The sequence below is a fragment of the Haliotis cracherodii genome, unplaced genomic scaffold (genome assembly GCF_022045235.1).
Source record: "Haliotis cracherodii isolate W230 unplaced genomic scaffold, xgHalCrac1.p SCAF_13, whole genome shotgun sequence".
NCBI lineage: Eukaryota > Metazoa > Mollusca > Gastropoda > Lepetellida > Haliotidae > Haliotis > Haliotis cracherodii.
In genome coordinates, this window is record NW_027266268.1 from 27,406,110 (window position 1) to 27,546,207 (window position 140,098).

A 140,098-nucleotide genomic window follows, 5' to 3' on the forward strand; every position below is an offset into this window, starting at 1 on the left:
CGATACTAGGTTGCTTGTCTGGCACATGGGGGTGTTGACTTGGTTGTTTGTCTGGCACATCGGAGTCGATACTAGGTTGCTTGTCTGGCACATCTGGGTGTTGACTTGGTTGTTTGTCTGGCACATCGGAGTCGATACTAGGTTGCTTGTCTGGCACATGGGGGTGTTGACTAGGCTGCTTGTCTGGCACATCGGAGTCGATACTAGGCTGCTTGTCTGGCACATCGGAGTCGATACTAGGCTGGTTGTCTGGCACATCTGGGCGTTGAAGTGGCTGGTTGTCTGGCACATCGGGGCGTTGAAGTGGCGGATTGTCTGGCACATCGGGGTGTTGACTCGGTTGGTTGTCTGGCACATCGGGGCGTTGTTGACTAGGCTGCTTGACTGGCACATCGGGGTGTTGACTTGGCTGGTTGCCTAGCACATCGGAGTGTTGACTTTGTTGGTTGCCTAGCACATCGGGGTGTTGACTTGGCTGGTTGTCTGGCACATTGGGATGTTCACTTGGTTGGTTATCTGGCACATCGGAGTGTTGACTTGGTTGGTTGTCCTGTACTTTGGTGGCAGGCGTCAATGCGTCCTGTGATACATCGAGGCTGTTAGTTCTTTCTTGCATACCGGGGTCTAGCACACCAGGGCTCGAGATTGGTTGATTGTAAATATGTTTCATATGTTTACCGTCGTTAAAGCTTCGTACCTTGTTTTGTTCCATGTTTCCAGATCTCGTTAGATCGAGGTCTTGGCTCGGTTCGTTGCAGGTCACTTCGGGGTGTTGGCTTGATTGAAGTTCTGACATACCATGGACTTGTGTCGGTTCCTTGTGTGGCACATCGAGGTCTGGACTCATTTCGTTGTCTGACACAAGGACGCCAGGGCACAAGTGACTGTCCGTCTGATCGGGGCATTTGCTTGGTTGATTGTGTATCTGATTTGGGTGCGTTGATGGTTGAGGGTGGTTTGTTTTAATACGATTATTCCTGCCCCTTTTCTTTGATCTCTTCCTTCTGTTGAATTTCCGATCCACGATTTTCCATAGTCGCTCTGTTATTTCACCTACATCATGTTTATCACACTCTTGTATAACGGTCTTTCTCTGTACATTAGTCCTCCTGGAATCTGATTGGTCCGATGTTTCACTATCTGTTGTCAAGATCTTGACTTCAGTTCCGGTATCTGTGTCTTCATCCCGGAAGACATCTTTGACATCTTTCTGGCTGGCGTGCGTGGTAGCAGGCCCACTTGAGACGTCCTGAGTGTCGCCATACGTCGTCTCCCATTTGTTCTTATGCAGCATATCGAACGTAATCGTCAGAGTTGCTTCCCTTTTAGTATAACAACATTTAATCGTGTAGGCCTTTACAGGATATCTCAGCAGAGGTTCAATCTCCATCCTAAGATGCGACGGAAGCACTTTGTTCAAGTCAGCAGGCATGGCTATACGTTCGGGACTTGTCGCATTTCAGTATGGGACGTGGTCAATTTGTCTCCCGATTTATACTTACAAGCAGTGACAGGTGCGTCTTAAAGCTTAAAGCGTACAAGCCTAATATTAATAGTGATAAAGGATCAAAGGGATCGGAGAAGGATGCTGTTGTGCTCAGTTTGATCTGTAACAACATGTGAAATACCCCTGCATAGATACATGGGCTTGTGTGATAGATGTTTAATAGTGAAAACATTGCTAATTGGTAAAATGGCTGCCACTAATCCAGTCAAAATGAGCCCAACTAACCTTAACGATGAGGGTAGTGAAATCCAGTCACTCATCTGTCGTGTTTGGAAGACTGTGACAACACAAGCCCACTGTACAATTTACTTTCAAATAAACTCTTAAATCTGAATTTCTTTGGCATGCGAACAATTTTTTAAAAAAAGCAATGGCCGGTAATATATAAGTATATATATCACAGTGGCATTAAATGTTGATAAAGTTCTAATCATAACGGAGTGTGAAAACGGTATCAGCGGAAGCGCTCGTAAAACATCCCATATAAAACTTTCCATTCCAATCTGAAGCTGAACATGTAATCTCTTTCAATTTGTTTCAAGCAATATTTCCTTGTCAATAAATATTGAAATTCAGATTGGGCAACAGATACAATGCTTATCTGAAGATAAATAATTAACAACTGAAAACACACAGTGGATGAGTTCAACATCATGGTCCTGTTTATCTGTACAGTGAGTGAGTGAGTTCGGTTTTACGCCGCTTTTAGCAATATTCCAGCAACATCAAGTATCAACAGCAGAAATGGGCTTCACACATTGTACCCATGTCGGGAATCGAACCAGGGCCTTCGGCGTGATCTTAATGTTCAGACCTCTTATTGTCTTGTAATGGCTTTAAAAGCGTTTTGACACAGAAATAAAATGACGACCAGATTTTATTGGGCCGAAGAACGGCAAGTAAATTTTAACCCAGAAAAGACCGAGGCCGTATAATTCTCACGTAATGAAAATCCATGTGCATAACCTGTATTACAAATGAAGATGTTGATGTTAGTCAAAACCTAAAAACATTAGGATTATGCTCACAAAAAGAGTATATCTGGAAGTTACATATTTATGAACTCGTAAAGTCCAAGAAAACCTTGAAAATTTACATTTAGACACTTTAAGAGTTATCTGTGGGACCGTCAGAGGTACTTGCGACGTACTGATATATAAGGAGACGAACTTGAAGTCACTAACTTCAAGACAATACTTTGAATTATTGCTATTCCACAAACTGATTAACTTACCTTCCTATTATTTTATAATTATGTGATCTTATTTACGCATTAAGAAACAGTGACAATATTCAGACACCCAGATGTCATCATGAATTGATGCAAAATGGTTCTTATCCCAGACCATAGAAGTATTATATCAGCTGCCCGATAATAAAGTTAACGTTGTAAATATAGTGGCATTTAATAGACTAGTACAAATAAACACGATAGAGACACGCAATTTGTATTTAAATTAAGTACACAAGAACGTGGTATGGGGACTACATGCAGGCGATTCTATTGCTGATGTTTTGTACATTAACAGGTAATTGTCAAACAGAGGGTGACGAGTACTATTGTCAGCTGGATTATCAGACACCAGGTCGTCGTGGTAAATAGATACGAATTTCTGTTCTTAATTACCTTAAATAGCGAGTCCCCTGTGTGTGTGAATATGTGGTTTGGTTCCGAAAATTCGGATCCAAACCAGGAACAATCATTATCAAATCCTTTAGTACGCTGTCATAGTTGTGTCCAACGTCTAAATCAATCAATCAGTTTATTCAGTACTTAAAAGGCCACAGGCCTATAGTACAATGCGAATGTCCATAAGTTTGTAGATCTTTTAACTTCATCTAATGATGCTATGTAACCTGTCAACATATGTTTATCACGCTATGTCACATAGAAACAGAAACATAAATTATTTACTAATCGCATAAGTGTAAAGTGGTACTCGATTCGTCATTTATCTGCAGGCTTGTTAATTTTGATAATTGTATCATTTCGCTATGTTGGTTCAAATATACCACGACGCCGAAATTTGGTGTACAGAGTTGCGTCCCTCGGACCTGCTAGAGACCTATGATTATGGTTTCGATTCCAGGTACGACCTGAATTTGTTGTTTTGTTGGCACCATTCCCGTGTTCGTCGGTTTCAAGAAAGTGGTAAGCCTCGAAGACAAGCATTACCTCCACGCCAGATATATCTGAAATCATGTTCAAGCAACGTCAAACTAAACTCTCCCACTTTCACAGCACGGGTGAGTGAGGGAGTTTTACACCGCTTTTTAGAATATTCCAGCAATATCAAACAATAAATTCGAAACTTTAACTAAAAAACGTTTCCGAGAATAAACAAAGTTGTTCATATATATAAATTGTACGATGTGAAAATTGAGATTGTACGATGTGAAAAGGTGAGCGTATCCTGACCCACCGTTGGCACCCGTCACACACACACACACACACACATGCAAAGGCAAGGCATCTATTCACGTGAAAAAACAACAACGGGGACGCATGTTACATGTCAAAATCGGGAATTGCATCGGACATAATTCTAATGATCGGGCCTCTTAAAATCACTTAGGGGTGGATGTATGTGTACGTGCGTATTGTATAATATCAGACCCTCGCTGGTAGTTGTTCATACTTCGTATGATAATGACAATGTTATGACATCTTAAGTGACGAGGTTAACTTCGTAAATTCAGGTGAATATATTCCTCATAAAGGATTTGTTGAGTAAACGTTAAGTACTACCTCGGTCGTCAATTAACTGCTTGCCTGTTATTTGTGATGTAACCGAATTTGGATTGAATAAACAAGTCTGTTCAGCAATAATGCTAACACAATGGCGTTGGGATACGGTGCGTGTTGAATATTGGTTCTTGAAACAGAAAATACCTGAACATTTTTTACTATGCACACAAACACACGGATATTTTTTTAAGCACACTTTGCTTTTTAGTCATTACTGTAAGTATTATTCTTTGCTGACGGAATGGAGTCACTTATTTATTACTTGAGCTTCAATAGACATGCATTACCTACATGTAGGTTAATTGACCGTCGCGATATTTAATAGTTCCAATTCAGGTGTCAGAACTACAGTACACAGTACATCTCCTGATTGTTGCTGCACACCTCTATAGCATTAGCATTTACTTTCAATGCAGCGGTTCAAAATACAGAAGCAATGCTATTAAGATAATATAATAGCCTGATGTATGTAAGACAAGTCCGAGGTCGTTGAGATATATCGGTGAAACCCACCACCATGGATTGACTTAATGACCGACCAAAGCTGAACTGAATTATTAAGGAACAAGGGTCGTAATCGGGGTGAATTTTTTATCACAGCACTCAATCAGCGGATTCAATCATGTTTAAAGCAAAGCTGTGTAACCCCTGATTCGGTAATAGAGCAATACTGATAAGGATAATAACCACGTTAATTGCGGTTATAATGATTCACTATAACACAAGTTCGTTCAATTTTGTCGTTTTAATACGGATTAGCACAAAAAGCAATACAGCACATATGAGCAGATGGTCCTTCCTCTTACAAAATGTGTGAACTAATATTTGTCAAGGAAATCTAACTTGGACCGCTTGTTCATAAATGGAACGCGGCCTCTGAGTAGTTGGTAAAGCAGAGGTTGTTCTGCTCTGCTGAACGTGGCATCTGTAGACAGGAGGAATCTCAGAGAAGCCTGGGACACGAATCCTTCGTTGAAGTTGTATTTGCGCCTCCAGATACTGAAAAATGCAGCCAAGTCCTTCGCTGTAGGGATGCGAGTGTAATTGATATGTGATCCAGTCTGAATGACCATGGTGAACACGGGATAGTGTGGACTTAATGATACACGGTCATATCCTTGAATGTGATGGGGAGGGTGGTCAGAGAGGTGGCGTCTGGCTACTTGTCGGTATTTGGGTGAGTTGAGATACTCCCCTGGAGACCACCCACATTTTTCAGTGTCCTCATTTTCGTCGCTTTCTTTGATTACATTCATTTCGTGTGACTTTCGTTTGAGGCTTCCATTGTTATCAAGCTTTCTGGTGCAACGTCTTTGGGGATGACTTGGCAGGTTGTCTGGCACACCTGGGTGTTGACTTGGTTGGTTGTCTGGCACATCGGGCTGTTGACTTGGCTGGTTGACTGGCACATCTGGGTGTTGACTTGGCTGGTTGTCTGGCACATCGGAGTCGAGACTAGGTTGCTTGTCTGGCACGTCGGAGTCGAGACTAGGTTGCTTGTCTGGCACGTCGGGGTGTTGCCTTGGTTGGTTTCCTGGCAAATCGGGGTGTTGACTCGGTTGCTTGTCTGGCACATCGGAGTCGAGACTAGGTTGCTTGTCTGGCACGTCGGGGTGTTGACTTGGTTGGTTGCCTGGCACATGGGGGCGTTGTTGACTCGGCTGCTTGTCTGGCACGTCGGGGTGTTGACTTGGTTGGTTGCCTGGCACATGAGGGCGTTGTTGACTTGGCTGCTTGTCTGGCACATCGGGGCGTTGACTTGGCTGCTTGTCTGGCACATCGGGGCGTTGACTTGGCTGGTTGTCTAGCACATCGGGGTGTTGACTTGGCTGGTTGTCTAGCACATCTGGGTGTTGACTTTGTTGGTTGTCCTGTACTTTGGTGGCAGGAGTCAGTGCGGCCTGTGATACATCGAGGCTAGTAGTTCTTTCTGGCATACCGGGGTCTAGCACACCAGGCCTCGAGATTGGCTGATTGTAAATATGTTTCATATGTTTATCGTCGTTAAAGCTTCGTACCTTGTTTTGTTCTATGTTTCCAGATCTCGTTAGATCGAGGTCTTGGCTCGGTTCGTTGCATGTCACTTCGGGGTGTTGGCTTGATTGAAGTTCTGACATACCATGGTCTTGTGTCGGTTCCTTGTGTGGCACATCGAGGTCTGGACTCATTTCGTTGTCTGAAACATTGGGGCAAGTGCTCGGTGGAGTGTCTGACACATCGACGCCAGGACACAAGTGACTGTCCGTCTGATCAGGGCATTTGCTTGGTTGATTGTGAATTAGCTGAGTTGATGGTTGAGGGTGGTTTGTTTTAATGCGATTATTCCTGCACCTTTTCTTTGATCTCTTCCTTTTTCTGTTGAATTTCCGATCCACGATTTTCCATAGTAGCTCTGTTCTTTCACCTACATCATGTTTATCACACTCCTGTGGGCGCTCTTGTATAACGGTCTTTCTCTGTACATTAGGCCTCCTGGAATCTGATTGGTACGATGTTTCACTATCTGTTGTTAAGTTCTGGATTTCGGTTCCGGTCTCTGTGTCTTCATCCCGGGAGACATTCTTCACATCTTTCTGGTTGCCGTGCGTGGTAGCAGGCCCACTTGAGACGTCCTGAGTCTCGCCATACGTCGTCTCCCATTTGTTCTTATGCAGCATATCGAACGTAATCGTCAGAGTTGCTTCCCTTTTAGTATAACAACATTTAATCGTGTAGGCCTTTACAGGATATTTCAGCAGAGGTTCAATCTCCATCCTAAGATGCGACGGAAGCACTTTGTTCAAGTCAGCAGGCATGGCTATACGTTCAGGACTTGTCGCATTTCAGTTCACTATGAGACGTGGTCAATTTGTCTCCCGATTTATACTTTCAAGCAGTGACAGGTGCGTCTTAAAGCTTAATGCGTACAAGCCTAATATTAATAGGGATAAAGGATCAAAGGGATCGGAGAAGGATGCTGTTGTGCTCAGTTTGATCTGTAACAACATGTGAAATACCCCTGCATAGATACATGGGCTTGTGTGATAGATGTTTAATAGTAAAACATTGCTAATTGGTAAAATGGCTGCCACTAATCCAGTCAAAATGAGCCCAACTAACCTTAACGATCAGGGTAGTGAAATCCAGTCACTCATCTGTCGTGTTTGGAAGACTGTGACAACACAAGCCCACTGAAGCTAACGCACTGTACAATTTACTTTCAAATAAACTCTTAAATCTGAATTTCTTTGGCATGCGAACAATTTTTTTAAAAAAGCAATGGCCGATAATATATAAGTATATATATCACAGTGGCATTAAATGTTGATAAAGTTCTAATCATAATGGAGAGTGAAAACGGTATCAGCGGAAGCGCTCGTAAAACATCCCATATAAAACTTTCCATTCCAATCTGAAGCTGAACATGTAATCTCTTTCAATTTGTTTCAAGCAATATTTCCTTGTCAATAAATATTGAAAATCAGATTGGGCAACAGATGCAATGCTTATCTGAAGATAAATAATTAACAACTGAAAACACACAGTGGATGAGTTCAACATCATGGTCCTGTTTATCTTAATGTACAGTGAGTGAGTGAGTGAGTTAGGTTTTACGCAGCTTTTAGCAATATTCCAGCAACATCAAGTATCAAAACCAGAAATGGGCTTCACACATTGTACCCATGTCGGGAATCGAACCCGGGCCTTCGGCGTGATCTGAATGTACAGACCTCTTATTGTCTTGTAACTTAGCTTTAAAAGCGTTTTGACACAGAAAGAAAATGACGAACAGATTTTATTGGGCCGAAGAACGGCAAGTAAATTTTAACCCAGAAAAGACCGAGGCCGTATAATTCTCACGTAATGTGCAGAACCTGTATTACAAATGAAGATGTTGATGTTAGTCAAAACCTATAAACATTTAGGATTATGCTCACAAAAAGAGTATATCTGGAAGTTACATATTTATGAACTCGTAAAGTCCAAGAAAACCTTCTTGAAAATTTACATTTAGACACTTAAGAATTATCTGTGGGACCGTCAGAGGTACTTGCGACGTACTGATATATGAGACGAACTTGAAGTCACTAACGTCAAGACAATACTTTGAATTATTGCTATTCCACAAACTGATTAACTTACCTTCCTATTATTTATGTGATCTTATTTACGCATTAAGAAACAGTGACAATATTCAGACACCCAGATGTCATCATGAATTGATGCAAAATGGTTCTTATCCCAGACCATAGAAGTATTATATCAGCTGCCCGATAATAAAGTTAACGTTGTAAATATAGTGGCATTTAATAGACTAGTACAAATAAACACGATAGAGACATGCAATTTGTATTTAAATTAAGTACACAAGAACGTGGTATGGGGACTACATGCAGGCAATTCTATTTCTGATGTTTTGTACATTAACAGGTAGTTGTCAAACAGAGGGTGACGAATACTATTGTCAGCTGGATTATCAGACACCAGGTCGTCGTGGTAAATAGATACAAATTTCTGTTCTTAATTACCTTAAATAGCGAGTCCCCTGTATGTGTGTATGTGTGGTTTGGATCCGAAAATTCGGATCCAAACCAGGAACAATCATTATCAAATCCTTTAGTACGCTGTCATAGTTGTGTCCAATGTTTAAGTCAATCAATCAGTTTATTCAGTACAATGCGAATGTCCATAAGTTTGTAGATCTTTTAACTTCATCTAATGATGTTATGTAACCTGTCAACATATGTTTATCACGCTATGTCACATAGAAACAGAATTGTTAGTTAACAACCACGTCACCTACATGTAAATGCGCATTGTACTGTAGGCCTGTGGCATTTTAAGTACTGAATAAACTGATTGAAATATCTATGTCTAAGTCACTTTGAAGGTAATTCACTCATGAAATGACCTGTAAATAGCTTTATTCCGAAAGTATTTGATATGAGATATAGATCGGGCGGTCATTCTCGGTGACATGGGTGGTTCCATATAATCGTATCCCAATTGCGTAGGTCCAATCTCATGATGTCAGTCACTATACGGTCTGGTCCAGACTTGAGTGTTTACAGACCGCCGTCATGTAGCTGGTATATTAGTGAGCGTGGCGTAAAACAACAAGCGAAATATATTATGTCATGATTGTTTCAAATGTCAAGTAAACCTAAAAGGTAGTTCATTTGTGGTATCACTTGAATATAGTTGCAAGAAGTATTGTTAGCATGGCTAAATAAGCCAAAAATAATGTTCTCGCGTGTGATTGGATGACGTTGATTGTCAAGGTCACTCGGTTTGAAGTAGACGTCCAATGAGTGAGTGAGTGAGTTGGCTTATGTGCAGGGTATCTTGAGAATTTAGCATTAGAATTTGTAACCGGACGTAATAAAATTCAACCGGAAGTATTTTAAGGTAAATGTATGCATAAGACTTTTTCTGCTTCAAAGTGGTTTTGCAACGGACTTGTGTGAAATTACCTTTCACCTGATGTGGTTAAGTTAAAATGGTTCATCATATATGTTTCTGATCAAATGCAAACAACTTTCTTAGTACCTGTAGTGTTTCACGCACAGAAAAAAGACTTATTGGTACAATGGAGCTCGAGACACCATAACTTACAACATTCAGATTTGGTCACTATTGTTTACATAATGTTAAATAACTAATATAGATAAAAAGGAATTCAGGTATTACAGCTTTTTTCAGAGAAAAATATATACGAGAACATAATGACAAAACAAGAATTCGTGCTTGGCTGAATCTGTGCTCCAGATGTTTGGGGGTGTTTTTGTCATCACATGAGTGAGACCTGCGACACTATGCTAGTATTGTCAACACTACGCTGTGGAATACACCCTATAGGTGCATAGGTGTATTTGCCAACATCAGGCTAGGCGATCCCTGTGTCTGGATCAACAAGTATTACTTCCCAACATTATAGTATGCTGTCGAATACAGCCCGTTCACGTTATCTACAATGCTATTGAATACATACTGGCCTTCCGTGTTTCTCTGCCTGTAAGCCTAAATCACAAAGTTTTGAATACATGCTTATCAGTAAAATATTACTCAATAGGTGAGGTGAAATGGTGTTTAACGTCGCATCCAAGATTATTGCACTTATATAGCGACGTGCATGCACGTGTGTGTGTGGCTGCTGGTACTAGTCCGGACTGATGCCGATTTATAGTGCTTGCTCACTGAGATATCATGCCGCATTTTAACATGAATACCCCACTCAGACACAGTATACTGACTCCGAGCCGACCAGTCCTTGTTTTAGCCCCTTAATGCCGAGCGCCAGACAGGGTAACAACAAGTACCATCTTTTAACGTCTTTTGGTATGACGCGCTCCGGGCGGACGCTCTACCACTAGACCACGGAGGCGGTCTATTACTCAATAAATCCTCATATGGTTTCCTGTACGTTATGCCCACACGTGTAGTATGTATGCGTGCGAAGAACCTTTATGGATAATTCATTATATACTCCACTAATTTAATCGTGGTTTATATATATCTATTATTCGAAACAGTGTATGTGTGTTTCTTATTGAGTGTTATAGATATATTTTTAGCATGTTCAACATAGATATCTGCTCATATGTCTATGTGATTTTCTCCGTATCTATTGGTTTCTGTTCATTATTACCAATCAGTTTGTCAGTTGTAATTTTATATGTCTTTTTTACCATTCTTTGAGAAGTTCATGGACCACAGTTGGCTTTGCTCACTTGCGTCTCTGTTACCAACAGTCTGCTTACAAAGCAGGTCTAGGGACGGAAAAAATCCATCATAACAAATTAAAAATATGAATTCGAACGCAATATCAACTTCTCAAGATACATGATTTGACATAACTGATTTCAAAGTTTAGTGATGCTTTCCTTTTGACTTAAGATTTAATAGATATTTAATTTGGCACTTGGCATTATTTTGAGGCTATGAAGTTTTATCATTTATATGCGAGGTGGTGAAATACGGACGAAAAAAGAAAATTGTAGTGACCATACATACATTGAAGTTTTCATTATTTTGAAAGTTAAATCATGATTATAGTTTTCGTTGTGATTGAACTTTTTGTATATGCTCCGACTTTACGGATTTCATACATCAGTGAGAAAGTTACAGCGTATCACATGTTCTCGGGTACTTAAGGCGCGAACTAAATGCCGGACTACCAATACACTGAATAATACTTATTTCTGATTGGTCAATATAAGATACAAATCAGCTGTTTTATTCCTTCGATACCTCAATATTATCATATCCTTTCACACCATACCATTGGGTATGGAAACACAGCCCAACCATAACTGCATGTAACAATGGCTTCCGATAACATTATAAACGCCTGCTATACAGTAAAGTACGTTTATAACGAACACGCTTATAACGAACTGACGGATATAAAGAACTGATTTTTTGTCCTGACTATATGCCATAGTTATGCTGTATATATGCTTATAACGAACTACGGTTATAACAAGCTAAAGTTAGTGGTCCGTTCGAGTTCGTTATAACCGTAGTTTACTGTAGTTGCATCTGCACAGACCCTTCACACAACTAATAGCGCTTTAACCACTAGGCTACCCGACCGCCCCAGTGTTATTGAAATGACGGGACAATTGAAAGAGGAAAAGGTTGTACGTTATCTCAATTGCATTGTAGGGTTAAAATGAGGTCAACTACATGTGTTCAGTGTATTTCCCCTGTTTGTAGTTTCCTCTTTCGTGATGTTTGCAGAACTCTCACTCGGAATCCCCACGGGCGCTGTAGAACTGGTGCAACCATGCGCGACTAACCCGGTCCCTAATTTGATAAGAGTAGAAACGTGAGGTTCATAATCGGCGTTGAGACAATTTTAGACTTATTTGTTGCATGTAGAACACCCATTTTCATATTTATGCGAATTGTAAGGAAATCTGAACGTGTTGACATGAATGGCATTTTGGGTCAGCAAACAACAAATACACAACCACGTGAAAAGATCCAGACCTGAAAATACACGTGAGCTCGATAACCAAGTGTCAGAGTTGATTCAGCATTTTATCCCCCGGCATATAATGCGGGGGGATATAGCGATGAGCCAGTCTGTCTGTCTGTCCGTCCGTCCGTACGTCCGTCTGTCCGTACGTCCGTCTGTCCGTCCGTAATCATTTCCTTTTCCGGGGCAGAATTCGAAAACCATTCAGTGTATTTGATCAAAACTTGGCAAAGCTATCAGGCACATACTGAAGTGGTGCCTTTTGATATTTTGGGATTTTTGGATAAAGATAAGTGTTGAAACATCCTATGCAGTCGTCCAAGTCGCCGCGATTGGCTGTGCAGAATTGCGTCCCTTAGGCACGCCAGAAGTGGTAAACGTCTGAGACCTGCATCACCTCGGACTTTCCTCCCACATTAAGCTGACACGCCGCGATATAACTGGAATACTGTTAAAAGCGGTGTTAAACCCAGCTCACTCATTCACTCACTCACTCCTATGCAAGAACGTTCATGTCTGTAAAACCTACAGGTCTTCGCGCCGCAGGTCATCGACAAGAGTACAGGATCAATTGATTCGAAACAAGGCTCTACGAATTCAAGCTCAACTGCGAATCAAATTGCTGCAAACATTCATGAGGCAAATAGGAGTAGGATTTACGGGTCAGACGATTAGAACTCGTCAATATGCAGCTAATCTCCTTGGTCGACAGCCGCGTGTTGTGCCACCCCTTACAAATTGTCATATAGTCAACACATGTCAATGGTGAACACAACGTCGATACTAGGGTAGTCGTCGCTGGTCACGTGTCATGAACTTGGTGTCATACAATGATGGGACAAGTGAAAGAGGAAAATGTTGTACGTTATCTACCAGGCATTGTTATTACTTGCTTATCTTCAATATGAGGTCAACTGTTTCATGTTTCCACAGCTGGGACTTTCCTCTTTGATTTTTTTCTCTGCGTCATTGATACACGTGATTCGCTTTCCTTTGATATCACCATTTATTTGAACATTGATAACTACATGCGCAGGGTCCGAGGTTCGCAATAGTAGCATATTCTCTTCTGGGACACATACCAGAATGATGCGTTCTGTATTGTGTATCATCGGGATTTCCATAATATGTGCCACTACCGGTAAGAGTCTTAAACACGATTTCACATCATTAGTCTGGTCATTTTGGTCGAAATAAATGGCCAACCTCAAGAAAATTGCAACTGAATTAATTCATACTTTATGTTATTTGGCAGCATGTCAGCTTTCAGGAAAAAAAAGTCTACCAAAATCAACTCATGGGAATGACCTTTCTCAAGGTCACAAGATATAGGCCTATATAATTCGTATTTTCGTATTCTTGGATATTTGTAGGAAGGAAGAGATTCAAATTTATTATAGTTTTCTTTCTAATATAACTAAATTAAAGAACAGTCTGGGTATACAACTTTTAATTACTTTATAAAAAATATCACAGGGACCAATTTAATTCATTATAATAGTTCAAGGTCAAATAGAGGACATATATGAAGAGTGGCCGAGAAGTTAAATGTTGCCATAGATTTTCAAATATTGGAATGAAGTCATACATATAATATTCAAATGTAAGATGATATATCATTTTAAGAACTTAATGTGCTAATTGTGGAAGAAATCACCTAATTGTGTGTGTGGGTGGGTGTGTGGGGTGTGTGTGTGTGTGGGGGGGGGTGATGGTGGGGGGTGGGGGGGACTGAAATATTTGCTACTTTATGTTATTTGGATGCAAGTTTTGACGTTTATATAATTCAAAAGACAATGGATGATTTTGATAAGTCAAGAGTCCTTCAATACAAGTTTTACAATTTCGTACAAGTAATACTATTTTGTCCGTAGAAACGGGTCGTGGCAGAATGTTCCTTTGATTGAGACTCTGCCCGAATTGTGACTCGCGTACAAGGGGAAATGAATATCATATGTTCCAGTATACATGTTTAAGATTTGAAAGAAAATTATTACCAAACTATTGTCGTATAAATCCTCAACTTTTATAAACTCCGATGCTCATTCACAACTACTGATAGTTGAACACTCATTCGTTAAGTAAGAATATTGGTTGCATATTTCAGAAGTTAATTTTTTTTGGTTGTATAATGCCGCGCTCAGCAATATTGCAGCTATATGACGGCGGCCAGTAAATAATCGAGTCTGGGCCAGACAATCCAGTGATTGACATCATGAGCATCGATCCACGCAGTTCGGATCGATGACATGCATCAAACAAGTCAGCGATACTGACCACCCGATCCCGTTAGTAGTCGCCTTTTACGGCAAGTATATATGATACTGTGACGTTGTTGTGCTAGATGTAAATAGTATAACGTAGCTGTAGTTTCAAAAGATAATCCAGTAATAAAACACTTACAGAACAATAATCATCTTTAATGTCAATTATATCATGTATGCTATTTCTCATATCACTTTAATACATTATAATTTGTATGTGTATCATGTTTGGGAGAGGCATTCAGATAAGCAAAATTTGCTTGTTTGCCAACCCCTCCACTTTATGGAAATACATCTGTTAATATCATAAAGAACTGGAACTTGGTAACGCATGGGTAGTTGGCCGACCATAGTCTATTCTGTTGAAAGGGGCCCCGGCGAAACTCATGTCAGCCGGTTATCTATTATTGTCGCTGATACGCTGAGTGAACACAGGCTAAACTGACTATAGATTCATTTATTTTAGTGAGCGAATCTATTCAATTTGAGTATCAGTACAAGATAATCATAGACTATTGCATAGCATAGCAATATGGCAAACGCTCAAGTGAGTGAGTGAGTGATGTTTTAAGCTGCTTTTAGCAATATTCCAGTTATATCAAGGCGGGGGACACCTGAGTGAGTGAGTTGGGTTTGACGCCGCTTTTGAAATTATTCCAGTTATATCACAATGTGTCAGCTTAATGTGGAAGGAAAGCCCCAAGTGATGCAGGTCTAAGACGTTTACCTCTTCGGTGAAACCCACGAGCACGGGTATGGTGTTGACTAACCTAGAAACGTAATCGGGGCGAACCGGGATTCGAACCCACAATCATAGGTTTCTGGGGTTTCAGCAAATCGCGGCGCCTTAGACGATTGGGCCACCCATGCCCCCGAGAGCAATCTCTATCAGATCTTAGTTCTCGCTACCGCTATACAAAGGACTGAGGACATCCCATTACGGGTCACGTCAGAGCGACCTTTTCTCGAATTTTGCCGGCCAATGAAATGACTGACAAGAAATCGACATCAGCCAATCAGAAGGCAGCTTTCTCGAGCTTAACGACACTAGTTTCAAACTGGCGACTACGCTTCGAAACATATTTAAAAAACCCTGATAAGTATATTTCGTGGTTGCATGATTAGAAAACACGTTCCGACTGTCCCTTTCATGATCTGGTAAGCGAAGCTCTGATTGGTCGGATGAAAGGTCGTTCTGACGCGACCCCTAATGGGATGTCCTCAGATCTTTGTTTGGCGGTAGCGAGTACAAAGATTTGATTTTAATGAGATTGCCCCGAGGGACACCAGAAATGGGCTTTACGTATTGCACCCATGCGGGGAATCGAACCTGCGCCTTCGGCGAATAAACACACAAGTGCCTCGCTGTATTACAAACAATCTTTGGGGACAGAATTTGGTCTACTCCTGCTACAAATTTAGTTTCAAGTCAAGAAACGGAGTACAGAATCCACTGGCGCTGTTGTCTGAGATCATGCCGTTCCAGAATGGTAGCCGTAATTCTGAAAGAAGAAAAATGTCTTACAGCATCGTGCCAAAAGAGAGTAAAGTTGTTTAAATTCCTATATATTTCAAGTTATTACATCTGCATTTGCTGAGTTTTCCTGGTTCCGTTTTTCACCAATTTCCCAGACAAAAAGTTACAAGCCGGTTAAAAGAGTAATTTTGTGACTTTAAACAGTAAAACAAATGCACTCAAGACGAGAAATGTCAATATCGGGTGTTTTAGAAATAGGCAACTTGTTCCGATATCAAAATTGTCAAGATTCGTTGTAAAACGTAATGAATCTAATGAATTGCAAATTACGTACACATTACGCAAATGATTATACATCATGTCACTCATGGGCTTCCATACATTTTTTATTTTATCAAAGAGGGTCCACTTTTCGATTTAATTTTTCACATAATTATGTTTCTAAAAATTGTAACAATGTTGGTTGAATTTATAAAAGACAGGAATATGGTTATCGGTCGTGTTTAACACACATGTTCTCTGCTGGTGCGGTCGTAGTTATATAGCAGACGACGCTACACAATTTATGGTTGATGGGCATGTTAGAAGTATATTGGAAGCCAACTGCTATTATTTTCATCATTATTAATTTCATTTTTATATAAATGTGTATTTGTCAACTTACCATGAAATAATACGGCTCCGTTATCGTTGTTTTGTTCTGAATATTTTCCAAGGCACTAGCAGGATCACTACGAATTATCTCCCTTTGCGAGCTCTTCTTGATGTACGGCGACCCGTAGATGCCATATTCTCCTCATTGGTTTTTATCTTTTTTGATGCGGGAATTAACCATTTTCCCGAAGGTTGATTTTGGTAGACTTTTTTATACAAACTCAAATACATTCAATTACAAGGAAACAGTCGCAATTGTTGCAATTTTCTTGAGGTTAAATTACAGAATGACCAGACTACATCTGATTTATATCACTGAGTGATAGAGTGATTGTATTTAATTTAAAAGCGCAGAACTTTCTATCACTGTCTTTAGATAGATTTTCCGGGTACTTTAAGGGGCACGACCAACCAGGTCACACATTTTTACCACTCGATGTTTGTTACTCTCGGAAAACAGTATAGTGAACTATGTAGTAACAGCGGCGAGAAGCTTAGTAAAAAGAGAATTTACTATACTGCCTGGTGGGTTTCATGAAGATGTTGAAGATATAGTAAATATCACTTGTTTAATTAGTATAATTCACTACTTAAACCACAATGTAACCAATGAGTTGAGAACGTAAACACATACAAGACATGATTAGGAGTGTGTTTCAATCCTAAACGGTAAACACATTTGGTGTGTTCTGTCGAAACATGTTTAGGCTCTAAACACATGAAATGAGCTATCCCCTTATAGCCTAAACACCACCTAAACACAGCATCTCCAAATCTAAACATGTTTAATAAAGTGTATATGATCAGGCTATAAGTCAAATATGGATGAGATGTATGATATATACGATTCCAAAAAAGAAACGCATAGGTAAATACGTAAAAATATGTTTCGAAGCGTAGTCGCCAGTTTGAAACTAGTGTCGTAAAGCTCAAGAAAGCTGCCTTCTGATTGGCTACTGTCGATTTCTTGTCAGTCATTTCACTGGTCGGTCAAAATTCGCGAAAGGTCGTTCTGACGTGACCCGTAATGTGATGTCCTCAGATCTTTGTTTAGCATAGCGAGAACTAAGATCTGAATTTAATGAGATTGGTTTCATGCTGTATCTGTCTATAAAATGCCATGTCGCATTCGAAATGTGAAATCAGTTTTGATGAGTTTCACGACGGAATCATTATGCCACGTCTAGACGCTGCGACTCGCAATATCGCTATTGGAAGACTAGGGGCTGGTGAGTCGCAATCTTCAGTTGCATGACGTCTAAATGTAAGCCAGAGTACGATTTCTCGACTCGCAACACGCTACAACCTTATGGGTACCACAAACGACTGTCCTCGCACTGGAAGATCTCGAGTCACCACAGCAGCTCAGGATCGCTACATCCGGGTCGTCCATTTACGTGATCGTACTGTTACAACTGAGAGCACAGCGGAGGATATCGGGGCAAACAGTACGGAACAGACTGAGAGAGGTTGGACTGAGAGCCCGGAGACCCTACTTCGGGAACGTGTTACGACGTCAGCATCGCGTCCAACGTCTCCGCTGGTGCAATAACATGTCAGTCGCTATATAAGTGCAATAATCTTGGACGCGACGTTAAACCCCATTTCACCTCACCAATAACATGTCGGCCTGGAACTTACGAAACTGGAGGCGCATATGTTCAGCGATGAATCTAGGTTTCTTCTTCAAAGACGGAATGGACGAAACAGAGTTTACAGATGGGTCCATTAACGTTATGCTCCTAACTGTGAACGTCCTGTGGACAGATTCGGTGGAGGAAGTGTCATGATGTGGGCGGCGATATCCTTCACCAACCGTACTAATCCTATCCATGTCCAAGGAAACCTGACGGCTGTGCGCTATAGGGACAATAATTTTCAGCAACACCTTCTCCCAGTCATTGACGTCCAACAAGAATAGTATATATTAGATTAGATGTGCAAATCAGATTCATAGGGGCTTTGCATAACACATACACCACCAGGGCTTACAACGAACTTATAATACAATATTAACATATACATGTACAAATAAACCAAGCTAATGCTGACTAGGAAAGTTGACACTCGTGACGACAAAAGTCTCCGTAGCACAGATGGTACCGTGGCGAACTAGTGTGACGGGTACGTGTTCCCATCGAGGATTAAACTTCTTTGTGTTCATCAATATGTTGTTGCTATACAGTAAACTACGTTTATAACGAACACGCTTATAACCAACTGTCGGATATAACGAACTCTTTCTTGGTGCCGTCCATTTTCTGTATAGATGTTGTACATATGCTTATAACGAACTACGGTTATACCGAATTAAAATTAGGGGTCCTTTAGGGTTCGTTATAACCACAATTTACTGTTTGCAATTGCTTGATTGTTTAACGTCTCACTCAGCAATATTCCAGCTACATGTTTAAGATTAAGTCCTCTTTTTACGACAAGCATAAACCGAAATCCCCTCTGACACTCTAGTACATGCGTGACTATGAACACTTACCGTAAGACTGAATAATCTACCATCTACATCTTATGACAGGAAGCCCGAAAGGTCGATGGTTCGATCCCCGGCCGCGACATGCCAATACACGTTAAAAGAAGGTACTTGGTGTAATTCTGCCTGGCCCTCGGCAATAAGGGGATAAAACAAGGACAAGTCGACTTGGATTCAGTACATTAGTCCTGTGTCTGAGTTGGGTAATCATGCAGCATGGCATATCAGTCGAATAGGAGAAGCACACACGCACGCACGCACGCACGCATGCACACACACGCACACACGCACACACACATACGTTCTTATATAAGTGCAGTAATCGTGAGTGGGCGTTTACTCGTCTCTGACAGAAACCATATTTGGTGGAGCTGTAGAGTAGCGTTTGTCAAAACGATTATTCTAACATATTTTAACAAAGGGTGTATTTGTAAATATGTTTCCTGAGAAGTGCACTTATGTGAGTGAGTGAGTTGGGTTTAACGCCGCTTTTAACAGTGTTCCAGTTATATCACGGCGTGTCAGCTTCATGTGGGAGGAAAGCCCGAAGTGATGCAGGTCTCAGACGTTTACCACCTCGGTGAAACCCACGAGCACGGGTATGGTGCTGACAAACCTAGAAATACAATCGGAGTGAACCGGGATTCGAACCCACAATCATAGGTTTCTGGCGTGCCCAAGGGACGCAACGAATCGCGGCGGCACTTATGTAGGAGAAAAAGAAGCTTGATAAACATACACAGGAAGTTAGAGAGAAGTCATCACATAAAACAGTTAAAACTTCTAAATCTGTAAAATTCAAACAGCGGGAGAATGTAAAAAAATAATTTGATTCTTCAAACGAGAGTAAATTCCTAAATGTCATTCCTAAAGACATATAAAAAGTCAACGCAAGAGAATAACCAATCTCGACTATCAACCGAAACAGATTAAATTCACCGTAACAGTCAAAATAGCAGCGAAAATTATAATGAATGGATTGCCGTGAATATTAGAGATGACACTGTAAAGCATAAAACCAACAACAAAAAAAGACTGTAGGCCTCGATGGATTACCAGTCAGAATCTCATTGCATAATGTCAACGCATAGTAAGCTATTGCTTTGCAGTTTTTGTATTACCCTCTCAGAGGAATGAGGGACAGACACGACAATTGTAAGTTGTTATCATATAAAAACATGTCTCTTTATTCATTACCTTAGAAGGTATATGGACGGGAATAAGAACATAGTTAGAGCATACTGACTTTGGAGGATAATGACATTGAGATCCCACAGACATTGTATCGGTCATTTATACGTCTGTAATGTTGTAATTAACAGAAAGCTCATGATTGTTTTTGTTTTGTTGATATCAAAAATCGCCTTTGACACAGTCGATCGAAACTGTTGCACAAATTGATGTCTCAGGTAAAATGGCACAATTTGCTGAAAGCTTATACCAAGACGTTACGTGTTCCATTGGACTAAATGATGTAATAACTGGTTCGTTTTATGCTTGTAAGGGTGTTAAGCAGAGATGACAACTGTGACCAACTTTGTCTCTGTCTTTTCTCCTTGGCTGCTGGTCATGGGATACGAAGTTTTAAAATGTTTAACATGTTAATTATTGGGATCGTTTGTTAAATTATTGATGATTCTTACCCTCCATTGTAGAAACCAGCAGAAATACAACGTTGTCTGATATTTGTATATATTGTATAGATAATAACATCCATATATTTATTGTTGAATAATACTAATACATGAGTGCATTTGTTTAGTCCAACGTAAATTGTATAATGATTTGTTGTGTTGTCCTTTTCTGTAACACAGGCCCAATAAAATTGAAAATTTATTTCACGAAGTGATCACTCAAGTTAACAATCTTTCTTAATTTAGGGGCGGTCGGGTAGCCTAGTGGTTAAAGCGTTCGCTCGTCACGCCGAACACCCGGGTTCGATTCCAGACATGGGTACAATGTGTGAAGCCCATTTCTGGTGTCCCCTGCCATGATATTGCTGGAATATTGCTAAAAGCGGACTAAAACCGTACTCACTCACTCACTCTTTCTTAATTTAATCAACTTCCTTTTTACTATATTACGTTCGTTGGTTAATTCATTAACTGCATGTCTTTGTGTGCACATAACCTGTTTTGCTTTTATCAGATGCAGGTACTCTTCTGCGTCTGATTGGCAGTACAAATACCACCGCAGCATGGGGAAGACTGGAGGTTTACCATAACGGATCATGGGGGACCGTGTGTGATGACTACTTCGACAGCAACGTTAATGGTGCCAAGGTAGCCTGTCACACGTTAGGCTATGCAAAGTGAGTTACATTATTATTATGGTCTGCAAGATCGTTTTTATTGGTAGGTGAAGTAAGATGTAATGGTTTAACGTCCTTTTTAAGGATTTTTGCACTTAAATAGCGTCATCTGTGTCTTCCATCGATACACTTTCTGAAGCATATTAACTTTCTGAAGCATCTTGACATTATCTTGAACAAAAGGCCTTTAATACAGACATAGATACTTCATCTGATTTTATTACATTATCATCTCTGATAACTTAACAGAAGTTAACAGAAGCGTTGAAAGAAGTTCTTCAAATAGAAACACAAACTTGTAAAAACATGTGTGGATACTATGTAAATCCGCGTGCTTTTTGGTTCTGGTTTGCTGTTTTACGCCGCAATATTCCAGCTACTTGACGGCGGTCTGTAAATAATCGAGTCTGGACCAAACAATCCAGTGTTTGATATCATGAACATCGATCCACGCAATTGGGATACGATGACATGCTTCAACCAAGTCACCGAGCATGACCACCCGATCCCGTTAGTCACTTCGGGCATCTAACGTTTGAGGCCTGACTAGTGACCCAAAACCCAGAACATGTCCCCATCATATGTAAAATTTAATCAAAAGAAGCAAACAATTCATATTTACATTTTGGCGTAATTTGCATTACAGCTTTTGTGTTTTTCAATAACCGAAAGGTTTTGTTCTTCATTTTATTTCGAACTATCATTTACGGGATGATCATAACATAATATGCATACATGATATTCTCACAAAATATCATAAACGGGAACCACTGTGTACTATTATTCATCTGATGACCTCAAGATTCAGTCGCTGATCACATGACGAACGTTTCTGCCCAACCAGAACTATATTGACCCGTTTCCAATTCAGTATTAAATGCACAAACAAGCAGACAATGGGTCTCTGCCCAACCAGAAACTTTACCGTTTAAAATTCAATATTTGTACTTGTTCTTTTTTTAAAACATAAGTATCTGATCAGATTCTACAGACTGACATTGTACTGAGATATTTATTTTGTACTCATCAATAACTCAAACATGGTTGAAACATACTTTTTACCAACCTCCTTGACCTCCTTGTTAGAAATGCCACGGCATACAATCGTTCCGGGCGCGATATTTCTGTTCATAAAAAAATTTATTTTTGCAGTGAGAATAGTAAAAACGAACATACGCACAGCTTGTGAGAACATCATTTGTGCTGGAAAATACAAAATGTGTAGCGATGTTCAAACCCCATAAACGTGAAATTACAGTCGCTATTCATTAAACCTATAATATATACATCAGTTGTGCGTGTGATTAATCTTCAAGAATGTCTTTTCAATTTTAATCATTTGTAAAACAACAAGTGCATGTTTGTAGATCAGGAGCAAGGCCACTGACGAACGTTGCAGATGGAACGGGTCCTATTCACTTGGATGACGTGATCTGTACTGGGCAGGAATGGGACATAGACGATTGCAAGCACCTGCCATGGGGGGAGGACAATTGTGGTCACCATGAAGATGTTGGCGTCGTTTGCTCTTGTGAGTACACATGCAGTGCTTTACAATTCGACGCTGTAGTCTTAGTGACTTGTTATAACTGATCTCACTGATCAATAATGAATGAACGTCCGTATCAAAGCATGTCAGGTGCAATTGCTTGTGTCAGGGCTGACATTGATTTATTGTTTTCACCTGACTCCATGCTTCAAAACAGCGGTTTAGCAGTGTGTGAAATAAGTAAACTGAAGACGTTTTGGTGGCTCGTGCCCAGTGTAAACGTTTCAAATACAGCCCCGTATAGCATTTTGTAAACAGATCCGGTCCGGGTAGTTTTGGTCACTGGAAAAGGTGCGTCGGTGGCACTTTGCAACTGTACACTGCTGCCATAGACAAAAGTTATACCGATACACACCAATAGAGCACCGGCGATGCATCGACAGAAATAGTGTGCTTCCCTTTCTAAACTCCTCTTGTTATTTACACAGTTTACAATGTATTTAGTTTTTGTTAAGTCCGCCATTGCCACCTTAGGTCTATCGCATGGCTCAAGAACAAATGCATGAACGTCTAATGCATAAAACATACCCTGTCAAGTTTTCTTGTTTTACGAACTTATAATATACCATATACCATATACCATATACAAATATACTATATAATATAATCAAATTCACAGACATCAAAATTACTTATCTCATAATATTTCCTTCCAGTCACCATCCCTCTGAGGCTACTTGGTACCCGCCCAACAACTGGTATACTTCAAGCACATCATGACAAACAGTGGGAGTATGTGTGTTATACCGACAACACCTATGCTGATAGGATTGGCTCGGTTGCGTGCAGGATGCTGGGTTTTCAGGCGTAAGATGGTCAAACACTTTTTTGTCTTTTTAACTGGATATTCGGTCATTTGTATACATAAACTTAAGACCAACGAAAACGTTTCAGTAACTGCTCAAATGATTTTTTAAAAACTTTCTCAAATGTTGGCGATTGTGTTAAGATTAGATAAAAAGTCAAAGATCCTATTATCTGTTTTTGATAAATTTAGCATTTTAGGATAAATATATGTTTTTCTCAGGTGCATATATCCTATTGAGGTGGACGATCTTGATCTATAAAGATTCATATCTAACATTCTTGATTCTTTGAATTAAATATCCCATTGTTGCCAATATGAGTTTTTTTTCATATTCCTGGTAAGGTATTATGACCCGTTCTGTTCTGCAGATTTTCCCCTACTCGATCTACTATCTGAACGGTGTTTACAGTGTTCTGTCAAATTGTATTGTGTTACATTTAACATATTATTCATCCTTTTTGGATTGTTTTGAATGTTTTGAATGACTGATGAAAATTAACAGTATTTACGGCATCATTTCGGACTAGTACAAGCAGACACAGACAGAAAGACACACACACACACACACGCACGCACACACACACACACACACACACACACACACACACACACACACACACACACACACACACACACACACACACACGTACACACACACAGATACACACACACACACACACACACACACACACACACACATGCATGCATGCACGTCGCTATATAAGTGCAACAATCTTGAACGCGACGTTTAACCTCAATTCACCTCACCTCTTGCAATGTTTGTAAGATGTGCACAGTCCCGGTGGCGCTGTTCGGATGCAAGCTTGCATGACTATACTTTTCGAGGTTGTTGACTTTAGTTTGAGATTGAAAATAATTTATTTTGCTTTCCGCACTTTGTTCACATTGATCTTCGTTAGAGATTTTTTAGCAAATTATTGTCTGGTCATTCTACCTTTCAGCAAACATCCGTTTTTCATCAAGTATGATTCATGTTGAAGTACACGGTGTTCAAATCTTTTCTTTCTCACCTACCATCATTTGTTTATACTGGACAATAACATAACATTAGTTAGTGTGTCTTTAGTTGCCGTATATGTTGTCATATTAGGTTATTTTTCTGACACCATAACGAATTTATTATGTCGAAAAGTTTACACTTACTTGTAGATTTATATAACAAAATGAAACCTTGACACTTACAACTGGCATTAATTATAGTCCAGTGCATATGCTTCCAATACAACGCTTTCATGTAAACACAAACATTAACATCATAATATATTTTTAGCTTCTATACTATTTCTTCTGTGCATTACAGAGAAGGGTCCTTGGTACAAAGGATTTATTCAAGACGGGCATGTGTGCGATGTAATGGTACTGGGGGCGAAATCAATGCTTGCACGAAGGCACCTGATGGCAATAGCTATATACGTGTCACATGTCTTGAAGGTATTGAACATATTGTCGTTGTCTTTGATGTGACTATTGCTATTTACCGTGCTCTTTATAGTGGATATACGGTGAACTCCAGACTCCTTCCTGAGGTTTGTGATATCAGATAACGAATAGTAGAGTACATAGTACGGAATATATATGTTAAGGAAAACGTCAACTGGAGTTTTACCCAAACATTCCACTAATATGAATGATATGGTAAAATCATGGTGCCATCATACTGCTTCATGACTTGGTAATGCTGCTTTATGTTTTGAATTGAAGATTAGATAATATAATTATCTGTGCACATTTATAACAATAGAGGTGACAACGCAACGTCTGTACAAAATACTTATAAAATTTATATAAACTTTCGATATTTATTGTTGATAATGTGATATGTCTCTGCATGACTTCCTTTCTCATTACAAAAGGCTTACTTCACCAGGGAACAAAATGTCTAAAATGATACATTATTCTAAGCAATACCTGTCATTGAAGATCATTAATGATCCCATTTGTTCCAGATTTTAGCCTCCGTTTAGTTACAACTATCACCCCTGGAGCCAAGTACCTGTCCGTTTTACACAGCAACAAATGGGGCTATGTGTGTGGTGACTCGTTTTCGGTCGTCGAGGCTCGGGTAGCATGCAAGAAACTTGGATTACCATGGTAATAATGTCCTGATGGTTTCGGTGTTATCTACATTCTACATCTGTATGGGAAAGAATCATGACAATGTCATGTCCAGAAAATTTAACGTACAAGTCAATACCCCTTAAAATAAAAGAATGATTTTGAAGAATATCTAATTAATCACATAAATTCGGATTGTACCTTTCCGATTAAATTCTTCCGGATAACCACATTGCTTGGGGCACAGAATAGTGTCTTTTTTAATAATAAAGACATTATCCAAAAGTAATTATTCAAAATGTGTGAATTCCACACTGGAGGGATCAAACCAACGCGGTTTCAGTGTTTAACTGCTTTGAATTCTAATTGGCAGCATTATCTACATTGTAGGACCGGTGCCTACAATACTGCCATACAACGTGGATCCGAGATGTTTATATGGCTACAGAACATAACATGTACAGGAAATGAAGAGTCACTGGAGTTTTGTGCCAACTCTGGCTGGGGAGAGGAGTCATGTGCAACATTCACAGGACTTGTTTGTACTGAAGGTAACATTGGTGCAGTTAGGTGGGATGTATGCTGAAAGGGTTTTTCTATTATAAAATGTCGATATTCTTCGAGCTGTGATCACTGGAAAATTGGGGATGCTTGAAGGTTCTCTTTACAATTACACTAAACTACCGTTATAACGAACTCAAAGGGACCCCTAATTTTGGTTCGTTATAACCGTAGTTCGTTATAAGCATATCTACAGCATATAAACAACAAATGGCCGGGACTAAAAAATAAGTTCGTTATATCGGTCAGTTCGTTATAAACGTATTCGTTATAACCGTAGTTTACTTTATTGCTAAAGGGATCCTATGTTGACATGTCACAAATTTGCTAGGACTGAAGCTTGGGCAAAGGCAAAGAGCTGCTTTCTTGACTGCATTGATGGTCAGTCATACATTGGTTCTGCTGTATGTTATGCATGGTCGTTTTAATCTGCTGAAAGAAACTGAAAACATGATTAAATGACTGGTTAGTGTGGGTAATTTCAATTCCAACCGATAACGTGATGAATACAAAACCACATCAAAGTTTAAACTATTGTAACTCGTTTCTTATAAAACGTATTTTAATACATTCAACAGCTCGAATGATTCTATCCTCGCCTGCAAACGACACAGAAGAGATATTAGAAGTTGCTTACAACAGTACATGGGGTGGTGTGTGTGCCGATACGTTTGACGACATGGCTGCCAAAGTGGCTTGTAGAATGACTGGACAGCCTATGTAAGTGCTGACAGTAATGTGCACACTTATCTTGTTATGCTTTACACAAAAGAAAAAGAGGAACCAGTTCGATCTGCCTTACAATTTCCTTTAAGAACTGAAATGTCTCTTAGTATCAAAACTGTGTCTCCATTCTGTTATGACAATTACCTTTGACCCATTCGCCATGATTTGTTTTGGAAGTAACAATCTCCATCTTTTAATCACCAAGCAGAGATTCGCGGTTATCTCGATGTGAACAACCGGTCAAAATGGCCCTCTGAACGAGAGTTTATCATAGATCTCATTTAAACATTGCGGTCCTCGATACATTTAATTGAATCGGAAGAAGCCTGTTTACCTTAAAGTCGAGAATGCTTTCCTGAGTATGAAGGTTAGGAAGTCCTTATGCTCCAGGCATTCCCTGGTGTATACACAATTGGTGATATCGCCGGTTGCTTCAATCACGAAGTATCAATGTATTTTATATCCCCGTTAGTTCCAGCTTAAAACATACAGTCCTCCCTGTTTAAAATGCCACATTTTGTCCAGCGGAATATATGGCATTACAACAAGGTTAGCATTAAAACCAAGGATGATTGATTATCCATTTCCAACGTAATATTTGTTAGAAAATGAAACAATGGCGATTGAAGACGTTATTACAGAAAAGAATTATATCATTAACATCCAACTAGTTTGTTTGTTATTTTAAGAAAAATAATGATTATCTGTTTGAAGATTCGCTGTAAAACAACTGAGATATGCTCAGATATAAGTGAAATTAGTTTGTTGAATTAGAAAAAGGAATTATCTCCAAAAGATTAACTGCAACTGCCATTTTTATGTAACAAGATGAATAGAAAATGGCTTTATAACCAGGGTGGCATTCTAACCAGGGAATGTTGCACAGCAGAAACCCATTCTGTGAAAAGTGGCATTATAACCATGGTGGCATTACAGGACATTTGTGAGTTACATCCGTACCTGCGTGGAATGAAAATCTCCACAAATACGGAGTTACATGATTTTTAACTGGTATTCGGGGAGTATATAATGGTATTCATACGAAAAATAATTTGTATCCAAGTTTGTTTCAGGTTAACGCATATATACACACATTGATTCTCCAGTGAGCATGCACGTGTGGGGACACCTCAGAGAGATGTAGACATTGTGTTGAGAGTGCAGTCTTGCCTTGGCAATGAAACCAGTCTTGGTCAGTGTGAACATGATGGATGGGGTCAGAACGGAAACTGCACCACTGGAGCCAGTGTCCGCTGTTCATGTAAGAATGTGTCATGTTAATCTTTTCTCATGTTTAATAAATTGCCATTTACCACAATCCAATAAACATCGCATATAGTTCTGATATCTTTTGTATTACATATATTTAATGATAACAATGATAGCTCAACCATCTCATACATATGCATAGGTTATTGGCAAAATTAATTTTTTCAGACCTATTTCTCTTGTTTTTTTTCATGTAATATATAAATATTCCTAACTATTTGTTGTTGCTAAAGTTGGTAACCTATCTATATTTGTATCGTGCAGTGTGTTATGTGTATTCATTGCATCGCAATCAATCGCTATCTCTAAATATATATTCTAATTTAATACTAAAAGCTACAATTGGTAAACTTACCACTTCAGATGTTTAGACATTGTCAAATGAATATATGGACATATGAACCCCCCTTTTTAATGAAACACTACACAACTAAATGATATCGGGTTGGGTGGACAGCAATGTTAAATAACCAAGTGTCTCTTAAAATAATTTTTAACTAATAATTATTGTTAGGAAACTTGTTTGGCAGTTGCTGCTGAAACACACCTGGAGCCATCAAAGAAAACCTTGGATGTCCACCTGGGCGATCAGCTAGATATCAAGTGTGTCGTAGACAACGCCCATCCTCGGGTTGATAACTTCACCTGGTATTTTAAAGGGATGGAAGTTGGAAATGGGGACACATTTGCCCTAAGTGCCCAACGAGGAAATCAAGGAGAACTTAAGTGTGTCGCAGACAACGGATTCCGTCCGATAGCAGGAGCATCATCCACCTTAGTCAACATTCTTTGTGAGTTTACCCTTTTTTTTGGTTGAGGAAATTGTCATGGTCAAGGTCAGAAACAATCATTGGTATTGCAGCTCCTCGTAATGTCATCACAAATGCAAATGCTCAAGCATAGACCTGCCTACTCGGTTTGATCTTTGATATGACATTATTCAAGAAGGGAGATTGTATGACGCTTCATGTGGTTTTATCAATACATTGTGTTATTGTCAAACAAGAAGTTAATGTGTTATGAGTACAATATGCAAAGTACGTGTACATAGTATGTGTCACCCATCACGATATTGCTGAATGTAGCGAAAATCTGCTCACGCAATCGTTGGACACACCCGTATGCATAACTAATGTCAACGGTAACATTCATTCATATATATGATTATAGAATTGTCTGTATAGTTACGAAGGAATGTAGTATAAGCTCACCATGTATTCCAGACCCTCCAGATGTCTCCTGTGAAGAAGAACACACAGTGACAGAGGGGGGCAGGGTGTTCATCAACTGTTCAGCGGACAGTAACCCTCAGCCCTTGAACCTGACCTGGACGAAGGCCACAGAGAGTTTTCAGGCAGATGTTGATGGTGGCATGGTCCTTCTGTCTCTCGACAACGTTGACCTCGACGCTACCGGCACCTACGTGCTTACAGTCATCAACTCGATGAAGGATTATCGAGGAGTCGTTAGATATGGTTCCAGTTCGACTTCCGTCTACATCGCTGTCAAAGGTAAAGTTCACAAACAAATAGCACGGCGCATATCTTCAGATGTATATATGTATAATATAATGTATGTTTGATAATCCGCAAATAATGATACGTTGTGGCTCAGTACTATTTCGCTCTCTGGTGATTCACAGTATTTCTTTTGTCTTTCAGCTTTCCCCAGTCGTGTGTTCATGAATGCTACAATCGTCGTATCATTTGTCGCTGTCGTTGTAGTCTCAGCTCTTGTTGTTACGATTGTGTGTCTAGCCAAACGAGGTATTCATAAGCCAAGTATGTAATCTTAAATGCTCACAGCCCAGTTCAATGTAGGACAGTACATGATTGCCCTTTTCGCGAACACCTGTGTCATCACTGATTTTTAGTTATCCATTTATCTAATTGTCACCACCATTTTGCCTTTTATCCCAAAGGAATCTGTTTCAGCAGAAAATCGAGATGTTGACCTTTCATATTTCCAATATGCCTAACATCCAGCAAATATCTTAAGTCTCATAAATTCAATCATGCACTTGTCAATACTTATTCATGAAGATGTTTCCTCGACTTTAAGGTCGTGATTCACCATTTGCACATGCATGTTCATGAACAACATACAATTTGAATGTTTGCATACTTGTCGGGAGCATGATACTCGCACACGTGTTTTTTAATGTGAACAGCACACAATGATTGCTAACCTATCAGGTGCTCATGAGAACACTTTTGTTTAACCATAAAGCGTGGGCATGCTGCAAACAGGAATGTCGCAAAAGGAAGTTGCCAGACGTTTTAATGTTCTCGAAACACAATATTATTTCTTTGGAGACATTATCTACAGTTACCGTTCACAGATAAGCCCAAGTTTAATCAGCACAGCTCCAGAGGTCATACAAGGGTAAACAGGCGTCAAGGAGAACGTTTTAGTGACGATTGCGTTACTGAATACTGTCAGGTTTGGGGGTGGAAGTGTAATTGTATGATATTGGGTGGCATCAACTCATGGGAGAATTTGAATGGCGTACACAACTGAGACGACATCGTTTGAGATCATGTTCTACCATTTGTGCAAATGCAGGAACGTCACGTCACGTCGCAGCAGGATAATGCCCGCCCACAACATAACATTGCTTTACTGCCATGGACGGCTCTTTCTCCAGACCTCTTACCCATAGAACATGCCTGGGGTGAGATGGATCGAGTCCTACGATAGGACCAGAACCTGATACGTCGTGTCAGCTTAGTGTGGGAGGAAAGGGCAAAGTGATGAAGGTCTCAGACGTTTACCAGTTTGGTAAAACCGACGAGCACGGGTTTGATGCTGACAAACCTAGAAACGTAATCGGGGTCAACCGGAATTTGAATCCACAATCATGACGTGGCCAAGGGATGCAACTCTGTAGAAGAGAATTATGGCGCTTAGATATGTTGGTGGTGTCAGGTACAACATGATTTAGTGAAGTGTAAATGATTCATGTTTCTTGTGGGAAGCCTTTGGGGCATCCAGGAAAAGGTGGGGATGGGTCTCCTTCTCATTTTCCACCTATGTTTTGGAGGGGCGGTCGGGTAGCCTAGTGGTTAAAGCGTTCGCTAGTCACGCCGAAGACTCGGGTTCGATTCCGGTAGTATTGCTAAAAGCGGCGTTAAACCACACTCACTCACTCACTCACGCACTCACTATGTTTTGGAAGAATTAGGTAGGGTAGTTTATTCGACCAAGGCCTTCAGAGTAACTTTATGTTCTTGTTAAAGTTTTAAGCAACATGTTATCATCGTGTCTGGTAAATGAGATAAACGTACAAATGTGGTTTATGATGGTTTATGAATATGTTCATGACTGTTTCACGTTTTGGATAACATATCGAATGTTGTTGTATTTTTCAGCCTCCAGATATGAAGCAACTACTGAAAGGTACAGTAGCTAAAAAGTGAAATGATCATTTGGCTTTCAATGTTGAATGACTCTATCTCCAGTTACTGCAAACATACACATCCTTAAGCAATACGTAAGTGATCAAGTTCGAAACAAGCATCATTTATAGGGAAAAAACTTCCGGCCACTGGTATAGGTACAAGGATGACACGTTCCATACGTTATTAATGGATAAGTTTGTTAATGGAGTTAATGACCTTGTTTGATGTATGTACATGGTGCCTGTACCGCCAGATTTTAATACACTGTACTGTAATACTGTTTCAATACACGATTAAGTGATCTTATCTTATGAAGTTTCTGAAACGCCATCGGGGAAAATGTGTTACATATTTATGGTCAGTCATATATAGTTTGTATATATTTGAAGGCATACATGAATGGAGCAGGATATGGATCACGTTTCCTTCTTGTTCTATGTTAAAACTTATATATTTCAGGTCGGTTCATTTCCAAAGCACCCCTAATGTATACATCGAAGAACAGGGGACTTCTGGCGCCGGTAATAGTGTTATGTGTAACATAAACTATAAGTATGGTCACTCGAAATAATTGTTGTGGGCGAGAGAGTGAGTTTGGTTTAACCATATCAGTGACTGTAAATCTTGAAATTAACGTGACTGCTGAACCTTAGGAAAACATGCGACTAAATATCAATGCTACCTCCCTTCCAACCCTAGAAGATTTGTATTTATTTAATAGAACCTTAATCCTATCAAACAGTAAAGAGAATTTCTTAGCGTTACGTAGAGTAGTTCCGTATAAGACTCAGGATGTCCATTACGTAATGTTTCGTTCATGTTTGAATTACTAATGTACTTGTTTTTTAAGTTCCGCTATCCCGAGTGTGTTCCGTATTTCATTCAATATTGTTTACATTGACAAGTTAGGGTTTGAATGGCTTGATCAAATGTGCTTGGTCGATTATTTACATATTGTGAAGAGTTCACAAGAAAACTGACATGTGAAAAATATGTAGAAATACAACATCTGATGTTTTTTGTCTTTAATAGGAAATTGTCAAGCAGATGGGGAAGAGTACTACACTCAGCTGGATTATCAGACACGGGACCTTGGTGGTAAATAGATACGAATTTCAGTTCTTAGCTATCTTAAAAAAGCAGCCCCTTGTAAGGGGTCTGCTTATCGTGTTTGCTCTATTTTGAGCTCCGCTGCCGCCGCTGCAAATGTTTTTTTCAACCACGTGAGTTTAGCAGGTAGTAGAGACTACAACTGACATACCTCCTATACCTCAAATATATCCAAGGGGATATTTTCTGACATTTGAGTGGATGACATTAAAGGTCAAGTTCACTCGGTATGAACTAGGTATTGTGTACACAATAACTTGGATATTTATAAATGGAATTTGATGAACCTTAGTATACATGATTTGTTAGGCGGGAGTGTTTTGGATGAACGCTACAAGAGGTCAAATTATGAAACATTGTTTACATTTCACGAAAATTCGTATTAATTCCTAAAGAATCTAAGCCTTTCCCAATCCCTTATGATAGAATATCAATAATCAACTCAATACCAGTCATGGTTGTGGCTTATTTGATTGCATGTTCCATATTTGTAGCATGTCATCGTATCCAAATTTCATGAGTCGATGCTCGTGATGTCAATGATGGCAAGTATATACTTGCAGGAAATATTGTTAGCTTGACTAGGGGTGGAATAAGTAATGTTCTCGTATGTTATTGGATGACGTTGAAGGTCAAGGTCAGCCTGCGTGAATTAGACTTCCTATGAAGAGTGTGTACATATGATCTTGAGCATTTATAGTTGGAATTTGTATCTCTGGGCAGTTCATGGCTGACATTGAAACCAACCCGTTAGGGATGCCATTGCTATAAAACCGGAACATTCTTATTAAGGTAGCTATCAAAGTTGTATTGCATTAAACATGTGTGAAGTTAACTGTCACCTGTCACCTGACTAATATAGATAATTAGGTAAGCTAGTTATATGAACTCATGTTTAACATTTGTATTTCAGAGGAAAATATATACGAGAACACAATGACAAAATAAGAATTCGTGTTTGGCTGAATCTGTGCTCCAGATGTTTAACAGCTTGGAGGGAGTTTGAGTGAGACCCGCAACACTATGGTCGTATTTGTCAACTATGCTATGGAATACACACTGTATTTGGGTCAACGAGTATAACTGACCAACATTATATCATGCTGTGGATTACAGCCCATACGCATTAGCTCTAATGCAGTTGAATACACATTATGCTTAGCTGTTTCACCGAGTGTAAGCCTAAATCACAAAGATATTTTTTTATAGATGTTGATTAGTAAAAGAATACTTAATACATTATCATATGTATACATGTACGTTATGCATATATATGTAGTTGACCCGTGAAGATCCGGGGTAGAATAGGTGTTCAGCAACCCATGCTTGCCGTAACAGGCGACTATGCTTGTCGTAAAAGGCGATCGGGTGGTCAGGTTCGCTGACTTGGTTGATGCAAGTCATCGATCCCAATTGCGTGGATCGATGTTCATGATGTCAATCACTAGATTGTCTCGTCCAGACTCGATTATTTATAGACCGCCGTCATATTGCTGGAATATTGCTGAGTGCGGCGTAAAACAACAAACCAACCAACCCACCAACATGTACATGTAGTATGCATTTGTGATATTGATATATTGTTATTATTATTGTTATAAACTCAAGTAATATCTCGACAGCTACTGTCACTGTATGTATTTCTCGAAACACTGTTTCTAATTGAGTGTATTAAATATGGTATGTTTAGCACGTTCAACATGGATGTCTACTGACGTTCATCTGACTGTCTATGTAACTATTTGTTTTGTTTGTTTTTTAAAAAACTTTTGTTTGATCCCAGAGTTGTAGAGTAATTGTACAGTATTCCGTCAAAAATATTTCGGATAAAAAATAAAATCGTAAAATATTTTATGCTTTTGAGCATATCCATATTGCTTTTTTTGTCTACATTGATTTTTAATCCAGACATTTTGTAAAGTTTATTAAGTGTTTCTATAGCTGCACATAAGCTTTCATCTTTACCATTAAATATAATTCAGTATCATCATCATCATACTACCCAAGTTTGTATTCTTTGTCATTAACACTAATCCCTTCAATTTTATTATTATTTATAATCATACATCCTTGGGTTTCAGCTACGAGGAGGAAAATATATGGCGACAATGTCTCTCCTTGTCGACAGCCTCTTTCATTTGTAAAACATTCAGATGCCCATTTTGTATTATGTTTGATATAGTATCGTGTGTTAGTATATTCATGCACCTTATCATTTCTGGTCCAAATCTATATTTTTGAAAAACTTTGTTTATAAATTGTTTTGATACCGTATCAAATGCCTTTTCAAAATCTATCATCAGAAGTAATCCTGATTTATTTTGACTTTTGGATTCAAGGATAATATCGCATAACAGCTTTGTGCTTCCTGAAATAGATCTTCCAGGAATAAATCCCGATTGACCATTATGAATGAGCATTTCCAATGTTGATTTTATAGATTTGCAGTACTAATTATTTTATTGAGTGCATTCAATAAAGTTATTGTTCTCCATGTTTTTATCAATGTTCTGTCTTTGTTTGATTTTGGTATACAAGTTATAACTCCTCTTTTCATTGTCATACTCATTTTGTTATTGGCAGAAGTACTTTTTACATTTTACAAATCTGTATATCGAGATTTTAGTTCTTTCCCGAAAAACTTAAAACATTCAATAGGAAAGCCATCAATACCGAGGCTTTTATATTTTTTTCATGTTTTTAACCGCCAATTATATTTCTTCAAGCTCAATTTCTCGTTCTAATAAGTTTATTATTTGGTTGTCTAATGTTGGAGTCTCTTAATTTGTTACACCGTATCATCTTCAGTTATAACTTTATTCATCATTTTACTGACTTTATTTTTCTAAGTTGCAGAAATAACTTGTTGGTTTTTCTCCTTCCTCACACTATTTCATTCTTTTTCGAATTTTTATTCCTCTTATTTCATCTTCTTTAATATGTTCCATTTCTAATTTGTATTTTGATCATTCTGATAAACGTTTTTCATCTATTTGTTGAAGATTTCGCCTCATGTCATCTTCCAAAACGTTTATCTTACTTTCTAAGTCTTTTGTTTGATTGATTTTGGTTCTTTTAACGAATGAAGAAAATGAAATTCTTTTCTCTCTAACTTTCATAAAGAGGGTTACAAGAAATAAACTGTCATCTATTTTAAGTTTGCAGTCTAACTCACTTTGTTCATTATTCTCAAAAATATTCTTTTTTAGTTTCTTCTATAACTGTCTTCACCAACTCTGTATAATCTTTATTTAACATGAGTCAAGTGTTTAATTTCCAATACCCGCGTCCTCTTTCTTGATTATTTGTATCAGTAAAAGATAATGTTATGACTTAGTGATCACTTATATATGCGAGTAAAATATTTGTTTCCAATGTCATATTTCTTATGTCTTCGGACACAAAAAAGAAGTCCCGCCCAGCTTATTGGGCTTTTTTCCACCATGTAAAGTCTTTATTTAGTTCTCTCCATACATTTATCATATTTAATTATTATATTTTTTCCAATACTACCCATCTTGCTTTAGGGTTATATATATTTTTATAATTTTCTAAATCAACTGCAGGATTAAGAACAAGGTTCCAGTCACCCACAATAACTAATGACTCATTTTCGAAGTTGTCCCTATTATCAAACAGATTTTTATAAAAATCAGGGACATCACTGTTTGGTCGATAGAGATTAGTTAATGTTAGTCTTGTATCTTCTAGAGTTATATCAAGATTTTATATAATTGCCATTTTCATGCACTTTTGCGCTGTGAATTGTAATGTCTTCATTATAATAAACATTATAGCAACATCTCTAGCATTGGATTTATAAATATGGATTTATTGAATACAAATTAAAAATATAAACTTCTTTCGATACCTCAAAATTAGCATGTCGTTCACACAAACACGTTGCACATAAACACATCGATCTATCGATAGCTTTCACTTCAATGTATATATGGTGGCTGTCGATAACTCATTAGACTTGCATACGTTCGACATCAGAACAGCTTATCAAACATGATGAAATCTATTTCAGAACACACACAAGCCACTGTTTCAGGGCTACACAACCATCTTTCACAAAAATGAGCGGTCTCCCACACTCCTTCGGGTCGTACAATGCCGTCTAGTCTGTAGCTAAAAAGGTGGTATTCAACCACATCTCAGGGTGTTTCTGTTGGCAATGAGGTTGTGCATGCAGGCTGATTTACACCAGTTAATCATCACTTTAATGGTGAACATATTTACAGATCGGGGTTGTTCTCTGGGTTCATGCTATTTGTAAAGAGCCCTGTCACAACTACTTTGAGGTCATCGTTGTCGTCATAGCGCTTTCCACGAAGGTGTTCTTTCAGTTTAGAAAATCACTTGGTGCCAGGTTTGGTGAGTATGGAGGGTGAGGAAGCTCTTAGAACCGACATTGTCGCACAGCAACCTTTGCAAGTCGAAAGGTGTGAGAAGAGGCATTGTCATGAAGTAGTAGAACTCAGGCAGTCTCCTCTGCATCCCAGAACACAGTGGCCATAACTTTCGTCACTGATCTTGAAGTCTTGAATTTCTTTGTTGCTGGAGAAGTGAAATGGTGCCATTCCATTGATTGACGCTCTATCTCGTGATCATAGTAGCAGACCCATGTTTCATCACCCGTTACTAATATCTTTTTGAATGTGACGAAATCCTCCTTAATTAGCTCTGGTAATGTCAGTTCTTTTTTCCTTAATATCGGAATTAAGAAACTTTGGCACCCAACAAGCAGATATCTTATTCATTTGTAAATGTTCATTAATAATACTTTCAATGGATCCATGGCTTAGACCTGTGTCTTCCTCAAGTTCAGCAATGGTGATCTGACGGTATACGTTTTTCTATCTCCTTGATTGAATCTACATAGATGGAAAATGCGGGACGTCCAGACCTAGGGTTATCATCAAGGCTTGTTCTCCAAGCCGTAAACATAGCTGCCCAAAGTTGACCAGTGGAATAGCTAGGGCACTTATTCTCATTACACTTGCGGTCATGAATTTCCTGGGGAGTACTTTTCTCTGAGTCCAAAACTTGATGACTGCTCGGTACTCGTTATTTTCCATGTCTGTGTTTATTTGGACCCCTGTCACTTTCAACTGGCTGTCACTAATATACAGACGGCCTCAAAAGACCAAATGCACATGCAATAAACCACCCAAACAATGCACTACATTCACTAGTTCACTTTGTTGTGGCCCATTGTTAAAAGTTAGCCTGGCTTAGAACGTTTGACCAGTCCTCATGTCAACGTATTGGAGTTAATCAACAGTTTCTACTGAGAATAATTAAACGACATGCCTGCTCACTACTTCCATTTGTGCATACACTCCATTCTTACTATTTTCCTGAGGATTTCTTCTTTATTTATTTAAATTTATATAGTTTTTCTGCTCTATTTTGCCCAATGGCATCTGTTTAAGTGGATGATTGAGATTGCTTCTTCTCTGGTGTGGACGTTTTATATTTATAAATTTTCAGTCATATTTCATACACTCAGAGTGTAATACAGTATTGATTGATATGCTTGTATCGGTTACATGTGTGGGAGGAAAAGGTCAGTGGGGTGGGGATAGGTTAGCGGTGGGATTGCCCAGGCCTGCAATCAATCACATATGTATATGCTTGGAGTCGCATGGTGTCTCTGCACTTGTACACAGCAGACAAAATTAACAAAATATGTAAATGCGTCATAGTACACAGGATTTTCTGCTTCATCGATCACTTGATTGTCTGGTTTGTTTACAGGCCGCCGGCGTAAGGCAAAGATACTCACTTTTTCATGCAAATTGCGTGTGTGGCGGGTGCTACCACTAGGCCAAGACGTGATTACCCTTTTCGCGAACATCTGGTGTCAACACTGATTTTCACTGGTCCATTTATATTTGTTTGTTTGTTGTTTAACGCCGCATTCAGCCATATTCCAGCTATATGTCGGTGGTCTGTAAATAATCGAGTTTGGACAAGACAATCCAGTGATGGATATCATGAGCATCAATCCACGCAATTGGGAAACAATGATATGCATCAACCAAGTCAGCTAGTCTGATCCCCCGATCCCGTTAGACGCCTCTCACGGCAATTATAGTCGCCTTTTACGGCAAGTATGAGTTGCTGATGACCTATGTTACCCCGGATCTTCATGGGTCTCATTCGTATAATTTTCATGCCAAATGGACTGTTTCGGTGGATACTCGAGACTGCTTATTCTCTGGCGTTGGCTACGTATATTTGCAATACTAGTATCCCAAATTGAAAGGTAACACCTAACTCACTCGTGTCATGCAAGTGTCTATAAGGATGTCCATGTGGTCTTTACTATTATGAAAACATGCTTTCGTATATTATCAGGTATGTTTGTTGCCTGAGGCCGTCATGTCAACAGTGTCAGGCTTTGATATGGTGAACCTTACTGGCTGTATATTGACGTTAAAATGAAAACTTTAACATGGTGAAGCTTACTGGCTGCACACTGACGTTAAACTGAAAACTTTAACATGGTGAACCTAACTGGCTGCACACTGACGTTAAAATGAAAACTTTGACATGGTGAAGCTAACTGGCTGCACACTGACGTTAAAATGAAAACTTTGACATGGTGAAGTTAACTGGCTGCACACTGACGTTCGGATGAATACTTTGTTGACCAGTTAAAATAGAGAAGAAACTGCAGATACATAATTCATTTACAAAAACGCAGCATATATTCTTTAGAAAAACAAAATTCATTACGTGTTGTGCAATCTGTTGTTTTAGTAATATCATAACTGTTCATTTCGATCATCAATATATGTTCATGCAATAAAGTACATATTTATTGGTATGTACCAGGGGCAATAAGGTGAAGTTATCCCAACAGCTGCATTCATATTCCATGAAATGTAAGACATACTTGCTGGTGGCACTAATTAAACACTTCAGTGGTGTTTATTAAATGAAATGACATTGTGAATCATATTTAAGAATATTTTCGGAACAACGAACGCCTCCGTGGTCTTGAGGTAGAGCGTCCGCCCGGATTTCAAAATGACCGGGTTCGATCCCCGGCCGCGTTATCCCAAAAGACTCTAAAATATTGTACTTGTCTGGCGCTCGGCATTAAGGGGCTAAACCAAGGACTGGTCGGCTCGGAGTCAGTATACTGTGTCTGAGTGAGATATTCATGTTAAACAGCGGCATCGTATCTCAGTGGGCTTGCACTATTAATCGGCATCGGTCCGGACTTGTACAAGCTTGAACTTGTATGTAAGTGCAATAATCTTGGACGTGACGTTAAACCCCATTTCACTACCACACCTCTAAGAAGCAACTAGATCTAAGCGGCTGATACATTGACCTGACGTGTATAAACCAAATAGAATTAGCAATATTCTGGTTATATGACGACAGCCATTGATCGATTGGACCAACCAGACAAACCAGTAACTGAAAGCACGATAAGACGCTCTCAGTGAAGTCTCCGCCGGACTTGCCCCGATTATGTTTCTAGGTTTGTAGGCACCATACCCATGCTCGTGGGTTTCACTGAAGTGGAAAACTGCATCACTTTGGGCTTTCCTCCCACATTAAGATGACACGCCATGACATAACTGGAATACTGTTCACGCACTCACTCACTCACTCTCAGCCGGACCATCCGCTCCATTTTCGTCGCCTCTTACTCCAAGAACAGGGATCCAGTTCTATCCAAGTAACCCACTGGGATAGTTACAGGCTGGTTGTGCGTCATATTCATCACAACATTTGCCTAAAACGGTTACATTTGTCTTTAATGCGATTGACCACCATCACTCAAAAGAGACAAGAAGTTTGTATTTTCATTGTCACCGTTTCTCTCAACTCTCGTCACAACTATCTTATATCTTGTCCTCGGCCATTGACATGTCATTTACAAACTGCATCTTCATATCTAAATCATCGCGCGTTATACAATCTGTACATCGAATATGTGAATATATGAATTGTATAAATTGTAGTTATTTGTCACAGCAACACTGATTGCTATCGAAGGGGATATTTTGTCAGCGATATTTAGATATTAACTGAAGTGTTGTATGTCGTGTTTTCAAAACTTCAAACATTTCCAAATTTGACTCACCAGTGACAAGAATGATGTCTGATACAATTCCTTTTTTTTGACGTATACCATATGTTGCCGTGATTTTTTCAGGTGAACAATTGATTTGCCTTTGCATGTGTTTGTGACGGTGCCAATCGTACAATCGACTTTTTGGCAGGGATTTCTCATGAATATGGAAGGGGTTTTGTCGCTTTTATTTTGTCACTGGTTTGCATGGATGAGACTCGATTACAGTCAACTACGTTTATGACGAACACGGTTATAACGAAATGATGGATATTACGAACTAATGTTTTGGTCCCGGTCGTTTGTTTATATGCTGTATTTATTATGCTTAGTACGAACTACGGTTATAACGAACTAAAATTAGCGGTCCCTTTGAGTTCGTTATAACAGTATTTTACTTATTTACAGATTGTCGTGATATAGCTGTAATATGACAATGACGTTAAACAGCATCCATTCTTCACTTTACCCAGGGTGTCATAATACAGATCTTCCGATTATCCAAGTTCCTTTTTTATTGAAAATAGAACACCTGCACACCTCGCTATATGCATATGCAACGTTAGGTTTGAACTCACCACAACCTCATGCACACACCCTTCAGAACATCCCATACAACCTAATCAATTGAAGATGTGGATCGGTGACGGTGTGTGACATTGACACCCCAAGTAGGAACTTCACACAACAGCTGGAACATAGTTGTGAAACTGGTAAAGTTTACAGGAGGTCAACATTGCAACGTCGTCAACAGCATACTGCATGTTCCTCTGGGATAATACCAGTGTTATATTGCGGAGACATCATCCCAAATCTAGGGAGTTTCTTCCATCAACATTAGGTAACACGATGCGTGTTACGTGCCTGTGGTTGTGGATGGCGGCCGTGTTGGTGGCAGTGCTCGTTGCTGTCCTCAGTAGCCTACGTGATGTACTGGTTAGTGCCTTATTTGTAGAATTGAACTGATCTAAAGACAGGGGCGTAGGGATAGTCTTGTGACTAAAGAGTCCACTCATTCCCACATAGATACAATGTTTAAGGTCCGTCTTTTGCGAGGAAAAGTTGTCAATGAGCAAGGGCAAGGTGTAAAATATGCAGTGTTCGTAATCCCATGATCACTGTATCCCAACACGGCTAAGGGACGCAACTATGCACATCGTACTTGCAATTTGAGTGTACGGTCCAATATATTTAAAATATAAAACAGGACACATCACTGAATACTTTCTTAAAGGTGTTTCATTCGTACGAACGGGTTCTCCCAAATGTTAAGTAAATATATATAAGTTTTTGAACGTTTCCAAGGCAACAAATTGGACCTAGGTTGAAATGAAAATAAGGTTCGTTTCCATGGTGCAACTCATTTAGTGTACAGTATTTCTTCTATAAACTTTTGCTATTCATGAGTTTATATTTTAGATTGTGAGCTTCTATGATACTAAACATATTTGACTTGTTCGGTTCGAAAGAGGCTTTCCTTGACGGAAAAACTTTGTGAGAATATCATATATCATACATCACACAACCATGTTGAGCAACCATGTTGTACCCGACAGCTTATGCTTATTTTGAGAGGCGAATAAATATATCCGGTGTTCAGGATTGGAGACTTGGTTAATTGTTTGACATTGAACCCTGGCGGAAAGGGACGTTGTTCATAATGCAGTGTTTATTAAACGCAAACAAATCATCTTACATTAGTCTAGGAACTGTTTTAGCCCTTTGAGTTTTCAGTATACTTAAAAAAGATGTCATAAATGTGATTAAAACAGGCATGCCAAAAGAAAGTGGTTATAAATGTAGCTTATATGCGTTAGCGTGCATGGGATTCACAGCGGATGCATAGAAGACATACACGTATTTCTCTTTTTTGATGGGGTTGATGTGTACAGATGTCCATGTTAACGAGGTGACTATTACCGAAGGATATAATACAGTATCATGTTCTGTTTGCCACAATACATTCAAAGGAAGAAGATGTTGACAGTTTAACGACGAAATGAACATTTTAGAATTCTTGAGAAATCGAACTAAAGATGAGAATTTTGTTTGAAATCTAATGAAGTTAGATGCAGATGCATAACACGTTGTCTTGGATCTGCCCTTCAGGTAGTTATGCTGGTTTGTGTACTGACTAAATCCCTGTAGTTGGGTGACAAATGTTAAGAACAAGAATTAATGAAGCACGTGATTGGCAGAACTTGAGGGTCAGGGTAATTAACCCGGAAATGCTTCCAACTGTACGGTATATGTAGCTAGAGATACCAGACCTTCTGTTATTTAGTTGCCTTCATTAAACAATTATGAAGTAATTCAACTGGAAGTGCATGTTACATTCTTGTTACATTTGTTCAAAGAATCGGACTTCAGAACATATCAACATCTCCTGGCAACACACTTAATTCCTCTTTACAAACATTCACACCTGGAGGAAGCGCAAGCTTCAAGAAACTATCCACATCAGACGAGTCAAGCCATCCAACAATCGTGATCACGGAGTTTTCATCTCCACTGCATGGGACATTTAATTTCAGTCTGCTACCGATTCATTTATTCCATTGTATAAACACTTTACATGGTACCTACTTACCTGAGACAACTGTTATGTTAATCAATTCCCTCTTCGTTGTATGACGTCAATCTTGTCACAACTGATTCCATTTATATGTATCTAATTTTGTGTGTGTGTGTGTGTGTGTGTGTGTGTGTGTGTGTGTGTGTGTGTGTGTGTGTGTTGAAGATCTGAATCATCGTCTCTCTTAAATCGTTTCAAGAGTGGCTTTGTATCTAGTTATTGTACTGTTTATTATGTAATCAAAGGTGAGACGTAAATAAACAATTATCTGCCATCAATAATGGTCATGCATGCCTGGTGGAGAATAATGTTTGCACGCGGCCCAACGTTGATGTAAATGTACCACTGTACAGGTATCTTATCATATCTTAGTATCATATCTTTGTATCATATCATATTCAGTATGTGTTTCCCCAGCTGTCGAGGTCATCTCGTCTTCCTGGCATGGTGACGGACAGGCCTGATCTTGGCCACGTGTCGCCAGTCTCTGATGACATCGACCACCCCGTGAGCCGCATCCGCTCACTCAGTCTGGTAAGCTGTTATATACCACATACAAACCATTCAGAATATTTATGTATAGATTCCTCCAGGAAACCCTTACGCAACATTCAAATTTAATGATGATGTTTAGATATGTTTTTAAAATATTTCATACCTATTTGAACAGAATGCACTACCAAATCTTTGCCATGATGGTGCAAATGTATCTTCCAGGACCAAAATAAAAAGGAATTAGGAAGGTTTGGAGAAAATGGAAACCTGACTACTTTTCATGCTGTGAAGCATACTGTTTAACAAGTCATGACAGCATAATGTGTAGTGTCAAATACGAAAGAACGAGTATATACAAAAAACTATTTCCGGATTTCATTAATATTAAATAACATCTTCACATGACACTCATTGGTTTCGGTATTTAAAACATGCAACATTTCGAACGACATTCTTGATTTATCCATAACGGATGCACTTCGTATTTTGGCATACGTTGCAGCTTACAAACATATGAATAAGTAAAACACGATTCAACACGGTGCAACATTCAGTAAAATATTATCTAATTTAATTAGATATTTGATTTGCATAATTTGTTCGACTTGTTCGCCAGCTGCATCTTCCCCCCTGCGACGAGTTGCCAGAATTACCTGAGCGTTATCTGATAAACACTTTCCACAGGTGAGTTTACAAGGGTAGGTATGAACGATGTGTCAGTTCTTCGCAACGTTCACTAAAATTTGTGTTAAGCATAATCGCATATCGATATGTTGTGTAGAAACTACTACCATTCCAAGGTGTCAATTGGTATAGTCACTCATCACAACCCATCGGGCCATTCGTTTTCTATTTGTTTCTCATCTTCAACCAGCAAGAGAGCGAGCGGGCGGGCGGGCGAAATATAAATTTAAAAAAGAAATAAAAAATGTGTTTCGCTCATTGTGTAACGTATCTTAGACATTTTAAATAAAATCGACAAAAACCTTTTCCTATTCTCCTTCAAATCTTGGTAGAAAGAGCATGCTTGATTGTACCTCAAAAGTTATGAAATGTAGACACTAAGGGCTGGAGCTGCAAGAATATTGCCCGACATAAAGAGAAAGTTGACAATTGGATAGTTGAAGTCATCCCTCTTGTCATACTGTATTGTGGAAAGTGATCTGTCACTATGAATGTTTATGCATAGATATAAATTTTAAAAATGTAAAGCAGTCTCCCTGGTGACCATTATTTCTAATTCAGGTGGGTAAATCAGTGGAAGGGAATTGGCTATTTGATTGCTATTGAAAGATATTAGATCATCGATATACCTGAAGCTTCTTTGCCAAATTACCGAGCAGAAATTCTGATTCATATGCATAAAGAAACAGACCAGTAAGGAGGGGAGCGCACTAGTACCAGTCTTTAAATCTTTAAATAAATTGATGACGTATTTCGAGTCACTTTGCTTTGGAAACGTTAATAAACACATCTCAAGAAAGTTCAAACTGACCTAGGTTTTATATATGTGTGTGCAATGGTTATAAAATTGAGATACCAATACTTTCTGTTATCACACATCGGAATGAAAATTCAGGGAGGACAGTAGATGGAAAACTCAGAAAGAAAAAATACGGACAGCTTCGCATAAGAATATAGTAACGCCCAAAATAGTCGACAGAATAACAAGTTAATTAGTACAAAATATGATTTTTTTAATATTTCATTTGGAATATAATACATTTTACGTTATTTGCGAAAATAAATTTCAATAGTTATTTCTATTATCTTTGTTTACACCGTTTGATTTATTTGCATATTTAATAGGACAATGTTTTAACCAATACCTTCCATCAACAATGCCTCACCAGTGAGACACACCAGTGAAGTCAGTTCTTGCACGGTGAGACCCGTGAAGATCCGGGATAGAATGGGTCTTCAGCAACCTATGCTTACCGTAAAAGGCGACTATACTTGTCGCAAGAGGCGACTAACGGGATCGGGTGGTCAGGCTCGCTGACTTGGTTGATGCATGTCATCGATCCCAAATGCGTGGATCGATTGTCATGATATCAATCACTGGATTATCTGGTCCTGACTCGATTAATTACAGACCGCCGCCATATAGCTGGAATATTGGTGAGTGCGGCGTTAAACAACAAACCAACGACACACCAGTGAAGTGAATGCATACATATGAGACACACTAGTGAAGTCAATGTTTGCACAACAGTGAAATCAATGATTACACTTGGAACAACCTCCTTAAGAAGTGCTGACTCGTGACAAACACCAGTGAAGCCAATGTATAAGACAAACGGCAGAGATATATTTTTGTATTTCACTTCGTGCATTGCCTCGTGTCTTCAACAGTTATATGTCCAATATCAACTTTCTGTGCGAACGTCAGCTACGGATGGGGGGACTGGGTGAAGATGGCTGGGACGTTTGTGATGATGACAGGCCCCGCCCCGCCCCTCCTTGTCTGGTGTACTCGGTCGGGTGAGTGGATGATTCAGAGGTTTATAGTATGTGATGAGATCTCAAAACAGCATGCATACGTTCACAATTATACATCATTGCTTTGACTACGGGACTTTCCAAATGTTGCTGAAATGAACTGATTTGAATTATTAATTTAAACATATCTTATTGAGAAAAATCAAATGGATTAGGCACAAGTGACACACTTACGAGGCCTTCACCTATATACATTTCATTGTGATATGTGAATAATATATGTACAGTGCACAGACATTATATACACGTAATACATATGGCACATGGAAATATAAAACATCGAAAACACGATAGAAATGTCAAGTAGCTGGTGATAAATAATTCTTGTAACATGAAATTAGATTTAGAATCTAGATTGATGGACTTATAAAAAATTAAGTTACTTGGTTCTTTAAATAGATTTTTGTTAACATTTACAATTGCTGCTAAACTGGGGTGAGCCAATGTATTCATAATTCTGATAAAGAAATATTGTCTTATTGAAGTATATTTCTTAGAAGAAAAAAAAGAAGAAAAAAGTGAAAAGTATTTTCGCATAGTGAACCGCAGGGGCAAGAAATAAGGTCCGACAAATAAACTCCCAATAAAGCATTCAGATTGCTGCATTTGTGTCTAAGTCTTTTGTGTAAAATATTTATTTCACGTTTTCTATAGCTGAAATAACATGGACATCTTATAACATTTGGATAAATGGTTTTTTTTAAAATTCAGCTATAGAAGTACTTCATTTGTGAATTCCACTGTTTTAATGAATCTATAATAAATGGCGTCAGGCAATAAATACTTACTTTTTGTGGAGATTTTGTCAGTGGCGGGTGTCGCCTGTTGGGCAGAACTTGCTTACCCTTTTCGCGAACACCTGGTGTCATCACTGATTTCCATCTAAATGTCACAGCTATTTTGCCCTTAACACCAAATGGAATCTATTTCGGTGGACGCTATATGTATTATTTGTTCTATGCTCTTCTCTCTTCACATGGATAAGGGGCGGTCGGATAGCCTAGTGGTTAAAGCGTTCGCTCGTCATGCCGAAGACCCGGGTTCGATTCCCGACATGGGTACAATGTGTAAAGCCAATTTCTGGTGTCCCCCGCCGTGATATTGCTGGAATATTGCTAAAAGCGGCGTTAAAATATACCCACTCACTCACATGGATAATAACAACAAAAATGGCCCAAACCAAACTGTGTAACTTAGGTTTTGGTGTGAATAACAGTATTTGGAGCAGTAACACATACACGGTTTCACAAAGGTCCATTAATTAACGTCATTATTCCGCTCTGGTGTATAGTGCATTATATCATATTAAAATGGTGTAATGGTTTGAACCAGCTCATGTTATAATAAACAGTAACACCATTCCAGAACGTCACTTGGATCCACCTTTGATGACGACGTTCGGCGCCTCTACCGTTGTGATGTTGTTGCGTTGAGATCTCAGTAAGTAGCGAAATGTGCCCACTCACCTGCAGTAAGTGTTAACCACTACAGGGGTTGAATGAGTGAGAGAATTGCGCAAGCAAGTGTGATGCATGTCTTAGACGTTTACCACTCGATCACAGGTATCGTGTTGAAACATCAGGTTTCTTGTACGCCAAACAAAACGCAACTCTGCGGCGCCTTGGACGACTGGGCCAAACGTGTCCCCTCGGGGGTCTTGCTACTAAATATACCTTTCTACTCGTTTTCGTGTTTTATCAATAATGGCCCCCGTGGTTATGCCTGGATCGGCTAGGTTCCCAGCAGCCTATGCGTGTTATGATAGGCGACGTACTAGCTCGGGTATTCAGGCTCGGTGACTGTCCTGATCGCATGAACGTTCCTCGTAATATCAAACACTGGTTTGTCTCTCATACTCAGTAATATTGCTTAGTCTGGTGTTTAAACAACAAACATATTCAATTATTAATTTAATATAGTTTTTATATTATATCTAATTCATGCATATCTTTCAAACAATTTGTCAATATATGGCATCTGGTAATTATATCCTTGAAGTTATAGGTTCAGCAACATGTTATGAAAAGCGTGTGTATTAATTTTAACTTGTGTATCGGAAACGTATACTGTGAAAACTACAGATTAACGAATGACACTATTAACACAGCTATACTATTCAAAAGAAGTTAAAGAACACCTTTTTTTCATAATGCTATAGTGAATCTGTCATGGTAATTTGAAAGAATCGGGTGTTCTTTAACTTATTTTGAGTAGTATGCATTCTGTATTCTTTGCTACTAAGATCTATAGTATAAGTGTCAGGATGACAACACAACATACATTCATAAAACTGTTGAAGTACTGTTAAACAACTGGAAAGGAAAGGAAGAGAATTTATGGATGTCAACGTCTTTATTATGAGGAACACAACGTTTCGGAGTATATGTTTACTCCTCCAACAGGTGTGTATCACTTCTAAATGCCTTTCAAAGACTTGATACGACATCAACATGGAGACGATGCAGTAACATCCATCATCCCGATGAAAGGGTAAACATATACGCCGAAAAGTTGTGTTCCTCGACATAAAGAAGTTGACATCCATATATTCTCTTCTTTATGTGTATCACTTCTAAATGCCTTTCAAAGACTTGATACGCCATCAACATGGAGATGAAACAGTAAAATCCATCACCTGTTGAAGGAGTAAGCATATACTCCGAAACGTTGTGTTCCTTATAACAAAGACGTTGACATCCATATATTTTCTTCTGTATGTGTATCACTTCTAAATGCCTTTCAAAGACTTCATACGCCATCAACATGGAGTTGAAGCAGTAACATCCATCACCTGTTGAAGGAATAAGCAGATACTCCGAAACGTTGTGTTCCTCATAACAAAAACGTAACATCCATCACCTGTTGAAGGAGTAAGTATATACTCCTATACGTTGTGTTCCTCATAACAAAGACGTAACATCCATCACCTGTTGAAGGAGTAAGTATATACTCCTATACGTTGTGTTCCTCATAACAAAGACGTAACATCCATCACCTGTTGAAGGAGTAAGTATATACTCCGAAACGTTGTGTTCCTCATAACAAAGACGTTGACATCCATATATTCTCTTCTGTATGTGTATCACTTCTAAATGCCTTTCAAAGACTTCATACGCCATCAACATGGAGTTGAAGCAGTAACATCCATCACCTGTTGAAGGAGTCAGCAGATACTCCGAAACGTTGTGTTCCTCATAACAAAAACGTAACATCCATCACCTGTTGAAGGAGTAAGTATAAACTCCGAAACGTTGTGTTCCTCATAACAAAGACGTAACATCCATCACCTGTTGAAGGAGTAAGTATATACTCCTATACGTCGTGTTCCTCATAACAAAGACTTGACATCCATCACCTGTTGAAGGAGTAAGTATATACTCCTATACGTTGTGTTCCTCATAACAAAGACGTAACATCCATCACCTGTTGAAGGAGTAAGTATATACTCCGAAACGTTGTGTTCCTCATAACAAAGACGTAACATCCATCACCTGTCGAAGGAGTAAGTATATACTCCGAAACGTTGTGTTCCTCATAACAAAGACGTAACATCCATCACCTGTTGAAGCAGTAAGTATATACTCCGAAACGTTGTGTTCCTCATAACAAAGACGTAACATCCATCACCTGTTGAAGGAGTAAGTATATACTCCGAAACGTTGTCTTCCTCATAACAAAGACGTAACATCCATCACCTTTTGAAGAAGTAAGTATATACTCCGAAACGTTGTGTTCCTCATAACAAAGACGTAACATCAATATATTCTCCTAATTATATGTATCATTTCTAAATGTCATTCAAAGACTTAACTGGAAAGTGCATGAGAGTAGCATAACCTTATAAATGTTGACCTTCTGTCGCTACTAGCCCTGTTGAACACTACCGCCGTGCTCCTGGGCTGACGGTGATGAGGGCAGGACTGGGCGTTGTCTACACAGGGAACAGATGGGAATTTCTCACCCTCCGGACACTTCGGGGACGCCTTAATCAAACACATGTGAGTAGGGGTTCAAAGTGCACCTGTTGTTTCACCTACAGCAGCGGTGTTAGTGTACACTCTATGGTATGGGTGCACACGAATGTCTGTTGGTACACATTCTACGCTTTGATATTATTTGGAGAATTGAACCCTAGTCTCCGGTCCGGTGTGACGAGTGGACGCTTTAACCATTAGGCTACTCCGCCGTCCCTGGTATAACTGCAATTGCATTAAGGTAGAGATGACACTCACTGTGGTTGGTCCCTTACGATGTTTACCTTACTTGACTTCCATTGCAGAAGGGGGCACGGGTGGACCAGTCGTCTAAGGCGCCGCGATTCGCTGTGCAGAGTTGCGTCCATTGGGCACGTCAGAAACCTATGATTGTGGGTTCGAATCCCGGTTCGCCCTGATTATGTTTCTAGGTTTGTCAGCACCATACCCGTGCTCGTGGGTTTCACCGAATTGGTAAACGTCTTAGACCTGCATCACTTTGGGCTTTCCTCCCACATTAAGCTGACAACGCCGCGATATAACTGGAATATTGTTAAAAGCGGCGTTAAACCCAGCTCACTCACTCACTCACTCACTCACTCACTCCATTGCAGAATGTGTACAAAACTGAATGTATTTTAAGTCATTATTAAGCCTTCTTTACTGATGGTTTCCTTAATCCAGATTATGAAATACACTCAATAATATAATTTCGATCAGCTTAAACATATCAATGCTCATGGCGTATATTACATTGAGAGCATTAGTTTTTATATAATCATGACTTATCCGACCATATCATAAGCATGTGTTATTAATCACCATCAAATAGTGATGTTACCAGGTGTTCACGGGTAGGTAAGATCATCTTGTCCCACCTGTGGCAACCGTGACAAACGCATGCAAAGCCAAGGTAACTGTTCAATTGAAAGTACACTTGAACAATGGTACTAGTCAGTAGGGAATTTCTTCGGACATCATTTTTGTCTCTAAAGTGGCAAATTTGGAAATATCCTCCACATGACACCAGCATATGAAACACTGTTAGCAGTATTAACGCTCCCTTTATTTGTCCATGATCAATTAATATTGGCGGTTTAGCGGTTCACAAATAAGGTCGCATTCTAGCAACATTTATTTCATATACGCTTGATTTTCCTTTACAATATTTGCATCTGCTTAAAAAAGTCATTTACCAGATAGGGATAGATACCATAATTGAATTATGCATGTTTTATTAGAAGAGATGTTGATCGATGAACGGTAGTAGCGGTATTATAGCATTTTCATTGATGTACTACGAATAAAATTTCAATCCCAGACGAATTATGCGGTAAAACTATCAAACTTCTGCGGTAGAATCAACCAAATGCTGCAGCTAAAAGTACAAATTTGCTGTAAAATCATAACCACTTCCTTCTTACGAATTGAGACAAACTCTCTCTTTTTCTTTAAAAATCATAATCTCTTGTATTTAAACATTTCAGATTTGGTTTAACATGTCTACTTTGTTTAGTCATGATACCACAAGAACATTTGAAAGTAAGAATTCTAATTTCTTTTTAATGAAAGATTCATATTGTGTATGTTTGAAGCGCATGTAAAATGTTTGGGCATCGTTCGAGAGCAAATTCCGATAGAAAAGCTTGAAAACAATGAAGATTAGTGTATTTAATAATATAAAAATCCGCGATTCTTCTACAATTCGGCTGTTAGTTTCATTTTCTATAAATCGTCTGGGACATGCAAAATCGAAAGTGATACTCTGTTTATCATATATTTATTCACATGTTTACCAATGATTGATATGAATACAAAAATGTAACAATTATTAATGAACACCCACTTCATCCACTCACCATGTCCTTAATATTCGTCTGCATACTTTATCCATGCCCTAAAACATGACCTATGTTCGTCTTGAATAACTACCACAGCATTTGAGTACTTCCTATTCGGGGGCGGTCGGGTAGCCTAGTGGTTAAAGCGTTCACTCGTCACGTCGAAGACCCGGGTTCGATTCCCGACATGGGTACAGTGTGTGAAGCCCATTTCTAGTGTCCCCCGCGGTGATATTGCTGGTATATTGCTAAAAGCAGCGTAAAATAGAAAAAAACCCACACTCACTCACTTCCTATTCGACAGCGCACGCTGGATATTCTAAAAATCGACTCCCATGATGAAGATAATATGGCCTTCGAGTTACTGGTAACGGCACGCGACCTGTCACACGTCAGACAGCTGTTGATTGAGTTCAGAGGGAGGCCAAGCACCACCTCCACTCTCCTCCGTCGTCTGAAGGTGATGAGGAAAATCCATGATGCGGGCTTCAGGAAGTTCTCGGTCCAGGCAAAGAAGAATTGTTCTTATACAGAACCGTCCTTACCTTATGAAGTAACTGGTTGTTACAAAATGCACCTTGTCAACACAAACTCCGGGGACTTCCAGCGTACATAGTGTTCACAACGATTGGGCATTAAAGCAAACTTCATCATAATAAATAATAATAATAATAAACTTATAACTGTATTTGTGTTGGCTTTGTTTTAATTACATATTTAGTGTGTTTGTGCATGGCGTGAAATTTGTCTGAACCTCTTTATTTGACTGACTGACATCGTACGGCTGATATCGTCATTATTTGATAAACACATGCTTATGATAACATAAAATGTCCTCTGCTTTTATGCAGAGATGTTGAGAATGGTTTATCGCTTCTATTTGGATGAGTGAGTGAGTTTTGTTTGAAGCCGCTTTGAACAGTTTTCCAGTTATACTACGGCATGTCAGCTTAATGTGCGAGCCACGCCTGAAGTGATGCAGGGCATGGTGCTCACAAACCTAGAAACATAATCGGGGCGAACCGGGATTCAAACCCCACACTTGTTGCAAGCGTGCCCAAGGGACTCATCTCTGCAGTGCGACTTGCGGCCACTGAGGCGACTGATCCATCTGGGCCCCATCTATTCAGATGAATTTATGACAAGAGTTTTTATTGTTTGTTTGTTTGTTGTTTAACGCCGCACTCGGCAATATGACATCATGAGCATCGATCCACGCAAATGAGTTACGATGACATGCATCCACCAAATCAGCGAGCTCGATCACCCCATCCCGTTAATCGCCTCTTTCGATAAGCAAAGTCGCCTTTCACGGCAAGCATGGGTTGCTGAAGACCTATTCTATCCCGGACCTTCGCGTGTCTCAAGATTTTTTAATTGAATTCTTGAACTCTCACTACGTATTTCAAAACAAGAAGTGTTGAGAATTCAGGCTGTGATAACTATGTTCTTGGTCTGCATTATAATGTTTATCGAATAGGGAATAAACTCAGGGAATACAAAAATAACCTTGTGAAGTAAACCCTTCATGCTGCGGTTGATTTCCAGGCATTCAATTTCTCTGATCACGAGATTAAGTGAGTGAGTGAGTGAGTTTGGTTTTACGCCGCTTTTAGCAATAATCCCGCAATATCACGGCGGGACACCAGAAATGGGTTTCACACATTGTACCCATGTGGGTCCTTGGGTCCTTGGCGAGACGAGCCAACGCTTTAACCACTAGGTTACCCCACCGCCCCAAGGAAGAATTAAGCCTAAACATGTTCTTGAATTCAACACTTCTTGTTACTCGTACGTTTAGCAACCGAGATGCCAGCTTGAGACCGTACTTGTTAAGATTTCCGTGCCTAGTACGTTCCCGTCACATGATTCGGAATATTGCTCATGGGACAGGAACAAGTCACGACACCCGTGTCATATGTGCCATGAAAGCTTTACACAGGGATTTCCGTCAATATAAAACACGTCTCTCTGTAAGACCACCGGACAGCCTGGAGACACGTTTTTATGCGATATGTGCAACGATTTGCAATGTGCGACGTTTAGCAGGCAGCACTAACCTCAATCAACCCTCACACTGAGTGTTTCGGTACTCAAAGAAGACTCGATGAATGGCAATTATTGTCCGTCACCAACGTTTGTGACGTCACCAGCTCCACCAGACTGAAACAGTTACATTGAGAAAAGGCATTTGAACCTAAGATCTAAGCGAGCTGTTGTCTGAGAGAAAATCAATCATCTCATGCAGACATTATACATGTAGTAACTCTTTCTTTGGCTAGCGAGCTGTTGTCTGAGAGAAAATCAATCATCTCATGCAGACATTATACATGTAGTAACTCTTTCTTTGGCAGTCACGAGAAGAAGGACCTGAGGGATAAGAATAGGTAAGAGCTGACTTAAATAAGGATCCGTTGGCCAGACGCTAATTGTTTGCCATCACACCCAGGTGACGTGGTGAATTAATCCTGACAGCAACCACTGGCCCATTCTTGATAAGGTAATGCATTATCGCTTGTAGCGGCATAAAACGACAAACAAAATGATTTCTGGATCTGCTGACACTTTCTTTAATGTTCTTGTCCTACATTTTCAGGAGGGTTTTAAAAAATCAGTGATCATTTCATGCTTTTTTAACATGATTAAACTATTTATAAGCCTTTTTTTGTCCCTTTATATTGCTTTAATCCGTCTTTAAGAGAGTGAGACCTATAGTATTGTTTGAACTTTTGACCGACATGAGATATTATCAATTTAAAGACCGCCGTCAAACAGCTTGAACAATGCTGAGGGCGGCGTTAAATAACATACAAACATACAAAACAGATCCTTGCTTGACAATTGTGTGAAGATATGCGTTTTCCATCTGAACAATAGATTTACCTTTGCATGTGCTTATGAGAGGTGCCTAGTGGGGCAGGATGCGCTCACCTTTTCGCGAACACCTGGTATCATCACTTTTAGGTAGTGATTCATGAACACTTACTCGTGATATAGTCGGAATCGTACAATCGAGATTTCTTCAAGATAGATATGGATGGAATTTTGTCGCCTCTCCAGCGAATGGGACGTCTTCCAGAAAGCGCTGCCTAGTTAAACCCACCAAGAACGTTTCGGATTTCCAAACACTACAGTCTTCTGCATTACCCAGATTGTCAGAAGGGTTGTATTCCTGGCAATAAACCCGGGTACACTCCAAATGTCAGTCAACAGATTTGGGGGGTACCAAACCTAAGGCACCGAAAACAATGGGGAGTCGGACAACCTGGTACTTGGGATGCAAGCGTGACTTTTCGAAAGCGAAGTCCGCATGTTTCGCCTGAATCTTGTCAATCACATTTGTGTCAAAAGAGACAGAAAATTCAATGATATAAATGATTTCATTGGATTTATCAAAAAGGACAAGACCAGGCTTGTTGGCCTTGATAGGTCTGAGGCTGTATACGGGCCTATTACTATTATATGTATCGTTTTCCATGATGCCCTCTACATATTCTGGGTCGTACCATGGATGTACCTCTGTGTTAAAAATACAATCATGGCGAAGACGGTTATAAAGGATCGAGCCACTTCATCATGTCGCTTAAGATACTGTGTTTATGCCAAAGCTGGGTATCAACTGACAATGTGTTGGAAAGTCTCATTAAATTTATTGCATATTCTACATTTCATATTTACATTTTGATGCAAATTCACACATTGACGGTTTCGAGTTGGAAGTGATTGATCCTCAGCAGCAAACAGAAAGCTTTCTCTTTCAATTTTCAGGCCGGCCGACTTCATCCAAGTGAATGACTCTGCAGGGTTTCTAATCTTCTCAACACAATGAACATAAACTCAATGCAGTTGTTGTTCAGTCTGGGCTGATATGATATGTCACTTCGCTTGGTTGACACTCATTTGTGTACCGTCAATCTGTACAGAACCATCAACAAAATCAACACCAATATTGAGTTTATGTCCCACATATTTGGCTCGTTTAAGTAAACTGTAGAAGGCCTCGTTTTCATCATGAGTCTTGACATGCTTCGCATGAGGATCATCAGACAAATAAATGTGTGCAAAAGTGCACAAAGCAATTATATCATGAAGAGCCTCGTCGTTGATCAAACCACACCCTCCCATTATGATTGGTAAATATAAGCGAATGAGGGAAAAGAGAGGGTGGTGGGATCTGACATGATTCTTCGTGTGATGGTGTCAATACCCTGAATTTCTTCTTTCGTCCAATCAACAACAACAAAAGAGTATGAAAGGACGGGGACAGCATAAGTATTTGTGGCTTTAACTTTATTGCGAGCGTTTGTTTTACTTCAAACCTTTTCGTGAGCTTTTTCTGTCTCATGATGCCGACCGTTTTCTTTCTCCTGATTTGACTGTGTAAAAATAATATAGGAATGTTGTTAATGGACATAATGTTTTTGAATCTCTAGACTTCCTAGACATTCAATATTTAATTATGTATAACGTGTGTTTTTCTCTTGTAAATTTCATTTACAACTCCAAGATCTCTTTCAAATATTGATTTGTAATAAAAATGGAGAGACGACACGAAGCTGCACCACAACCAAATAACTGGCATTACAGGTTTACGTACATTGCAAACGGGACGCATTCCAGGTTTTCTTTTCATCAAAGTTTTAAGTAAAGTAGGCAGACAATGTCGACTTTCAGGAATAGAGCATTCACTTTGTGAAAACAAATCGTAAGCACTAAATCTGGTACTGACAGGGCCTGAGAAATGATTGTTTTGACCGCTCCAAGAAAGAAATAGTCAATGATTTGGTACAATCTTACAGCTGTAAAGGGATGTAAATTCACCGGATTGCATGTTATCATTTCTTGACTTTCCTCCCGTTCTGACCCATTTGATGGCGCCTGCAAGTGTCGGATCATAAAACTGTTCACGCCTCCAATCCTCAGGAGACATGCTCTTCAGGTCATGACCTGTATCACCAACACCTACCGACTCTGAGGACATGCTTAAGCACTCAACATAATTGGGTAAGAAACAGACTGACAGATAGCCTGAACAGATTCTGTGGAAATCTGAATATCTGCAGGCTCTTTTGCATGATCTCCTGGAATCCGCGACAGCACATCCGCATCAATATTTTTTTCGATCAAAATTGTAAGCTGACAAGGCAGCTAGCCATCTGTGGCCAGTTGCATTGAGCTTTGTGGTAGTCAGAATATATGTCAGTTGGTTGTTATCCGTATATACACTGAATTGGTTGCCAAAGAGGTAATCATGGAACTTCTCAGTGATTGACCATTTCAGAGCAAGAAATTCCAGTTTGTGGGCTGAGTAGTTCTGCTCCGACTTTGCCAATCCTCGGCTGGCATAGGCAATGACTCTCTGTTTACCTCCTTGATTCTGGTATAGTACAGCACCTAGGGCACGTTGACTGGCATCGATATGGAGCTCAAATGGGAGTAATCACAGTAACCTAGTACTGGCGGTGATGAAAGTCTATCCTTCAACTCCTGGAATGCTGCTTCCTGAGGATCTCCTCAAAACCAGTCCACTGAAGATTTTCCTTTCTTGTCTTTTGGGCTAGGCATTAATTGGGATGGAGGTTTAGATATCTTGGAGAAATTCTCTAAAAACTAAAAACTTCCTTACATCAAAATGTTTGGTAGGCCGTAGTCAATTTCTGATGGCTTCTACTTTTGCAGGATCTGGTTCAACTCCGTCCTTGGAAATGATGTGTCCAACAAAGGCAACTTTCTCTTTGAAGAAATCGCACTTATCTGGAGCCAGTTTTAAGTTGCATTGGCGCATGCAATCAAAATCTTTGGTGAGACGTTCTAAGTGTCCCTCACAGCTATCAGCAAATATTATAAGATCATCAATATATATCACACAGATTGATAAATGCAAATCTCCAAAACAATCTTCCATGAAACATTGAAATGGACTGTTGCAAAGTCCTAACGGAAGCTTATTATACTCAAGGAAACTCAAAGGGCCAACTGTAAAATCAGTGCGCTTCTTATGTTCTTCTGCAAGTTCTACTTGTTAATATCCAGACTTCATGTCCAACTTAGTGTAAAACTTACTGCCAGCTAGACAATCTAAAATTTCCTTAATCCTTGGTAAAGCAAAACTGTCCCTAATAGTGGAATTGTTTAGTTGTCTGAAGTCCGCGCACATTCTAAGTTTTCCATATGTCTTCCTTCAAAGGACAATGTGATCTATGTATAACTCCACATGCTAGCAAATGTCTAAGATGATCTTTCACCTCTTGAAACATGGCTGGGGGAATATGTCAATGCCTTTGTTTAAAATGAGTTTTATCCATAAACTCGATACGATGTTGTACTGCAGTTGAATGACCAAGATCTAATTCTCCACTAGAAAAGACATCAATGTACTTTGAGATAAGTTTAACAGCTTTAGCCAATTCTTCAGGGGTAAGTCTTTTATCATTGGCATCAGTAAGGCTCAAAATAGACTCAGTATTGGATGACTGACTCAGCTTGGACTCTTCTACAGATACTGGTTGAGTTTCACAGAGTACAGCTCTAGGTGGACCAACAACAGTACGAGTGGTAACATTTGACAAGTGTACTTGGATTGGAAGCTGCTTCCTATACTTGTACAACATAAGTGAAGGAGACACATCTATGTCTGATGGAATAGTTGAACTCTGACATGACTTTAGTGTAGCAAGAGCTTGGGGATAACTGATTTCCTTGTCAACATAACCCTGGATAATGACTTGTGAACAAAGAATAACTATGTTCCTGTCTTCAGCATTCTTGACAAGTCCTAACCTCCAATCATTCTTTGCTAACTCCTTCTCACTGATGACCATATTCCTATATGTCAAATACCATGGGGTATGAAGTGATGCTTTCAAGGATGACAAGATATTGGTACCCAGCAAGATTGGCACTGACAAGTTATAGCTACTCTCTGTGACAACTAGTAGTAAACAAGGCAAAGAGTCCATTGATGCAAGGCCTGGGCCTAGCAACTCACTCTCGACATACCCTACGTATGGCAATGTTCCACCATCTGCACACTCCAAAATACGGTCAAGTTGATGCATTGGAAGATGAGATGATTGATGTCTGTAGAATGATTCACTAACAGTAGATACTGTGGAACCTGTATCAAGTAAAGTTGTGCATACTTTACCTCCCACTGTAACACTGACTTTATTTGCTTTCCTGATCAATCCTTCTGGAGTTGGTGTTCTGGAGTGGTCGGCGTTTGCTTTGTTTGGTCTGGTTTGCTTGTGGATTGGCCCATGGAGACAAAGGTGATTCATGGGCGAATGTTTAAAGTCCAGTTGTGGTCCATGATAACACTACATCCGTGCCATAAATGACCTATCTGTCCACATAACCAACAGACAATACCCTGCCTACCATCTGGAGGAACAGCTCCCTGATAAGGTAAGCGTGAAGGGCCATATGTAGGTTGACCTCCAGCGCTGAACTGACCCCGTCCATTATTGTTCCAAGGTGAGACATATTATTAGATCTGCCAAGAGTAGAAAATGAGCCACGATCAGGTCGGCCTCTTCCTCTAAATCCTGAAGATATAGTGAGAGTGAGAGTGGGAATGTCAGCTAATTGCCTTTTAATGGCACCAAACTCTGCTGTTAACTGTTGAACCATGCCCTTCAATTCCTGGTAATCATTTCAGAAGACTTAGCAGCCACTTTAGGAGGAATTGGCTTCTTTGAAGATGCTAAGGGCTTCCTCTGATTCAACTCAAATTCCATCTAGGTGGTCTAGCTTTGGTTGCTAGTGGTCTATAGCCTGGTTTTAATTTCTACGAAATGTTCTACTGAGGAATGATAAGTTTTACTATTGATCTGGTTTGTTTTGTACCGAAAACACTTTCTTAACTGCTTGACTCTCCTTTGTTAGCAGGCATTGAATTAGCAATGTACTCATTCTCATCACAATATGGCTACAATTTTACCAATGTGATGCACACTTTTATCACTCACAATCAACAAACTAGACCAGAAATCAGCAATTCAAGAAACAATACCATACCATTATGGGAAACTACTGTCCTGTTCACCAACAACAACATCTGGCGTCCAAGGTAACAACAATTGGCAATTGACATCAGGAGACCCTAAGCCATGAACCATACCGGGGAGCTATTATCTGCTCAGTGCTTGGGACATAATGAGCTAGAAGATTGTTGTGCCACCATCTATCTTCGCTTGTTAATGTTTCCATCTTTGTTGTGTTATAACATTTTGTTCATACAAATATAAGATTTCTGTATCGTAGCATTCATTCACCCGACGAAGGAGTAAGCATATACTCCGTAACTTTGTGCTCTTCATAATAAATAAAGTTCACATCCATAAATTCTCTCTTGTCTATTATGTCTACGCAATCGACTTGGCTAAATCCAATGTATATGTGGGTGGGTGGGGGATGGGGGGGGGTTTGATTTTTCAGAGAGAAAAAGTGTATAGCATTCTATTCAGCGTTTGCATTTAATGTCTGGTTCAATTAAGTTTTCACGTGTCCATTACATGTGCACACCACGACATTTCTTAAAATAATGGAGTGTTGGGCCAATTAAATGACGTCACAGATATTTTTTAAAGTGCAATCGTCTTCATGTAGGAATAATAATGAGAACTTTAGAAGTATTCTGGGCATTAGAGAAAGTACGATAGCTAGTTGAATTATACTTCCTAATTACTCCAATTTTGGCTTTAGCATTTAATTTTAATCGTTATACCTTTAGTGATACTTATCACTCTTGAAATTTAATCTATAAATGCCTTTCCATGAAGATCCAATTTCCTTAGCTTTTCCATTATGACAAATACTATATTTAATCTGTTAATGTTTTGATGGCAAATATAATTGTGGCAGTTCCCAGCACGACCATAGTACAGTGTAACAGGCAGAAGCACTCTGTTGAGGATTTCCAGGACATTTCAGAAATCTTCTGTACGTATATGTATGTATCACCGAGTGTTGCATGCCAAGAGTCAAAGATCTGTATAGATAACAACAATCTTGCATGATATTAACAGTAATGTTGTTTTTATATATTTTGTTTGTTTTCAGCGTATATCTCTTTCTGAAGGTTATATGACAACATTGATTATCGTGATGGCAATGTGGTACAAAACTCGGAATTATCTTCATTCTCCTTACTTATTAAAATGTCCTCCCGAAAAGTTGGTAATGGAAAAAATTGGTAGAGATAGCAATACGATCATATCGTTGACACTGAGTGAGTGAGTATGGTTTTACGCCGCTTTTAGCAATATTTCAGCAATATCACGGCGGGGGACACCAGAAATGGGCTTCACACATTGTATCCATGTCGGGAATCGAACCCGGGTCTTCGGCGTGACGAGCGAACGCTTTAACCACTAGGCTACCCGACCGCCCCGTTGACACTGAAATATATGATCATTCTTATCATTTTCCAGAACAGCATGTACCCTATCGGCGATTTATTGTTTATTCTGTCGACTGTCATGTGCTTTGGAGACACATCAACGTATCACAAACAACCATTTGGCCCTAAAATGTGTGAAGAGTTACGCCAACTTAGGAACTGTTCATCTGTCCTCTTTACAGTCGACCATTTGTCCTGTCAAGTGTTTGAGGAAACAAACAAATCGGGTACATGTCTAAAGGTAACTTTTTATCTCAACGTGTTCGTTATTCGTCGACCGCCTGATATTTATTGTTACCCTGGTCGGGTCGGATTTGGAGTCAACAAACCGTGTCTGTCATTCATGTTAAGCTGCGACATGGTATCTCAGTGAGCTAGCAATATAAAATCGGCATTAGTCCACACTAGTACAAGCAGCCACACACACGCACGCACACACGCACGCACGCACACGCACACACACGCACACAAGCACAAACACAGACACGCACAAACACACACACAAACATGCACGTCACTGTATTAGTGCAATAATCTTGACGCGACGTTAAACCCCATTTCCCCTAACTCACCTTTATTCGTTGCTTATTGTTTTCACTGACAGAAACATGTTACATTCATCATAGCTATACTATTTTAAAGAAGTCAATTAACTTTTATTTTGGAAATCAGACTATCAAGGACCTGAACACGACCCTGAGCAATAGTCGGGCAGAGGATTCAAAAGTTAACTATCACAGACATGGGGAACGTAAGTTGTTTTTAAAATGCTTTCCTAATTACTTATATAACTTGGACCATGTCATCAACACTGTTCGTCGGCGTCATGACCTCTTCAAATTTATATGACTTAAACCTTCAACGCCAGAGAATATTTAGGTTCGATTATCTAACGAAACAAACCCCTTTGGTAATGGCAAAATAGTGGGGGAAATTTTAAGAATGGATCACTAAAATATTGGCTTGGGCAACAAATACCTTTACAAAGTAGTCAGGTTGTGTACATGGTCCCGATCACCGTATACATCCCAATGTTACAAGTTGATTTCATGCAAATTGAAGTTTATTTAATACTGTAATAAATGTAGCCAATAAAGATGAGTTGGGCTTTGGAACACTATGGAACACTATATCAGCTGTATCAAGACATGTCAGATTAATATCAGAGAATATAGACCACAGCCCATTGATAAACCTGGGTATTAGTATTTGTATTATAAATTAAATATATCACAATGTTGAAACATTATACTCAACGACAATGATGACATTGAAATATGTGAAGTCCAAATGAGTTGAATTTTATTATAAGATGCTAACAGACAACAAATGGTATTGTCAAATTATGCATTTTTCCTTCAATTTATGCAATTTTGACCCCCTGAAAATTCCTGCACACACTTGCAAGCTTACTACCCAATGATAATTGTGTACAGATACCTCCTTTATGCAACAGAAAAGGTTTAAGGTATACAGGAAAATGTGGGAACGAAAATCTTGTTTTTCACCCCTGGCCAACTGACTATATGTAGCAACCATTGTCATAAATTCATTTCTATTTATCAATGCCTGTTCCTGCAAAGACCAACCTAAGGGCTACAGGAAGTTTGCTGATGGCAACGAAACTCTTCAAATAAAGCTGTATACTGAAAGAAAGACGTGGGATGATGCTGTGAGGGTTTGTCAGAAGGATGGAGGGAGCCTGGTCAAGATAAGCAACAAGAATAAAGACATGTTCGTTCGAAGTCATTTCGGATACTCAATCATTAATAGTACGTATAATATAGAGAGCAACATTGTTAATTTTAATTAAGTGTTCATGGAAGTGCTTTGTTTGTGAATTTATACATCAATCATTGAGGTTGTAGTGTACTGTTGAGTTTCACAGCAGTTCTACATGTATTGAAACACTTCTATCTATCTTCAACATTGTCAAGCACATTTATAGGTTATTTGTTAAGAAAAAAAATATCAATTTAGACATTTAAACCAAGAATGAAATATGGTCAATTGTGTTGCACATAATATCGTGATCACAAAAGTTGTTCCTTTTCTTCTCATTAGATAGAAGGCCATGTTTCTCAGAAAATGTCTTGGTCTTAACGTCCAGCTGGAATCTTCATAGGCATGTTATCTTGAGTTTTGTATTGGGCTACATCGTATTGATGTCCTGAAACATTGTTTTAAAGGGATTTGCGATATCTTGCGTGATTCATTAAATAAAATAAGTGAAGCAATTGAAACTGAAAGTATGATTCCGGAAATTGTGTTCAAGGAGGGCACGACTGCCTTGACCATGGAACCATTAAATTGGGAAGTGAATAATATTGGTCAATTTATGTCCTTCTTTTATGGAGGGAATACGTGTTTGTTTTCGATTTGTTGAATGTTGACATTCTTTATCTTTAACGATTTGACATCAACCTCATCAAACATTCATATTTTGCTACATTTTGACCTGATGATAGAAATCGCACATGATGTCTGTAAACAGTTTTATACTCAACAAACTAAAACTTGTGATGTGTGTGACTGAGATATTAGACATGGTCATGGCATGGATATTTGGCATGGCGATCAAGCATGTTTAAACAATATGATATCCAATCTAGTATATGGGCTAATGTCAGAAATTCAAGATTAAAGAAAATGTGTATTCCCGTGGTATTAAACTTTATTACAAAAATTCGACCCCAGAATGAATTTATTACCTTAGCCCATACACTAATCCTGGTGTTGACCACATCTTAATAAAAAAGATGCTCACTTTGATTTACGCTAATCACTATATTGATGATGACTACTGCCTTATCTCAGCTACAAGACTTGCCTGTTTCAATTTTATGTATTTATTAACATCTATAGTATACTGAACCGCAAAAGAAACGTCACCATGGATAGATAGATATATGAGAAACCTTATTTGTCCAAACACTGTAAACATACTTTGAGACATATAAAAAAAATGAAACTTGGCAAAACTGATTATCAAGGTTGAAATTAAAGCGTCAAATGTTCCTAAAGTGAAACACAACACTAGTCTATGCGAAAATGGCATCACAAGTCTGTATCTCGTGTGTCCGCCATGTGCATTGATGGCTGCCCTGCAACGTCGATACATGGAATGGATGAGGCGGTTGATGAAGGCCATAGGGACTTGCGCCCACACTCTGAGGAACGACTGACGCAGTTTAGCTGCAGTTGTCGGCCTTTGTCGGACGTCATTCAGCCGTCTTTGAATCTCGTCCCACAGGTGCTCAATGGGTCTCTTGTTGCTCTCGTAGTGTGGGCACGGGCATGCTGTAACTCGTGGTTGCGGCGACGTGCCAAATGAGGTATGGCGTGTGGTCTCAAGACTTGTTCAATGTACCGGTGGACCGATGTTCTGGAAGACCACGGGGCCGACCCTCTGTGCAAGACCAATTACAGCCAACACCATGATGCTCGGACCACCCCACCAGTCTCTCTCAACAACACAAGCATCCGAATAACGTTCCCCACGGCGTCGCCAGACTCTCCGCCATCTGCTGTTGGGATACAGTAACGGCTCTCGAGTAGAGGAGCCTTCTCCACTGCTGGTGGCGCCAATGCTGGTGCTGTGTTGCCCACTGAAGACGGTCCCGGCGATGACGTGGTGTCAGAATGGGTCCTCGGAGTGGCCTGTGACAGTGGAGGTGTCTGCTCGTCAATCGTCGACGCACGGTGTCCGCTCTAATGTGTCGCTGGTGTATCGCCATGGTCTGTCGAATAGTTTCCGCGGCAGTAACAAAGCGATCTTGAAGATGCTGTCGCACAGTCAGACGATCCTGACGTCGGGTGGTGACTCTTGGTCTTCCACTACGTGGTCGGTCATCTGTAGCGTTGGTGGTCTGGTACCGTTGCTGGAGCCTGTATATGATCCTTACGTGGACTTGAAATGCATTGGCTACTTGCCAGGCGGTTTGTCCAGCTTGCAATCGTCCAAGGGCTTGGTGTCGCTGATTTCTTGTCAATCTTGGCTTGTGGTAGCAATTCAATAACGAATGAATGTTATTCGATCTGGATGGATTTTATAGGGCAAGAAATGGGGGAACGCATGTGCATTTCACTTTGCACGGAACACACGTGAATCGGGTTACCGAGGCCGTTTCCCGATGCGTTTGGGCGATCGGTTTTATTGTCATCTGCTTTGGTTTTATATCATCAAATTTCATTTTTCCGGACAAGGTGATGTTAAATTTGAGAAAATTTGACAAAAATTACCAAGATATTTAAATGACAACTTTTCATGGAATGTCACTTTGGGTGACGTTTCTTTTGCGGTTCAGTATATAAACTCTTTACCTTATTTCAACCAAATGTTCCTTTAAAACTCTCGTACTCAGAGCATGTGTGGATTGGACTGAAGGATCTGTATGACAACGACACATTCTTCTGGGCAGACGGTACTCCCGTCGACTTCACCAACTGGGCTCCAGGAGAACCATACCATGTCCATGAAAAGGGAAAGGAATTCGTAAAGGAAAACTGTGTGGAACTGGTCATTAAATTAACGAAATGGGAATGGAATGATTGCTCCTGTGAGGGACAAATGGCCTTTATATGTGATATGTAAGTGGTGTCAGGGCTCTGAATCAGATGCATTATGTATCAGGGTGTGTCAGCATTGAATCATGGTCTCAAATTATTTTGATAAGTGACTACATTATGTAATAAGAAATATTGTTTACACAAGCAGAATTAGGAATCTTGTATTTTCTGTACGTAATAGCCCGTTTTGATTATTAATCTTTTATCAGCACCTATGCCCAAAATGACAAATTAAAGAAACAAGAACAATGTTCAACATAGTTACCACCGACTGTAATAATTGTAGGAAAAAAACAGGCTCCAAGTATCCTTTCATTGTGAGAGCCGATGAAAAGGAATCGTGTGGTCTCACTCGATGACGTCGACGTTTATCTGACTGCGTGTTATCATGGCTCCATGGTTTGGATTGTTTCTCGTGTTTTCAGTCTTTATCCTGTCCAGACTCGATTATTTACAGGCATCCGTGTTGCAGCGTGTATATCGCAGATTACGATGATAAAGAACATTCTTTCGTTTATATTTAATTCCTGTCTTGAAAATGTATCCAATTGTTGTCAGACATATGAATACAGTGATGAGTGAGTGAGTTGGGTTTAACGCCGCTTTTAACAGTATTCCAGTTATATCATGGCGTGTCAGCTTAATGTGCGAGGAAAGCCCAAAGTGATGCAGGTCTAAGACGTTTACCACTTCGGTGAAACCCACGAGCACGGGTATGGTGCTGACAAACCTAGAAACATAATTGGGGCGAACCGGGATTCGAACCCACAATCATAGGTTTCTGGCGTGCCAAATGGACGCAACTCTGCACCACGAATCGCGGCGACTTTGACGACTGGGTCACCCGTGCCCCCCGAATGCAGTGATGACAATATCTTAAATCAGAATTTATAGGTGATATTAGTATTTCATAGCATCATGTTATGTAAAAGTGAGTGAGTATAGTTTTAGCACTATTCCAGTAATATCACAGCGGTGGACAGAAATGGGCTTCACACATTGTATCCATGTCGGGAATCGAACCCGGGTCTTCGGCGTGAAGAGCGAACGCTTTTACCACTAGGCTACCCGACCGCCCCCTTGATATGTAATAACATACAGATGTTCGTAAGAGGTTTATTGTCACTTGGTAGGTATATATTTCCCACAAAGCCATGATCAGTTGTTTTGTCATTAATAACATTGAATATGAAGGGTTACACATGCTTTTGACACTTCTGAAAAGTAAAATTGTAGATAGGCTGTTACACTGCCGTCTAAGGGGATAACTGGAAGGAAGGATGAAGAATATGGTCCCTTCTTGGTTCACTGGAAACTGTGAAATATTGGTATGGAATTGATTAGTTTTCAAAAGGCGAACAACTATCCTGTCAAATGAGGGGGAATGGACGATTTCATCGTCATAGTCTTTTACAGTTGAGACATCGTCCCATGGTGCAGCAAGTTACAGTGGCCACATTAGTCGTGTATGTGTAGTGTTATGACAATATGTTGATTTGTCGAGCCTCAAGGAACAATCCAACCACGGACAACCTACGTTAATTTTGTTCTTAAAATTTTCCTCATTCTTAAATTATGCATTATGCTTTTTGAATATGGAAGGGTTTTTGTCACTTTTACTTACTCACACATTGTTTCTCCTACACATGAATGAATACAAAAGTGTTCATAAAACTGTACAGTACTTTCCCTACTCAACCACACACGTGGCACCTTAAGCTGAGCCTGAACTAAGCAAGACGTCTCTTGTCGCTCGATCCTTCAATTCAGGCATTCAAAAACACACCAGGTTGCTTGGGCTGGGACGGGTAACTCGGGTACCCGAGTCGGGTGGGTACTGAGTAGGACCCGGGTCCCAACAGGACAACCCGGACCCGTGATATATTGTTTCATGACAAAAATTCACTATATAACCACATGGTTACACGACAATTTTTAGTCTCTTATGTTCGCATTTCTTCATGACTATGAACAAGTTCCTTCTGACTTAAACATGTTTGAGAACAAAGATAAAACTTCAGTCAACTTCAGTGTATGCATGACCACATCGTTGTATACGTGTATCTAAAATCATTCTGAAAGGGCTACTGTCAAACTATTCCAATCGGACATTTTGTACCTATCTCTTGACACCAACAGCGGGTACCCGGGTAGGGTCGGGAAATAGGGGTGTGGGTACCCGAGTAATAAATTTGGACTCGCCCAAGCCCTACAAAGTGCATAAATGTAAGTATGTAAATAGATATATGCCAGTGGCCACAACTAACATTTTATGGAGACAGATTATAAGTGTTATATAATTCTGTCACGTTTTCAATTCTCACTGAGTACAATATCGCGACATTTTAGAATACCTAATTCTTATTGGTCCGCCTTCGGTGTTTAATCTACGTCAGTCTTAATATATCGTGGATAATGACCGCATCACTGCAAAGGAAAATATTCATTTGAAAGCACTGCTTTTTCTACTCAACCGGTAGGCAATTTACGCTTCTAACTATGGTGAGATCGAGGCTATTTCATCCCATCCGCCGAATATGAACTCATTAAGCAATAATCGCTACACAGGTCACAAAAAGCACTATGACAAGGTTTGTTCATCTTGCAATCATTGATCACGTGTTACTAAAATGTCAAGACCATGCCCCAGCCCGGGCTAGGTTAAAACAAGAATTGCAGTTAGATCCGCTATTTGTCATAGATCTCCTTAAGTCAAGAGATGCAATAGCGAAGGCCAAACTAACTCTATTTCTGAGAGATGGACAGCTACTTGAACGTATATAAACAGAGCAGCCAAGGAAAAAAATGAAATCATATCAGTATAAGAAAATAGAAATCATATCAATACAAAAACAGAAATTATGTGAACACCGAACTCACAATAGATATGTGTACCCTTCTCACACATAGGAGTCCCAAAGAGGGACAGGTCAGCCGAAATTGCCTAGGCAGAAGGCGACCTTTTAAACACTTAATGCAACAACAACAACAACATCCTCATTCAGTGCGAAATGGCCGACGGCTGGAGCGGTTGTAAAATCACTAAAACTCTCTCTCTCCTCATTCAATCTTGCTTGACAACTGTTTAAGGATCTATACCGAAACGTCGCCTTTACAGTATTGCAGAAGTTGTTATACATAAATTGTGACTACTTTGTCATTCGTCAACTTCTAAGTAATGCCTATCAAACAATTAGTGAGGTATAAGTTGTCGACACGGTAATGAGCAGACAGAAAATCCATGTAATGCGGTTAAAAAATCTGAGGTGGAAGCAGACAGACTGTGAGCCCGATCGTTGACGGCCCGGCGTCAAACACTGAAAACCCGTTTTAAACCCTATGGCAATTCTTTTCGCATTGGGAACGATTTCGCCTCTTATCGACTGTTTTACGTTATTTCAGTTTGTCAAAAATGCGGTACCGCAAAACGTGTAACGTCGATGTCGAATTCCACTTCAACAATTTACCCACCTGAACTACAAATGAAAGAGACCAGTGAAACATTGTTAGACATATCCCTCAGCAGTATTGTGTATATAACTAACACAGTGTTAGACATATCCTTCAGCAGTATTTTGTATATAACTAACACAGTGTTAGACATATCCCTCAGCAGTATTTTGTATTCAAGTACCACAGTGTTAGACATATCCTTCAGCACTTTTGTGTATATAACTAACACTGTGTTAGACAAATCTCTCAGCAGTATTGTGTATATAACTAACACAGTGTTAGACATATCCCTCAGCAGTATTTTGTATTCAAGAACCACAGTGTTAGACATATCCTTCAGCACTATTGTGTATATAACTAACACTGTGTTAGACATATCCCTCAGCAGTATTTTGTATTCAAGTACCACAGTGTTAGACATATCCTTCAGCACTATTGTGTATATAACTAACACAGTGTTAGACACATCCTTAAGGTGTATTGGGCATATAAGAGTAAGTGAGTTGGGTTTAACGCCGCTTTTAACAGTATTCCAGTTATATCACGGCGTGTCAGCTTCGTGTGGGAGGAAGTGATGCAGGTCTCAGACGTTTACCACTCCGGTGAACCCCACGAGCACGGGTATGGTGCTGACAAACCTAGAAACATAATCGGGGCGAACCGGGATTCGATCCCACAATCATAGGTTTCAGGCGTGCCCAAGGGACGCAACTCTGCACAGCGAATCGCGGCGCCTTAGACGACTTGGCCACCCGTGTTCCCGTATATATAGGCCCACAGTGTCAGACATGTCCTTAAGCTGCATTGTGTATATAAGTAACAGTGTTAGACATATCATGCTGCAGTATTGAGTATCTATGTACATACAGTGTTTGAAACACCATACTGATATTTTGCATATACCAGTATCTCAATGTTACACTATTGCTATATTGTTGAGTCACTGTCACTGCGTTGAATATCATGCACAATTAGTTCAGAAAAATAACTTAGTTTATTCACAACAGTTTACACAATACACTCACATATTGTCATTCATATTTATGTTTACAAAATGAAGCTCGTAACAAGATGTTCTAACGATGCTAAATGTACGACTCTTTAGATTTTTCAACGGATTTTTGTGAGCGTAAAACTTTCGGAATCCAGTAGCATGCAGGTCAATTAGGACATCGAGGAACGCCACTCCCATGTCTTTGGTTTTAAACTCTCCATCAAAGTGGAACTCCACCAACAGTTGTTTTACACGTGACATATCGCGTGACGTGATCATCTGACGTAAACTCCCCCATTCCGCGCCTTCTACGTCCATCTTCAGGACGTCGATGATTCTCTGCAATCACAATGACAGCATAATACACGCATTATGGTATACAGCGTTAATATTATTTGTTTTTGGCCACATTGTTTTTGGCTATTTTGGGGTATAATATGTCGTTATCATATATAAACAACAACTAGCACATGGTCCATAATTGAGGTGAGGTGAGGTGAAATGGGGTTTAACGTCGCGTCCAAGATTATTGCACCTATATAGCGACGTGCATGCATGTGTGTGTGTGTGTGGCTGCTTGTACTAGTCTGGACAGATACCATGCCGCAGTTCAATATGAATACCCCCTCAGACACAGTATACTGACTCCAAGACGACCAGTCCTTGTTTTAGCCCCTTAATGCCGAACGCCAGACAGGGTAACAACAAGTACCATCTTTTAACGTCGTTTGGTATGACGCGGCCGGGGATCGAACCCCGGACTTTCCGCTCTCCGGGCGGACGCTCTACCACTCGATCACGGAGGCGGTCCCCCATACTTGACACCTAAGTACATATATTATAAGTAACTGGAACACCTACCCCGCTGTGGTCGAACATCTCCATGATAGACTGTAGCGTCATCAGGTGCCAGCCTGTGCGGTCTATGTAAGTGTCCTCGCTGCCGATACCAAGCTGAGAGAAATGCACAGACTGTGAACGCCTGTTGGTTGATTCCCGCATGCTGGAACACGCAATCATGACAAATATATACGCAGACAGAAATATGTCCACATGCTGAAATGCATACATTCCCAGTCACATACAGACATAAACTATCTACACCAGCTGTTGTACTCATTGCGCAGAGAATTGTGCATTAATTTTAATTCCAAATTGATCAAGTCCGCATCTGGCTACTGCCTTAGTCAGCTGACTGCCCTTGCCTCAGTATCAAGGTCTTTCATTCCTTCGCGAAGCTTTGAGGCCAGTCATGGTGCCCTTTGCGCGGAGGATTGTCCGTCAGTTCGAAGTCCAAGAGGATAACGCCCGCCTCTGGGTACTGCCTTCGACAGAAACAGCCCTGGCCCCAGTATTATTGAGGCAAAGTTCTGCAGTGCCTTGCAACTTTAACCAACTCTTTGCATCTGCAAGAGGAGTGACACTGGATCCCTAGATCCACCATCAGGACCAACATACGGGCAATGTCACGCCAGGGTTCACGGTGTGACAATCGTTATAAGCGTTCACACCCCGTGTCACGTCCCTAAAGGTACGTGGCTGTTATACAAGTCATTGTAATACACATATAATCATAGTCCGAAAATAGACTGAAAGAATAGAATTGAATTGGGTTTTTTCAAAATACCTTAATTGTTTTCAATTAGATTCACACACAAACAGATGTACCAGATACACTGCCTCGAATCACGAAAACGATGCGTTTTATGACACGTTCACACTGTTATAATTACTGAATGTTATTGCCCGCACAGGGGACTTTAATCACGAAAATGTTTGCTCGGATGTAGATTTTTTGAAATTTTGATACCAAGGACACCGTGCTCGTGGGTTTCACCGAAGTGGTAAACGTCTGAGACCTGCATCACTTCGGGCTTTCCTCCAACATTAAGTCGACACGCCGTGATATAACTGGCATGCTATTCACAGCGGCGTTGAACCCAACTCACTCACTGATAACAAGGAACTGACGACGTTTTAACCCTAGAAAAAACAGACTTATATGTTCTTTTATAACTAAAATGTTAGAATACTTTATTACGGGTCTTACTTCCCGACAGACCTTATCACACGTTCTAACATCAGAACCCAACACTGGAGAACTTACAGAACTCCGTTCCCTTTGAAACAGAATGCAATTAAGATAAAAGATACTGATATCTTAATTGCATCGTTTGGAATTGCACCAAGATACCTCTCAGTCGGCTTCATTGGCAAACTAGTTACCGAGAAAGTCTCCGTATCTATTCTTTATTCAACTCGATCAAGAAAAGGACACTCACTGGAAATCACAAAATGACTTTTTTTCATATTCTCATTATACTTGCATATGTTATTTCAGCGTGGCCCAGGGGGCACGGGTGGCCCAGTCGTCTAAGGCGCCGCCATTCGCTGTGCAGAGTTGCGTCCCTTGGGCACGCCAGGGACCTATGATTGTGGGTTCGAATCCCGGTTCGCCCCGATTATTTTTCTAGGTCTGTCAGCACCATACCTGTGCTCGTGGGTTTCACCGAATTGGTAAACGTCTGAGACCTGCATCACTTCGGGCTTTCCTCCCACATTAAGCCGACACGCCGCGATATAACTGGAATACTGTTAAAAGCGGCGTTAAACCCAACTCACTCACTCACTCACTCAGCGTGGCCCAATGTATATGTCCGGCGACGTCCAGTCGGATGCACAAGGGGAAGATACATTCAATAGGACTTTTGAAGGTGTAGCTTGGGATTGTGACAAAACGTTTTGGCATACCGTCTTCGGTATTATTAACGTAGTCATCTTAAACATCACTTTGGCTGGAGTTATAGTGTAGTGTATATCATCTTCCCGAGGCTAGAGCGTAAACTGACTTTAAAAGTCCAGTTTCCACCCTTGCCGAACTAGCCTGGAATTCCTGGGCTCGATCGTAGCGCCACCAGTGGCTATTACGAGTTATGGCCATTCTATGCCTCTCACATATGGACCAATCAGATTCCACCTCTCGTATCACATGCATTTGCTTCAAACAAAATGGTGGCGCCCAGTCAAGACGATCTGATCTACGATCAACATCTATTTGGTGATAAAACGGTTCTTACTTCGCGAAGTACATCAAATCACGTGAGCACCTTGATTAAAAACATGAAAAGATTTGGAAAACATCTGTTAACAACAAGTTGGCGATGCACATGCTTTGCAAATCCTGCAATCGACCGAAATCTGCATGACAGTTTACGAACCGGATTTCGATTTCGGTGCGCGATTTTGATTGGACTATGCATAGACTCGTTAGTCCAGCCAAAATGTAACTCCATAATCCCAGCCTAGTTCGGCAAGGGTGGAACTTGGACTTTTATAGTCAGTTAACTCTCTTGCCTCGGGAAGACGAGTGTATATAAGCGTGTATACGGTGGACTTGCACAAACCTGGGGTCAAAGGCATACACCTGGCACCCATACAGCTTGGCTATGTCATCGTCAAATGTAAAGTCATGGTTGATGCTGAAACATAAACAAATTCATCATCTCATTGACATACAGACAAAGTCAATCAAACACAAAAATACCAGTCACACGTATTGTATGGGATACACGCGACAGTTGTTATACTTAACCACCCGATAACACCAGCGACAGGTTTTGCTTACATTCAGGCGACACGAGAGATAGATTTCATTTATTAGAATGAGACCCCAGAGATGGTTTTAACTTACTTAATGAGTCATCAGTGACAGGTTTCACTTACACAAAGGAGACACCCGATACAGAGTAGTCACCCCAAACAGACTTACTGATGCAAAGGAGACACCCGAGACAGAGTAGTCACCCCAAACAGACTTACTGATGCAAAGGAGACACCCGAGACAGAGTAGTCACACCAGACAGACTTACTGATGCAAAGGAGACTCCCGAGACAGAGTAGTCACCCCAGACAGACTTACTGATACAAAGGAGACACTCGAGACAGAGTAGTCACACCAGACAGACTTACTGATACAAAGGAGACACCCGAGACTGAGTAGTCACCCCAGACAGACTTACTGATACAAAGGAGGCACCCGATACAGAGAAGTCACCCCAGACAGACTTACTGATGCAAAGGAGACACCCGAGACAGAGTAGTCACCCCAAACAGACTTACTGATACAAAGGAGACACCCGAGGCAGGTTTTACTAACCCAAAGGAGTACACAAGACACGGCTCCCCAGGCCTATAGGCTTCGTCATCACAGACCTCCCAGCCACCATCGCCGACCCTTCCCATCCGGAACTTCCGGTGACACAGGATGTTGATATTGTCGATGTAACTGAAAAAGAGTTATTGCATGGTATCTGTAACTGTCTTGTCAGCTTTGAGTGATACAAAGGGAAGATAAGATAAGGTAACGTAAGATATTGCTTTAAGTGCCCGTCAGGGAATTCCTTTCACATCAGAGTGATTCACACACATGAACAAATGTATATGAGAACAATAACATGTCATTAAGAAAAGGTACCAGATAATACTAAGTAAAGCATTGCACATAATAAAAAAAACGAGTATGGTTTTACGCCGCTATTAGCAATATTCCAGTAATATCACGGTCACCAGAAATGAGCTTTACACAATGTACCCATGTGGGGAATCGAGCCCGGGTCTTCGGCGTGACGAGGGAACGCTTTAACCACTAGACTACCCCACCGCCGCCAAAATAAAAAAGGAGGACTTTTAAAATCTGATGATGTACAACAGAAAACAGTTTCCTTAACGATTATTGAAACAGTACTTACCAACAAGACATTTTAGATCTTGTGGAACTAATGCATGACGACTGGTAGACCTGACCATGTCCATGTTTAGTAGACATGGTAACAATGTGTTAAATCAACCTGGCTACGTCAATAGTCAGTGCATATGACAATATCTACGTTCTGTAAACATAGGAACCTAAATTATCAGTTGTCATGACAAACTGTATATTCAGTCGACATGACAGTCTCTATGTTCAGTAGACATACACACTTCTATGGTCAGTTGCCATGGAAACCTGTATGTTTAAATAGACATGGCAACCTGTGTGATCAGTAGTCATAGCAATTCTATGTTTAGTTGACATGGCAACTTCTATATTCAGCTGACATGGTAACGACTGTATGCAGTGCTCATGGCAACCTGTATGTTCGGTTGACATGACAACTTCTATATTCAGTAGACACGGCGGTCTCTACGTGCAGTAGTCATGGGGGCCTCTCAGCAGATATCTGACCGTCTTTAGCCATGTACGCGGCCATTGCCCAATGGTAGTCGCAAAGGCAGATCACCTTGAGGTTTACCTGTGATATGTCATTGTCATCTGCTGAAGCGACATCTGGCGGAGAACTTCCTTCGATGGCAGGTCTAACTGTTGGAGAAGAGTGACGATATCAATAATAGTTGTGTTAGGGGTATGTGTGTGGACGTAGGTTGGGGTGGTTGTATGAAGGTACTATATGCATGGCGGTGAGAAAGAGTCGGAGCAGTGAGTGAGTGAGTATGGTTTTAAGCCGCATTTACTAATATTCCCGCAATATCAAGTGATGGTGTGTGATGGGAGAGAGGTATGTAATGGAGCTTCGCGATTTAAAATTGTGACCCACCTTTTCCGTTTGCCATCTAAATTGAAACTTGTTATAGCCACTAACCTTAGCGACTTAATTACTAAATCATTTTAGACAAACGATAACGTACGTGAAGTGCGTGAATTGTTCCGCAATTAGGAAAACAACAGAGAGTAATTAGAGAGACCTTCCTCTTCTCTGGCCCACCCATTAACCGCGTAGACTCACCGTTAACTGCTAGTTTGCTAGATATCATAAGAATTGAGTTTACAGAAAAAAAAGTGAAATTAAAAAAGGGACTCCATTACAAAAAGTCAACAATGGCAGTTGTTTCAAAATTAATGTAGAGTTGCAATGCATTTTAATCACCCAAGCATATTTTCACATTTAGCTCTTAATGAGATATCGACACCTATAAATTTATAACATTTATTCGTCAATTCGTCTTGTATCTTTTTGTTTGTATGTACCACGCCATGTATATATTATTTACCATTCATTTTTTCATTATCTATCAGTCCTTATTGTCAGTATTTTTTGGGCCATATATTCAGCTTTTAAAGGCTATGTTTTCATTTACCAGACCATATTTCCGTAGTCCAGCAAGAACATTCGTTTCGTTGAATATTACATTTCCGGAAAGTCTGTGTGAGGAGTCGGCTGTTGTCGGGTGTTTCCGCCTGGACTGATACCTTGTGTGTGGGTATGGCCCCGCGACAGCTGCCAGCAGACGGTGAGTCTGGAAGGTGAAGCAGCGTAATTCATACTGATGGAAACGAATATGGGAACAATGAAAAGGATAGGGAAATAAGGTTTACTGTCAGTGCATTTGAAATAGCGCTCATACAAATTCAACACACGTCAGAATCAAATTTTGAGATATGCCTTCGTCTTGAAAACAATTGTGTCTAATTCGTGTGGTATTTAACTCCAAGGAACAAACATTGAACCTATTTTGTCACCAAAAAATAAACATTGAATCCATATCTTGTCCGGCAAAGTAAATCGCTAAACCCCAGTCTTGGTCGTCCATAATGTTATTATCATAACAAGATACACCCACACCCCTCCTTCTCACACGTTCACTTACTCATCTATTCTTACGCACATTCGTCCACTCACCCACTCACTCCTTCATCCGTTCACACACATTGACCATTCATTCGACCACCCACTCAACCTCCAGCTCAAACCAGCCAACCACCCGCTCACACATTCGCCGACACATTTACCTAGCCACCCGTCAAGATCCGGGTTAGAATTTGTCCTCAGCAACCCATACTAATCATAAGAACCGACTAACGGGATCGGGTGGTCAGGCTCGCTGACTTGGTAAGCATGACATCGTATTTCAATTGCGTGGCTTGATGCTCATGACGTCAATCACTGGATTGTCTGGTCCAGACTCGATTATTTACAGACCGCCGTCATATAGCTGGAATATTGCTGAGTGCGGCGTAAAAACATCAAATAAACATGTACTTAGCCACCTGTTTTGCCATTGACTCAAACGCTCACCCATTCATCAAAACGAATACACAACCACAGATTACCCATGTACCAACTCGCCAAATAAAACATACTCTCACCCACCCACCCATTCAGTCACCCCCTCAACCAGGTTTTCCATGTCCCCCCTTTTGCTGCCTACCTCGGGCATCTCCAGCAAGATAACGGCCGTCCCTGTAAGCAACACCACCATCACGACCACGACATTACAGCTTGCTTGCCTCATGGTGTGACGTGCTGCGTGTCAGGCAGCCAACAAGCGGCTTCACTGCAAGTAGAAGAGCGCATGAGAGGGTCATTCCCAAACATGTACACTTAACCTGTGTAAACAGGTCATCATATCATGCAATGGCGACCTTCTTGATAAGTAAATCTAGAAAATACTTGAAGGTGAGGCTTAAACAGGTAAATACTTGAAGGTAACCGTAAATCTGAACTACTTCGAGATGACGCTTAAACAGGTAAATAGTTAAAGTTGAGGCTTAAACAGGTAAATAGTTAAAGGTGACACTTAAAGAGGTATATATTCACAGGTGACACTTAAACAGATAAATATTTAAAGGTGACGCTTAAACAGGTAAATTGTTAAAGTTGAGACTTAAACAGGTAAATATTTAAAGGTGACGCTTAAACAGGTAAATATTTAAAGGTGACGCTTAAACAGTTAAATATTTAAAGGTGACGCTTAAACAGGTAAATATTTTAAAGATGACCCTTAAACAGTTAAATATTTAAAGGTGAGGCTTAAACAGGTAAACACTTGAAGATACCCTAAATCAGGTAACGCTTCGGGGTGACGCTTAAACAGGTCAATAGTTAAAGTTGAGGCTTAAACGGGTAATATTTGAGGTGAGGCTTAAACAGGTACATATTTTGAGGTGAGACTTAAACAGGTATATATTTTGAGGTGAGACTTAAACAGGTATATATATATATATATATATTTATATATATATGAGGTGAGGCTTAAACAGGTAAATATTTCAGGTGAGACTTAAGGGGGTAAATACTTGAAGGTGAGGCTTAAACAGCTAAATATTTGAGGTGAGACTTAAACGGGTAAATATTTGAGGTGAGACTTAAACCGGTAAATATTTGAGGTGAGGCTTAAACAGGTATATATTTGAGGAGAGACTTAAACGGGTAAATATTTGAGGTGTGGCTTAAACAGGTAAATATTTGAGGTGAGGCTCAAACAGGTAAATATTTGAGGTGAGGCTTAAACAGGTAAATATTTTAGATGAAACGTAAACAGGTAAATATTTGAGGTGAGGCTTAAACAGTTAAATATTTGCGATGAGACTTAAACGGGTAAATATTTGAGGCAAAGCTTAAAAAGTTAAATACTTGAGTTGAGACTTAAATATTTGAGATGACTACATTTTGATGCGCTAGTGTACATTCATTGTGTAAATGTGTGTTCAGTGAAATATGTTAATATGAATGTTCTGTAGACTTTAACTACTTCAGTTAGCCCTATTGGAATTAATGGTGTTCATCTATTTGGTTTAGCATGGACGGTGGCAGCGTGGCGTTCTGGATGAGTAGTTCAGTGGGTGGCATCGATACTACAATAATTTGGGCGTGCTCATCTTTCAGGAAAAGCATAAGAAAGGATCGCCGCTATTGCAACAAAATGTGAATCTGTAAAGAAATAGGCATGGTAGCGACACATGCATTATATCAAACAATACCAATACCTTTCAGAAAAAGAGGTGAGGTAAAATGAGGTTTAACGCGTCCATGCGTGCGTGCGTGCGTGCGAGCGTGCGTGTGTGTGTGTGTGTGTGTGTGTGTGGCTGCTTGTACTAGACCGGACTAATGCCGATTACATAGTGCTAGCCTCTAGTACCATGCCGCAGTTTAACATGAATATCCCTCTCGACACAGTAGTATACTGACTCTGAGCCGAACAGTCATTGTTTTAACCCCTTAATGCCGATCACTAGGCAGGTTAACAACAAATACCATCTTTTAACGCCGGGGATCGAACCCCCAACCTTCCGCCGGGGATCGAACCCCCAACCTTCCGATAACAATCGCAATGTATCATACCCTACACATAACAATCGCAATGGATCATACCCTACACATAACGATCGCCATGGATCAAACCTACATATAACAATCGCCATAGATCGTCCACCACACATAACAATCACTATGGATCAGACCCACACATAACAATCACTATGGATCAGACCCATACATAACAATCACTATGGATCAGAACCACACATAACAATCGCTATGGATCAGACCCACACATAACAATCACTATGGATCAGACCCACACATAACAATCACTATGGATCAGACCCACACATAGCAATCGCTATGGATCGTCCACCACACATAACAATCACTATGTATCATACCCCAAATAACAATCGCCATGGATCATACCCTACATATAACAATCGCCATAGATCGTCAGCCACACATAACAATCGTTATGGATCAGACCCACACATAACAATCGTTATGGATCGTCCACGACACATAACAATCGCTATGGATCGTTCACTACACATATTAATTGCTATGGATCGTCCACCACACATATTAATTGCTATGGATCGTCCACCATACATAACAATCACTATGGATCAGACCCACACATAACAATCGCCATGGATCAGACCCTACACATAACAATCGCAATGGATCGTCCACCACACATAACAATCACTATGCATCATACCCCAAATAACAATCGCCATGGATCATACCCTACATATAACAATCGCCATAGATCGTCAGCCACACATAACAATCGCTATGGATCAGACCCACACATAACAATCGCTATGGATCGTCAACCACACATAACAATCGCCATAGATCGTCCACCACACATAACAATCGCTATGAATCGCCCACCACACATAACAATCGCCATAGATCGTCCACCACACATAACAATCGCTATTGGTCGTCCACCACACATAACAATCGCTATTGATCGTCCACCACACATATTAATCGCTATTGGTCGTCCACCACGCATAACAACCACTATGGATCAGACCCACACATAACAATCGCTATGGATTGTCCACCACGCAGCTATGAAGAAAGCAATCAACACAACAATCGCCATGGTTGATATCCACAAATTACATGCTGAACCTATGACTTCATTTCCTCATTAACTTACAAAAGACAAATAACTAGGTACTATATCTACGCTGTTTGTCCGTAAAGCTTTGTGAAGTTAGAACCTCGATAAACAAGCAGACATTCCTTATGCTATTGCATAACTTCAACCCAAACTCTTAAACTTCTTACCTTTGAGTTGAGTACCTGAACTGTGTAGGCCCTATGTACAATGTAAACACATGGCATTTCTTTAGAGCAGTGGGTTAGAATCCACTGAACCCCTGTGACATTCAACCTTTAAAACAATATCCGCACATGCTACAGCATCCGCATAATGGAGATGCGACATTCCAGTAATAGCGTGTCAGTTTTGAGCGATGTTTCATTACACGCATAGCAACAATGTGAGACACCGCGCCGCTGTTGTCAATACAGTATGAGTTGTTGGTACATGCGAGTATGTTCCTACACTTTTCAACCCGTTCCCGTCAGAAATAGTTATTAATTTTATAATAACAATAAAATAAATTCATTAACTTACCACATATGGATAGAATACAACATAATGTGGTGAAAGGCGATGTACAACGCCCGCAGCAGTTAGAGGCACTGAGCGCGGCACGACATACTAAGTGTGTACAGGGGCCTGTGCAGAGAAAGTATTTCCAATGGCGCTCGTAATGAATGCTTGTTCGCAGAGCTCCATGCAATTTGAGCTATTTTGGTTTCTTGAAGTTTTTCGAAGCTGGGAAAGTATTCAACTATGTTATGCTAAGGTACATATATACTTAACGCCTGCCTCTTCAGCTGGTTCCGCACACAATATATCTTCATTATTGTAAACAAGAAACAAACACAGAAGTATGCGGAAACATTGTGTAAATAGTCATCAGGTCTAGAAGTATGTGGGGTACTCATACATCAAAACGCATCAGTTGATAATTGGTTGTACTCTACTTGTAGTGGTCGCCAGTCGGTGCTGTATGAGAAGTAGGTAGGAAACACGTTGAGGTACAGGCGGAAAAAAACAACTTTTGTGATTTAAAGTTGGACTGACCTATGACTATTAATTCAACAATGTCGCGTTTCACAACAGAGGTGAAGGTCCCAAATGCTCCGTCTATATCCTCCCGATGTCACGTTACTAATATCCTCTTGGGCATTTGTAGAGTTCACGGAAGTTAAATCGTTTTGATTGTCATGTATTCGTTTATTTTATGCTGTGATAAATATGTGATCTGGTTTAAGGCTGAAGAGACTTAAGTAAAAACGCAAGAACACGCGTGTGATGCTGTCAAACAATCAATCTACAACTGATATGCTACAGTCGAACCTCTCATATCCGGACACTTGAGATTTCTCCGGATGAACGAGTTTCCGGATATCTGAATCCCATGTCAACTGTCCAGAGTTACCTATTCTACCTAAATTCCACGGAGACAGAAATAACCTCTTTTAATATAATGCATAGGATTAGGAGTATTAAGCGCTGTCATCACTACATCGTTTCCATTCAGCGAATTCAGGTAAACGAACAAGTGATAACAAACTTGGTCAATAAAACTTTGAAATTGGAGATAAAACATCACTAGACGTGATGATTTACCATTTCAATTGTATTTCCTGGTTCACGTACATATTGTCCGGTATGCGAGGTTTCCGAATAGCTGGGGCCCGGATATGCGGGATTCCATCATTGTTTGTTTCGCAGTAAATAAGCACACTGTAGCATGTCTATTACTATACTCCGTGATTGTTCCTACTTCCCATAGTATGAGGCTGTAGACTAGTGGTACCTTGACATACGTTATCTTTCATCTCACATGGTCACATACTCCAGGTGCCTCATATAGCTGCGTTACGGTTCGGAAATACGATTCATATGTAGCAAATCTATTTTCATCTGTATGTCTTTCTATTGTAATCAACCATTCTCACATAATCTCTCAACCACCCTCACATACTCTCTCAACCACTCATACTCTCTCAACCACTCACACATACTCTCTCAACCACTCACACATACTCTCTCAACCACTCACACATACTCTCTCAACCACCCTCACATACTCTCTCAACCACTCACAGATACTCTCTCAACCACTCTCACATACTCTCTCAACCATTCTCACATACTCTCTCAACCACTCACACATACTCTCTCAACCACTCTCACATACTCTCTCAACCACTCATACTCTCTTAACCACTCACACATACTCTCTCAACCACTCACACATACTCTCTCAACCATTCTCACATACTCTCTCAACCACTCACACATACTCTCTCAACCACTCTCACATACTCTCTCAACCACTCATACTCTCTTAACCACTCACACATACTCTCTCAACCACTCACACATACTCTCTCAACCACTCATACTCTCTTAACCACTCACACATACTCTCTCAACCACTCTCACATACTCTCTCAACCACTCTCACATACTCTCTCAACCACCCTCACATACTCTCTCAACCACTCATACATACTCTCTCAACCACTCATACTCTCTTAACCACTCTCACATACTCTCTCAACCACTCATACTCTCTTAACCACTCACACATACTCTCTCAACCACTCTCACATAATCTCTCAACCACCCTCACATACTCTCTCAACCACTCACACATACTCTCTCAACCACTCTCACATACTCTCTCAACCACTCTCACATACTCTCTCAACCACTCTCACATACTCTCTCAACCACTCTCACATACTCTCTCAACCACTCTCACATACTCTCTCAACCACTCTCACATACTCTCTCAACCACTCTCACATACTCTCTCTACCACTCTCACATACTCTCTCTACCACTCTCACATACTCTCTCTACCACTCTCACATACTCTCTCAACCACTTTCACATACTCTCTCAACCACTCTCACATACTCTCTCAACCACTCTCACATACTCTCTCTACCACTCTCACATACTCTCTCAACCACTTTCACATACTCTCTTAACCACTCTCACATACTCTCTCAACCACTCACACATACTCTCTCAACCACTCACACATACTCTCTCAACCACTCTCACATACTCTCTCTACCACTCTCACATACTCTGTCTACCACTCTCACATACTCTCTTAACCACTCTCACATACTCTCTCAACCACCCTCACATACTCTCTCAACCACTCACACATACTCTCTCAACCACTCTCACATACTCTCTCAACCAACCTCACATACTCTCTCAACCACTCACACATACTCTCTCAACCACTCACACATACTCTCTCAACCACCCTCACATACTCTCTCAACCACTCACACATACTCTCTCAACCACTCTCACATACTCTCTTAACCACTCTCACATACTCTCTCAACCACCCTCACATACTCTCTCAACCACTCACACATACTCTCTCAACCACTCACACATACTCTGTCTACCACTCTCACATACTCTCTCAACCACACATACTCTCTCAACCACCCTCACATACTCTCTCTACCACTCTCACATACTCTCTCAACCACTCTCACATACTCTCTCTACCACTCTCACATACTCTCTCTACCACTCTCACATACTCTCTCTACCACTCTCACATACTCTCTCAACCACTCTCACATACTCTCTCAACCACTCTCACATACTCTGTCTACCACTCTCACATACTCTGTCTACCACTCTCACATACTCTCTCAACCACTCTCACATACTCTGTCTACCACTCTCACATACTCTGTCTACCACCCTCACATACTCTCTCAACCACTCTCACATACTCTGTCTACCACTCTCACATACTCTGTCTACCACCCTCACATACTCTCTCAACCACTCTCACATACTCTGTCTACCACTCTCACATACTCTGTCTACCACCCTCACATACTCTCTCAACCACTCTCACATACTCTGTCTACCACTTTCACATACTCTCTCAACCACTCTCACATACTCTGTCTACCACTCTCACATACTCTCTCAACCACTCTCACATACTCTGTCTACCACTTTCACATACTCTCTCAACCACTCTCACATACTCTGTCTACCACTCTCACATACTTTCTCAACCACTCTCACATACTCTGTCTACCACTCTCACATACTCTCTCAACCACTCTCACATACTCTCTCAACCACTCACACATACTCTGTCTACCACTCTCACATACTCTCTCAACCACTCACACATACTCTCTCAACCACCCTCACATACTCTCTCAACCACCCTCACATACTCTCTCAACCACCCTCACATACTCTCTCAACCACTTTCACATACTCTCTCAACCACTCACACATACTCTCTCAACCACTCTCACATACTCTCTCTACCACTCACACATACTCTCTCAACCACTCACACATACTCTCTCTACCACTCTCACATACTCTCTCAACCACCCTCACATACTCTCTCAACCACCCTCACATACTCTCTCAACCACTTTCACATACTCTCTCTACCACCCTCACATACTCTCTCAACCACCCTCACATACTCTCTCATCCACTTTCGCATACTCTCTCAACCACTCTCACATACTCTCTCAACCACCCTCACATACTCTCTCAACCACCCTCACATACTCTCTCAACCACTCACACATACTCTCTCAACCACTCTCACATACTCTCTCAACCACCCTCACATACTCTCTCAACCACTCTCACATACTCTCTCAACCACTCTCACATACTCTCTCAACCACCCTCACATACTCTCTCAACCACCCTCACATACTCTCTCAACCACTCACACATACTCTCTCAACCACTCTCACATACTCTCTCAACCACCCTCACATACTCTCTCAACCACCCTCACATACTCTCTCAACCACTCACACATACTCTCTCAACCACTCTCACATACTCTCTCAACCACTCTCACATACTCTGTCTACCACTCTCACATACTCTCTCAACCACCCTCACATACTCTCTCTACCACTTTCACATACTCTCTCTACCACTCTCACATACTCTCTCAACCACTCACACATACTCTCTCAACCACTCACACATACTCTCTCTACCACTCACACATACTCTCTCTACCACTCTCACATACTCTCTCTACCACTCTCACATACTCTCTCAACCACTCTCACATACTCTCTCTACCACCCTCACATACTCTCTCAACCACTCACACATACTCTCTCAACCACTCTCACATACTCTCTTAACCACTCTCACATACTCTCTCAACCACCCTCACATACTCTCTCAACCACTCACACATACTCTCTCAACCACTCACACATACTCTGTCTACCACTCTCACATACTCTCTCTACCACTCACACATACTCTGTCTACCACTCACACATACTCTCTCAACCACTCTCACATACTCTCTCAACCACTCACACATACTCTGTCTACCACTCTCGCATACTCTCTCAACCACTCTCACATACTCTCTCTACCACTCTCACATACTCTCTCAACCACTCACACATACTCTCTCTACCACTCACACATACTCTGTCTACCACTCACACATACTCTCTCTACCACCCTCACATACTCTCTCAACCACTCACACATACTCTCTTAACAACTCTCACATACTCTCTCTACCACTCTCACATACTCTCTCAACCACTCACACATACTCTCTCAACCACTCACACATACTCTCTCTACCACTCACACATACTCTCTCTACCACTCACACATACTCTGTCTACCACTCACACATACTCTCTCTACCACTCACACATACTCTGTCTACCACTCACACATACTCTCTCAACCACTCACTCATACTCTCTCAACCACTCACACATACTCTGTCTACCACTCACACATACTCTGTCTACCACTCACACATACTCTCTCAACCACTCACTCATACTCTCTCAACCACTCACACATACTCTCTCTACCACTCACACATACTCTGTCTACCACTCACACATACTCTCTCAACCACTCACTCATACTCTCTCTACCACTCACACATACTCTGTCTACCACTCACACATACTCTCTCTACCACTCACACATACTCTGTCTACCACTCACACATACTCTCTCTACCACTCACTCATACTCTCTCAACCACTCACACATACTCTCTCTACCACTCACACATACTCTGTCTACCACTCACACATACTCTCTCAACCACTCATACTCTCTCAACCACTCACACATACTCTCTCAACCACTCACACATACTCTCTCAACCACTCATACTCTCTTAACAACTCTCACATACTCTCTCTACCACTCTCACATACTCTCTCAACCACTCACACATACTCTCTCAACCACTCATACTCTCTTAACAACTCTCACATACTCTCTCTACCACTCACACATACTCTCTCAACCACTCACACATACTCTCTCAACCACTCACACATACTCTCTCAACCACTCACTCATACTACCGCCTCAGTGGTCTAGTGGTAGAGCTTCCGCCCGGAGAGCAGAAGACCATACTAAAAGACGTTAAAAGATGGTACATGTTGTTACCCTGTCTAGCGCTCGGCATTCAGGGGTTAAAACAAGGACTGGTCAGCTCGGAGTCAGTATACTGTGTCTGAGTGGGGTATTCATATTAAACTGCGGCATGGTATCTCATTGGGCTGGCACTATAAATCGGCATCAGTCCGGACTAGTACAAGCAGCCACAAACACGGGCATGCACGTCGCTATATAAGTGGAATAGTCTTGGACGCGACGTTAACCCCCACTTCACCTCACCTCACTCACACATACTCTCTGAACCACTCACGCATACGCTCTGAACCACTCACACATACTCTCTGAACCACTCACACATACTCTCTGAACCACTCACACATACTCTCTGAATCACTCACACACACTGTCTGAACCACTCACCCATACACTCTAAACCACTAACACATACTCGCTGAACCACTAACACATACTCTCTGAACCACTCACTCATACTCTCTGAACCACTCACACATACTCTCCGAACCACTCACTCATACTCTCTGAACCACTCACACATACTCTCTGAACCACTCACACATACTCACTGAACAACTCACCCATACTCTCTGAACCACTCACACATACTCTCTGAACCACTCACACATACTCACTGAACAACTCACACATACCCTCGGAACCTCACACACAGTATGCCCCACTGCTCCACGAGAAGCTACAGATGTGTTTCCCGCCGGAGAAGATATATATGCACCATGCCGCCTGTGTCAAATAACGTACACACCACTTTACGATGAGCAGCGGGGAGAACGATACGATACTTATATGTTTGTGTGTATCATATTTCACTGAGTTGTTTGTGTGCTTCGTGTGTAGTAATTACTTCCTTTGAAGATATGGGCGTTGACAGAGAACGTCCAACATTGTTTCTTTTGCTGGTGGTCACGTGGTACTGATTAACTAGTGCACATGCGTTATGTCTATAACGGCCCCTCGAGCTCGTCTCTCCGACTGCGATTACAAAAACAGTTCGATGACGTCACCTCTGTTGGTATTTAACGAAATAGTTTAAACACGTTCTGTTTCGTGATTGACTGAGACGTGTACATCTGCCTACAGATTTTCCCTCTCCACACTGGCATACAAATATACTAGGAGGCATGCATAACACAAAAAGGGAAGCGTTATTATTCAAATCAACCCGCGTTTCTGTCTCAGACCTGTTTTATATTAGGGACTGGTCATTTGTTAGGGGGAGGGGAGGGGATGTGTAAGGGGGTGGGGGAGGGGCGGTGTGAGATTGATCTCGGGACTGTATCGTATTGCGACGACCTCACCCCACCCCTACCATTTTATATAACATTTGTTCATGCCCCTCCCCACCCCCCACCCCAACCCCAACCCCACCCCACCCCTATAATTAATTACCAGTCCCTAAATAATGTTCAAATATATTTGAGTTGAGTTGTGGCTAATTTGGGCGACCCCCTCCTCCTCCCTTCGTTGTCATTGTTTCCTGACACCCCCTACCCTTTATTTTACCGTTTCCCCTCCCCAATATTAATAAATTGACAAATGAAGTATGCAATCAAAAGGCACCTTTAATACACATTTTTACTGTATTAACCAAACGGAAATAGACGAACGTAATAATCTGTTTCTCAGAATTCTATGGGTTTCAGATGTGATTTCACTTCTCCAGCAGAAACCGCGTATGAAGTACAGTGCGAGAGTGAACAACCCTAATCATGATATCGTGCATAATGATCCTGCATGTCTCTTGACGGGAACACACACACACACACACACACACACACACACACACACACACACACACACACACACACACACACACACACACACACACACACACACACACACACGCACACACACACACACACACATAGCCTCTACGTAAACCTCCTGTTTACAATTCCTGCAAGGTGACGTCATTTGCGTATTTATCGGATCATGATAGTTTTTTTTCGGATTGCTTTATCGCATCCGGGACATAAAATGATAAACATCCTTTGTGACGTTGCTGTTTCTTATCTTGAAGTTGATAACTGTTTCTCAGGTTATTGTCCTTGAAATAAAGCATGTGATCAGTTTCGGTGACGTCACCAATCATTACTATAACAGTTTTCTTATAGAATATGTTTATTTGTCTTTGGAACATCAGTTAGAAAATAGTTGCATACAAGAGTATGTGACAAATACAAATTATTTACATCACGAAAAAAAAAATTGTAATTATTGAATAATAACTCTGCATTGTCTCCAGCTACTACATCGCCATTGTATTGCATTCTTCGGAGTCGCAGAAGCACCAACTATCTCCCCTTGAGTCGGTCATGCAGCCGTTGGTCGGCAGGGGACGTGGCAACCAGAATCCACTTGAACATCCACGGAAAATGGCTGTGAACAAATTGATGCTTTGCATGAAAGTTAAGTTAAAGACGAATTTCCAGTTTTATAATACATTGTGTTATGGAGTACAGCTTGGCCCGTTCCACAAAGCGACCCTAGTAAAGCTACCGTAACTAAAATGTAACATAGATTTACGACAGTCGTAGGGCTAAGATGGGTTTGTGGAACGGGACACAGGACATTTTGTACCATCTTACATCGTCTGTTTCACATTTTGGGCGTTTCCATAGTATTTTAAATAACATTATTATTTGGTTAGTGGTGCTACAGGTCGTTACTGAACAACCGTGTCGCCAGATCAGTTAGTCAGCCGTGCCCCTAGGTCAGTGTGTCAACCATGTCCCTAAGTTCAGTGTGTCAACCATGTCCCCAAGTTCAGTGGGTCAACCGTATCCCTATCAGCAGGTCAACCGTGTCCCTATCAGCAGGTCAACCGTGTCCCTAGATCAGCAGGTCAACCGTGTCCCTAGATCAGTGTGTCGACCATGTCCCCAAGTTCAGTGGGTCGACCGTATCCCTAGATCAGCAGGTCAACCGTGCTGCGCTATAAGCGGAGCAACCATGTCACGAGATCAGTGGGTCAACCATGTCACCAGATCAGTGGGTAAACCATGTCACTTGACAAGTGGGTCAACCATGTCCCTAGATCAGTGGGTCAACCATGTCATCAGATCAGTGGGTCAACCGTGCCACTAGATCAGCAGGTCAACCGTGCCCCTAAATCAGTGGGTCAGTGGATCAACCATGCAACTAGATCAGCAGGTCAACAATGTCCCTAGATCAGTGGATAAAACGTACCCCTAGATCAGTGGATGAAACGTGCCCCTAGATCAGTGGGTCAACCATGTCCCTAGATCAGTGGGTCAACCGTGTCCGTAGATCGGTGGGTCAACCGAGACCCTAGATCAGTGGGTCAACCGTGTCCCTAGATCAGTGGGTCAACCGAGACCCTAAATCAGTGTGTCAACCATGTCCCTAGATCAGTGGATGAAACGTGCCCCTAGATCAGTGGGTCAACTATGTCCCTAGATCAGTGGGTCAACCGTACCCCTAAATCAGTGTGTCAACCATGTCCCTAGATCAGTGGATGAAACGTGCCCCTAGATCAGAGGGTCAACTATGTCCCTAGATCAGTGGGTCAAACGAGACCCTAGATCATTGGGTCAACCGAGTCCCTAGATCAGTGGGTCAAACGAGACCCTAGATCATTGGGTCAACCGTGTTTCTAGATCAGTGTGTCAACCGTGTCCCCTAGATCAGTGGGTCAACCGTGTCCCCTAGATCAGATGGTCAACCGAGACCCTAGATCAGTGGGTCAACCGAGACCCTAGATCATTGGGTCAACCGTGTTCCCTATATCAGTGGGTCAGCCGTGTCCCTAGATCAGCAGGTCAACCGTGACCTCTATATCTGTGGGTCAACCGTGCCCCTAGATCAGTGGGTCAACCGTGTTCTTAGATCAGTGGGTCAGCCGTGTCCCTAGATCAGTGGGTCAACAGTGTTCCTAGATCAGTGGGTCAACAGTGTTCCAAGATCAGTGGGTCAACAGTGCCACTAGTTCAGTGGGTCAACCGTGTCCCTAGATCAGTGGGTCAACCGTTTCCCCATGGTCAGTGGGTAAACCGTGCCACTAGTTCCGTGGGTCAACCGTACCACTAGTTCAGTGGGTCAACCGTGCTACTAGTTCAGCGGATCAACCGTGCCACTAGTTCAGCGGATCAACCGGGTCCTCTAGATCAGTGGGTCAACCGTGCCACAAGTTCAGTGGGTCAACCGTGCCACAAGTTCAGTGGGTCAACCGGCTCCACTAGATCAGTGGGTCAACCGTGTCCCTAGATCATTGGGTCAACCGTGCCACAAGTTCAGTGGGTCAACCGTGCCACAAGTTCAGTGGGTCAACCGGGTCCACTAGATCAGTGGGTCAACCGTGCCCCTTGGTCTGCTGGTAAACCATGCCACTAGATCAGTGGGTCAAAGGTTCCCTAAGATCACTGACCGAGCCGTGGTCCTCGATCAATATCTGCTATACTCACGGGTCAAACCTCCCTCTTGTTCACGCAATGTAGTCGTTACAAAGGATTTGTACTCACTGCCGGGGTGCCAGATGTGTGTGCGGACAAAGCACAGCTCCTGGCACTCGACGCTGGTCACTCTGTCGAAGTAGAGGTCGCCGTTCTCAGGACAGTTGCTGTTCCACCCTCCATTGCCGCTATTGCAGTCGAAACATCGGATATTCTGGGCTGGGACAGCTGAAAGACATTATACGGTGATGTGATGTCTTAATCTTAAACATTAAGATGTCACAACGCTAAAGAAAATAAACCAGCGCCGTTTCTTTATATAAAGGTCAGTGTGGATGATATCCGGGTACCAATATGTAATAAAATCATCCGGATGTATTTCTAAAATATCTGAGAATAAATCCATGCCGCTTTAAACAAGCGGTGATAAATATTCGCGCGCATCATATTTTTCATACTGGTTCTGAGGTGTACAGCTGGATTGGAAATGTAGGGTTAGGTAACCATAGTGCAGAGGGTGATATACCTGATGATGCTGTGTATGTTGTACCTGACGGGTTGGTTGGGGCAGGATGGAGGTTGTGTTGTAACTGCCGGTGGTTGGGGCAGGATGGAGGGGATGTTGTAACTGACGGTGGTTGGGGGCAGGATGGAGGGGATGTTGTAACTGACGCTGGTTGTGGCAGGATGGAGGGGATGTTGTAACTGACGGTGGTTGGGGCAGGATGGAGGGGATGTTGTAACTGGCGGTGGTGGAGGCTGTGTTGAGGCGGTGTTGGCGGCAGTGTTGGCGGCAGGAGAGTAAAAGGCGTGTGTGCTATGATCAGTAAAAAATATGAACACCTTAAATGCAACAATTGAAAATGTTAAGTTGTTAAACTTTTGCGATTATTTGGAAATTATGTAACCTTTCCACTGTGTAATTATCACAAACAACACCAAAAAACGCACAGACTTTCATGTGGTCACACGTGGACTTTACACACACGTGGACTTTACACACACGTGTGACTCAGCCTTGATGTTCAGGTGTGGGAAGGTAAGACAGGTGTGAGAATGGAGTTGTATCTGAGTGAATGAGTGAATGTTTTTTTTGGCAAAATCGTCAATATTCCATCTATATCGGGATGAGACAATAGGTTGATAGCATGAGCAACATTACACGCCGTAGAGGAACAACGTGCGATCAACAATGTCACAACAGTGTGACAACCCTATCACCTTTCTATTTTGCTCTTAAATCTCATATCTCACATATCATGACATATTATATGAAATATGTTACACTATTAGGCTTTTTTGTATAAGTTAATTTAGGGATGTCTTTCTCTAAATCTTTGTCGGTTGTCGAAATATAAATAAAATGAATCTGTTATATCTGTTATTTTGTGAGGCTAAAGGGTCGTTTGGATGAGAAGAAAATAAAATTTCAAATTCTGTTTCCTTTGGAAATGTTTGGGAAATCGGGCCGGAATGTTAATTTAATAGCTTTGGCGTGGAAGCAATTTCACAGGCTGTTTAGAAAGCCGACGAAGCCATCAAATAACGGGTTACTGAACAAGTTCCACTTATCTCAGTCAGGCAGGAAAACGTTTGTGATTTGTTTAATTTATAAGCGTGAATATCAGCGAGGCGTTAGTAAGATGGCTTGATAATGGAGTTGTTGTTTTTTCACATCACGAATTTTTTAGTGTGCGGATCCGAAAACCAGTTAATTACAAAATAAAACGGAAGCATATTTTGTTGATGTGCCTGTGACTTGTGTGAGGGGTTTCTGAAATTCCTGCCTGTCCGCTGTCTCGAGGCTGATAACATTTCTATCGGTACAGATGAAATTTATACGTACCTGTCCGACTGCCCACTAGAAAAATTCAGAGCTCCACTGACATTGACAATTTTGAATCAGACAAGTGACTCACCGACCCGGGAGCATGAGCTACCGCTGTGATAAACGGTAAATCTTAAAGGCACAGAGCAAAGTAAATCTGCGAAAATGTATGATTTAGTACTGTATCATGTATCTATCTGTCCTGTAGGGCAGGACATGCTTGCCCTTTACTTGAACACCTGGTGTCATCACTGACTTTCAAAGACCCAGTCATTGTGTTTTCACCTCTTTTTCAGGTGAGGTGAAAATGGGTTTAACGTCGCGTCCAAGATTATTGCACTTATATAGAGACGTGCATGCACGTGTTTGCGTGGCTGCTTGTACTAGTACGGACTGATGCCAATTTATAGTGCTAGCTCACTGAGATACCATGCCGCAGTTTAACATGAATACCCCACTCAGACACAGTATAATGACTCCGAGCCGACCAGTCCTTGTTTTAGCCCCTTTATGCCGAGCGCCAGACAGGGTAACAACAAGTACCATCTTTTAACGTCTTTTGGTATGACGCGGCAGGGGATCGAACCCCGAACCTTCTGGTCTTCGGGCGGACTCTCTACCACTAGACAACGCAGCACGAACCCGTGAAGATCCGGGGTAGAATAGGTCTTCAGCTACCCATGCTTGCCGTAAAAGGCGACAATGCTTGTCGTAAAAGGCGGCTAACGGGATCGGGTGGTCAGGCTCGCTGACTTGGTTGATGCATGGCATCGATCCCAATTGCGTGGATCGATGCTCATGATATTAATCACTGGATTGTCTGGTCCAGACTCGATTATTTACAGACCCCCGTCATATAGCTGGAATATTGCTGAGTGCAGCGTTAAACAACAAACAAACAAATAAACAAATAAACCACGGAGGCGGCTATCACTTTTTCTCTTTTACGACAATGGAATGTGTTTCGGCAAATAATTGAAACTGATTGTTCTCTAAGGTTGAGTTAGTGAGTGAGTCATCAATATTCCAGCAATATCACGGCGGGGGACACCAGAAATGGGCTTCACACACTGTACCCATGTCGGGAATCGAACCCGGGTCTTGGGCGTGACGAGCGAACGCTTTAACCACTAGGCTACCCGACCGCCCTCTCTGACGTTGATGTGATATTTACGAGAGCAAAACCCCAGTGCAGGAGACGTCACATCACCCTCTGATATTTGCACACTGATGTGTTCCTTGTAATTGCCTAAGAATTTACCAAACAAGTGTCAGAGGTTTGCTTTCGTATGATCCAAAGGTTGCTTTTTATGAATAAATAACGAAACTGTTTGAGGTGAAGATTTTCAAAATACTGGTTGAGTCACATGGTCGGCAAAGAAAGAGTTAACATACGCGTGTTGGGTGACATTGTGAATATCGCATGGACAAGAAAGGGTCACGCATAACGATAGTGTCGACTCATGACATTTACCCAGGATTCAGCTGGGCGTGGGGAGAGAGAGATGCCCGCAAGTAGGAGGGTGCCAACGAAAATTGACAACAGATGAATTGACGTATCACCGCGGATATTATCGCCGTATTTTGTTTAAGGTTGTCAGCGCTTCCTTAATTCAGATCGGAGACCCACGCCAAGTATTCAACATCCTCGGATGAGATTGCATAATATGATTAACACTTCCCACGAACAATTTTAGTAAGAGAGCAGTAGTCTAGCTTTATGACGATGGCCTCGAAGTAGCTGGGCTTCGGCCAGGTTTGAGCAGGTCAGTGAGTGAGTAACTCACCGTTTTTAGTAGTATGCCAAAAATGTTAGAGCTGGGGGCAATAGAAATGGGTTTCACATGTTGGACTCTAATGGGGAGTCGAACTCGGGCCTTCGGGGTGACGAGTGAATGCTTCAACCAATAGGCTACGATACCTCCCCGCCAGGTTCGACAGTATGAGGTATGAGAGTATTAGCCACCAAGTTGGCTCAAATGGCAACAATCTGAGAAGGAATGCATGGTCACCATTCGATCTCCTAAGTTAGCTTTAAAGACAGTCGTGGAAGTCCCACAAGCACGTGATGCGTAGCGACGTCGTAATATTACCTTTATACCTCTGAAGTTGATGGCTGATCCACGTCAAGTAGTCCCCAGAACAAATGTCGTCATCGAATCGAAAAACTTAGTTGTACCAGTGGATCCTAGGCACGGATAGGGGACACAATTCTGCACAGTGAATTGCGGTGCCTTATACCACAGGGCATCTGGTCCATCTACGCTTATAGGACCATGGAGACTGCATAGCTCTGGGCGCCAACAAGCTGGGGATAGTGTGGACACGTGCTCCCTGTTAACAACAACCTGGAGATAGTGTGGACACATGCTCCCTGTTAACAACAGCCTGGGGATACTGTGGAGGGACATATGCTCCCTGTTAACATCAGCCTGGGGATAGTGTGGAAGGGCACATGCTGCCTGTTAACAACAACCTGGGGATAGTGTGGACACATGCTCCCTTTTAACAACAACCTGGGGATAACATGCTCCCTGTTAACAGCAACCTGGGGATAGTGTGGACACATGCTCCCTGTTAACAAGAACCTGGAGATAGTGTGGACACATGTTCCCTGTTAACAACAGCCTGGGGATACTGTGGAGGGACATATGCTCCCTGTTAACATCAGCCTGGGGATAGTGTGGAAGGGCACATGCTGCCTGTTAACAACAACCTGGGGATAGTGTGGACACATGCTCCCTTTTAACAACAACCTGGGGATAACATGCACCCTGTTAACAGCAACCTGGGGATAGTGTGGACACATGCTCCCTGTTAACAAGAACCTGGGGATAGTGTGGACACATGTTCCCTGTTAACAACAACCTGGGGATAGTGTGGACACATGCTGCCTGTTAACAACAGCCTGGGGATAGTGTGGACACATGCTCCCTGTTAACAACAGCCTGGGGATAGTGTGGACACATGCTCCCTGTTAACAACAACCTGGGGATAGTGTGGACACATGCTCCCTTTTAACAACAACCTGGGGATAGTGTGGACACATGCTCCCTGTTAACAACAACCTGGGGATAGTGTGGACACATGCTCCCTTTTAACAACAACCTGGGGATAACATGCTCCCTGTTAACAGCAACCTGGGGATAGTGTGGACACATGCTCCCTTTTAACAACAACCTGGGGATAGTGTGGACACATGTTGCCTGTTAACAACAACCCGGGGATAGTGTGGACACATGTTGCCTGTTAACAACAACCTGGGGATAGTGTGGACACATGCTCCCTTTTAACAACAACCTGGGGATAGTGTGGACACATGTTGCCTGTTAACAACAACCCGGGGATAGTGTGGACACATGCTCCATGTTACCAACAACCTGGGGATAGTGTGGACACATGTTGCCTGTTAACAACAACCTGGGGATAGTGTGGACACATGCTCCCTGTTACCAGCAACCTGGGGATAGTGTGGACACATGTTGCCTGTTAACAACAACCTGGGGATAGTGTGGACACATGCTCCATGTTACCAACAACCTGGGGATAGTGTGGACACGTGCTTCCTGTTAAAACGTTCTGGGTTGACCTTATTTATATGTCACCCGTGCAAAATAAAATGGACATACTTCGGCCAATCGATTGACACCGAGGTGCTGGCTATTGGATAGGCACTGCTTGCAAGAATAAATATGTCAAATATTGAACGGGTAGAATCTTGAGACGTTAACATCAAAATCTGCATTGACGCAGGGTTTTACGCGACGATCCAGTACGCACAAATGTAGAGAATGGACACAGAAAAAAGTGTACAGCTTCCGTACCTACAGCGCATCAAGGATAGTTATGGAGGTCTGTTAATTTACCCATCAGTCATGACCACTGTCCACATGATCATTGATTCTTTCCAGACTCTAAAAGTAATCATCTAAACGTACAGTAGTTGGTTGGTTGGTTGTTTAACGCCGCACTCAGCAATATTCCAGCTATATGACGGCGGTCTGTAAATAATCGAGTCTGGACCAGACAATCCAGTGATTGACATCATGAACATCGATCCACGCAATTGGAATTGATGACATGCATCAACCAAGTCAGCGAGCCTGACCATCCGATCCCGTTAGTCGCCTTTTACGACAAGCATTGTCGCCTTTAACGGCAAGCATGGGTTGCTGAAGACCTATTCTACCCCGGATCTTCACGGGTCTAAACGTACAGTACACTTCACCATTTCATTACGTTACAGGACCCTCATATTGCCTGCAAGTTTCCTTAAAATTACTTATTGGGGTCCCCTGGACCCCCACTTTTGTAAGTCGGAGTAAAACCCTGACGAATGTCATAACCCATTCTATTTCATTGTTACTAAGTCGTCAGCATTTCACTCTGAAAATCGCCTACACGTACTGAATGTGCGTTACCTACCTCTGAGGCTGCAGGCCAATAGAACACAGGTGAGAAGGCCAGCCGAAGTCATGATTTAAGAACGCTGGGGTGAATTTACCTGTCCCCCTCACCTTATATGCCCCGGCTGCGTCTGACGTCACAGTATACCTGTAAGTATTTACCTTCAACTCCCCACATCACTGCACGCGCACCTTCGCTGCACAGAGCTGTGAGGTCAGTGAAACCTGCGGCCAGTCGAAATATCCTGATAACTTATTGATTGTCATGTACACTTCACAAGACCTCCAGGCAAACAAAAAGTAATCGGCGGATTTCGTTTGGAGATTTTGAAACATTCGAAAGTAAATATCGCCTACAAACTACTATAAAACGTAATTTGAAACGGGCTTTAGATTCAAATGAAGAAGACGTATTCTACACCAAAGTGAAAAATATAAAACAGAACTGTATGCAATTTTTTTATCTTATTCATTTTTATTTTAGTCCATATTCAGAATATGTACTATTTTGAGTAGTATATATTCAGATCTTACAATACTATTTCGAAACACATCACTAACATATAGTTAAAAAGTGAAAAAATGAATATATATATATATATATATATATATATATATATATATATATATATATATATATATATATATATATATATATATATATATATATAAATAACACGTCAAAACAGCGTAACAGTATAAATAACTGTACTCTTGAAAATCACATGCGTGAAACAGGTTGTGTATACACACACACACACACTCACACACACACACACACACACACACACACAGATATATATATCTATATATATTCATTTTTTCACTTTTTAAGTGATGTGTTTCAAAAAGGCATTGTAAGATCTGAACATATACTACTCAAAAGAAGTTAAGGACAATCCGATTCTCTCATATTACTATAGTTAATCTGTCATGCCAAAACGTCAACGCTGGAACATAAGAAGTTTAGATTAGCCGAAAACAGGTTCTATTGGGCGTAAAAGGCAGCTAGCGGTAGATTGCCATCTGTCCGAACATCCTCCCTGTCAAGGAAAGTGTTCATTATCTCAAACTGGTCACATGTTACAAGCAGATAGATTGCCATCTGTCCGAACATCCTCCCTGTCAAGGAAAGTGTTCATTATCTCAAACTGGTCACATGCTACAAGCAGACAGATTGCCATCTGTCGGGACATCCTCCTTGTCGAGGGTGTTCATTATCTCAAACTGGCCACATGTTACAAGCAGATAGATTGCCATCTGTCGGGACATCCTCCCTGTCAAGGAAAGTGTTCATTATATCAAACTGGCCACATGTTACAAGCAGATAGATTGCCATCTGTCGGGACATCCTCCCTGTCAAGGAAAGTGTTCATTATCTCAAACTGGTCACATGTTACAAGCAGATAGATTGCCATCTGTCCGGACATCCTCCCTGTCGAGGGTGTTCATTATCTCAAACTGGCCACATGTTACAAGCAGATAGATTGCCATCTGTCGGGACATCCTCCCTGTCAAGGAAAGTGTTCATTATATCAAACTGGCCACATGTTACAAGCAGATAGATTGCCATCTGTCCGGACATCCTCCCTGTCAAGGAAAGTGTTCATTATATCAAACTGGCCACATGTTACAAGCAGATAGATTGCCATCTGTCCGGACATCCTCCCTGTCAAGGAAAGTGTTCATTATCTCAAACTGGCCACATGTTACAAGCAGATAGATTGCCATTTGTCGGGACATCCTCCTTGTCAAGGAAAGTGTTCATTATCTCAAACTGGCCACATGTTACAAGCAGATAGATTGCCATCTGTCGGGACATCCTCCCTGTCAAGGAAAGTGTTCATTATCTCAAACTGGCCACGTGTTACAAGCAGATAGATTGCCATCTGTCGGGACATCCTCCCTGTCATGGAAAGTGTTCATTATCTCAAACTGGTCACATGTTACAAGCAGATAGATTGCCATCTGTCGGGACATCCTCCCTGTGAGGACATAGATAACATACAACCTTATAACTGCTCATAATATACCACTGCCTTTGTTACGTACAAAGATTACAGAATCCTTGATTATACCATCCTGTATCAATAAGTGAGTGAGTGAGTTTGGTTTTATGCCGCTTTTAGCAATATTCCATCAATATCACGGCGGGGGACACAAGAAATGGGCTTCACACATTGTACCCATGTCGGTAATCGAACCCGGGTCTTCGACGTGACGAGCGAACGCATTAACCACTAGTCAACCCGACAGCCCCTCATCCTGTATCAAACTGGGGAATGCATTACTAAGTCAACAAAGGAGTATTGACATCTACTTTCGATATAAATCCAGATAAAGCTACATGCAGTTCCACCATATTTCGTATATGGTCTCAGAAACATTACCGTAGTAAATACAAAATTAAGACATGTCGATAGTGAATTAAAAAAGTATTTATTTAGAAAATGTTAAAACTAGGATCCAAAATGAAGACGGAACAGCACATGTGGAAATTCATTGAATGTCCATTTTATTTAAATAGCTAGAAACAAATTGATGCACTCACTATTGTTAACTAAGATGCTTGTGATGTTAATATTGACTTGTTGTTAGTTGGCAGTGCAGCTTTCCCTAATCAATTGAACGAAAACATTTTTTGATGTACATATATAAAGAAAACAAAATATTTTGAGTAAGCAATGTTAATATACATGCGTTTCTCTATTTCTCTTCTTTTCTTTCTGTCATTTAATGTATTAATTGTAAATAAGCTTACATGTAAATGGAAGAGGATGTCGTGATAACTTTGCCGAATCCTTTTTATGACAATAAAATATGTTTAAATTTTTAAAAAGTAGATTGCATAAAACACTTAAAAAAATCTCCTTAAAAGAGTTTGACTGCATTATATGAAACCATCGTTATTGTCCATATTAACCTAGATTCGCTTATCGAAAAACATGTACAGATATACCATGGAAAAAACAGTTTCGTGAGTTGAGATTCAGAAATGGTGTATAGTGAGTGAGTGAGTTGGGTTCAACACCGCTTTTAACAGTATTCCAGTTATATCACGGCGCGTCAGCTTAATGTGGAAGCCCAACGTGAGGCAGTTCTTGACGTTTACCACTTCGGTGAAACCCACGAGCACGAGTATGGCGCTGACAAACCTAGAACCGGGATTCGAACCCACAGTCATAGGTTTCTGGCGCGCTCAAGGGACGCAACTCTGCATAGCGAAACGCGGCGCCTAAGACGAGTGGGCCACCCGTGTCCCGTGTATAGTGAGACAATACATTAACATGTAAACACTGACATTGTTGATGTGAAAACAATATCAGTATCATTCTCCGTCACGGTACATTTCAATTGCAACCGAGCTGTTCATCTATTTCTCCACGTCAGTTTACTCATTAAACTGTCAGTACGCAGACACACTAAAGCTGAAGAGGCCTCCAGAGCAGTGGGTTTACTGGTAATCCCAAGATGGTCGTTATGTGGATGTTAGTCACAGCGTTATCAGCAGACTGTTGAGTGAGTGAGTGAGTGAGTGAGATTAGCAGGTTTTTGTTTACTTCGGCTGTTGATTACGGGGATTACCGCTTGAGGCAGCGCGGTTGGATTTACTGAGTCACGATAGTGTGGAGCTCGGTGATTTCTTTTGGTAAGTCGAGCATTCTCTGTTATAGTTTCGAATGGACGCTACATTTCGGTAAATCGACATATAGGGCCTACATGATCGGTCTGACTTCAAAGCCTGCATCATCCATAGCCTTAATCGATGTCGCTCTCAGTTTTCCCTAATTATATTTAATGTTATTTTTAGACATTGAGGAATTCCACTAAAGTAGTTCTGTATGTCTCCGCGCGATTGATAACGTAATCACGTGACATACTGACGTTCATCGGGAAATGAACGAAAGTCGGCTTGGTAGTGTTCATCTAGGCGGGGTCACCCACTACTGTCAATATTTTCCCTTATTCGTTTCTATCAATATATTTATTATCCTTTACCCTTTCCCCTTAAGAGGGGCGGTCGGATAGCCTAGTGGTTAAAGCGTTCGCTCGTCACGCCGAAGACCCGGGTTCGATTCCCGACATTGGTACAATGTGTGAAGCCCATTTCTGGTATCATTCTCCGTCACGGTACATTTCAGTTGCAACCGAGCTGTTCATCAATTTCTCCACGTCAGTTTACTCATTAAACTGTCAGTACGCAGACACCCTAAAGCTGAAGAGGCCTCCAGAGCAGTGGGTTTACTGGTAATCCCAAGATGGTCGTTATGTGCATGGATGTTAATCACAGCGTTATCAGCAGACTGTTGAGTGAGTGAGTGAGATTAGCAGGTTTTTAAGTGTTTGTTAATAAATGATAACAAACCTGGAACAAGCTCTGTGTGTGCAACTAATCTTAAAAGTCTTACCGATTAATGAACTAGCAACTCCTTTAAGAAAATGTGAGTGTATTTTGTGTATGTACCAGGTTGACTCCAGACACGTGATACATAGTCTTTAGAAAAGGCGTAAATACGCGTTTAAAAGGGTAAATTGTTTAACGACTTGCGTATGTGACATAAGAAGAAATATCTCGTCCTGCCTTCTTTCCAATATCCATTACAAGACTGCACATCTTGCTCACATCCTCCCCCCTTGGGATCTTGTGGGCGGACTTCGCGTGTTCTTAAACATGTGCGATGCAATACAGTTCATCTAGGGTCTTGAGATAACCCGGTATCAATCACACTCACTCACTCACTCACCCACTCACTCACTCACCCACCCACTCACTCACTCACTCCACGTAATGTTATCACATTAAGGTAACGCCACGATGTAACTGGAATACTGTTAAAAGCAGCGTTAAACCAAACTCACTCACTCACTCACTCACTCCACGTAACGTCATCAAAACCACAAAGAATGTTCACCCGGAATTATATATAGCTCCAATCTGGGATATGTGATGTGATGGCAGGTTTCTCTAAGCAGCTACATAATGAGGGTGAACTTTCACAAACTAATTGCTATTTGGTTTACATAACACAATCACCGGTCATTTTAAATGTTATGCTAGTAGCTAAACAGCTGCTGTGATAAGAACTGGGTTTATGTTATGAGCCGTGGTGCACGGAGTGGAAATGTCAGGTCAGGCTGGGGAAGTGGCCCTTTAACAAGAATAAAAATATAAATTAAAATAAACAAGATATTTGGCTAAAGTCCAAGACATGGGTACCACGGTCGAGCCCCGCTCGTTAGAGGGATTATATATGTAGTCCTGAGTCTAAAACGACATAAAGGGGGGCATTTAGATTTACATGTATTTCCAACATATACTGATGGAGATAAATAAGGGAACACTCAGTTTTAGACACAGTTAAATGATATGACATCATGGGTTCCCAGCCTAGTCCAACAAATACCGCTGGAAACAATGCACACAAACACATCTCAGCATTTGGTTCTGACGTGTTGAATTTGTATGCGCGCTAGTTCAAATGTACTGACAGTGAATCTTATTTCTCTATATCTTTCATTTAAGGATTGAAGTTGTATTTGTTGACGTTCATCAGCTGATGAAGAGAATGATGAATTCCATGAAGGTAAATTTGCTCACGTGAGGCACTGTCTTCATTAGCTGATGAAAGTCAACAAATACAACTTCAATCCTTATATTGACAGATACATTGATCATCAGAAAACAACCCATTAAGCACCAAACTTTAATTACTTAAAGCGAACTAAATCAACACGGAGAGTCGTGACGTCGTGACGTCGTGACATCATCCGTCCCAAACATTCCATTTGGAGTGACATCCCTTGGTTCTACAAACGGCAGAAAATGGCGGCTACCGCAATGTCATTCGCTTGAAATACAAGTTGCACCCAGTAAAGTAGCGTTGGAATTGGAAAGAAATCCAGGCCCGGCTCGTGTTGAAAATGGATACATATTAACGTTCAGTGAACTTTTGGTGTGTGTTTGAGTCATACTACGGCTGCTGATTACGGGGATTACCGCTTGAGGCGGCGCGGTTGGATTTACTGAGGCACGATAGTGTGGAGCTCGGTGATTTCTTTTGGTAAGTCGAGCATTCTCTGTTATAGTTTCGAATGGACGCTACATTTCGGTGACTCGACATATAGGGCCTGACTGACTTCAAAGCCTGCATCATCTATAGCCTTAATCGATGTCGCTCTCAGTTTTCCCTAATTATTTTTAATGTTATTTTTAGACATTGAGGAATTCCACTAAAGTAGTTCTGTATGTTTCCGCGCGATTGACAACGTAATCACGTGGCATACTGACGTTCATCGGGAAATGAACGAAAGTCGGCTTGGTAGTGTTCATCTAGGCGGGGTCACCCACTACTGTCAATATTTTCCCTTATTCGTTTCTATCAATATATTTATTATCCTTTATCCTTTCCCCTTAAGAGGGGCGTTCGGATAGCCTAGTGGTTAAAGCGTTCGCTCGTCACGCCGAAGACCCGGGTTCGATTCCCGACATTGGTACAATGTATGAAGCCCATTTCTGGTGCGACCCTCCATAAATGCCATAACTTGCACGTGCATTTTGCCTTACCTATTTGCTCCATGACATTTTTGAACACAATGCCGTTGAAGACATTGCAAATCGACATATATCCAATTTATATACCGGATCTTTTGTGTACACAGGTTCATTGAACTACATACCGTGCGTTTCTTTTTTTGAAGTGTGTATTTCTTCATCTTCAAATAAAATGGAAATGTATTACGTATGTTTGAAATAGAACTTGAAAGGGGACACATCCGTTTTATTTCAAACAGTGTGTTCCCTGATGCAAATTAGTGATGTGTGTACTTATTTCAAACGTATATTCATATTCAGGGTTAGAAATTGGCACTAGTCCTATAGTCCTTGCCAAACTGCCCAATAGTAAAGGTATCCTAAGGACTAGTAGAATTTTGACATTTTTAAAGGTTTTGCTATATGCTATCATCATAAGGACTAGTGGACTGAAACTGTTAGTTTCTACCGCTGATATTTGGCCTATATGAGAAATAAATCACACACAAAATCACAATCACAACACACATGCACGACATGCGCGATCTTCAAGGGGTAAAGCAATAAACGTATGTACCGCATTTCAAGCCTATTTCAAACCGTTCAATAAAATGGAATAATTAAAAATAAAAAAAGGAAATATTAGAATAAATTGAATTGTGGTGCATTTACATGTACATGCATTTCTAGCATTTCTGGAACAAATCCATTTTTTCATGTACTGATATGAACCTATTTCAGGGTTACTGCATGACTTCAATATGGTTATTGGTGTCTTCATAAATCACAGATACCCTTGATCACAAATGTGATATTTTTGTAATTAAATTCTCCGCGTAAATATCGCTATTTAGATTTCAAAACATACACGTACGAACGAACACCGTGAATGGTGATTTAAAAAATAGAAATATTTAAGATATATATTATATAAATCATTTTCTGAGCCTGTTGCAAGAAAATATTGTCTCAATATGAAAACACAATCTTTTTGTTCAATTTTACTATGAGCATTTGAAACGTGTATGTATGTATATATATGGATGCGTGTTTCTGCTCGGTTTACCGCGTGCAAGCGACTTGCCCGGTAATATTTTTGCAAACCCGGTATGCATACAATGCAGATGACAGAGTTGTCGGCCTTTTCATGTCGACGGCGTGACATTTTTATTTTTATTAGTTCTCCACAAATTTGAACTGAGTAAGTGCTAAGTTGTTTGGGAATGAGTAACTACCGATATGACATGTAGGTTTTTGGTTTCTGTTTCTGTCCTGTTGCCTGTTCCACCAAGAGCGTGCTCAGAATATAAATGCACGCAAGTTACTTTTTGCGGTCACCGGCCTGACCGGGTCATCAGCTCATGCTCCATACAAAACTTGCGTTCGTACTCGATGCTAATTATTTTGTTTTGTATGTAGCAATAGTACATCATCAGTTTTGACACAGTGTTTTATCGTGTATCTGCACACTGGTGTGGGATAACGCGAAAGAAATGGAGCAGACCAAATTAAACATGACGAAGCTTCTGTAAAATATTCTGTTCATGGCCACACAAGCACAAACCAACACTGAATGTGTTCTTTTTGAAAACATATAATAGGGGTGTGATCGCCAAGGTAATTTATGTTTACAAGTATACTGAATTGCATCAGGTGCATGTTCCAGTAGGGGCGGTCGGGTAGCCTGGTGGTTAAAGCGTTCACTCGTCACACCGATGACCCGGGTTTGATTCCCGACATGGGTACAATGTGTGAAGCCCATTTCTGTTGTCCCCCGCCATGATATTGCTGGAATATTGCTAAAAGAGGCGTAAAATCAAACTCACTCACTCACTCACTCACTCACTCAGGTTCCAGTATGTGTAAACACAATCACAACACCGTCCACGCCTGTACTTACACATGTTCCCCAAATTGCCTAAGTGAGTAACTTGTACCCTCTGCCATAAGGAATGTAAGCTAGTTTACAGTAGGAATCTCAGGACTGCACAGAGGCAGAACAACAGTCTAACCATGCTAACCTCTCCAATGACGTCAAGAGAATTTTTACTTTGACAACAACCATTCTCCTACATTTCCATCCATACCATGTAATAATGTAGCCTCCTGTACAGTGAAATTTTCTAAGTGAAAATTTGTTGCATGTCACTCCATTGACTAGTTTCGGCCCTTGACTTTGATTTTGTGAATCCAGAGTAGCAGTTTGTGCCTGCGTGGGGTTTAAGTATTGACATTTGGATAGCTTTTTATTCGCAGATCCAAATTTGCGTATTAAGGACAATTATCTCGACTAGTTTGACTAGTTGTGTTCAGCACCAATTGGCATCTGGTAATTAAAGCGGAACCAGTCTGGCAACTCAGAGTTGGAGTATTGTTGCCCTTTAAATTCCTAGTCTATTTTGTATCTCATGCCAAATGCCGTACTCCATTACAGTGCATGCCACCTATATTCTGCTCAAGTGAATGGGGTATCCCTGTAAAGAGCTTGGTGAATTGTATCTTTCAAGAAGGTGTTGAAGATGTAACCTCATTGGTGTATGTGCCCATTTGTTCACATTTGTTCATCATATGATTGGCACCCATTAGATTATGATCTTAAATGTACAGAGAACAATATGTTAGTATTCAATATATTATCCACACCATCTTTCCCTGATTAAATATATCAAAATAGAAAACAGAAAACTGTCACATAAAATTGTCAGTGACTTCATGTTATCTTCAATTATCTGTGACCAATATGTGTTGATCAATCTCACTACAATCAGATCTTACTGCTGGCTAGAGATTGACATGTTGATGTTCCTGATTTCAGAGTGTCCATGACAGGAAAATGTCGCTGGTGCGCACTGTGTCGTTGTGCCCCCGGCTGGTGAGGATGGTGAAGGTGCAGACGATGCGGTGCTGTCTGCAGATGTACAGACAGTCGCCCCCCATGCTGCACCAAGACCTGTCGAGTCCCCAGGGGTCCTGGCTACAGACCCGCTCCTATGCCAAGAAAGGGAAGAAGGACAAAGGTAATGGACAGCACTCCAGATAAGATGCATATTTAAGAATTCACTTCAACATTTAATAGGGCTGACATGATATTCCAACTGTACGATCCGATACGTATCCCGATACCTTCCTCACGATCCGATACTTGCATGTGCTCTTTACTGTGGTGTGTTAGCCATCGTTTTCATAGACAGGATGGCCAAATACCTGACTTACAGTTGGCAGTGTCAAGTATGGCGCAATGGATGAAAATATTTACGTTTTCACTACTCATTTTCACTAGTAATTAGTGATTGGTGTAACATATATTAAATAATACATTTAAGGTAAAAGATACCTATTACTTAGTGAGCGATTGTGATCAATACTTGTATCGAGAAGTTAAAAATCATGATTCACCGATGCATCGTGAAAATAGCACTATACTCAATTCGCTGTGCACAGTTGTTTCCCTAGGGTACGCCAGAACCCATGATTGTGGGTTCGAATCCCACTTTGCCCCGATTATGTTTCTAGGTTTGTCAGGATCATATCCGTGCTCGTGCGTTTCACCAAAGTGGTAAACATCTAAGACCTGCATCACTTTAAGCTTTCCTCCCACATCAAGCTGACACGCCGGGATTTAACTGGAATATGGTTAAAAGCCATGTTAAACCAACTCCATCACTTACCATATCCCGAAAATCTAACCTATTCACAACACCTCTTACACAAAGGCCGAGTGTCATTTTCCTCATGAAGAGTACACTCCATAATGATGTTTTTTCAATCACGCATGTCAGGGAATAGTGATAATGCTGTTTTGTTCAAAATTGTGATTTGTTTAAAGTTCTTATTTTCTGAAATTCATAGATATTTTAACATTGTATTTTCAAATTGTTTTCGATTTAATAATATAAACCTAAGCATTAAAATCGCTCCCTCTTATTACATCAGTTGGGAAAGTCATAATTCCAATTTGGGAATTTTTATTAACATTTCCTGCAGACTTGGGGCCAAATATCGGTTCCAGATCAGGTCTAGATAAATCCCTGGTACCTGTATTATTCAGTTGACCAATGCAGAGCTACAGATAAGCAGCGTATTTGCGTAAAATATTCAAAAACCAATTACTTTCAATTTACTTGCGTACGGAAACGCATGCATTATATGAAAAACTCAAATATATAAAAACAGTACGTGTAAATACCCAATGAAGATTTTTCAGCATGCGTACAAATGAGCTAATTTCCGAAGCACAATTACGTGCAAATTTACTTTGCGAGTCTAGCCTATATATTTAGAACAGTTATCATGGTTATATACATCTAAAACATTTTTTCATTTTTTTAAATCTTAAAATGTTCACTCTTTTGGGGAAAAACCCAATAGATTTCGGAATAGTTGAGTGAATAAATATTGGTTACACAATGAAAAATGTAATAACCCATCTAATATAGAAACCCTAGAGTAAAAACTCAATTGCTCAAAAAGTTATCTGGAGCTCTGCCAATGGACCTGTGAAGATACGGGGTAGAATAGGTCTTCAGCAACCCATGCTTGCCGTAAAAGGAGACTTTGCTTGTCGTAAGAGACGAGTAACGGGATCAGGTGGTCAGACTCGCTGACTTGGTTCATGCATGTCATTGTATCCCAATTACGTGGATCGATGCTCATGATGTCAATCACTGTATTGTCTGGTCCAGTATTTACAGACCACCGTCATATAGCTGGAATATTGCTGAGGGAGGAGTTAAACAACAAACAAACAAACAGTTGACAAATGATACATGAAAGATGAATGTTTCAACCTATCTGGTTTGTTTCAGGAGGAGGTAAAGGGAAGGGCGGCAGCGTGAGAAAGATTTCATTGACTGCAGAGGACATGGATGGCATTCTGGACATCACAGCAGTTGATGCAGAGATGCAACATGCTCTTGACGACCTCAAGCAACAGTACATCCATCAGCTGTCCCTCCGTACATCACCAGGTAAGTGTCCCCCTGTACCATGCCAGGTAAATATTCCTCTGTATATCGCCAAGTAAATGTCCCCCTGTACCTTGCCAGGTAAATGTCCACCTGTATATCGCCAGGTAAATGTCTCCCTGTACCATGCCAGGTAAATGTCCCCCTGTATATCGCCAGGTAAATGTCCCCCTGTCCCATGCCAGGTAAATGCCCCCCTGTATGTCGCCAGGTAAATGTCCCCCTGTCCCATGCCAGGTAAATGCCCCCCTGTATGTCGCCAGGTAAATGTCCCCCTGTCCCATGCCAGGTAAATGCCCCCCTGTATGTCGCCAGGTAAATGTCCCCCTGTCCCATGCCAGGTAAATGCCCCCCTGTATGTCGCCAGGTAAATGTCCCCCTGTACCATGCCAGGTAAATGCCCCCCTGTATATCGCCAGGTAAATGTCCCCCTGTCCCATGCCAGGTAAATGCCCCCCTGTATGTCGCCAGGTAAATGTCCCCCTGTACCATGCCAGGTAAATGTCCCCTGTATATCGCCAGGTAAATGTCCCCCTGTACCATGCCAGGTAAATGTCCCCCTGTACCATGCCATGTCCCTTCGTATATCTCCAGGTAAATATCCCTCTTTCCAATGTTAGGAAAATGTCCCTCCATACATCCCAATAATTAATTATTGGTTCAACATTGGTAACATCTATTGTCTGTTCAAAGAACATATATGTAGTGTTAGATATACAACAAAGATTATTGTAATCAGGTGTGTTTGACAACTTGATGGTGTCGACAACTGATGGGCGTTTCCCCCTCATACAGCTGGGTCAGATTGTACAGAAGTCTCCCCAGTTGCTCATCATCAACCTCGCTGCCTCCTCTCAGGTAAGACGTCAACCTCTCTGCCTCCCCTCAGGTAAGACGTCAACCTCTCTGCCTCCCCTCAGGTAAGACGTCAACCGCTCTGCCTCCCCTCAGGTAAGACTTCAACCTCTCTGCCTCCTCTCAGGTAAGACGTCAACCTCTCTGCCTCCTCTCAGGTAAGACGTCAACCTCTCTGCCTCCTCTCAGGTAAGACGTCAACCTCTCTGCCTCCTCTCAGGTAAGACGTCAACCTCTCTGCCTCCTCTCTGGTAAGACGTCAACCTCTCTGCCTCCCCTCAGGTAAGATGTCAACCTCTCTGCCTCCTCTCAGGTAAGATGTAACCCTCTCTGCCGCCTCTCAGGTAAGACGTCAACCTCTCTGCCGCCTCTCAGGTAAGACATCAACCTCTCTGCCTCCTCTCTGGTAAGACGTCAACCTCTCTGCCTCCTCTCAGGTAAGACGTCAACCTCGCTGCCTCCTCTCAGGTAAGACGTCAACCTCTCTGCCTCCTCTCAGGTAAGACGTCAACCTCTCTGCCTCCTCTCAGGTAAGACGTCAACCTCTCTGCCTCCTCTCTGGTAAGACGTCAACCTCGCTGCCTCCTCTCAGGTAAGACGTCAACCTCTCTGCCTCCTCTCAGGTAAGACGTCAACCTCGCTGCCTCCTCTCTGGTAAGATGTAAACCTCTCTGCCTCCTCTCAGGTAAGACATAAACCTTTCTGCCACCTCTCAGGTAAGACATAAACCTCTCTGCCGCCTCTCAGGTAAGACGTCAACCTCTCTGCCTCCTCTCAGGTAAGACGTCAACCTCGCTGCCTCCTCTCTGGTAAGATGTAAACCTCTCTGCCTCCTCTCAGGTAAGACATAAACCTTTCTGCCGCCTCTCAGGTAAGACATAAACCTCTCTGCCGCCTCTCAGGTAAGACGTCAACCTCACTGCCTCCTCTCAGGTAAGACATCAACCTCTCTGCCGCCTCTCGGGTAAGACATCAACCTCTCTGCCGCCTCTCAGGTAAGACGTCAACCTCACTGCCTCCTCTCAGGTAAGACATCAACCTCTCTGCCGCCTCTCAGGTAAGACGTCAACCTCTCTGCCTCCTCTCAGGTAAGACATCAACCTCGCTGCCTCCTCTCAGATAAAACGTCAGTTTCGCTGTCTTTTTGACATGGGTTAACCCTTTTTTCCCCATTTTTGTGTAGGATGAAGCACATTCAAAGGTTTTCATGATATTTAAAACCCGCATCTCCGGGATAAAACTGATGGGTGACAGCTCCGAGGTTTTATCCCGAGGATAAGATCGAGGGGAAGTGTTTCATCTAGCTAAAAGTGTTTTGATACCGCGCGTCTGTAACCTAGTAGTACACTCACTGGGCCACAAATACGACGGTTACGTGTTTGATCCTCGGGACTATAAACAAAACATTTGTCATTTGATTTTACATTTCATTACATTGTGTTCAAATGCAAAATTTCTCGCGAGAAACATTAATGTTACAATCTAAACGGAAGCTGTGTTAGAATTCCCAGGATATTACATAAAGTCCTGGGGACATCACTGTTTATGAGGGGGCGGTCATAAACGTCACGCCGAGGGCTCGTGTTCGATTCCCGACATGGGTGCAAATGTGTGAAGCCCATTTCTGGTGATATTGCTGGAATATTGCTAAAAGCAGCGTAAAACCAAACTCACTCACTCACTGTTTATGAGATTTGGAGAACAATGGGATGATGTCATGGGATGTTTATAAGTTGCCATTAATCAAAACAAATCAGGACTTGTTGAAGAGGTATAAATGCAAAATCTGGTCTGAACACTTTGCGTATATACTCGTATTGAAATCTGATATGCAATAAGTATGTAGTATTCAGAATAACATGGCTGTTGGCATATTTGATGTCTGGATCCAATAATGACCTTTCACCTTTACTAACCCCGTTGATCTTGCGTTGCTGCCATTTTGACATCTTTGAAACTTCTGGGTTTATGAAGTGAACCCTTTGTTTAAATGATCCCAGCAATGATTTAAATGACCTGTTTAAAAGTCCCAGCAGGTCATTGCATTGTTGGATGTGGTATGAATGCCTGTGAAAGGTTTGCGGGTATGTGCTCAACGGGTCCTAACTGTGACTCCTGATTCTCCCTTGCAGCACCTGCCGGCAGCAAAGAAAGCCATTGAGCAGTCTGGGATGAATGTCAACCCCACACAAGATGGAACCACCCTCATTGTCCCCCTACCAAAGTAAGTGGTCTAGTGGATAGAGCGTCTGCCCAGAGAGCTGAAGGTCTGGGGTTTGATCCCAGTCGCATCATACCAAAAGATGTTAGATGGTTCTTGTTGGCGCTTGGAATTAAGAGGCATTAAGTGGCTAAAACGGACTGGTTCGCTTGGAGTCAGTATACTGTGTCTGCATGGGGTATCCATGTTAAACTGTAATATGGTATCTCAGTGAGGCTAGCATTAGGAAAGTCCAGATGAAATACGGCCAGCCACACAAACATGTGCATACGCATCGTTGTAAGTCCAATAATATTGAAGGCGACATTAAACCCAACCCATTATACGACGGCAGCCTGTAAATAACCAGATCTTAACCCGACAATCCAGTGATTAATATTATGAGCCACAATCCACACTGTCAGGGTACATTAACAAGCCAGTCAGCCAAGTCACTGAGTCGGACCACACGATCAACTAGGTTGCCTTTTATGAGCAAATATTCCTGGGGACCAACTGTTACCTGGAACCCCCAGTGAGTGAAGAAGGGTTCCATCCTCTATCAGCTTTAGTCCAGCAAGGGGCAGTGGGGTGGCCTAGTGGTTAAAGCATTTGCTTGTCACGGTGAAGGCCAGGTTTGATTCCCACTTCTGGTGTCCCTCGCCATGATATTGCTGAAATATTGCTAAAGGCAGCGTGAAACCATACTCACTCACTAGCAATCTTGGGGAGGTGGTAGCCCAGTGGGTAATGCGTTTGTCTGTCACATCAAACACCTGGGTTTCAACCCTACATGAACCAATGCCCTATAAGCCATGCATGACTGTAGGTAATTATGAATGTACCAGTAATTATTGCCAAAATGTTTGTTGTTTTATTGGAACATAAACACAAAAACAATTGCTTGGTTAGCCAATCAAATGCCACTAAATGCAGTTTACATAATTTCTTGAGAATGAAAAGAGAATGAAATTTGTGAAAATTTGCAAAGTAATATCATGAATATGTCACATTTGTCTTGTCCTGTCAGGGTGACAACTGAACATCGTGAAAGTTTGGCGAAGAATGCGAAGACGTTGTGCAACAAGTTGAAGGACAGATTACGAGACATCCACGCTAAGCATACGAAGAAGGTCAAGGCCAATAAGGAAGGTCACCCTGAGGATCTTATACGAGACGTGCAGGACCTGGTGAGTGATGACATTACAGTCAGTGTGTCAGTAGGGGGTGGGGATGTTATGTTGGTGTGGGGATGTTATGTTTTTGTGGGGGTGTTGGTGTGGGGATGTTATGTTTATGTGGGGGTGTTGGTGTGGGGATGTTATGTTGGTGTGGGGCTGTTATGTTTATGTGGGGGTGTTGGTGTGTGGATGTTATGTTTTTGTGGGGGTGTTGGTGTGTGGATGTTATGTTTTTGGGGGGGTGTTGGTGTTGGGATGTTATGTTGGTGTGGGGCTGTTATGTTTTTGTGGGGGTGTTGGTGTGTGGATGTTATGTTTTTGGGGGGGTATTGGTGTGGGAATGTAATGTTAATGTGGGGGTATTGGTGTGGGGCTGTTATGTTTATGTGGGGGTGTTGGTGTGGGGATGTTATGTTTATGTGGGGGTATTGGTGTGGGAATGTAATGTTAATGTGGGGGTGTTGGTGTGGGGATGTTATGTTTATGTGGGGGTATTGGTGTGGGAATGTAATGTTAATGTGGGGGTTTTGGTTAGGGGATGTTATGTTTATGTGGGGGTGTTGGTGTGGGGCTGTTATGTTTATGTGGGGGTGTTGGTGTGGGGATGTTATGTTTATGTGGGGGTGTTGGTGTTGGGATGTTATGTTTATGTGGGGGTGTTGGTGTGGGGATGTTATGTTTATGTGGGGGTGTTGGTGTTGGGATGTTATGTTTATGTGGGGGCGTTGGTGTTGGGATGTTATGTTTATGTGAGGGTGTCAGTGAAGATGTTGGTGTAGGGAGGGGCAGGCATTTGTTATTTTTATGGGAATGTGGTGTTCACAAACACAACGTCTTCAGACTTTGTTCATGATGGTATGCTTGCATGTGTTCCAGGTGTTGGAGACTATGAGGAAGTACAGTGGCCAGGCTGAGGATCTGCTGCAGGCCAAGCAGAAGGACCTGCTGGGAAAGTAAATACTTCATGAAAGTTTTCAGAACATTTGTTCCTAAGAGGCATTATTCCAAGCCAAGTATTATGGTGTGAATACTAACATTTTCCTTACAAGCTGCCTTTGCTGAGTGAACAATTGGTGAACAGTGTGAACACTTGACGAAACACTAAAAATTTAGCGATCGATTGGTGAACACAATTAAATCAGTGGATACTCGGTTAAATACCATGTGAAGACTGGCTCGTGAATACTTGGTGATTACCCTACAGAGGAGTTCAGTGGAACTCAGTGTCCAGGTCACTTTCTCTCAATGGAACATGGGCGATGGCCGGCTGTTGGGACTCCTATACTTTAACATACACTTACGCCAGTGCCCCAGCCCACTAAGAAAGTGTTATCCCAAATATAACATTTGTTACATTTGACCACTTTCTAAATGGCATTGTGTATTCATAGCTTTCAGCCATGGGAGCCGGGCCAATTTACACTTGTCAGAGGGGTACTCAAAGTATGTGATCTAGACTACCAGTTGTCAGACTTTTATTTTTGGTGGAAGCCTCGGTGGCTGAGTGGGATAGATTTGACTTTGTGTGCTGGCGATTAGGTGCCTCACTCTGGCAAGTGTGGGTTCGAATCCCGGACGGGACTCAACCCCAAAAAGTACGAGAATCTGTACTTTACTAAGAAAGTGTTATCCCAAATATAACATTTGTTACATTTCACCACTTTCTAAATGGCATTGTGTGTTCATATATTAAGATTGACAAGCATCTAGCTGAATCCAGGATGAGGTTATGATAATGTCACTGTGTGACTGGGACCTGTGACACGCCCTGTGCAGTCTGAGTGAGTAGGATGTGAAGAGGTAAATCAATAAACACTAGAGCTAGGAAGATAACCAAAAGTGAGATCCAATACCTATCATGATACCTCGCTCACTATCCAATACCTATCCCGATAATTGCATGTCCAATCAAATTGTTTGGCTTAACAGAAGCCAAGCTCCTCACAGCGATAGCCCGTTCACGAAGCTTTCTATACGGAGAGTGTAACGAAGGTGTCACGCGCTTGGAAGGAGCTTGAGCTGAAGCAGAAGAAGGGAGGTAACTCTTTACCAACTGCTTGATAATATTCGATCATGCAGTTGAATGTGTTTGTTTCATTTCTGGCTCAATGGATGAAAATATTCACGTTTTCACTTGTAATTATTGTTTGTATAGTGTAACAATAATTAAAGTCAACATTTGAGGTAAAAATCTATCATTCTTTACTTATTGTGTGACAGTGATCATACTTGTATCGGAAGTCAATCGTGATCCACCAATGTACCAGTGTATCGTCCCATCACTAATAAACACCCTTGTACATTTTGGTGTATTTATTTGTTGTTCATGATAGAATGTGTTCAAGGACAGGATGGCCAACATCAGACTTGGATATTGTCTGTGGTGATCCGAGATCTCAATACAAATTTATCACGATATGGACAGACAGACTGCTACCACAACAAATCGTAAGAAATGATGAAATCACTGATATACAACGAAAAAATCCCTTTTACATACGTGTGTGTATTATTTTTAAGACTGTTGTTCTACGCATCCCATTACGGAAGGAAACGGGGGTCGGGTAGCCTAGTGGTTAAAGCGTTCGCTCGTTACGCCGAAGACCCGGGTTCGATTCCCGACATGGGTACAATGTGTGAAGCCCATTTCTGGTGTCCCTCGCCGTGATATTGCAGGAATATTGCTAAAAGCGGCGTAAAACAATGCTCACTCACTCACTCGATTATTTACAGGCCGTTGTGATAAATCACGAAGCAGCATCCACTCGCATTGTAGGGGTGTGACACATCCACACCCTCACACCCACATCACAATACACACTGCCCAGGGTCTGAGAAGATCGGGGTAGAATAGGTCTCCAGCAACCCATGCTTGTCGTAAGAGACGATTTACGGATCAGGTGGTCAGGCTTGCATGTCATTGTATCCCAATTGCGTGGATCGATGCTCATGATGTCAATCACTGTATTGTCTGGTCCAGGCTCGATTATTTACAGATCGCCGTCATATAGCTGGAATATTGCTAATTGCGGCGTTAAGCAACAAACAAGCAAAACAAACAAAAAGAAGTGGTCTTCAGCAACCCATGCTTGTTAGTTGCGTAGACCGATGGTCGTCGTGTCAGTGGACTGTCTGGCCCAGACGCGATTATTTACAGAACGCCGTCATGTAGCCAAATATTGCCGAGTGCGGCGTTAATCAACAAACAACGCCGCACACAGCCAAACCAACTCACCAACTCCGAACATGGACACCAGTGGGAAGGCGGATTAAAGAATATAATCCCCGAAGATTCGGTTTCTTACTCACATCGTCGATAGAACATTTACACCGATAATGTCAATAACTGAAAGGCTCCAATCAAGGTGGAAATGTTGGTCACATCCTAACCATATTCTACTTAATAAATGTAGTATTTCAGCTTTAATTAACTCAGCCTACACTAACAGATAAGTTTCATGTCCGTGTAGCTTTGCTTTCTATTTCCTTGAGAACCAACCTAATGAAACAGTACTTGATGCTGAGGGAAGTTATATACCGATATGATCAGAGACCGTTACACCCGTGAAGATATGGGTTAGAATAGGTCTTCAGCAACCCACGCTTGCCGTAAAAGGCCACTATGCTTGTAACACACACTGCCCAGGCTCCGTGAAGATCGGGATGGAATAGGTCTTCAGCAACCCATGCTTGTCGTAAGAGGCGACTAACGGGATCGGGCGGTCAGGCTCGCTGACTTGGTTGATGCGTGTCATCGTGTCCCAATTGCGCATCTTCCCGAGGCAAGAGAGTAAACTGACTATTTAAGTCCAGTTTCCACCCTTGTCGAACTAAGCTGGTATTATGGAGTAAAATTATGGCTGGACTAGCGAGCCTATGCATCGTCCAATTAAAACCGCGCAACGAAATCGAAACCCGTTTCGTAAAGTGTCGTGCAGATTTCGGTCGATTGCAGGACTTGCAATGTATGTACACCGCTAACTCGTTGGCAACAGATATTTTCCAAATCTTTTCATGTTTTTAATCAAGGCGCTCACGTGAGTTGATGCACTCCGCAATGTAAGACCCGTTTTATTACAATATAGGTGTTGATTATCGATCAGATCGTCTTAACAGGGCGCCTCTATTTTGTTTGAAACAAATGCAAGTGATACCAGAGGTGGAATCAGATTGGCCCATAGGAGAGGCTTAGAAGGGACATAACTCGTAAAAACCACTGGTGGCGCTACGGTCGAGCTCAGGAATTTCAGCCTAGTTCGGCAAGGGTGGAAACGACTTTTAAAGTCAGTTAACTCTCTTGCCTCGGGAAGATGCAATTGCGTGGATCGATGCTCATGATATCAATCACTGGAATGTCGGGTTCAGCATCTATTATTAACAGACTACCGTCATATAGCTGGAATATTGTTGAGTGCGGCGTTTTAAAAAAAAGAAAAGAAAAGATTAGGGACCTACCATTAAATACTCTGAGAGGTTGGGGGTGAGTATTAAACGTTCGAATAAGATTTTAGTCATTGCTACAAGACGTTTGTCTGAAAGAAGCCGATCAGTGTTTGGAGGACCTTCAGCATTTTTTTTCAACTATATTGTTTTGTAAAATCAGAGACGGAATTTTTTATCCACTAATTTCTCCAACAAATCTAACACACTAACACACACACACACACACACACACACACACACACACACACACCCATTGGGCTATTTCCCATTTGTCCTGCGCTCTTTGGAGGGACAAGGGGTTGATTATGAATGTGATAGTAGTAGGTTATCCAATTATCTCACCTTACATTAAACATCGATTCCAATTGCACGGATCGATACCCATGATGTCAATCACTGGATTGTCTGGTCCAGACTCCATTATTTACAGACAGACGTCATATAGCTGGAATATTGCTGAGTGCGGCGTAAAACAACAAATATTTCCTGTGTACCTCTCCCATGTACCCCGCTTAGAAATCGATCGGAACACACCTTAGGTATCTTGTTTATGTCTAAGAATAAGTATTGTTTATGAGGAGGAGGAGCAGCAGCAGCAGCACCAAAGTCCAACTGTATGACCTTTCTCCGTCCAGCTTCCTCTATTCTCTCGACTGACGCCGACTGGATTAGTTGAACAGACAACCATGGCGGTTGCTTATTTCTTACAAAGTCCCCACCAGCAGTGCATTTCCCAGTACATGAACTGATACATACTTTGGTAAAAACAGACAAATTGAGTTGAGATCTTTGTGTCTAGATATTTACATCGTCAAAACGATCATTAATTAAATCTCAAAGGTATTAACTTCTCCGTTCATTTGTATCTGAGTAGATAAAGGTTATTTGATCTTTCCAACTCAGGGGTTTAAGTCTATTAGGACTGATCCATTATCACAACAGGTAAGCCTCACATGTTTTATCACCGACGTATCTCACCTTGCGGAGTAGGGGCGTGGCTACATGGGTCAACTGGGCAAAGGTGCCTTGTGTTACAGGACTCTAACGATTTGAGAACATTAATGAAGCTGAAGAATTCATTCTTTCTAAGTGATTATCTAGCCAACATTGCCAAAGGGACTCCGTGAAGATCCGAGTCTTCAGCAGCCTATGCTTGCCGTAAGAGGCGACTAACGGGATCGGGTGGCCAGGCTCTCTGACTTGGTTGATGTATGTCATTGGTCCCAATTGCATGGATCGATGATCACGATATCAATCACTGGAATGTCTGGTCCAGACTTGATTTTTTACAGACCGCCGTCATATAGCTGGAATATTGCTGAGTGCGGCGAAAAAGAACAAACCAACCAACCTTACTTCTACACAGCAACATATACACCACCTCACTTCTATATAATAACATATACATTGTATCACCTAACTTCTATACAGCAAGATATACACCATATCATCTTACTTCTATACAACAACATATACACAATATCACCTTACTTCTATACAGCAACATATACATCACCTTATTTCTTTACAGCAACATATACACCATATCACCTTAATTCTATACAGCAACATATACACCATATCACCTTACTTCTATACAACAACATATACACCATATCACCTTATTTCTTTACAGCAACATATACACCATATCACCTTAATTCTATACAGCAACATATACACCATATCACCTTAATTCTATACAGCAACATATACACCATATCACCTTATTTCTTTACAGCAACATATACACCATATCACCTTACTTCTTAACAACAACATATACATCACCTTACTTCTATACAGCAACATATACACCACCTTACTTCTATACAGCAACATATACACCACCTTACTTCTATACAGCAACATATACACCACCTTAATTCTATACAGCAACATATACACCACCTTACTTCTATACAGCAACATATACACCACCTTAATTCTATACAGCAACATATACACCACCCTAATTCTATACACCAACATATACACCACCTTAATTCTATACGGCAACATGTACACCACCTTACTTCTATACAGCAACATGTACACCACCTTAATTCTATACAGCAACATATACACCATATCACCTTACTTCTATACAGCAACATATACACCATATCACCTTAATTCTATACAGCAACATATACACCATATCACCTTAATTCTATACAGCAACATATACACCATATCACCTTAATTCTATACAGCAACATGTACACCACCTTACTTCTATACAGCAACATGTACACCACCTTACTTCTATACAGCAACATGTACACCACCTTAATTCTATACAGCAACATATACACCACCTTACTTCTATACAGCAACATATACACCACCTTACTTCTATACAGCAACATATACACCACCTTACTTCTATACAACAACATATACACCACCTTACTTCTATACAGCAACATATACACCACCTTAATTCTATACAGCAACATATACACCACCTTACTTCTATACAGCAACATATACACCACCTTACTTCTACACAGCAACATATACACCACCTTAATTCTATACAGCAACATATACACCACCTTACTTCTATACAGCAACATATACACCACTTTACTTCTATGCAGCAACATATACACCACCTTAATTCTATACAGCAGCATACACACCACCTTAATTCTATACAGCAACATATACACCACCTTAATTCTATACAGCAGCATATACACCACCTTAATTCTATACAGCAACATATACACCACCTTAATTCTATACAGCAACATATACACCACCTTAATTCTATACAGCAGCATATACACCACCTTAATTCTATACAGCAACATATACACCATATCACCTTACTTCTATACAGCAACATATACACCACCTTACTTCTATACAGCAACATATACACCACCTTAATTCTATACAGCAACATATACACCACCTTAATTCTATACAGCAGCATATACACCACCTTAATTCTATACAGCAACATATACACCACCTTAATTCTATACAGCAGCATATACACCACCTTACTTCTATACAGCAACATTTACACCATATCACCTTACTTCTATACAGCAACATATACACCATATCACCTTACTTCTATACAACAACATATCCACCATATCACCTTACTTCTATACAGCAACATATACACCATATCACCTTACTTCTATACAACATATACACCATATCACCTTACTTCTATACAGCAACATCTACACCATATCACCTTACTTCTATACAACATATACACCATATCACCTTACTTCTTAACTTATACATGGGGCGGTTGTGTAGCCTAGTGGTTAAAGCGTTCGTGCGTTCCGCCGAAGGCTCAGGTTCGAGTCCATACATGGGTACAATGTGTGAAGCCCATTTCTGGTGTCGGGGGGCACGGGTGGCCCAGTCGTCTAAGGCGCCGCGATTCGCTGTGCAGAGTTGCATCCCTTGGCCACGCCAGAAACCTATGATTGTGGGTTCGAATCCCGGTTCGCCCCGATTGTTTCTAGGTTTGTCAGCACCGTACCGTGCTCGTGGGTTTCACCGAAGTGGTAACCGTCTGAGACCTGCATCACTTCGGGCTTTCCTCCCAAATTAAGCTGACACGCCGTGATATTGCTGGGATACTGCTAAAAGCGGCGTAAAACCATATTCACTCGATTGCTCACACTAAACATGTGACTGCGATACAGGTAATAATAACATTATCCGAAAACAGGATGTGTGTGAATATCTACTTCGTTCACATGTGTGAAGCCACGATGTTACGGTCTGGCCTTTTATATTCATGAAACATGATGAATGTTGTCACCAACGAACAATACATTAATGGACTATGCGAATGTTTCTAATCCACCAGACACTCAGCGGCGGACAGTTGTGAGAGTCCCCGATCAGATTACCGATTAACTCGCTAACGTAATAGCGGAGAGGTCCGATAGCGTTATAGCGGGGAGGTCAACACGGAAGGGTTTGTGTCGTCATACTTACCCGGATACTCGGAAAGTAGAACAGTTTGACTTTATCTACGTAGCCGACTTCGTTCCGTTAGCAACAACTCTAGTGAGAGGTACTGTCGTCAATGTCGTCCCCGGAGTTTGGTTCACTACCCCCGGAACAGCACGTGAAGCCTGGACCGCCGGTGTCCGGACCATATGGCAGTACCAACTACGATCCGGAGGCGGGGACGGGCGACGACAACGATGGGCCTCCCCTCTCCTTCGCCGACCTCGGAATACCGACGGGGCCCCAAATAGAGACGACGGTTGCTGGGAAGGTGAGTGAGGGAAGCTGGTACGACAATGTCGTTAAAGGAACTCTCCGAGCGCTGACACAAGATATATACGGACCTAATTTATCGGAGAGACGGAAATATTCAACTGACATTCGCAATGCACTATCGGGTCGTATTGTTAAGTGCACTATCGCGTTGCTTAGCCCACTATCTACAACCCATACACAGGGCAAGTATGTGTGGCCAGTTGAAGACAGTTGTCAGTCTTCATGTAGAAACTGAATACGAGTCTGCTAATACTGGATGGACAAAGATGTCCAAGCGTCCCCGTTATAGAACAGCGCCAACTTATTACATATCTTTATCACCAGTGATAATGAATTACAAAATATTATGAAGAGATATTTTAACTTTTCTTGTCATTGGTGTTTTCAAATACATTTATAGTTGTTTTGAATCAATTTCCTAATGTGTATCTGCAGCATATATATGTAAGGAACAGTGTCAGACTTTGGAATAAAGGGGTGCACGGGTGAAAGGGGGCGGGACACGCACGCACGCACGCACGCACACATTCCCTGGATCCGCCAGACATATGCTCCTGTCTTTTACTGTCCCACCTGTTATCAGTCTTTTGCGACACAGCACAATACGGGTCATCATGACTTTAAGTTCGCGTTGCGATTTCAAATGCCCTTGAAACAGATATGCACACGTCTCAACAAACAAAAGCATTATATAAAGGGAGTTATAAAAATGTAGGTATTCAGTATCGCAGTAGCACAAGCAGACACACATACAACTTGCCATGGTCATTCAACTGTGAACTAATGTCTAGCTCAGCCCCTCCGTAACTATCACCGACGGCATAGAATTAACGGTGAATCGCTGTACCTCAGACACTCTTTGTGTCGCCAATACATGAATAGCGCGGTGGTTGGATAACCTGGTAGATAAGGGAGTGGTTGTTGCGTCGGAGACCCTGGTTCCATTCCAGACAATGTGTGAAGACCAATCTTGACCCCCTCCGAGATGTGAAGGAAACAACGGCGTAAGACCACAGTCACTCATTGTCTCCAAACTGGCGTATGCCATGTGTGTCTCTCCCAGTGTCAGACATCGGGTGCCGGCGTCCATATTGCATGTCCCATTGTATGTACGAGGAAGTTATCCAGGACAGATATGAATATGTATATAATAAAGGTGTATTAATATATTTTAGTCTATACGAAAATCTTCAATCCATATTTATGTTGATTTTTAATGTCAATCTGCTATTTTATTAACATCATTATTGCTGTTGTCTTTGTGAAATTATGCTTTGTCTACAGTTGCGCAGAATGTTTACTTAGTGTGATTTTGTTTCCATTTTGTGTGTTTTCGATTTCCTTTCCATCCCCTGTGTCTGCGTCATGGTCACACCGTTAGATCACGGTACGTTATGTTCTCTGGCAAATTCCATGACACTTTTTGGGTTGAACAACTCATGACGTTTGGACTTTGACACTCATCTCTTGAGATGACGGACTGGGTTTCTTACATTAGACTTCATAAGCTTGCCACACTGCCTAACCCGTGGACTTGAGTAGAGTTTGCATTGTTAAGAAAACTAGTTGGAGAACAATAATTATTTTCATAAGTAAGTTTACTCATTATCATCGTTCTGGGCTTAAGTTAGTAAAGGTAAGTGGCACTGTTGATGAGCCTCCCGTACCTGTCTGTGTCAACGGGGGTCAGCAGTAACCAGCCTCCAGAAATGTTATCAGTTCTGTTCCGGGATGCGGGTAGTTTCTTTAAGCTACTTTCATATTGGAGGGGTGGAGTTGGGTAGGTCTGTTATAGATTTTTATCAGATACAGAACCCGGGAAGATCCGGGTTAGAATAGGTCTTCAGCAACCAATTCTTGTCGTAAAAGGCGACTATGCTTGTCGTAAGAGGCGACTAACGGGATCGGGTGGTCAGGCTCGCTGACTTGGTCGATGCATGTCCAGTGATGTGATCTGAAATGGGGTTTAACGTCGCGTCCAAGAGTATTGCACTTATATAGCGACGTGCATGTACGTGTGTGTGTTTGTGTGTCTGCTTGTACTAGACCGGACTGATGCCGATTTATAGTGCTAGCTCACATGAATACCCCACTCAGACACAGTATACTGACCCCGAGCCGACCAGTCCTTGTTTTAGCTCCGAGAGCCAGGCAGGGTAACAACAAGTACCATCTTTTAACGTCTTTTCGTATGACGCGGCCGGGGATCGAACCCCGGACCTTCCGCTCTCCGGGCGGACGCTCTACCACTCTTCCGCTCTTCGGTCACGTCACAGTTTCTATACATCATATCGTCGATATACCTGAATCTGTGGTTAAAAATATTGACTAACGTCCGAATTGCTTTAATTTTTGACACATTATCCTGAACCTTTGAAGATACAGGTAAAACTATATATGTCTGTTTAGTGACAAATGTCCCATGAACCAAGGAGTGAGTGAGTATGGTTTTACGCCGCTTTTAGCAATATTCCAGCAATATCACGGCGTGGAACACCAGAAATGGGCTTCACACATTGTACCCATGTCGGGAATCGAACCCGGGTCTTCGGCGGGACGAGCGAACGCTTTAACCACCATGCTACCCGACCGCCCCATGAATCAAGGAATGAAGGTTGTCGTGTTGGGTAGTGGTGTAAATATCAAATGTTTTGATGGAATTGAACTTGGTTCTTGTCCGAGTTTGCAAAAAATTCAAGTAGTTTAACTTCTTGGCCTAATTCACCTCATGTTGTTGCCAATCAGCGCAGTAATGCTGCCTCGTACGCATAAGGAAACATATCAGGGGATTAGGCTCGTGGGAATGTCTACTTCTTGTCTAAATGTCATATCCTCTCATGTTTCATAGATGAGATTGATCTAAGGACTATATAAAGTTGTGCTGACCCTCCCCATTTGATGTAACACTTTTCCATGATCCCCATAATCACGTTTTTATTTGAAAAAAAACCAAACTGTCATTTTCTTCATTTGTTGAAATATCGAATTTGAAACTGGAATGAAATTTACTTATAAAAACATCTACGTAGAAAACCACACTGTAGAAAACAGATTGAATCCTAATTGTATGTCAGCAACTCGTCCTATGACACACATGGTGTGTAGTTAATGTCCTCTGCACTATCATATCAGCTATACCCATCAGTTGTCAGAACACTCGGCTATACCGCGGTAGGCAGGTGTGCCGGCACAGGGTGTGAGGTACATGTGTCACTTGTGCTGGCTGCAGGGGATAGTTGGCCTTGGCAACCACGCTCTAACATTAGTCATGGAGCAGCAGACCCGGATCTATTTAAAATGACCCCGTTTTGGCTTACGTTCGCAAATGGTTTCCCGAATTAAGGAATTTATCGAGCATTTTTATTATTTCAAGTGCACCCCCCGATACCTATTGAAAAACAACCTGTGCACTCGGGCTGGGACGACGCCAAATTTACTACCCGGGTATCCACCCACCCTATTACCCCATCCTACCTGGGTTCCCACTGTAGATCTCAAAAGATATGTACAAAATGTCCGATTGGGAATGTTTTTACCATTGCCTTGGCCAAACCTTTTTAGATACATCTATTAAACAATCTGGTCGTGCATACACTTAAGTTATATCTTTATTCAACCATATGAAAAGTCGGAATTGGTGCATAGTCAAAACGAAATGCGAACATAAGTGAGCTGTGGTGTAACCATAGAGTTCTAGATAATTTTTGTCATTAAACAATATATCACGGGAGTAACCACGGGGCCGGGTAGTTCTGTAGGTACCCGGGTCCTACTCAGTATCCACGCGATCCGGGTACCCGAGTTACCCGTCTCATCCCTACTCTTTGCTCTTTAATCCGTATCCGTTTCCGTCCAAGATTTTTCAGCTCAGAATTTGGAAAATGAGGAGGGTTCCTGTGATCTATATCCCGTGAAGATCCGGGGTAAAAGAGGTGTTCAGCAACCCATACTTGCCGTGAAAGGTGACTATTCTTGTCGTAAGGGGCGACTAACAGGATGGGATGGTCAGGCTCGCTGACTTGGTTGATGCATGTCACCGTATCTGAATTGCTTTGACAGAAGCTCATGATGTCAATAGCTGGATTGACCAGTCCAGACTCGATTATTTTCAGACCGCCGTCGTGGAATATTGCTGAGTGCGGCGTTAAACAACAAAAAATAACCCCAAAAAAAACAAACAAACATGATGGTCGTAAATCCTCGCAAGTTTTGCGCCTGGTCGTGTTAATTTTATTGTAACATATCACAAGACACATGGCTATATTTTCTATGTCTTAAAAACTAAGTATCCAGAAAACATGCCTGCGTCATTGAATTTGCCATGATCCAAGTGAGGGGTTTAGTTGGTTAAACGCTGCTTTGATTTGTATGTATGTTTGTTGTTTAACGCCGCACTGAGCAATATTCCAGCTATGTGACGGTGGTCTGTAAATAATCGAGTCTGAACCAGACAATCCAGTGATTGACATCGTGAGCATCGTTCCACGCCTCTTACGACAAGTATAGTCGCCTTTTACGGCAAGCATGCGTTGCTGAAGACCTATTCTACCCGGATCTTCACGGGTCTTGAACACTATGTCAGTTGCATCGGACACGTCGGTAACACAGGTTGGTGCTAGAAAATCAAGGACATGAAGGTTAATGGGGCGAATCTGGGTTCGAATCCATTGGACCAAGCAAAGAACTTTACTCCCAAACTATTCTTTCAAAACACAGATCGATCTTTTCCGACAAGTATTCCTTTTTATGTTGATATTCCAAGGTTTCTCAGACAACAGTAGTACATGTAGACCTCGTCTGTCATACAGACCCCGAAACAAATATATCCAATACAGTCTATAAGTCTATAATGTTTGGCAAGTCTAGATTACTGCAGTATCTGAAAATGAAGAAAGTCTCTGGGCTCCTTTTTATTATGTTTTATAACTATAATTTAACAAAAACAAATTCTGTAAAATATGTTCATTTCAGAGACGAGATGTTAGTTTAATATAGACCCACCTAGCACCATCTGTAAAAAAGGCGGGGCGGTCGGGTAGCCTAGTGGTGAAAGCGTTCGCTCGTCACGCCGAAGAGTGAGTGGAGTATTCATGTAAAAAAATGCTGCACGGTATCTCAGTGCGCTAGCACTATAAAAACGGCCGGACGAAGATCGTTGGTCGTTGTTCACCAACCAATGGTTTTTCTGGTGCAGATCTAGACTCGATGACTCTCAGACCAATATGATGATATATTTTGATGTCATGACGAGTACCAATCCAGCGATGATGTGGACATGGGCGTTGGAATTGAACTCGTATAGTGGACGTCACGAGCTAACGCTTTAACCATTATGCTACTTTGCAACCACCAGACCTGCGGCATGGTATCTCAGTGGGCTCGCACTATAAAATCGACATTAGTCCGGACTAGTACAAGCAGCCAGCCACACCCACCCACATACCTGCTTGGACATCGCTGTATAAGTGTAATGATCTTGGACGCGATGTTAAACGCCATTTCACCTCACCTCACTATGTACTACCGAAACTGAAGAATTGTAACAAAACAACATTCATTCACACCCTTATCATGCTCAGATCAGATGTGTGTGATGGGGGTAGGGGAGTAGCCTTATGGTTGAGCTTTAGCTAGTTTCTCCAGAACTAGACACTACTGTTGATGTAGGATAGCTGCCTTCAATTCAAATCACGAACCTGTTACAGATGCGGAAGATCAAGGATATTGAGATGAAAGAGAAGGTGTTCCTCGCTCTCTCTGGAATCGCCATCATCGCATCCACCGCCTTCACCATCTACAAGCTGGCTACTGTGGACAAGGCTCAGGCGGACTTTGTCTTCGCCCTCGTCATCATTGTCAATGCATGTGCGTCCAGCGGAAAGGGTTTTATAGAACATATTTTTATTTCTTCTTTTTTTTCCTTTTTTTAAAAATATATTTTTTTCAATTCATTAGACTGTAACATTGGTACACGAGGTATATAAGTTTAGCAGTTCATAGTATCTTAAAACATGATCAGATATGGGTAATATACATATATTGGATTTGAACAAACTTAACACATTGTTAGCGCGATTTGGAAATGATTGAAATTGGTAAAAAATCTAAATTAATAGTGTATGTTGTTAGTTGCCTATTAGAATGAGTGAGTGAGTTGAGTTTAACTCCTCTTAGAACAGTATTCCCGTTCTGGATGTGTCTGCTTAATGTGGGAGGAAAGCCCGAAGTGATGCAGGTCACAGACGTTTACCCCTTTGGTGAAACCAGAGCACATGTATGATGCTGACAAACCTAGAAACATAATCGGGGCGAATCGGGATTCGAACCCACGATCATAGGTTTCTTGCGTGCCCAAAGAACGCAACCATAACAGCAACATTTCGGCGCCTTAGACGACTGCACCATGAATGCCTTCCTGTCGATTAGATGTCACAAGGTGTGTGAGTCACAGTACACATGCCATGGTTGGCACAGTGGTATCAGGCGTCGCATTTCGTTGAGTGTAATTGTTTACCTTCGTCATACCAGGATCCGCTGGTCGTGGATACGATTCACAAATTCGCCCAGATTCAGATCCATGGTTTGTTTGGCATTATACCTGTGCTTGTGCATGGATTTCCCCAACACGGTAAGCGTGCACGGGCAACGTCAGTTTGGTTTCCGCCCAGCCCCCCCCCCCCCCCCCCCCCCCCCCCCCCCCCCAACACACACACACACACACACATCAAGCTGACACGCCGTGAAATGACTGAAATACTGTTCAAAGCGTCGTTGAACCCATCTTAGTCACTCACACTGGTCTTCATCCGTAGGCTTCTGCTCATTCTATCTGGTGCACGGAGTGCTGAAGGAACGCCCGTATGAAATCTTCATCCTCGTCATCACCACCGTCATCATGCTCATCTACCTCATCGTCAACTACTCCGTGGGCAAGGAAGGCACCATCAAACTGGTCGGTACATGTACACATTCACACATGATTGTCTTGTAGCTGATCTTCCCGAGGCAAGAGCGCCCACTAGCCTTTTTTAGTCTTGTTTCCACCCTTGGTTTATCGAGCCCACTTTCCTGTGCTAAATATGATTGGACTATCGCACATACCGATAGTCCAATCAGAGAACGTTTCACAAAATCAACATCCACGACTGGGACACCTTCGTATGAAAGTGATGTAGCTCCTCCTTTCTTTGTTGACACGTCTTTTAAATCTTAAACAATATCCAGCTCAGCTCAATTGCGTCCTTGTCTTTTCCAGGTCCGACTGATCATCGCATGCTTCCTGGCACCATTCGTGGCGCTGATGGGTGGGTGGCTGGGGAGGGAGTACATGCTGTCAGGGAACCTCATCTTCAGGACGGTGGGTGCCAGCTCTATGCTGCAGTCCATGTGCAAGAACCTCTTCCTTTTCCTGGACTTGCTCAAGCTCGACCTCCAACTCGGGGTGAGGATTCTAGTAGATACTTAGTCCATAAACCTGCTCTGGGTGATAAATAACGTTAATATTAATATCAACCACCCGTTTGTCTTGTCAGACTCGATTATTTACAGGCCGTCGTGGTGTGACCGGAACATTGCTGACTGCAGCATTATTCAACCCATAAATAAATATAAGCAGTTCCGTGGAGAATCCGAGTTAGAATTGGTATTGTGGTGAGAGGCGACTAACGGGATCGGGTGGTCAGGTTCGCTGACTTAATTGATGCATGTCATCGTATCCCAATTGCGTTGATCATGTTCATTATGTCAATAACTGTATTGTATGGTCCAGACTTGATTAATTACAGGCGAACTATATTGTCGTAAGACGCGACAAACGGGATCGGGTGGTCAGGCTCACTGACTTGGTTGATGCATTTCATCGTATCTCAATTGCTTTGATCGATGCTCATGGGGTCAATAGCTGGATTGTTTGGTCCAGACCCGATTATGTACCGCCGTCATATAGCTGGAATATTGCTGAATGCAACGTTAAACAACAAACAAACAAACAAACAAACAAACAAACATGCTAAAACAGAGCGTGTGGCTGGTACATTACGCCTGTTGAACAACTATATAGAGACCGTGCCCGTAACTCAACTGTTCAAGATCAACCGATGTTCTGTGATCTCATTGTCCTCCGTATGCCCTGAAGTTGTGAGCGTGTCGCTGCATGACGTCATTTATTATCTAATTTCAGATCACCATGGTCATACTGATTCTTGTAAACGGTACCAACGTCAACACGCTCGACATCGTCGTTCTCTGTGTCGGTATCGTCGTAACCATAGGCTGGTTCGTCTTGGGACATGCATGTGTAAGCCATGATAAACTCCACGGGCATCGATTACCCCTACAAATATGTTAACCCAATTTGTCTATCGAAATTGTTAAGAGAAACAAGTACGTAATATTTTCGCCAGCACTAGCTTACTTTCTGAACGGAAATATCTGTCTTCAGCAACCCATGCTTGTCATAAAGGCGACTCTGCTTGTCGTAAGAGGCGACTGACGGGATCGGGTGGTCAGGCTCGCTGATCCGGTTGATGCATGCCATCGATCCCAATAACATGGATCAATGCTCATGATGTCAATCACTGGATTGTCTGGACTCGATTATGTACAGACTGCCGTCATACAGCTGGAATATTGCTGAGAGCGGCGTTAAACAACAAACAAACATCTGTCACTTTGGAATGCAACCATTCCATCGAACGACGGAAGTGTGTTTTTCTCATAAATTCATATTAATCATCAAACATTTGTCCATCTTAACCTCAAGTAGAATACCTTTGTACCCGTTGTATTCTCAATTACAACTGCCCTGTTGCAGGTGCGCTTTGAGCACAAGATCATGACGTACGTGTTCTGGGCCCTCAGTCCCCTTGAGCTGGGTTATATCATTTATAAAATTGTCAAGGTAAGATGCAAAATATGAAGACAATCAAGTGAGTGTGTGGGTACATTTTCAAATAGATACGAATAAGCGGGACTTAAACAATACACGTGTCTTTTAAAAATACAAAAAAAGTTCCTATACCCTAGACTTAAGTAGTTATACCCAAGAATAAAGTAAATAAAATAGTTAAGGTAGCTATACCATATTAAAAAATAAAAGTAATAATATGATTCCCCAGGCATACGTTATTAGATCTCGAATTATGTGTTTTTTATCTTACCTTGTACTTTTGAATTGGACCCTAACGGGATCGGGTTGTCAGGCTGACTTGGTTGACGCATGTCATCATATAACAAATGCGTAAATCACTGGGTTCTCTGGTCCAAAGTCGATTCTTTATCCTCATCATAAAGCTGGGTGCAGCGTTCAACAACTAACAAACGTACATGCAAAGCCCTTGTACCATCATCGAATTTATGTGTGCTGCAGTCAGCAATGTCCGGCTAGATTCCAGGTCATTGTCAACATTTTCACGGGACATGACGGCGTCCTTCCATAGAATGGCCTAGTACAAGAGAACTAGCTTCTACTACCATATAAAGACCTAGTACTACCATATAATGACGTTCTATCATATAATGACCTAGTACTGACGTGAAATGACCAAGTCCTACCTGGTACTACTATCACATGACCCAGTACGAACGTGGAACGACCTGGTACTACTATAGAATGACCTAGTACGAACGTGGACCGACTTGGTACTACTGTAGAATGACCTAGTACGAACGTGGAACGACCTGGTACTACTATAGAATGACCTAGTACGAACGTGGACCGACCTGGTACTACTATAGAATGACCTAGTACTAACGTGGAACGACCTGGTACTACTATAGAATGACCTAGTACGAACGTGGAACGACCTAGTGCTACTATATAATGACCTGGTACTAACGTGGAACGACCTGGTACTACTATAGAATGACCTAGTACGAACGTGGAACGACCTAGTGCTACTATATAATGACCTGGTACGAACGTGGAACGACCTGGTACTACTATAGAATGACCTAGTACTAACGTGGAACGACCTGGTACTACTATAGAATGACCTAGTACGAACGTGGACCGACCTGGTACTACTATATAATGACCTAGTATGGACGTGGAACGACCTGGTACTACTATAGAATGCCCTAGTACGAACGTGGAACGACATGGTACTACTGTAGAATGACCTAGTTCTGACGTAAAAGGACCTGGTACTGCTATAGAATAACCTTGTCCTAACGTGGAATGACCTGGCACTACTATATAATGACCAAGTACTAACGTGGACCGACCTGGTACTACTATAGAATGACCTTGTCCTAACGTGGACCGACCTGGTACTATTATAGAATGACCTAGTACGAACATGGACCGACCTGGTACTACTATAGAATGACCTAGTACGAACGTGGACCGACCTGGTACTACTATAGAATGACCAAGTACGAACGTGGACCGACCTGGTACTACTATAGAATGACCAAGTACGAACGTGGACCGACCTGGTACTACTATAGAATGACCAAGTACGAACGTGGACCGACCTGGTACTACTATATAATGACCAAGTACGAACGTGGACCGACCTGGTACTACTATAGAATGACCAAGTACGAACGTGGACCGACCTGGTACTACTATAGAATGACCAAGTACGAACGTGGACCGACCTGGTACTACTATAGAATGACCTAGTACGAACGTGGACCGACCTGGTACTACTATAGAATGACCTAGTACTAACGTGGACCGACATGGTACTACTATAGAATGACCAAGTACGAACGTGGACCGACCTGGTACTACTATAGAATGACCAAGTACGAACGTGGACCGACCTGATACTACTATAGAATGACCAAGTACGAACGCGGACCGACCTGGTACTACTATAAAATGACCAAGTACGAACGTGGACCGACCTGGTACTACTATAGAATGACCTAGTACGAACGTGGACCGACCTGGTACTACTATAGAATGACCTAGTACGAACGTGGACCGACATGGTACTACTATAGAATGACCAAGTACTAACGTGGACCGACCTGGTACTACTATTGAATGACCTAGTACGAACGTGGACCGACCTGGTACTACTATAGAATGACCTAGTACGAACGTGGACCGACATGGTACTACTATAGAATGACCTAGTACGAACGTTGAACGACCTGGTACTACTATAGAGTGAGTGAGTGAATATGGTTTTACGCCGCTTTTAGCAATATTCCAGCAATATCACGGCGGGGGACACCAGAAATGGGCTTCAAACATTGTACCCATGTCGGGAATCGAACCCGGGTCTTCGGCGTGACGAGAGAACGCTTTAACCACTAAGCAACCTGACCGCCCCTACTACTATAGAATGACCTAGTACTAACGTGGAACGACCTTGTACTACTATATAATGACCTAGTACTAATGTGGAACGACCTGGTACTACTATAGAATGACCTAGTACAAACCTGGAATGACTAATTTTTACCAGAGAATGACCTTGACTAACATAATGACATATATTTATTGCGATAGACTGACACAGCACAACCATAGAATGACTAAGTTTTTATATATATCTGTGGCTTTCCCAATCCACCTGTAGGCGTCGCAGCGTCTGTCTTTGGCACCGGCTGTGGCCCCGGCTCTGGCCGCGTGCTCCGTCACGGCAGGCATTCTGGCAGCTCTAACTCGGGTCGGCGTCATCATCCTGACCTACTTCGTCTACAGGAACTACGACAACGGCCTCAAGGAAAAGGGTGAGGACATATACATAGGTCTAGTAACACCAGAAACAAGATAGAACATAATTCATCCATAGGTGCAGCCAGAAATATTCCATCTTTATCAGAGAGATCTGTAGATGAACTAATCTACCCCAGCCAAATATTCATTGATTGATAACATGAGCAACAATCCACGACGCCGGGTGCGTTGACACACAACCAACCAGGCCATATATTATAATAATCCAATCCTCATTAGTTAAGATGACCGTATCACGTTTTGCCTGATCAGCAATATTGCTTAACACAGGGGTGGATATCTTGTTCCAATGGCTGTAGAATAGGTCTTCAGCAACCCATGCTTGTCGTAAGAGGCGACTAACGGGATCGGGTGGTCAGGCTCGCTGACTTGGGTGATGCATGAACATTGTATCCCAATTGCGTGGATCGATGCTCATGATGTCAATCACTGGCTTGTCTGGTCCAGACTCGATTATTTACAGACCGCCGTCACATCGAGGGAATATTGCAAAGAGGGAATATATGATGTATGCTCACTGTCCCAAACATTGGTGTTCCGTGTCCTATTTGTGTTTATTTTTCAGCATTTGGCTCCAACTGACCACATGGATTCATGAATCGTTCATCAAGGAAGAGGTTCAAACACTCCATCCCTCGTCACGCTTGGGTTATCTCAATCACGTGGTACCAGCCATCATATGATACCTTCGTCACGTGGTGTCAACCTACACGTGGTACAAGTCATCCTATGATTCCTTTCAGCAGGTGGTATCGACGTCAAGCTGCTTCTCGTCATGGCGGAGACGTGTTTTAAATGTAGAAATATACGGTCACTCGATGGAACATACAATAAACTCAAGAAGGAAGCGGAATTTCTGAAACCGGTTCTCCAAACCGTGGACAATCGTTCCAGATGACATACCCGCTGCACCACGCCTATCATTCATATCTTACAGAATTTCTATCCAACTACCATCCGCCAGTCTGTACATATACTAACAGAGTCCTGTACACATATTTTCTCTTAGCCAATCAGGGGCGGTCGGGTAGCCTAGTGGTTAAAGCGTTCGCTCGTCACGCCGAAGACCCGGGTTCGATTCCCGACATATGTACAATGTTTGAAGCCCAATTCTGGTGACCCCCGCCGTGATATTGCTGGAATATTGCTAAAAACGGCGTAAAACCATACTCACTCAATCTTAGCCAGTCAAGTGTAGCGGTCACGATATGGCTGAAATATTGCCGAAGTGACTACTATAAATATTAACTCACTCACTCAAGTGAGTTCAGAAGTGAATATGCCAAGTGTGTCACCCTGTCAACATTGTTAATATGTTTATATTAAGTGTAAATAATCATTCATTCGTTTGCTGAAAGACTCTCTTTGTTAATATTTTCATTTCGTATAAATGAAATCCGGATTGGTAAAAGAGCAACAGTGCTTAATGTGTAAATACCGATCCGGGGACAATAGCTGGTAATATAAACATGTTATTGCAAAAAAAACATAATTAGATGTACAGAACATAAAAATAAACCCACAACTATAAACTGTATGTATGGTGTGGTGCTGTGTCCATCACGTATATCATGAAGACAGGCGACAGGGAAGCGCAGTAACCGAAGAGCACTGTCTTGGGACGCGAGACTCATCACAGTAAGAAACATAAAGCACGAGACATTAATCACAGTGTTAAATATAAAGCACGGCACCCTCATCACAGTGTTGAATAAAAAGCACGGCACAATCATCACAGTGTTCAATATAAAGCACGAGACTCATCACAGTGTTAAATATAAAGCACGAGACTCATCACAGTGTTAAATATAAAGCACGGCACACTCATCACACTGTTGAATAAAAAGCACGAGACTCATCACAGTGTTAAATATAAAGCACGGCACACTCATCACAGTGTTCAATATAAAGCACGAGACTCATCACAGTGTTAAATATAAAGCACGGCACACTCATCACACTGTTGAATAAAAAGCACGGAATATTCACCGCAGTATCAAACATAAAGCACGAGACATTAATCAAAGTGTTAAATATAAATACGAGACTCACCACAGTTATAAACAGTAAGCACAGTAAACTCACCGCACTATCAAACATAAAGCAGGACACATTCATCGTAGTGTTAAATATAAAGCACAGCATGCTCATCACAGTGTTAAATTATAAAGCACGTGTAACTTACATCTCGGCTACACAAACAGTGAGTGAGTGAGTAAGGTTTTACGCCGCTTTTAGCAATATTCCAGCAATATCAGGGCGGGGGACACCAGAAATGTTTCACACATTGTACCCATGTCGGGAATCGAACCCGGGGCGTGACGAGCGAACGCTTTAACCACTAGGCTACCTGACCGCCCCCTACACAAACAGACCGTATGTACAATGCCCCTACCGAGGCAGATATTCCATATAAGACGGTTCTCGTGCGTCCAGGTGTTGCTCCTTGGAGGAAGGATATGCCAGAAAACTTAATCGTAATATTTCACCTGCCCATTGGGAAAATAATCCTAAATAATCCAAATTCGGTTATAACAGAGATAAATATAAAAGACACAACCCTGTCCACGTTCATAAGAAATCTCTGCCCAAAGCAGAGTCGATAGTACGATTCCGAATACATCATGAATCGCTATCAAATACTGATAATATCGATTGCCCGCGAAAAGGTGAGAATATCTTGCCCCACTGGCGGCATCTGTCACAAACACATACAAAGGCAAGTCAATTGTTCACCTGAAAAATAAACCGGAAACATATGATACAAGTCGAAAGAAGGAATTGCATCGGACATTTTTGTCACTGAAGCGTCACATTTGGGAATGTCTTCTTAATGTATACATGTACCATAAGACAATGTTTTATTTGTTTGTTTGTTTGTTTGTTTGTTTGTTGTTTAACGCCGCGTTCCAGGTATATGACAGCGGTCTGTAAATAATCGAGTCTGGACCAGACAATCCAGTCATTGACATCATGAGCATCGATCCACGCCTTTGGGATAAAATGACATGTATCAACCAAGTCAGCGAGCCTGACCACCCGATCCCGTTAGTCGCCTCTTACGACAAACAGTCGTTTTTTACGGCAAGCATGGGTTGCTGATGACCTATTCTACCCCGGATCTTCACGGGTAGTTTTTGAATGTACGGAGATGCATTACTATAAGCCAGTACGGCTTGTTTGCGGATCCCGTCATGGATAATAGAATAACTATGATTAAACCTCTGAGCTCGCAAATTATTTTTGTTTACACATTTGAAAACAGGTGGTAGTCACTAGGGGCCAGATCTGGTGAATAAGATGGCGGGGGTGAAGCTCGTAACCACATCCCCGTAGAGTACCCATTGCTATATGCAACTGTCGGGGAAAAGACCGTACACACCCATGTTTGATGGTGACTAAAACTGAAACATGATTTTATCATTTTCCCAACAACATGCCAAGCTGACCAAGGATTTCAAGATTCAGAGTGGCAAAACACTCTCAACAAGACTGTATGACAAGAGGGATAAGTTCAAATTTCCAGTAGTCAGCTTTACCTTCATGTCGAGCAATATTCCAGCAGCCCCAGCCATTGGTGTTTACATTCCACAACGTTTGAGATACAATCGAGCATGCTCTTTCTACCATGATTTCAATGAGCGTCATAGGCCTCATGCTCAGAAGTTGTTTGATCGAGGTTACAACAAACATACAAGGCCTCTGTAAATCTTTCAAAAGTTTTTTTGGTAGACATGTGGAGGACATATCCAAATTTGACGCATCAGTGACACAAATCATGTCCGATGCAATTCCCTTTTATCAAATGTACCATATTTTTCTGGGGTTTTTTTTCAGGTGAACAATTGACTTGCCCTTGCATGTGTTTGTGGCGGGTGGCACCGGCGGGGTAGGATACGATCACTTTTTCGCGAACACCTGGTATCATTAATATTTCATAGTGCTCATACTCATGATAAAGTCGGAATTGTACAATCGACTCTGCTTTTTATGCAGAGACTACTTTTGGATATGGAAAGGGTTTTGTCGCTTTATTCCACACCATGTTGTGTAACAGACTATCATGAAACGTCGATAGTTTTGTAGTATCTATACTTATCTACTATATTTCATTCAAGTATGGTACTTGGCAGTATCGAGATGAACATTAAAGAGGTGCGATTTCCCGTGGGGTTACATTGCATTGCTTTACAACATTCGTCACCACTCGCCCCTTTCCGTAACCTGCAAGAAGATCGGCTTGTCCCGGAATAACACGAGTTGGTCACGAATGTGCTTTACAAGTTAGGAAATCGACGGGCTTACGTCAGGCAACAACACTTATTTGTTTATACAAATTGTGAAAGTGACGGTGCTTCCGGTAGGGCAGTATCATGCTTACCCTTTTCGCCAACATCTCGTGTCATCACATATTTTCAGTGATTCAGTTATTCATTCATATAATTTTCAACGCTCTTTTTACCTTTTATGCCCAATGGAATCTGTTTCTGCGGATAATCAAGAATGAATATTCTCTGGCGTTGACATTAAAATTATATATTTTTTATATTTACATTTTGTGAAATGTCGTAAAGCAGGTCCTGAACTAGGTCGTAAGCTAAGCGGCATTCGTGAACGGGGACCTGGTTTAGTTGTATACATTGTGATTCTATCAACCAATGGTTTGTCTTGCTTTTGAGTGAGTGAGTGAGTTGGGTTTAACGCCGCTTTTAACAGTATTACAGTTATATCGCAGCGTCTCAGCTTGATATGGGAGGAAAGCCCGAAGTGATGCAGGTCTCAGACGTTTACCACTTCGGTGAAACCCACGAGCACTGGTATGGTGCTGACAAACCTAGAAACATAATCGGAGCGAACCGGGATTCGAACCCACAATCATAGGTTTCTGGCGTGACGCAACTCTGCACAGCGACTTAGACGACTTAGCCTCCCTCTTGTTTTTGAAGAGCGATAACTGGGCTTGGTCTCACGGGGATTGATATTATCCACTATTGAGCACACTGGCACTTGAAGGCAACAAGATCACAGAAGATTCATCTTTGTTATTTTTGTTTGTTTGTTTGTTGTTTAACGCCGCACTCTACTCGGCAATATTCCAGCTATATGACGGCGGTCTGTAAACAATCGAATCTGGACCAGACGATCCAGTGATTGACATCATGAGCATCGATCCACGCAATTGGGATCAATGTCGTGCATCAACCAGGTCAGCCAGCCTGACCACCCGATCCCGTTAGTCGCCATCATTTTAAAACTTCTACTCAAGTTTCTATCCAAAGTTACATAAAAACTTACTCCAGTCTTTTGACAGAAACAAGACCACACATGTTCAAATGTTGACCACACATCAATGTTTAGGACTGACTGCTTATCCCATTCAGGGAATTCAAACTGATACCTTTCCAGAATTATCCGTCTCGAAACCATCTTTCTGAAGAATCTTAAATGATTCAAGAGAATCATGCCTTCAATAAGTCAGTTTGTGTACAGTCACACACATGGCCTTGACCCGGACTCATTCAATGGCTGCACAGGCTTGAAAAGTTTGGACCTATCATTCGGTGATATGTATGTTCATGCAGTTAGTTATTCAAGGATCGTGTGGATTAGTTAACTTATCATTGTTGGCTGAAAATTGGACTTTACACTTTGCTCCAATGTGTGGAACAAAAACGTGTCTTTCAAAAGGACAATTTAAACCCCAAGCCAACACACCACCAAACCTATTGTATTTCAAAAACTATATCTTGAAAAGTAACATTGTTTTGTTGTTGTTTTTTCAATACGTATCAACTCAATAAGAAAAAAAAACCTGTCTGTTAACTATACTGGTGTATACATTACAAGTT

The 140,098-nt window shown here is 41.4% G+C and overlaps 6 protein-coding genes across 7 annotated transcripts; 4 read left to right on the top strand and 2 right to left on the bottom strand.

Annotated features, from left to right (window-relative positions):
- Positions 1-17,923: 17,923 nt before the first annotated feature.
- LOC139458575 (scavenger receptor cysteine-rich type 1 protein M130-like) lies at positions 17,924-33,921 on the top strand. Its single transcript, XM_071240003.1, has 14 exons — positions 17,924-18,083; positions 21,251-21,413; positions 22,781-22,944; positions 25,738-25,882; positions 26,237-26,397; positions 26,986-27,127; positions 28,240-28,394; positions 28,933-29,193; positions 29,626-29,913; positions 30,064-30,183; positions 31,774-31,801; positions 32,263-32,324; positions 32,836-32,901; positions 33,827-33,921. The coding sequence occupies exons 1-14, from the start codon at positions 17,924-17,926 to the stop codon at positions 33,859-33,861; spliced, it is 1,950 nt and encodes a 649-aa protein (XP_071096104.1). The 3' UTR covers positions 33,862-33,921.
- Positions 33,922-44,036: 10,115 nt separating this feature from the next.
- Positions 44,037-53,020, top strand: LOC139459122 (uncharacterized). The gene is made up of 6 exons (XM_071240571.1): positions 44,037-44,126; positions 44,704-44,771; positions 46,443-46,571; positions 47,955-48,029; positions 50,458-50,587; positions 52,709-53,020. The coding sequence occupies exons 1-6, from the start codon at positions 44,037-44,039 to the stop codon at positions 53,018-53,020; spliced, it is 804 nt and encodes a 267-aa protein (XP_071096672.1).
- Positions 53,021-70,654: 17,634 nt separating this feature from the next.
- On the bottom strand, positions 70,655-81,622 carry LOC139459126 (probable methyltransferase-like protein 24). Of its 2 annotated transcripts, none has more exons than XM_071240575.1 (8): positions 81,531-81,622; positions 78,030-78,155; positions 76,959-77,117; positions 76,115-76,182; positions 74,980-75,108; positions 74,228-74,302; positions 71,685-71,826; positions 70,655-71,162 (listed from the first exon to the last, which is right to left on the bottom strand). In XM_071240575.1, exons 2-8 carry the CDS (start codon positions 78,111-78,113, stop codon positions 70,851-70,853), a joined length of 969 nt encoding a protein of 322 aa, XP_071096676.1. In that variant the 5' UTR covers positions 78,114-78,155; positions 81,531-81,622; the 3' UTR covers positions 70,655-70,850. The 2 variants fall into 2 exon arrangements, with proteins under 2 accessions (XP_071096676.1, XP_071096677.1); XM_071240576.1 differs by lacking the exon at positions 81,531-81,622 and adding an exon at positions 81,179-81,345.
- Positions 81,623-89,616: 7,994 nt separating this feature from the next.
- On the bottom strand, positions 89,617-98,208 carry LOC139459123 (uncharacterized). Its single transcript, XM_071240572.1, has 3 exons — positions 98,121-98,208; positions 91,937-92,095; positions 89,617-89,834 (listed from the first exon to the last, which is right to left on the bottom strand). Exons 1-3 carry the CDS (start codon positions 98,170-98,172, stop codon positions 89,704-89,706), a joined length of 342 nt encoding a protein of 113 aa, XP_071096673.1. The 5' UTR covers positions 98,173-98,208; the 3' UTR covers positions 89,617-89,703.
- Positions 98,209-107,454: 9,246 nt separating this feature from the next.
- Positions 107,455-116,114, top strand: LOC139459124 (ribosome-recycling factor, mitochondrial-like). The gene is made up of 6 exons (XM_071240573.1): positions 107,455-107,650; positions 109,439-109,600; positions 110,337-110,455; positions 112,585-112,676; positions 113,683-113,842; positions 114,710-116,114. The coding sequence occupies exons 1-6, from the start codon at positions 107,467-107,469 to the stop codon at positions 114,788-114,790; spliced, it is 798 nt and encodes a 265-aa protein (XP_071096674.1). The 5' UTR covers positions 107,455-107,466; the 3' UTR covers positions 114,791-116,114.
- A 6,156-nt stretch (positions 116,115-122,270) lies between these two features.
- Positions 122,271-136,412, top strand: LOC139459125 (uncharacterized). The gene is made up of 8 exons (XM_071240574.1): positions 122,271-122,546; positions 128,257-128,416; positions 129,364-129,503; positions 129,807-129,992; positions 130,731-130,847; positions 131,364-131,450; positions 134,089-134,242; positions 134,815-136,412. Exons 1-8 carry the CDS (start codon positions 122,352-122,354, stop codon positions 134,829-134,831), a joined length of 1,056 nt encoding a protein of 351 aa, XP_071096675.1. The 5' UTR covers positions 122,271-122,351; the 3' UTR covers positions 134,832-136,412.
- The last annotated feature ends 3,686 nt before the right edge of the window (positions 136,413-140,098 follow it).

What these genes read in the sequence shown, in the direction of transcription:
- LOC139459126 (XM_071240575.1), bottom strand. Translation starts at nt 78,113, where the DNA reads ATGAGGCAAGCAAGCTGTAATGTCGTGGTCGTGATGGTGGTGTTGCTT. An exon ending in TCTTGCTGGAGATGCCCGAG is followed by an intron (nt 77,118 to 78,029) that starts GTAGGCAGCAAA and finishes TTCACCTTCCAG; the next exon opens with ACTCACCGTCTGCTGGCAGC. An exon ending in AGATGTTCGACCACAGCGGG is followed by an intron (nt 71,163 to 71,684) that starts GTAGGTGTTCCA and finishes TTGTGATTGCAG; the next exon opens with AGAATCATCGACGTCCTGAA.
- LOC139459125 (XM_071240574.1), top strand. Translation starts at nt 122,352, where the DNA reads ATGTCGTCCCCGGAGTTTGGTTCACTACCCCCGGAACAGCACGTGAAG. An exon ending in AGACGACGGTTGCTGGGAAG is followed by an intron (nt 122,547 to 128,256) that starts GTGAGTGAGGGA and finishes AACCTGTTACAG; the next exon opens with ATGCGGAAGATCAAGGATAT. An exon ending in AGGAAGGCACCATCAAACTG is followed by an intron (nt 129,504 to 129,806) that starts GTCGGTACATGT and finishes TGTCTTTTCCAG; the next exon opens with GTCCGACTGATCATCGCATG.
- LOC139459124 (XM_071240573.1), top strand. Translation starts at nt 107,467, where the DNA reads ATGTCGCTGGTGCGCACTGTGTCGTTGTGCCCCCGGCTGGTGAGGATG. An exon ending in GTCCCTCCGTACATCACCAG is followed by an intron (nt 109,601 to 110,336) that starts GTAAGTGTCCCC and finishes TATTGTAATCAG; the next exon opens with GTGTGTTTGACAACTTGATG. An exon ending in CTCATTGTCCCCCTACCAAA is followed by an intron (nt 112,677 to 113,682) that starts GTAAGTGGTCTA and finishes TTGTCCTGTCAG; the next exon opens with GGTGACAACTGAACATCGTG.
- LOC139459122 (XM_071240571.1), top strand. Translation starts at nt 44,037, where the DNA reads ATGGTGACGGACAGGCCTGATCTTGGCCACGTGTCGCCAGTCTCTGAT. An exon ending in CTGATAAACACTTTCCACAG is followed by an intron (nt 44,772 to 46,442) that starts GTGAGTTTACAA and finishes TGTCTTCAACAG; the next exon opens with TTATATGTCCAATATCAACT. An exon ending in TGTCTGGTGTACTCGGTCGG is followed by an intron (nt 46,572 to 47,954) that starts GTGAGTGGATGA and finishes ACACCATTCCAG; the next exon opens with AACGTCACTTGGATCCACCT.
- LOC139458575 (XM_071240003.1), top strand. Translation starts at nt 17,924, where the DNA reads ATGGGTACCACAAACGACTGTCCTCGCACTGGAAGATCTCGAGTCACC. An exon ending in ACGAGGTATTCATAAGCCAA is followed by an intron (nt 30,184 to 31,773) that starts GTATGTAATCTT and finishes TGTATTTTTCAG; the next exon opens with CCTCCAGATATGAAGCAACT. An exon ending in TCAGACACGGGACCTTGGTG is followed by an intron (nt 32,902 to 33,826) that starts GTAAATAGATAC and finishes TTTGTATTTCAG; the next exon opens with AGGAAAATATATACGAGAAC.
- LOC139459123 (XM_071240572.1), bottom strand. Translation starts at nt 98,172, where the DNA reads ATGACTTCGGCTGGCCTTCTCACCTGTGTTCTATTGGCCTGCAGCCTC. An exon ending in ATTGGCCTGCAGCCTCAGAG is followed by an intron (nt 92,096 to 98,120) that starts GTAGGTAACGCA and finishes AATGTCTTTCAG; the next exon opens with CTGTCCCAGCCCAGAATATC. An exon ending in ACACATCTGGCACCCCGGCA is followed by an intron (nt 89,835 to 91,936) that starts GTGAGTACAAAT and finishes ATTTGTTCACAG; the next exon opens with CCATTTTCCGTGGATGTTCA.